General features: G+C 43.3%; 8 protein-coding genes across 9 annotated transcripts in view; 3 read left to right on the top strand and 5 right to left on the bottom strand.

Annotated features, from left to right (window-relative positions):
• Positions 1-3913, bottom strand: part of frmpd1b (FERM and PDZ domain containing 1b) — an 18093-nt gene extending 14180 nt beyond the window's left edge. Inside the window, exons 1-2 of the mRNA XM_038992555.1 lie at positions 3801-3913; positions 1964-2133 (exon numbers count right to left, since the gene is read on the bottom strand). Of these exons, the coding sequence (XP_038848483.1) occupies positions 1964-2133; positions 3801-3913 (283 nt within the window). The remainder of the gene's footprint in view (positions 1-1963; positions 2134-3800) is intronic.
• Positions 3914-15729: 11816 nt separating this feature from the next.
• Positions 15730-17080, top strand: LOC120047482 (mitochondrial import receptor subunit TOM5 homolog). The gene is made up of 2 exons (XM_038993014.1): positions 15730-15990; positions 16654-17080. Exons 1-2 carry the CDS (start codon positions 15870-15872, stop codon positions 16686-16688), a joined length of 156 nt encoding a protein of 51 aa, XP_038848942.1. The 5' UTR covers positions 15730-15869; the 3' UTR covers positions 16689-17080.
• Positions 17081-24730: 7650 nt separating this feature from the next.
• Positions 24731-28660, bottom strand: LOC120047481 (glyoxylate reductase/hydroxypyruvate reductase-like). Its single transcript, XM_038993013.1, has 9 exons — positions 28430-28660; positions 27211-27341; positions 26973-27045; positions 26775-26891; positions 26490-26578; positions 26229-26330; positions 25979-26114; positions 25735-25865; positions 24731-25502 (listed from the first exon to the last, which is right to left on the bottom strand). The coding sequence occupies exons 1-9, from the start codon at positions 28513-28515 to the stop codon at positions 25381-25383; spliced, it is 987 nt and encodes a 328-aa protein (XP_038848941.1). The 5' UTR covers positions 28516-28660; the 3' UTR covers positions 24731-25380.
• A 5725-nt stretch (positions 28661-34385) lies between these two features.
• Positions 34386-55966, top strand: si:ch211-203d1.3 (protein phosphatase Slingshot homolog 3). Its single transcript, XM_038993012.1, has 17 exons — positions 34386-34529; positions 35038-35207; positions 41124-41161; positions 42584-42773; positions 44380-44495; positions 45818-45886; positions 51686-51751; positions 51966-52148; positions 52232-52325; positions 52703-52831; positions 53425-53471; positions 53585-53731; positions 54076-54276; positions 54349-54532; positions 54656-54766; positions 54893-54991; positions 55071-55966. The coding sequence occupies exons 2-17, from the start codon at positions 35160-35162 to the stop codon at positions 55263-55265; spliced, it is 1917 nt and encodes a 638-aa protein (XP_038848940.1). The 5' UTR covers positions 34386-34529; positions 35038-35159; the 3' UTR covers positions 55266-55966.
• Positions 55967-58061: 2095 nt separating this feature from the next.
• Positions 58062-61373, bottom strand: mrpl18 (mitochondrial ribosomal protein L18). Its single transcript, XM_038993911.1, has 4 exons — positions 61099-61373; positions 60787-60955; positions 60231-60465; positions 58062-58263 (listed from the first exon to the last, which is right to left on the bottom strand). The coding sequence occupies exons 1-4, from the start codon at positions 61199-61201 to the stop codon at positions 58186-58188; spliced, it is 585 nt and encodes a 194-aa protein (XP_038849839.1). The 5' UTR covers positions 61202-61373; the 3' UTR covers positions 58062-58185.
• A 5297-nt stretch (positions 61374-66670) lies between these two features.
• On the bottom strand, positions 66671-79527 carry LOC120048160 (V-type proton ATPase 116 kDa subunit a3-like). Of its 2 annotated transcripts, none has more exons than XM_038993908.1 (20): positions 79378-79527; positions 78311-78445; positions 78016-78094; positions 77605-77843; positions 74565-74629; positions 74279-74405; positions 73903-73985; positions 73692-73785; positions 73288-73500; positions 72913-73063; positions 72516-72655; positions 72239-72396; positions 71999-72089; positions 71749-71867; positions 71120-71333; positions 70741-70851; positions 69010-69096; positions 68734-68854; positions 68433-68604; positions 66671-68245 (listed from the first exon to the last, which is right to left on the bottom strand). In XM_038993908.1, the coding sequence occupies exons 2-20, from the start codon at positions 78425-78427 to the stop codon at positions 68152-68154; spliced, it is 2475 nt and encodes an 824-aa protein (XP_038849836.1). In that variant the 5' UTR covers positions 78428-78445; positions 79378-79527; the 3' UTR covers positions 66671-68151. The 2 variants fall into 2 exon arrangements, with proteins under 2 accessions (XP_038849836.1, XP_038849837.1); XM_038993909.1 differs by having other exon boundaries at positions 69037-69096.
• A 6831-nt stretch (positions 79528-86358) lies between these two features.
• Positions 86359-91121, bottom strand: LOC120047479 (pre-mRNA-processing factor 19-like). The gene is made up of 16 exons (XM_038993011.1): positions 90955-91121; positions 90581-90730; positions 90327-90403; positions 90074-90215; positions 89888-89961; positions 89702-89767; positions 89516-89557; positions 89307-89381; positions 89100-89175; positions 88878-88987; positions 88469-88624; positions 88226-88295; positions 87955-88128; positions 87783-87865; positions 87541-87646; positions 86359-87360 (listed from the first exon to the last, which is right to left on the bottom strand). The coding sequence occupies exons 1-16, from the start codon at positions 90971-90973 to the stop codon at positions 87263-87265; spliced, it is 1518 nt and encodes a 505-aa protein (XP_038848939.1). The 5' UTR covers positions 90974-91121; the 3' UTR covers positions 86359-87262.
• A 28118-nt stretch (positions 91122-119239) lies between these two features.
• The window catches only part of LOC120048159 (ubiquitin-conjugating enzyme E2 D2-like), a 19984-nt gene continuing 1958 nt past the window's right edge, over positions 119240-137265 (top strand). Inside the window, exons 1-6 of the mRNA XM_038993907.1 lie at positions 119240-119556; positions 131108-131171; positions 131257-131288; positions 131378-131455; positions 131594-131699; positions 131814-131907. Of these exons, the coding sequence (XP_038849835.1) occupies positions 119533-119556; positions 131108-131171; positions 131257-131288; positions 131378-131455; positions 131594-131699; positions 131814-131907 (398 nt within the window). The 5' untranslated portion in view covers positions 119240-119532. The remainder of the gene's footprint in view (positions 119557-131107; positions 131172-131256; positions 131289-131377; positions 131456-131593; positions 131700-131813; positions 131908-137265) is intronic.

The following is a 137265-nucleotide window of genomic DNA, read 5'->3' as shown; positions in this document are numbered from 1 at the left end:
GACGGTAGTGGAGAGCGGGAGGTCCTGTATAAACACAAACTCACTTCCTTGACAACTTCCTTCACAACAGCTCTGCGCTGCTCCGCGAAGCGTGAGAAGTACGAATGCCTTGAATTCTGCAGAGGCCGTATCACCATAAATGCTACACAGCCAATGCAGAAGTTGGATTGAACATGCAGCGCTTTTAATGCCTAACCCTAACCTTAAATTAAGACCAAAAAGCACATTTTTGTTCTAATTCATTTCTACAATATAGCCTTTTCAGCTGGCCCATCTAGCGGGAAATCGCTCAGTTCTGCCTCCATGGCAAGATTCATGACAATAAACGTTAACCTTCGCTCCACTCAGTCCCCCCCTCTCTCTCTCTTTCTCTCTCTCTCTGCTGCCCTGCCAGGACCTTATAGACTCCCTCAGGTGGTGGCCCTCCTCCCTTCAAACTCTCACTCTGCCTCTTCCTCTCTCACTGTCTCTCTCTCTCTCTGTCTCACTCCCTCCTTCTCTCCCTTTATATCTTCCTCTCTCTCTCTCTCTCTCTCTCACCCACCCACTTCTTTCTTCTTCCTTCTCTCTCCTCCCTCTCTGTCCCACACCCCATCTATCTCTCTTTCTCTCTCTCTTTTTTCGTACCCCCCCTCTCTCTCTTTGGCAGGTTGTGATTATTGGGCTGGGGGGGGGGGGGGGCAGCAGGGTACACCTCAGGGAAATTATCAGCTGTTTCTAGAGAAAAGACGCAGCTCAGCAAGGCTGCGTGTGCGTGCGCTTCTCCACCTAGATGAAGGGTGAATGAGTGATCAAATCTAAGACGGATGAGCAGGTGGCTGTATTGTTTCCGTGGCTTTTTTGGCACGGTGCCTGGCATTCTAAATCTGCCTTGCTGTGGGCGGGTCTACCGTGGCATGATGAAGCAGGTGGCCATACTTGAGGGAGAGCATTCTCTCTCTCTCTCTCTCTCTCTCTCTCTCTCTCTCTCTCTCTCTCTCTCTCTCTCTCTCTCTCTCTCTCGCCCTATCTCGCCCTATCTCTCTCTCTCTCTCGCCCTATCTCTCTCTCTCTCTCTCGCCCTATCTCTCTCTCTCTCTCTCTCTCTCTATCTCTCTCTCTCTCTCTCTCTCTCTGACACATTTGATTTAGATTTATTTCCTTTCTACTCAGCCTTTATTTATCCAGGTTAGTCTCATTGCGATCAAATCTATTTTTCAAGAGGGACCTGGTCCAACCAAGACAGGAGCAGGGAGGGGACACTGTTTCAGACAAATAGACGTAACAACTTACAGACATAGACAACCCGTAAAAAAAAACAAATTGGGACGTAGACACACGTTTCATTTACAGAAATGTCATAGATAAAAGAAATCACTGATATGTACCACCGCATCAAGTCCTAGTAAAAACAAACACACACTGACATAGACTAGGTTTACACACCACATTACAGTTCACTATAACTGCCACTCCCACACTCAGACTCTCTGCCAGTCTCTCTACTAGCCTCTCTGCCAGCCTCTCTACTAGCCTCTCTGCCAGTGTTGTGCTGCCAAGCCTTGATATGGGCAGGTACTGCCAATTAAGGGGTTGGTCAGTCAGAGTCCCAGCTTGCAAGCCGTGAAGCTGCTTGTTTGTTTGGTGGCCACGAGGCCTTTCGTTTGTTGTCGAGTCTTTCATTTGGGCATGCCTTTGGTATTTTTCCTTTTTGTGCATATTTGTTTTCGTCACCATCTGAACAAATAATAATCCTCTTGCTCTGGCCAACCAAGAGGAGTCAAGGCCCTTGACCTAGGTAAGGCAGTTGTCTCCTGGGTACATGCATTCAACACCTGGTCACATACGCTTACTTGTCACATTAATATACACATTCATTCCAGTTACAGAACCATTAGGCAAACCTAGAACCCCTAGACTTAGTGAGTACAGAGTGGGCTGTCTAGTCACTTAACAACAACAACAACACACACACACAGCGTACCTGTAGACACGTCCCTGACCAGCAGGGGGTGCTGTTTGGAGAGGGTGAACCCATGACCTCTGGAGTCCAACACCGGGTCTCTGACGATCTGAACCGTTAGCCTCACCGGGAAGTTCTGACTGGACACGCTGCCTGACCGGTTGGACCTCCCATCGCCAAGGATCCGCTCTCTGAGAGGTCAAACAGGGTTTAAACAGGGGTTAGAGGTCAGGGGTTATTGAGAGTGGCAGAGCAGCTGGTGTGAGACTATGTGAGTTAAGTCTTTGTGTTAAACATTAAATTAGACTCGCTGCAAGGGGGCTAGTCATCCCTCTCTTTCCCGCCCTGTCAGCTGTTTCCTAAGCATGCATAACAAATGGCCCATCCACATTCTTCATGTAAATATATATTGAGGCACTGAACAACAATATAAATGCAACATGTAAAGTGTTGGTCCCATGTTTCATGAGCTGAAATAAAACATCCCAGAAATGTTCCATACGCACAAAAAACATATTCCTATCAAATTTTGTTCACAAATTTGTTTACATTCCTGTCAGTGCACATTTTTCCTTTGCCAAGATAATCCATCCACCTGACAGGTGTGGCATATCACAAAGCTGATTAAACAGCATGATCATTCAACTGGTGCACTTTGTGCTGGGGGCAATAAAAGGCCACTCTAAAATGTGCAGTTTTGTCACAAAACACAATGTCATAATGTCTCAAGTTTTGAGGGAGCGTGCAATTGGCATGCTGACTGCAGGAATGTCCACCAGAGCGGTTGCCAGAGGATTTAATGTTCATTTCACTACCATAAAGCCGCCTTTAACGTTGTTTAAGAGAATTTGGCAGTACGTCCAACCGGCCTCACAACCACAGACCACGTGTAACCATTTCCAGCCCAGGACCTCCACATTCTGCTTCTTCACCTGCAGGATCATCTGAGACCAGAGACCCAGACAGCTTATGAAACTGTGGGTTTGCAAAACCAAAGAAATTGTGCACAAACTGTCAGAAACCGTCTCAGGGAAGCAAGTCTGCGAGCTTGTCGTCCTCACCAGGGTCTTAACCAGACTGCAGTTCGGTGTCGTAACCGACTTCAGTGGGTAAATGCTCACCTTTGATTGCAACTGGCAGGCTGGAGAAATGTGCTCTTCATGGATGAATCCTGGTTTCAACAGTACCAGGCAGATGGCAGACAAATGTGTACGGCATCGTGTGGGCGAGCAGTTCGCTGATGTCCGCGTTGTGAACAGAGTGCCTCATGGTGATGGTGGGGTTATGGTATGGGCAAGCTACGGACAACGAGCACAATTGCATTTTATCGATGGCAATTTGAATGCACAGAGATACCGTGACAAAAGTCTGAGGCCCATTGTTGGGCCACTCATCTGCCGCCATCACCTCATGTTTCAGCATGATAATGCACGGCCCCATGTCGCAAGGATCTGAAAATGTCCCAGTTCTTCCATGGCCTGCATGCTCACCAGAGATGTCACCCATTAAGCATGTTTGGGACGCTCTGGATCGACGTGTACGACAGCGTGTTCCAGATCCCGCCAATGTCCTGCAAGTTCGCACAACCATTGAAGAGGAGTGGGACAACATTCCACTTGCCACAATCAACAGCCTGATCAACTCTGATCCACACCCCTACCTTTTTTTTAAGGTATCTGTGACCAACAGATGCATATCTGTATTCCCAATCTGGTGAAATCCATAGATTAGGGCCTAATGAATTCATTTCAATTGACTTATTTCCTTATATGAACTGTAAAAAATTGAAACTGTTGCATGTTGTGTTAATATTTTTGTTCAGTGTATACGTGTGTGCATGTGTTTGTTGATACTGTACCTGCTGAGTGATTCTCGGGTGCGTCTGATCAACGTCCCCACCACCTGCTGCACCCGGCTGGCCCTACGGCTACGAGAAGGAGACCGGCTCCTACTCCTCTCCTTCTCCTCCATTTAACTACACACAGAGATGAGAGATGAGAGATGACAGAGATGAGAGATGAGAGAGAGAGACTGATAAGGGAAACAGAAGGCATCGAAGCAAGGAAAAATATGCAAGGAGAAAAAGGAAGAGAGCGCTTTTTAGTGTGGTGCTGTGTTGGACATTTCACTCGGTACCACAATCACGTCCGTGCCAGATCTGCATTTTGATTTCATCATGTTTATATTGCAGAGGTTGTCACTTGCCCTGGATACCAAGAATAATCAGATATGTGAACAAGATAGAGGGAGGAGGGCGTCAGAAGGGTATTCAACTCTGCATGAACAAGACGAAACACGTCACACTCAACAAGATGTGACACACGGGACCACCAGGCTTACAGGACATATAGGACATGCTAAAATGCTGTCAGTTCCACTTTAAGAAGGAACACACAACACACACACACACACACACAGACGCTGCTTGTCTCTGTATTTATCACTACTGACAACTTTGCAGTAGTGCACTTTCTGTTCAGCCTGCCCTTTATGCAGGGACGTGAGAGGGCTGGGAACAAGGGATGAAGGGAGGTATAGAAAGAAGGAGGAGGAGGGAGAGAGGTCATTGTGTTTTAATCAATTCCCAGATTAATGTGGTCAGCATTCGTTCAGTCCGACCACAACTCATGGCCAACAACACCGCTCGACACTGTTTCCTCCCCAACAGCCAATCAATAGCCCTCCTCACCTTGGACGTATTCTCCCTCTGATAATTCACTGACATGTTTTATTTGATGTCTCTGATGTTAAAGGTCCAATGCAGCTCTTTTTATCTCAATATCAAATCATTTTCTGGGTAACAAAGTACCTTACTGTGATCGTTTTCAATTACAATGGTCAAAAAGAAACAAAAATAGCTTGTAGCTATTTCTCAAGGAAGAATTTTGCTAGGACTGTCTGGGAGTGGTCTGAGTAAGCAGGGGAAAACTGAAAGCTAGCAGTTATTGGCAGAGCGGTTTTGGAACTCTCTTTCTTGTTGGTCTCCAGACGTAGGCTAAAACTCCATCCCACCAAAAATCAGGCAGAAATGTCAGGTGGTATTTCACAGTATAATTCCAACCTCATAGTGTGGAAATATATAAAAAACACAAAAAAAATCACATTTTTGACTACACTGGGTACTTACAACTTAACAGAGGATCCAAACTCAAGTTAGTAGTGTATATTCAGTAGGGACAGTCTGGGTTCAGTATGATGCTAAAATTGGACATAGACAGGCAAAGTCTGGGTAAAGTGCATTTAAATTGCATCATCTGTTAAATAAAATCAATCTATTGTTAATTTGTTGAGATCCATGTTGTATTGTCTGTCTCTAATGTTAGCACTCAACAAAGGTTTAGGTTGACCATCACCACTGTAATTTATAGATGGTATCATACTGTGAGGTGAATGAACTTCCTCTGCAACCCTGCTGCTAGCAGGCTGCACAGCAGGAGAGGGAGAGGGGTGAGACTTTGGCACGTGAGAGAGAGAGAGAGAGAGAGAGAGAGAGAGAGAGAGAGAGAGAGAGAGAGAGAGAGAGAGAGAGAGAGAGAGATTGAGAGATTGAGAGAGAGAGAGAGAGAGAGATTGAGAGAGAGAGAGAGAGAGAGAGAGAGAGAGAGAGAGAGAGAGAGAGAGAGAGAGAGAGAGAGAGAGAGAGAGAGAGAGAGAGAGAGAGAGATCAATAGTGGCTAACGATAATGAATGTGGTGATAAAGCCCAGTGCCTTTCCTCTACCACCACCTCCATCTACAACTGAAGCTAATCAGTTCCACGAAAACCCGGTAAACTTTCCTCGAGCTCAGAGTGAAGCCGTCGTTATCCCCGGTCTGACTGTCTGTTTCAGAAACCTCCGGTCTGCTCGTTCTGCTTCAGTAACTAAAACCCCTGAGTGCTATTAGTCCGGTTCAGTCTGAGTGTCTGTGCTTCAGCCAACCTCCTTGTCTTGCCATGCGTGCCACGCCATGCAATGGCAAAGGAGCTGGCTGAAGAGGAAGAAAGTAACTGCCAACTTCAGGCTAATGTTCTATCAATCAGAGGGATTAGCTGGCGATATCAGACTTAATGTTCACCGGCTCGGGTTCTGAATGATACGCAGCAGACTGTTTGCGTTTCTCTCGCTGATCAATAGGGGGATGGAGGATTAATTCAACAAAGATATTTTCTACAGAAACTGTAGAGTGAGCCGACTTGTGCAGTCGTTCGCTGCAGTACACTGAAAGTGCTGACAGCTAGACTAGACCCGTGAACAATTTGAGGTGAATGCTGTCAGACGCTATGCCAGGCCGCTAACATCCTACCAATTGGACTGAATGGGCGTAGGCGCTAAGCTAAGGCTAGTCCTGTCTGCTAGCGTCATCCCCGTTGAAGTGAAGGCTCTTAGGTGCTACGGCTAAGGCTAGCCCTCTGGTGTTGCCCTTATTGAAGCCAATGCTGTGGGTCTGTAAGAGGATTATGTCCTCGTTCGGAGAGGACCTGGACAGGGTGTAACTTTGGCACCCCGTTGACTCGGATTGATCCAGATTGATGTGGATGAGGGGTGACTCGCTTTTGACAGCTGGGCCTGAAAGACCGGCTGCTTCTGAGACACACATTATCGAAACCTGTTCGATCAATCTGAGATGGACACTGTGCTGATCAGGTGTGTGTGTGGACGTGTTTAACTATTCTTGTGGGGAACAGAAGCCCCCACAAGAATAGTAAACAAAAAATGTTTGACCAACTGGGGACATTTTGTTAGTCCCAACAAGGGCAAATGCTATTTCTAGGGGGCTTAGGGTTAAGGTTAGAATTATAGTTAGGGTTAAAGTTAGGATTAGAGTTAGGGTTAAAGTTAGGGAAAATTGTGTCTCATGACAGAGGTCCTTCTCTCTCATGTTACTGAGCAGAGTGGGAGAGATGAAGCTGTCCAGACCAAACTCTTTCCTGTAGCAAATACACACAGGAGACAATATCAATGTTTGTGTGTGTGTGTGTGTGTGTGCGTGCGTGCGTGCGTGCGTGCGTGCGTGCGTGCGTGCGTGCGTGCGTGCGTGCGTGCATGTGCACTTACAGATGTATCTGTTAGTATGTGTGTGTATCCATGCTGCAGTGCTGACTCCGGTGAAACCTCTCTCTCCCCTTTTCTATCTCCCTCCTCTCTTCATCTCTCTCTCTCTCTCTCTCTCTCTCTCTGCCCTTTTCTATCTCCCTCCTCTCTTCATCTCTCTCTCTCTCTCTCTCTCTCTCTCTCTCTGCCCTTGCCGAGTCAGGAAGTCATCTTGGGTGACAGTTTCTCTTTGCTGCTGCAGACACCATCCATAAATACATGATCACCCGGATCACTGGAGGAGTGTGTTCACTGCTGCCCCAAATCTCTTAGCAGACTGCTTTTTTACCTATGTTGGCTATACAATACATCATGTATTTTCAGACTTTTTGCCAAAGTAATACACAATGAACTTTTGTATCTCATTACTCACTCCTTAAACTCTCTCAAATAATCCAGCAGCGATCGGCAAATAGGAGCATATAGATTGTTATGCTAATGTTAATATATTAAAATATACTGCAGACGTTAAGGAACGAGATGAAGGAGCCATCTCAAAGTATTGAAACATTTAGTGAAGGTGCTATGACCAGATACCCAGCATTCTAACTAAAGTCTCTGTCTGTCTGTCTGTCTGTCTGTCTGTCTGTCTGTCTGTCTGTCTGTCTGTCTGTCTGTCTGTCTGTCTGTCTGTCTGTCTGTCTGTCTGTCTGTCTGTCTGTCTGTCTGTCTGTCTGTCTGTCTGTCTGTCTGTCTGTCAGTCAGTCAGTCAGTCACTCACCGTGGTATGGATTGTCTCTTCTGGATTCCCGAACAGGAAAACCCTCTTGCCTTCTGTGACATCAGCTCCGGAGTCCCATCGGGATTAGCCGAGAAGAGGTGGAGGAGGGCCCTTGTGATCATCAGAACCAATCAGAATTTTTAATACCCGTAGTCACCTGTGCAGAATGGATCAACGAATCAATCAGTTAAACTGTCATTGCCTTTCGATTCCTTTCGCAAAACAATGACCTTTTCTGGGTTAAGTGATATGATGCAAAAGTGCAATGTGATCGTAACGTGTTTGTCATAATAAGATCACTGAACAAGCAGACATTTAGTCTTTATCCTCCTGTTAGAGCCAGTATAAGCAGAATTGTGTTTTTTTATTAAAGAGGCCACTACTGTTTTCCCCACCCCCAGGCCTCTGTGCTGCAATCAAACCAGTGTAGCCTGAAAAGCACATCATGGTGTGATGGAGAAGAGGCACTCTAACGTTGTCTGGTTGTCTGAATTAAAATTTCATATCAACCCAGTTCAGAGACGGACCAACTAGCCCCTTTTAGAAACTGCTAGAGGAAAGACTGTGAATCCCACTGTGGTTGAAAGAAGCTGTGCCCAAGGATCACGGACAAACAAAGCTACAGCAATAATAAAAGGAGGACAACTCTTTTATACAAACGTCAACTGTGAATAGCTGAAGTGAGCAAAATATGCTCAAAGCGTGCTTTGTGCACTTCCACAAAGGCAAATCTAATATAGTGGCGCTCTGGGTCTGAATAAATGTTCGCCTTATCGAATAAAGACACATGATTAAACACTCCTTTAGTGCCTCTCTATTCTCTCATTTCAGGGGCTCCTGTTCCCTGAATGGCCCTGACATGCAGCTCCATCACCAGGCCCTGTGTCCCAAACACAGTGCTCTTTCACCAGGCCTGGTCCCCAGTGCGCAGCTCGGGAAAAGACCCAGACCCACATAGAATGCAGGGCAGATTAATAATGCATAGAGCTAATGCAGCTAGCTTGGCCTCCTACCTCCTCCAGCCTCCTCTGGCAACACATGCACCAAAAGAGGAGTGATGGAAAGAGGAGAGGAAATGGAAAGAGAGGGGTGCAGGGGGTGAAGAGGTGAAGAAGGGGTGGACTGTGGAGAGTGAAAGGAGAGCAGAGGGAGCAGGGGCCCAAGAGAAGGGGAAGGCGGTAGAGAAAGAGTGAAAGTGAAATTGGCCAAGGGGGAGAAAGAGAAATGGACAGGATATTGGAGGGGGTTGTAGTGAGGGGGGAAGAGGGAGGAATTTTAAAGAGGGTTTTATTGGAGGGCGCAGCAGCACAGGAGACGAGATGTCGATGTGGAGTTAAGAGAAAATAACAGCTTGCTGTTTTATTGAGGAGGAAAGGCTGGTCACTGTAGCATTTCCCCACAATACAGTACAAACATAGGCCAGCAGCGGACATTGATGTACGCTCAATCGTTAAATCATTTTTTAATAAAAATTACATTCAGCATTGTTAACATTTTCCTGCAGTGTGACAGATAAAGGTTGTTTGTTTTTTTTTAAAGTTGTTTATAAGGTTTTATAGTGTAAAAAAAAAGTGTACCTTCAAAACAGGATAGTAAAAATGTATATGCAAAAAAATAAAATCTTACCTTTATTTAACCAGGTAGGCAGTTGAGAACAAGTTCTCATTTACAACTGCGACCTGGCCAAGATAAATCAAAGCAGTGCGACAAAAACTACAACACAGAGTTACACATGGGATAAACAAACGTACAGTCAATAACACAATAGAAAAATCTATATACAGTGTGTGCAATTGTAGTAAGATTAGGGAGGTATGGCAATAAATAGGCCATAGTCGCAAAATAATGACAATTTAGCATTAACACTGGAGTGATAGATGTGCAGATGATGATGTGCAAGTAGAGATACTGGGGTGCAAAAGAGCAAAAATAAATAACAATATGGGGATAAGGTAGTTGGGTGGGCTATTTACAGATGGGCTGTGTACAGGTACATTGATCGGTAAGCTGCTCAGACAGCTGAAGCTTAAAGTTAGTGAGGGAGATATAAGTCTCCAGCCTCAGTGATTCAAACGCACACTAACCTATAAAAACGAACAAAGACATCATGTGGAAATCCAGGGGTTGCTTTTTAAGTGAAGCAAATGCATCGTAATAACGTGAGATCAGTACTTAAAATCATGGTTGGGATATCCCTGCCTGTCTTTCTGTCTGTGTCTGTCTGTCTGTGGATCGTGATAAGACTGCTCCTAATCTGGCTCTGAATCAATAGTAATCATGACTGCTGTGTTTACAGCAAGTGTCCCCCAAGCTGTCCACAGACTTCATCAGTGCCGCTTGTGTCCTGTCTTGGCTTTCTTTCTTTCTCTCTCGTTCTCTGCCACTTTCTCCATCTCGACCGTTATTAGCATAGCTTGCAGCCTGTCTTAGCTTTCTTTCCTTCTCTCTCCCTTCCACTTTCTCACGTTCTCTCTCTCTGGCACTTTCACCATCTTGGACTCTCTCTCTTTCTCTCACTCAATTATCACTCTCCTCTCACTCTCAACCGTGGAACAATCACTTTTGATAAGGTTTTCTGTTTGGAAACCCACACAGCATCTCTTGTGACCGAATCTAGCTCAACCCTTTAAACTTTTAACGAACAAACACGCATACATAGAGACACTAAGTCTCTGTTTATCTTCCCTGAATTCTCTCTCTCTTTCTGTCTTTCTTTCTTTCTCTGAGAGGTATTATTGAATGGGAGGCGCTGCCAGCTGGACAGGAAACAGCATCTAGTTGAAATCCAATTAGGCATGCTAAGACAAGACAGGCCAAGACCGGACCGGGGCGGGGCCACACTGGGTCAAAACCACAACAGACAGTACAGGAGAAATCTATCTACAGAAAGGCCTGACATGGAGCTCATCCACAGGCCCTGCCACCTTCCTCTGGGGGTCCCCCTCGTGGAGCTCTCCTACCTGGCCCTGTCACCTTCCTCTGAGGGTCCCACACAAGCCCTGTCCCATTGACTGATAACGTGGAAACTGACAGGAAGGCCTAAACACCTGCTTGATGTTCTCAGCAGTAAAGTGCAAGTATTATTTATTTTTAATCTTGCAACAATCCAGGCTTTGTTTACACAGGCAGCCCATTTCTGATATTTTTGGTCTTTTGACCAATCACATCAGATCTTTAAAAAAAAAAAAAATCAGAACTGATCTGATTGGTCAAAAAACAATTAGTGAATTTTTAAAAAGATCAGAATTGGGCAGCCTAAGTGTCCTCTTTTTACATGTATTTAACTAGGCAAGTCAGTTAAGAACAAATTCTTATTTTACAATAACGGCCTACCCCGGCCAAACCCTCGCCTAACCCGGATGACCTCTTTGAGGAGGTCACCAAACTTCAGTCAAAGGCGATACACACACGCATCCTAAATACAGTATTTAATCACTAAAAGTGGAGAAGTCCCAATCCTTAAAAACCTTGATTAACATATCTATCCTTGTCCCTATCCTTAAACTTTAATGAGCTTTTATATGTGGGCGAGTAGTGGTATATGTTCCAATACAAACCCTTTCACTGTGTGGCTGCATGTGGCCTTGGTCTATGACTAAAAACACAGGTCTTTTTTGGGATCGACCAGTTGTCTGCTATTGACGTCTGAGGCCTAATTCTGCCTGAGTGGACGACCCCTCCCTCCACCCATGAGGAGGAGCACAGTGGGAGACAGATCTGTTCAGGACCTCAGTCTGACACGGAGTTGCACCAGACCAAACCAGACCAAACTAGCCCAGAACAGGTTGACAGAGTCAGAACAGGATTAGAGAGGGGCTGTGCAGAGTACAAACTAATACATCAAAGAAAGCCAGACACTATATGGTTGTGTTCTATAATATAATATAAAGTGGGTGGTTCGAGCCCTGAATTCTGATTGGCTGACAGCCGTGGTATATCAGGCTGTATACCACGGGTATGACAAAACATTTATTTTTACTACCAACTCTTGTTGGTAACCAGTTTATAATAGTAATAAGGCACCTCAGGGGTTTGTGGTATATGGCCAATTTACCACGGCTAAGGGCTGTATCCAGGCACGACGCAAAACCAGACACTATATGGTTGTGTTATATAATATGCCTTTAAAAAGACATATAACTGTGCAAACAAGCAAATAAATCAAATGACTGTATATAAAAATATAAATAAAGAGACGATTAATAATTAGGAAACGTCATTAAGGACCGACCACTCCTGTTGTTTATTCACCAGGAGCTCTCCATTAGATTGTTCTTCTTTGTTCGGTTGGAGATGATCCGTTTTCTCTGTTCCCTTCCAGACCTAATCAAATCTACCTCCCCGTTCTGCGTTCCACCTGTCCGCTCATTCCATTAGCATCATTAAGATAGAACCTGCCGTGCACCACTCATTTCATCCCCACTTGCAACGGTGACCGGGGGGAGCTTGAGTTCCCCAATGCACTATTAAATACTAGGCCATTGGAAGATTAATAGTCTGCTGTGTTCCAGTTATTTGTCTGGGGGTTTTCATTGGGTCAGAGAGAGGACTCCCTGGATCGGTCACTATCTGTCTGGGAAGAAGAGCTTGGGAAGTAAGTGGGTGAATAGAAATCATACTCCAAATCAACCCCTTGTCCCTAGCCCGGCCTATAGGCATTTCATGTATACAGGTCTGATCTCAAAGAATGGTTGTAAACAATATGACACCAGCTCCACCTTGCCCTCTGACTGGCGAGATGGAATTTTCTCTATATTGCTGCCACCTATGGAGCGGTAGGTAGCCTAGCTGTTAGAGAGGTGAGCCAGCAACCGGAAGGTTGCCAGTTCACATCATGTGTCTGATGGGAAAGATCCAGCAGGAAGTGAGCTGGCAACCGGAGGGTTGCTGGTACCAAACCCTATATGTGATTGCCTGCCGTTGTGCCACTGAGCAAGGTAATTAACCCCCCACAACAACTGCTCCAGCATGGAAGCTCAACCTGTATATATGTTTAGGAGGGGTTGGAATAAAGTGGAAGTCAAATTTTGGTTGAACCTTGTGTACAATTGACAAATAAAGTTATCTTAAACTATCCAATCATGTAAAAGGGGCTTGGGGTTGATTTGGGATTGGGCATAAGTCTGGGATGAGTGACCTCTGCTTCTCTTATGTCTAGGCCAAACCTTTTTACATGTTCATAGATCATGGTGCTGTTATGTCTGGAAGGGACTCTAGTATACAGTGGATTTATGGTGTACAGTATGTCTCAGTGCTGGTCCATTGGACAATCCAACCCATTATAACACTTTGAGAAGACAAACAGAAAGACAGCCCAACCATTAAATAGATTTGTGTTCAGATAAAAAAATTATTGACAACCCGACAGTCTCTGGCTGCCAAAATGTGTCTGGGGCAATAACATGCATCTAATTACTTAACGACCGCCATTATCAATTGGTCTGGTGATCGATTGGCTGACTGATCGGTTGGAACAGACACCAGCACACAACTCAAACTGCCCTAGAGACAACAAGGGCTAAATATTAAATGATGCCACTGTGGCTTGAGTCAAAAGTAGTGCACTATGTAGGGAATAGGCTGCCATTTGAGATGTGGAGGCTCCAGGGTAAGAGGGAGCCAGCCGTAAGTAGGGCAGAAGAGCACTCAGTGGGGTAGATCCCAGCGCAGGCAGGCAGACAGACAAGCAGACAGACAGGCAGGCAGACAGACAGGGAGAGAGGCAGAATGGCAGTTAGGTAGGCAGACAGACAGACAGGCAGTGAGTCCTTCCTGATGTGAGTGTCATCCCAGTCGCATTTCTCCACTGGCTGAGTGACCTCAGAGCAACAGTTCCATCACATGTTATTCCATGCATCCCTGAGTCATCATGCATCCCTGAGTCATCATGCATCCCTGAGTCATCATGCATCCCTGAGTCATCATGCATCCCTGAGTCATCATGCATCCCTGAGTCATCATGCATCCCTGAGTCATCATGCACAACGCCTGCAGCACTGGCATAGCAGCACACAGACACAGACACACACACACACACATTTGCACATATACACATGTGTTCACACACTCACAATCACACACACCTACACAGACACACACTCAAGCACCCTCACTGAGCAGTCACGCCCATAGGGCAGCACAAGACCAGGACAACAACCACCCATGTGTGAGATGATGCAGGCTATGTGTGTCAGCATGTGTGAGTGTATAGGAATGTCGGTACATATGTGAACATTAACTAGTCAGTGATAGCCTAATATTCTGTGACATTAAATACATCATCTTCTGGGCCGCATGTACATGTTGTGTACAGTAGAGGACATGTCTGGCCTATATATAATCAGAATCAGTGGTCATATTAAATCATGTCATGCATTAAATAAAGGACACAGAACGGCAAACGCATTGTTCCGGTCTAGTTGTGTTGCGCTCCTCTTGCTTCGCACGGAATGGAAAAGTGCACTGAATGAACGTCGCATTTTCACAAACCTATGGATACGCGCATGAGGAAAAAGGCTGATTCTGTCTCTCTCCATACCTCGCCAAAAGCCCGACGCTCATTGATAACAAGACATATTGGCCATTTAATATAAAGGCGTTTTACTACACCACTAGAGACGCCGGTCACCATCTCTGGATCTACTCTTCCATTTGTACTCTCTGCCCATTTGCATTAAGTGACACCAATTTCATGCTGCACAGAATTCCACTGGTTGCATATTGGCCATACAGAATGCATGTGTGAGTATCCTAGATGGATAAGAGGAGGATGGTTATGAATCGACGACAAAATAACCACGTCAATACGAAATGCATGGGAGTGCGCTGCTCAGCATGCAATAATAAAACGAAATAGAATAGAATATCAATAGCCCATCGCACAATAGTTTCACCCCCAATTCATTAGAAATTTTAGATAGGTCGAAATCAAATATTGAAAGGTTTTATAACCCAGATATAAACGTGTATTATGTTGTGTTCGTATTATTCACCCGCAAGGACCAAACTGACCCGAGATATAATCGGTGACAGCAGTCATGCCAGATTAGCCCGGAAACAAAGAGAAAAAAAAGTCAATTTTTAATTGTTTCCTAAAATAATCTTAATCCGATTTAGATCTCTCTATTCCTGCTCTTCGAAACAGGGGCACGGGGAACCGGGACCAGCACGAGGTCCAAATCATTCAGATAGGATTTGATGTATTTTTTCTATGTGAAAAATATCGCAAGAGATTCTTCCAATCAATGCAAGGTGCACGCAGAAGCATACACCCAGGTTTCTCCACCATTCGTCCACAGTCAGGTTGACAATAAAGAGGAGAATCAAATCACGAAAAACGAACTCACCTCGTGTTCTACAGAAAGAGACAGACCAGGGTTGTGAACCGGGAGGGCCCAATGAAGTGACTAAAGAGAGATGACAGAATAGCTTGTCGGAATCGGTAGAATACGTGTCCCGGACGGTGTGGTGCGTACTGTCATCGTATTGGGACTGTTCTCGACCGTTTAATCCCCGGCCCTGAGCTCAGAAATATCCCACTCCCTCCCTCCCTTTGTTTTCTCCTGCTCTCTCTCGCTCTATCAATTTTTCCTCCCTCTCCTCCACACTCATTATTGTTCGCTCCCTCCCCGTCGGCCTTGAGGACCTCCCTCACAAGGTCAGCTTGATTGAAGGCAAGAAAGATCACGCTTGATATTAACACATTCAATAAAGATGATAATACTATGAGAAAAAACTGTGGCCGTAAACAAGTAAGAATGACAGTATATTGTAATAAACAATAATAAAAAACAATCACAAAATATGTTTTTTATTTAGTCACCTCTAAACATATATATTTTAGACAAACTTTTAAATTGATAAATAGGCAAGTCTTGGGTTAGTAGAAATTCCTCATAAATACATATTTATTGCTTTGCCTTCCCCCCATTGTAGAGTTTGTACCTCTACGGCCATTGTACTTAAAGTAACCCTTAAACGTAATTTCCGGTTTAAACAGTCACGCGTCCGCCAACAAGCACGAGTAGGGCTCCGAGAATCAAGCCAAAGGGCCAGCATAATACTAAGGAAACCTCAGCCATAAAATCACAACCAGGTGAGGGATAGAGTATAAAACCTGTACAGACCACGCCGAGATGTTTAAACTCGAGGGGTTAGAGCCGAAAATGGACCCAGAGGAGATGAAGAAAAAGATGCGACAGGATGTAATCTCGTCCGTGCGCAATTTTCTAATCTATATTGCCCTTCTCAGAGCCAGTAAGTATCGGTTTTCACATTGCTCTCGGGTTGCACACGTTGTGCTTGTTCTGCATTGCAGCCGACAGTGTCAGCGACTGCCGATTTACAAAGAACCTTGCATCATAAATAACTACTCATTATTATTTATAGATCAGTCAGTCACAATTTACCCATGATACGTTACGGTTTTTAAACTCTCGAACACTGTCATTATCTCACAATATATTGTATTATATATGGGTCAGTGCTATCCCTAAATCCTAACCATACCATAAACATAACCCTTGCCTAACCATTTAAAATGTCAACTTCAATGGAGTAGGGCGGTCCCAAGGATCCAGGATAGCACAGACTGCAATGCATGTCGCACTCACTTTACTCACCTGTTCAGTGTTCAGACTAGAGAATGTACAGAGAATCAATGACATCACTAGACGTGATCCTTTACAAATCATCCATCAGGTTGTGACCCCTAAACATGGTTTCCCCTCTTTTGACCTGGGAGCCAGCTTTCTGGTCTTTGCATGAGAATGAATGGTCATTAATCTAGATAATATCCCCAAGATCTTTGATAGATCTTTTTGACTATAAACAGCGCCTCAATCAAAAAGGGACATTTATGGATAATTTACTAAGTCATTAAGTTTGGTTTGACTACTTTTTTCCTTTGCCCCCACACAGCTCCGTATATCTTGAAGAAGTTGGACAGCATTTGAGACCAACTGCCTCCAGTATTCCCACTCAGGCAGTTTAATGCAACAAGGTCTATGGACGTCACCATAACGGGAACAATTAACAAAGCGGCGAGCTAACCACCATCATACGGATCCTATATGGAAGACTTCTTTATAGGCTACAGTGGAGACATTACGTTGTGTCCCCCATTGCACTTGAACATTAAGATGTTGTAATTTGTAGTCATCGATGTGTCCTCTGTTATTTTTCATGGTTGCCTTTTATGTTAGTGCTCAATAAGAGAACATCTGGTTTTGTTTTGAGTGTTTTGGCAATATTTTCCATGGTCCCTCAATGAGAGTGTTGTGTAATTGGACATTTGAATTTTGTTGGTCATCACATGCAATAAAGGGAAGACATGTTTAAATATTGATTGCATGTTTTTTTCCATTATCATCAGGTATAGATGTCTTGCGAAAGCAAGACCCCTTGAACTGTTTTGAAGATATTCTGTAGATCCTCAGGTATACAATATACAACAAATAGGCTGGTAGAGGGTATTATGCCAAATTTGCTTCACTCGTAGATAACTGCTTGCCCCTTGGACTCCAGCATCATGAAGGCAAGGGAGAAGAACTCTCAAGCAGTGCAGTACAGCAACCATCATTACCTGAATATGCCAAATGGGGGGCGCTCTTGTCTTGTTTTTGAGGACATCAGCATTCTGACCATGAAGCTGGCAATTTCATTCAAAACTGAATCAGTGTAAACATTAGACAATTCAATTATTTCAAATGCAGTTTTTTTCTTCAGATAAGGTTGCAAAATATTGTCATATATTATTACTTAAGAAGGGACGGGATGCATGCACGAATGAAGTGCGAGCAAGAAGGCGCAGCCATGGGTGGGCCTGGGAGGTCATAGGTTCACCCACTTGGGAGCCAGGCCCAGCCAATCAGAATGAGTTTTTCCCCACAAAAGTTATTTATTACAGACATAAATACTCCTGAGCACCCCTTCCTCCCTCAGACGATCCCGCATGTGAAAAATTTGGATGTGGAGGTCCTGGGCTGGCGTGGTTACACATGGTATGCGGTTGTCAGGCTGGTTGGATGTACTGCCAAATGCTTTAAAATGACATCGGAGGCAGTTTATGGTAGAGAAATGAACATTCAACTATCTGGCAACAGCTCTGGTGGACATTGCTGCCGTCAGCATGCCAATTGCATGCTCCCTCAACTTGACATCTGTGGCATTGTGTTGTGTGACAATACTGCACATTTTAGAGTGTCCTTTGATTGCCCCCAGCACAAGGTGCACCTGTGTAATGATCATGCTGTTTAATCATCTTTGTGATATGCCACACCTGTCAGGTGGATGGATTATCTTGGCAAATGATAAATGCTCACTAAGAGGGATGTAAACAAATTTGCACAAAATTTGAAAGAAATAAACTGGATTCTTTTATTTCAGCTCATGAAAAATCGAACCAACACTTTACATGTTGCTTTTATATTTTTGTTCAGTATACTATCCTAAATGTGGTGGACAGTGGATAAATTGAAGAGTTGAAAATATTTATCTGAAAACGAACTTATGTCCATTTATTGTTGCCCGTGGTGTAATCACCTCTAACCAGTTGGCTAAGGTAGCCTGTGTGCCCATGAGCTCCCAAATCTAGTCTAGATCGCTGTTTATTTGGCGTATTCGATTAGCTAGCTAGCTGGCTAGTGAATGGCCATTGTGAGCCAGCTTGCTAGCTACATTTTAGTCAGTAGCTGTCCTTATAAATGCGGTGGTCACTAGATAAACTAGCAACGAGTTGAACATATTTGGCTGAAAACGAACTAGTAATTTAGCCAGTTGTTGTTACCAATGATGGAATCATATCTAATCTATGAGTCTAGCTAACGTCGCGAATTGGGATTTCGCTATCTATCTGAGCTGTTTTATAAGAAAACGACTGATATGAATCAAACGCCGTAGCTAGTTAGCAAGCCCTCAGCGACAATGTTATTGTCAGATTTGTATTTTAATTTCATGGTTACTGTCATTGAAGTGGTTACTACTGGTTTCAGATATGAGGCGATATAAATTATCCACCTCGTTTTGGTAAGGCTCAGAGTCAACCAATCACCCGACGGGTTCTATGTAGATAGAGACTCATAAATATCCATAAAATCCTGCCCTTTAAATTCTGTCGATCAATATCACCCAACACACCAGTTACAGCCAATCAGAGCTGCTAACTGTCTCTTTCACCGCAGATGAGATCACTGCACTGCCTGATACACCAGTGTGCTTTGCGTTTAACTCAGCGGTGAGTTAAAAAACATCATGGACACTCAGTTATGACTATCATAAACTTTATCCGATCAACATATAGCCTAACATTGCTTGTTTCGTAGTTTGCTGAGCTCCATGATCTTCTATTACATAATGACTTTCGGTGGCTAAGCAAGGGTAATGCTCTCAAGCAGTGGCGATTTTAGCATGTAAATATTGGTGGGGCAAAAAAGAAAAGTGGGATGCATGCCAGCAAAGCCACTAAACAATACATTAATTGTACTATAACTGTGTCAAACGGTGCCCACAAACTGTTAGGGCCTACATAAAGCTGTCCCAACGTCTTACCACTGCTACACCTGGCTATCAGCGGAGCCTGGTCTGGCAGCGAAACCGTTCATTCAGCCTCATTTACTGCCTTTAAAAAAACATAGCTGATATGGCTGACTTGCTTAAACAAATGTGGTTTCTAATGAAAATTGAGATGTACAAACTATGGCATAAGGGGACGAAAAGCGGACAAGAGGCAATCAGTAAGACATTAATGAGCGAGCTAGCTTGGATGCAGTCAATATAACTATTTGTTTAGTGACGGGTCGACACTGCTCTCAAGAGAGCAGCCTATGTGAGTTTTGGGTGTGACATCTTCAATCAGTTGAATGGACTTAATTTGCGACTACGTGGGAGGGATAAAACAGTTATTGACATGATTGATTGAATTTTCTAAATAAATGTGTTCTTTTGTCCTCTGATTTGAGCCCAAACAAAACGCTCCCTTTCCCTACACTGCTCAACTATATTCAGTCATCAGTACAGATCCCTCCCACGATGTAGGAGTTTTTAGATGAACTGAAAGCTTTGCAACGAGATTTGAGGAGTTTAAGTCCCCACAGAGGTGTTGCAGTTTGTTATAGGTGCCCATTCTCTGCTGGTGTGGGGGGAGAGACAACTCAGAAAAAGCTAGTCAAATGAGATAAGCCATGCATAAAAGGTTTCCTATGTCTAAATAAAAACAAAAATTCAAGCTATGTATGTAAAACGGACAGGAAAGTAGAAATTAATTAACGTGATGCAAGTCAACTGCATCATAAATACAAATGTGTTCCATTATTTCAACAATTTGAATTTAGCCGCATTTAATTGAATTAAACGTGCTTTATAAGATTATAATTGTCTTTGTGCATTGGTTTTTATACTGGTTTTAGGAAGAGTAAGCCCATGTAGAAAATGTCTGGCCTCCCTGTTAATATCCTTTTTGAAATCTGCCCCCACCCCAAGAATATACAGTAGTTGAATAACCCTTGGATATGCTATGAATGTCCCGCCCACTTCCTGGTGCAAGTCTCGTACTGATTTTTAATGTATGTCAAGATTATATCATCAAATTCATGAAAATGGGGTTAATTAAGATATATGTAAAATTATATTTGTTTTTGTGGATAAATGTACCTTTACCCACTGCCTTTTATGAAGGTTTTCAAAACAAAACACAGTTGAAAACCTTCATGAAAGGCATCATGTAGAAGTAAAATTAACCCATGAATATTATATTTTACATAAATCTTAAATGACCACGTCTTCATGAATTTGATGATTTAACCTAGAAGCCTATTCAAAAACAGTATGGGACTGGCACCAGAAAGTAGGTGGTACTTTCATAGGTTATTCCAGGCATGAGCATCGGGACATTGCACAATAAATTAGTTGTTGTTTTATTCTGTTTTTCATATAATTAGTAACTGATATTTGTAAGGACAGAAGTGGTCTACAGAGTCAGACCTTTAGACCAATCAAATGAGTCCATAGACATTACATTTGCATCATAGTTTTTGTTATTACTAGCATTGCATCTATTGCGACAGAGCTGCCCATTGCTCGTTACCCGTAACCCAAGCTTGTCTGGGTTTTAGTGTTTATGAGATCTATCAGGAGTTACATCAGTTCACTGACACTGAGTCTTGTCTCTGCCTGACCATTCAGTTTGACCATTCCTCATGTTCATCCCTCAGGCTGAGATGGACTTCCCTGGTCACTTCGAGCACATCTTACAGCAGTTAAAACACCAGCATGTTAGTGTGTGTGGGGGGCCAACACTTCAGGGCCCACCGCTCCATCCTGGCAGCCTGCAGTACACACTTCAGGGCCCTTCTTAATGCAGTGGAGGGGGATGAAGGAGGCGGCGCTGAAGGAGCCAGTGTGATGGAGCTGGACCCAGAGGTGGTGACTCCTGAGGCTTTCTCTGTCCTGCTGGACATGATCTACACCTCCGCTCTCACTCTGGGGGCATCTAATATAACGGATGTGCTCCTGGCTGCCTCCCACCTGCACCTCAACACTGTGGTCAAGGCCTGCAAGCGCCATCTCACCTCCACCTCACACAATTTCCTCACATCACCCCCGTGTGGTTGGAGGTTACAAGTGCAGCAGCAGCAGCAGTTCAGCCATGCAGTGGACCAGCAGCACCTGAGGCAATCTCCATCCCAGGCAGCAGCCATGGCTGGGGTCAACTCCAGGCAGCAGAGATTTGTCCTGCTCCAGCAGCTGGGGCTCAGACTGGTCACATCAGCTCTGGAAGGGAGCCTCGACAACAGGGAAACCGGGGCAGAGGCTAGCCCGGCTGGAGGCAGGGATGGAGGGGTTGGAGCAGGTGGAGGCATTGAGCAACATGCTGCTTTCCCCAGATGCCGTCTTCACAAACGCAATAACTCGTCTCCCCAAGTGTTTCAGGAGGAGAGGCTGGACAGCAAGCAGAACGGGGGCAGGCTCTCTGAGGAGAATCACGAGGAGGGCTCGCCAAGGGTGACAAGGAATAATAAAGTATGAGACGGGGAGTAGTAATACAAGAAGAGATACAGCTTCCTAGCCAATCAGATAGTAGTGTGGGAGGGATGGGGGAGAGGGTCACACAGAGGGTTCTCTGGTGAATGGAGGGATCATGTTTAAAGTGAAAGTGGGAGAGGAGGGATAATGATCAGAAGATGGATGTAGTGGTGAAGAGTGAGCAGGTGAACTCCTCCTATCCAATGATCCTCCATTCCCATCCGAGGACACAGGATGAGCCAGCAAACGAAGAGAAAGACATACTCAGCCCGAAGGGAGATGATGCAAGCTCATCCAACCCCCAATCTAGCTCTGATCCTCAGACAGAGACATACCCACTCCAAGACAACATGGATGGAGGAGATGGGTCGTCTGACAACGAGGGCCTAGATAGCAAACCAAGACCTGGGCCTTTCCTGCATTCTCAACCCCATAAGTCAGCTTGGCAGTGGGCCTTTAGGAGACGACAGCCTCCTAAACACCACCATCAGTGAGGCTCAGGCAGAAGGCAATGAGGCTGTTAGGTCACTTCAAAGCTTAGAGGCAACAAACGCCTCCTCTTTCTGCTCTGCGTCCTCTTCCCCCCTTATGTTTTCAGTAACCACTGTCCCCTTCCAGCAGGTCCTCGCCGCCGAGGACCACAGTTTCAGCAACGGCTTCATCCTCCATGTCCCCATCTGCAGTAGTAAACTGTAGTCTGGCTTTTTTATGACGGTTTTGGAGCAGTGGCTTCTTCCTTGTTGAGCGGCCTTTCAGGTTATGTCGATATAGGACTCGTTTTACTGTGGATATAGAAACTTTTGTACCTGTTTCCTCCAGCATCTTCACAAGGTCCTTTGCTGTTGTTCTGGGATTGATTTGCACTTTTTGCATCAAACTACGTTCATCTCTAGGAGACAGAACGCGTCTCCTTCCTGAGCGGTGTGACGGCTGCGTGGGCCCATGGTGTTTATACTTGTGTACTATTGTTTGTACAGATGAACGTGGTACCTTCAGGCGTTTGGAAATTGCTCCCAAGGATGAACTAGACTTGTGGAGGTCTACAATTTTTTTTCTGAGGTCTTGGCTGATTTCTTTTGATTTTTCCCATGATGTCAAGCAGAGGCACTGAGTTTGAAGGTGGGCCTTGAAATACATCCACAGGTACACCTCCAATTGACTCAAATTATGTCAATTAGCCTATCAGAAGCTTCTAAAGCCATAATTTTCTGGAATTTTCCAAGCTGTTTAAAGGCACAGTCAAGTTAGTCTATGTAAACTTCTGACCCACTGGAATTGTGATACAGTTAATTATAAGTGAAATAATCTGTCTGTAAACAATTGTTGGAAAAATTACTTGTGTCATGCAGAAAGTAGATGTCCTAAACGACTTGCCAAAACTATAGTTTGTTAACAAGAAATGTGTGGAGTGGTTGAAAAACTAGTTTTAATGACTCCAACCTAAGTGTATGTAAACTGCACAGCTATTTTCCGCTATTTTCAGGTCTTTACAGAGATGTTCGATTGAGTTCAATTCCGGGCTCTGGCTAGGCCACTCAAGGACATTCATAGACTTGTCCCGAAGCAGCTCCTGCGTTGTCTTCGCTGTGTGCTTAGGGTTGTTGTCCTGTTGGAAGGTGAACCTTCACCCCAGTCTGAGGTCCTGAGCGCTCTGGAGCAGGTTTTCATCAAGGATCTCTCTGTACTTTGCTCCGTTCATCTTTCGTTCGACCCTGACTATTCTCCCAGTTCCTGCTACTAAAAAACATCCCCACTTCCATCTGGCCACTCTACCATAAAGGCCTGATTGGTGGAGTGCTGCAGAGATGGTTGTCCTTCTGGAAGCTTCTCCCATCTCCACAGAGGAACTCTTGAGCTCTATCAGAGTGACCATCAGGTTCTTGGTCACCTCCCTGACCAAGGTCCTTCTCCCCCGATTGCTCAGTTTGGCCGGGCGGCCAGCTCTAGGAAGGGTCTTGGTGGTTCCAAACTTCTTCCATTGTAGAACGATGGAGGCCACTGTGTTCTTGGGGACCTTCAATGCTGCAGACATTTTTTGGTACCCTTCCCCAGATCTGAGCCTTGACACAATCCTGTCTCGGAGCTCTACAGACAATTCCTTTGACCTCATGGCTTGGTTTTTGTTCTGACATGCCCTGTCAACTGTGGGACCTTATATAGACAGGTGTGTGCCTTTCCAAATCATGTCCAATCAAATTGAATTTACCACAGGTGGATTCCAATCAAGTTGTATAAACATCTTAAGGATGATCAATGGAAACAGGATGCACCTGAGCTCATTTCCGAGTCTCATAGCAAAGAGTCTGAATACTTAATACTTATATTTTTCATAAATTGGCAAACGTTTAAAAAAAAAAAACTGTTTTCGCTTTGTCATTATGTTGTATTGTGTGTAGATTGAGGGGGGAAATTATTTAATCAATTTTAGAATAAGGCGTAACACGTAACAAAATGTGGAAAAAGCGAAGGGGTCTGAAAACCTTCTGTATACTTTCCTACTGCACTATATACTCTAGAAGATGACTGTAACATCAAATGCAACGTGTTATCATGGAACATGTGGGGAGAGAATGGAACTCTTTGAGAGAATATTTACCATACATTACATCACACACTATTTCTAAGTAGGATCACTATTGAAGAGGGATGGAAATAAGCTACATTGGAACCACACTGATCCCTGACTACTGTCTTTTAATGTTTAATGTCTTTAACTGACGGCCTACCCCGGCCAAACCCAGACGACGCTGGGCCAATAGTGTGCCACCCTATGGGACTCCCAATCACAGCCGGTTGTGATACAGCCTGGAATCGAACCAGGGTCTGTCGTGACGCCTCTGGCACTGAGATGCAGTGCCTTAGACCTCTGCGCCACTCGGGAGCCCATATGTTCTATTCTGGTAACTTTATTCATTGTTAATTTATTCAAGGCTCTATAATTATTTTTAATGGGGAAAATAATATGTTCACACATTTCTACATTGAACATAACGCTTTATTAAAAAACAAAGCCAGAGTGACAGCGTGTTAGACTACAGATGGAGTGTTTTACCATAGAATTTGAAACAAATGAATTGGAGATGGAGTGTTTATCTTATGCACAACTAGACAACTGAGAAGCATCTCAACATGTTAAACACACATCTCAACTGGAATGAGAACAACAGAACTACTACTAATTTACAATTTTAGTTAAGTATTTTGTACAAGTATTACATTTGACAGAAAGTGTTTCATAAGAACGAGAAGGCCACTGTAATGAATTAGTAGTGTGTGCACTCATTGTAGTGCTTATCTGCGTCTTTCAAAGGAAGCCATGGCTGACCCTTAGGAGCGCTGTTAGAGTGCCAAGGCATGTTCTCAAACGCTAATACTATACACTTCCTCCTTCAAAATTCAAGTCACATACCACAAATGAGTTATTTCTTATAAACACTAAGATCTAAGAGCAAGAGGCAAAAGTTGACCTTCATGTTTGGAGAGCATGTTAATACAACTGCAATACTCCAACACAGATTTATTTCCTGGTCACTTACGGCTCTAACCTTCCTGGTAATGACTACTGATTGGGTGACCAACATTATTCTAAGGAGGACAGAGGCAGAGTTGAATAGTTGTAGAGCAGCACTAGAATTTGAGTTCGCTGGGCATGTCTGTGCCCTGTAGGCCTGCCAGCAGGTTGTTGGCGGACAGCTCTGCCATGACGCCACGTGTGGAGTAGGTGGCACTGCCAATGTGGGGTAAGACCACTGCAGGTGGAGAGAGGAGGGGAAATGTATTAGCAGGGACATGATCGCACTGCAGAGATTTGGTCGCAAAATAACTGGTTGATTTCAATGAGAAGACTTAAGAAACAAATAGGATTGATTCATCTGGAAACATCACAACAACGATCAGAGAGAAACCAATAGACGACACAACAGAGATGCCTCAGTAAACTGCCTTCCTCCCTCCGCTTCTCTCATGACCCTATTAACTCACCACAGTTTTTGAGGGTGAGGAGGGGGTGGTCGGTGGGGAGTGGTTCTGGGGTTGTGACATCCAGCCCAGCGCAAGCTATCTGACCACTGGACAGAGCCTGATACAGATCCTCCTGATTCACTACTGCACCCCTATAACACACACAGTGGAAGTTAGCTCTATGTTTATATCTTTAAACTGTGTTCATTTTAAAACCCAGTCCGTGTGGTTGGTTTGGCACTGCGCTACGTGTTTAATGGAGTACCTGCTGGTGTTGATGAAGACAGCAGTGTTCTTCATCTTGCAGAAGAAGTCCTTGTTACACAGCCCCTGGGTATCTGGTGTGAGGGCGCAGGACACCACAACAAAATCACTCTCAGACACCAGCGTGTCCAAGGGCACTGCAACAGAGAGGAGGGCAGAAGAGAGAGGAAGAAACAATCAAATAAACGTCTCATCTGATTCTCACCCTCTCTGACTTTGCTGTTTCCCCAAGCCGTTCCACCCCTGCTCACCGTATTCTCCTTCCACTTCAGCAGCATATGATTTGGCTGTCCTTCCAGAGTACAGGAGCTTCTTCACTCCAAACGGTTTCAGCCTCCTGGCTATGGCCATACCTGAGGGAAAACAGCATTGACACCAGACAATCAATCAATCAAGCAATGAATAAGCCCTTTTGTCCTGCCCTTTCAGCTACTATATGGATTGTATAGACCTCACTAAGGGCAGGAGTCACAGAATCCAGTAGGTCAATCCAGCAATCACCGTCACTCTACCTATGCGTCCCAGTCCAATGACACCAACAGTGCTGCCTGACAGACCATAACCACACAACCACAGAGGTTTCCAGGTGCTCCAGCCTCCACTGAGAGAGAGAGAGAGAGAGAAAGAGAGAGAGAGAGAGATTAAAAAAACTGAATTGAGGACACATTCTGTTGTACTCATATTCATTTTAGATAGAAGTTTGGTTAGGCAACACATCCATAAAGTATCACTGTACAAAATGTCAGAGCTGGAGTCTAATTGAGGGAAATGTATCTGTGTGTTTATTGGGTACTGACTTTATAACCTCCACCACGCCCTCTGGTAGCCGCCGAGCTGTAGCCAGGAGCAGGGCGACGGTCAGCTCCGCCGTGGCATCAGTCAGGACGTCTGGAGTATAGCCCACACGCACCCCTCTGCACAGAACATGGAGAGGACGGCACAATGAGAGTTGCTGACTTCGATGTGAGGATAAGGCATTTGATAGTTAGTCTTACCGTTTCTTGATCTCATCCATGGCCATGTGGTCAAATCCGACAGATAAGGTACTTATCACCTTCAGGTTTGGACCTGGACACAAATCCATAGTTACGTGTTAGGAAAAGACTGAATGGGAACTATCATACAAAACATATACTGTTTAATACATGTCTAGCAGCATTGTGAATTCCATATATTGGAAAATACTGAGAGGTGCTGTTCGAGTTCATCTGATCCAGGATATGTCCAGTGTACCTGCTGCGTCCAGAACTTCAGTGTCGATCTTGTCCGACAGGAGACACAGCAGGCCATGGGCCCCCGCCACGCCCTTCAGAAGCTCCGCCCTTGGAACAGGCTCATCCGAGTCCCACAGTGAAACCTTACATCTGTTTCCATGGAAACGAGGGAGATGGGAGGTAAAAGGGGAGAGACTAGATTAAGATGAGTCAAAGACAATTTAGAACATTTCCTTCATAATACAGTATTCGCCGTGTATTCTGGATGGTCTGTCTGTTTTTTCAAGGTGTCCGTCTCTTTTTCTTCCCCTTATAGATGACCTAACCCTTCGCTTTAATCTTTATTATACCTCTTTACTTTTATTAAATGTTGCATAGATGTTTGTAAGTGTTATAACGCCTTAGGAACCTTATTACAAGTTCAGAGTACCCGCTATAATGTGTGACCTGGAATAAAGGTCATCAACAACTCCAGTGAACTTTCACCTTTAGAACACATGGTGTAACAATTACCCTCCACTTCATATGTGTGTGAAAATGTGTGCAATGCATTTATACAGCAGTAAGTAGACTAGCACTAGAATTAAGTAGCACTACTATGACACAAATCCTTAGACGTCACACAGACACAGGCATGCATGATAGATGAAAAGTGACAGCGAATGAAAAACTCATTAGGCTAGTCAGCCAAGTATATCGCAACTCCGTGGAGTTGATATGTACTTGGCTATATTAGTTGTACCTGGCTATAGGTTACCACACTCTCGCCAGCAGATCTGACCTGCTTGCTTACAGCTGCACTAGGGTTGGACAACATTCCGAATTGTCCCATTATCCCAACTGTTACACCAAGAATCCTTAATTAAGTAAACTGACGTTTTAATCCTCTTGTCAACTAGCAGTTGCAACAGCAGCCATTATGGAATGTCAGGTCACGTTGAACAACAGATGAGCAGATTGGCTGACAGTGCCATTCCAAAATGGCTGCTGCGGCTTCTGCTATGTAGCATGAGGACAAAAAGGACAGTTTCCCAAAAATGTGCAGTCATTCAATCTTCTTGGTGTAACAGTTGGGATAATGGGGCAATTTGGAGTTCAAAGCATTTCTCATCCCTGGATTGAGATATGTTTTCCGAGCCATATCTTGTGCCATCTCTGCAGTGTCATAATATACACAGGAATGCTGTACGACCCTAGTGCAGCCGTAAGCGAGCAAATCGGATCTGCTGGCTACATACACTCCAGCCTGTGACAGAATCTTCAATCCCTCCTGTGGGATGCGTCTTGTTATGAAAACCTTCATGATCTTCTGTGCAGTATGCATCCTCCGAAGGACGGGAAACGTCAGAAGAACTGCTTGAAATAACGTCCCGAATCTCCCTGCAGTTGTAGCTAAGTTTGCTGATTGTTTAATGTTCACAATGACATTTCAACGTGTGCACTAAAGGAACATTTCACACAGTGCGCTATGTGGCACCACTTACCAAGTGTAGGGCAAACAACATTGCGCATGTGCAGTACTGCATTCTATTCCTGAGAGACTCATTGGGAGAATCTCCTCCTTCTCAATATCCATTGGATGAGAAAGCCAGAGGTCCCGCCCCTCTGACCTTCTCTCCAATAGTGGCTATTGTAACTATTGGAAACCATTCCCCACTCCCGCGTCATTAGGCAGATGAGGTTTACAGAAATCCCTAAATAAATGTGTAAAGTGATCAAAAAAATGAAGTGAGTTGTGCGAGACATTTTTATGAATAAAACAATAAGTAGCATATTGTTTTTAAACTTGTGCATGTTTTTCTCCTCTGACAAAACAAAAGCAGATTTAAAAATGATTCTGCGTTAAAAATAGGATTTACATGAGTATCCTCGATAAAAGGTGGCTTTTGAGGAGAGGACACTTCTGTTTGCCTACTAAAGGGTGTCCACTAGATAGCACAGCCACAAAGTCAAAATGGTCTATTATCGTACAAATTCATTAAAACATTTTTTTCCTTTTTGGTCTTAATTTAAGGTTAGGGTAAGGCACAAGGTTATCAGTGTGGTTAAGGTTTGTGTTAAGGTTAGGTTTAAAATAACATTTTAAGAAGATCAATTGTAGAAATAGCCGGGGCTTATGAGTTTGTGGCTGTAGTAAATAGTGACGACCCTACTAACGAAATGACACGCTCCTCGAACACGGGTCACGGAGGAGAAATGATGGAGGACTGTCTTTTTTCCAAACGAGAATCTCTCTTGGATGCTTTTGCTGCGTTGAGATACCGCATTTACGTGCTAGTCGGATCTAGGAAACTCAGAAATGCTCGACATGCTAACTGGTTGTAGTTATACACGTGCCGCGTTCAATCAGTCAGCAAGTCGGAAATGTCAGAGTTTCCAAGTTCCGACTAGCACATAAAACATAACGTGTGTACAATTAATTGGTTAGAGAGAGGTCACAAATACCACTTTAATTTGTATCCCCTGTAGCTGCATGCTGCGTTCCACTTGAACAGCCCTCCAACTGGCAATTCCTAACCGGAAACTCATCTATCATTTTATTGGTGCTTTCAAGACAACTGGGAAATCCGGGGAGGGGGGGAAACAGATCAATTAATGACGTCAGTGATCTTCAGGTCAGAAAGTTGGAGCTCTAGAAAGATGCTTGAGTTTCTGACTTAAAATGTTGAGTTGGTTCCTGAGTGGCGCAGCGGTCTAAGGCACTGCATCTCAGTGCTAGAGGTGTCACTACAGACCCTGGTTTGATTCCAAGCTGTATCACAACCAGCCGTGATTGGGAGTCCCATAGGGATAAAGGTTATTTTAAGCTTAGGCGTTAAGTTTAGGGTTATGGTTAGAATTAATGTAAGGGGTTGGGGGTTAAGTTCAGGGAAAATACGATTTTGAATGGAAATGAATTTTAGATCCCCACGAGGATAGAAGAACATAACGTGTGTTTAAGTGTGTGTGTGTTCTTCTATGCTAAGCACTATTGTGTGTTTATAGTTGAAGGACGTCACACACCGTGACCAGGGGCTCTACTCTATCAAACTGTCCTCTAGATTCACCTATGAGACCGTTCGCCTCACTGTCACAGGTACAGGGGCTCCCGAGTGGCACAGTGGTCGAAGGCACTGCATCTCAGTGCTAGAGGTGTCACTACAGACCCTGGTTCAATTCCAGGCTGTATCACAACCGGCCTTGATTGGGAGTCCCATAGGGCGGCTCACAATTGGCCCAGCGTGGTTAGGTTTTGGGCGGGGTAGGCCATCATTGTAAATAAGAATTTGTTCTTAACTGACTAGTTAAATAAATAAAAGATGACTGTTAAAAAAAAATCCTGGTCGGAGCTAGTTTCTTTCAGAGTTCCCAGTTATCTTGAATGCACTGAAGTCGGATGTTGGAGATTTCTGAGTTCCCAGCAGTTTTGAACATGACATAAGCTCCCACTTCTCCCACATGTTGATCTCTGACGTCACCTACTAAGAAAATAACCTTGACAACAGCATTTCCGGCAGTTAAATGCAACAACAAAACTTACATTGTTTAAAGAAATCTACTAATATATTTTTTTAAACCATAAATTGTTAACAAGCATGATAGCTGTACTTATAGTTTATGGTTTATGTAGCTTGTTGGCCATTAGACAGTCAGCGTTTCTCAACAAGTTCAAAGCCCGTGAATGTATCCAACTGGTATTTACGACTTCACAACTGGTCAATTCCCTCCTCCCACTTGGTTACGAAAGCAGCATTATTCCCTACACACTGAGTATACAAAACATTATGAATACCTGCTCTTTCCATGATTTAGACTGACCAGGTGAATCCAGGTGAAGCTATGATCCCTTATTGATGTCACTTGTTCAATCCACTTCAATCAGTGTAGATGATGGGGAGGAGACAGATTAAAGAAGGATTTTTATGTCTTGAGGCATTGTGTAAATGTACCATTCAGAGGGTGAATGGGCAAGACAAAAGATTTAACCTCTACGGGATCGGTGTCCCTATGCCGGGGCGGTTGATGCTAACGTGCGCTAACGTTTGCTAATGTGACTAGAATGACGTTGTAAGTAACAGAACACTTTCGGGAACATAGACACATGTCTTATGTGGGCAGAAAGTTTAAATTTTCGTTAATCTAACTGCACTGTCCAATTTACAGTAGCAATTACAGTGAAAAAATACCATGCTATTGTTTGAGGAGAGTGCACAACAACAAAAACTTTTATCACGGGAACTGGTTTGATACATTCACCTCTGAAGGTGATTTGTCATCCTGAGGGTCCCAGAGATAAAAATGTAGCATAGTTTTGTTTGATAAAATACATTTATATATTCAAATGCAGGTAGCCTAGTAGTTAGAGCATTGGACTAGTAACCGAAAGGTTGCTAAAACGAATCCCCGAGCTGACAAGGTAAAAATCTCTCGTTCTGCCCCTGAACGAGGCAATTATGCCGTCATTGTAAATAAGAATTTGTTCCTACCTACCTCATTTGCACACGCTGTATATAGACTTTTTCTATTGTATTATTTGACTGTATGTTTGTTTCTTCCATGTGTAACTCTGTGTTGTTGTTTGTGACGCACTGCTTTGCCAGGTCGCAGTTGTAAATGAGAACTTGTTCTCAACTAGCCTACCTGGTTAAATAAAGGTGAAATTAAAAAAAAAAAAAGTTAAAACTGACTTACCTTGTTAAATAAAAATACAAAAATTAACTGGGTTCTACAGATGTGTGAAAGTTAGTGTACTGTATAATGATCCATCATGAATGACATTCCTGGGAGTGTGTAAACTTACATTTTGTATTGCCATATCATGTTTGTATGTTCTCTATAGTTATGTACTTGAAAATGTATCAATTGACCAATTCGGCACATTTGGACAGACTTGATACAAAATACTATGCAGTATTGCAATGCTTCACTGGATCAATCTGCAACTTTGGACACACTGCTGCCATCTAGTGGCCAAAATCTAAATTGCGCCTAAACTGCAATATCAAATGATGACCTTTTTCTTGCATTTCAAAGATGATGGAACAAGCAAAAAAATAGAAAACGCATGTTTTTGGTTTGTATTATCTTTTACCAGATCTAATGTGTTATGTTCACCTACATTATTTTCACATTTCCACAAACTTCAAAGTGTTTCCTTTCAAATGGTATCAAGAATATGTATATCCTTGCTTCAGGTCCTGAGCTACAGGACTTGGGTATGTCATTTTAGGCGAAAATTGAAAAAAAAGGTTAGATCCTTAAGAGGTTTTAACTGCCTTTTTAAAATATATTTTTATTTAACCTTTATTTAACTAGTCAAGTCATCTAAGAACAAATTCTTATTTACAAAGGTGGCCTACAAAAGGCAAAATATCTCCTGCGGGGACGAGGGCTGGGATTTAAAATTAAAATAAATAAATTATAAATATAGGACAAAATACACATCACGACAAGAGAGACAACACCACACTACATAAAGAGAGACCTAAGACAACAACATAGCAAGGCAGCAACACATGACAACACAGCATGGTAGCAACACAACATAACAACAACATGGTAGCAACACAACATGGTAGTAGCACAAAACATGGTACAAACATTATTGGGCACAGACAAAAGCACAAAGGGCAAGAAGGTAGAGACAATAATACATCACACAAAGCAGCCACAGCTGTCAGTAAGAGTGTCCATGATTGAGTCTTTGATTGAAGAGATTGAGATAAAACTGGGTATGGTAGTAGGTGCCAGGCGCACCAGTTTGTGTCAGGAGCTGCTGGGTTTTTCACGCTCTACAGTTTCCCATGTGTATCAAGAATGGTCCACCACCCAAAGGAAATCCAGCCAACTTGGCACAACTGTGGGAAGCATTGGAGTCAACATTGGCCAGAATTCTGAAGGCATTTAGAGAGTCATATTTGACAACAAAATCTTGCTTTGGCTGTACATCCCATATGTGATCTCTCATTTCGGTTAAAGCTATTTCTGTCTGTTGATTTGTTTTTGTTTGTTTTCCTGCTTTCCATAATACCAGGACAATTCCTTGTCCAATTCCTTGTTGTTGATCTAAAAAAATTATAATAATTGGGTGGGTACTTAAATTTGTCCTATTTCACATGTACAAGTGTGTATTACACGCATATGTGAAAAGTGATGTAAAGTACTGAAGTAAAAATACTTTAAAGTACTACTTAAGTCGTCTTTTTTGGTATCTGTATTTTACTCTTTTTTTTTTTTTGACAACTTTTACTTTTACTTCACTATATTCCTAAAGAAAATAATGTACTTTTTACTCCATACATTTTCCCTGACACTAAAAAGTACTTGTTACATTTTTAATTCTTAGCAGGACAGGAAAATGGTCCAATTCACACACTTATCAAGAGAACATCCCTGGTCATCTCTCATGTCTCTGATCTGGTGGACTCACTAAACACAAATGCTTCGTTTGTAAATTATGTCTGAGTGTTGGAGTGTGCCCCTGGCTATCCATAAATTAAAAAAACAAGAAAATCGTGCCGTCTGGTTTGCTTAATATAAGGAATTTGAAATGATTTATACTTTTACTTTTGATACTTAAGTACATTTTATAAATTACATTTACTTTTACTTAAGTATGAGAATTGGGTACTTTTTCCACCACTGTGTGTGAATTAGAAATATGTTTTTGTGCATATCCCAACTCCACTTGAGACACCCTCGAAGAGTGGGATCATGGCCCGGGTCTGCCATTATCAATTGCGACCCTGGAGCAATTGGGGTTAAGTACCTTGTTCAAGGGCACATCACCAGATTTTCACCTATTCATCCTTTCACTGCCTTTACTGATTTCTGGGCATCCAACGTCCAATGAATGAATAAATAGATACTCATAATAAGATGATCAATATGAAATAAATAAAATTCATCATCATTGTTCTTGTTTGTTTGTGCAGTAGCACATGTAACAGTTAATGAGTTGGAAATACGTCAATACAGTTTGTTATAGGCCTACAGCAGTTACGTAGTTATATAACAAGTATATGGTTTGTGGAAAGTAGCCTACACTATACATAACTAAAATAACCGGATTCGTGCAGATAACTCACAAAAGCAAAACAACCTAAATCAATAGCATATTCATCATAATAGTAATCTTGCCATTTCCCCTTTAAGAAAAGCAATCCTACATGCCCCTCCTTGTAGATTGCTTTTCTTTGCCGATGTCTTCCTTGTTCTATGAAATAGTAAACTCTCCATTAATTTGGATATCAGAGTGCCGCATAACTTTTGCCAACGCGAAGGATTAAAAAATACAAATATCCAAGCTCACTGCATGTGAGGGAGAAGCATCAGAAGGAGGCATTTTGTCGGAGGCAGGTAAAAGAGGAACTTTTGCTCTATCTTTAACGTTATCCCTTTCACACTTGTTTTTAGTTAGCTAGCATGAATCAGTTGCCTATCCACTGTACGCGCTAACTTGATTTGCAAACGATCAACAGAGCAGATTGTCCACTCAAACTGAGTTGATGCTTTACATGTTTTCCATATGACATCTAGCATATGAATTAACTTCATGCTCTAGATTCTCAAATGTTGCTATTTTTCAGAAACGTCTAGTTAGTTAGCCACATTGTTTCATTGTAGCAACATTCTATTTATTTTGTAGATGTACGTTCGGCCGCAGTGCAGCGCGCATTCATTTCTTCACCATACGTGGTCGTTGTGAAGGAATGCTTTGCATGTAACTACAATGGCATATCTTCCATCAATGCCTATAACGTTACGTGTCAAATGTCAATGTGTGTCTCCTCCACTATCCATTGTGTCTGCAGATAATGTATCTTTATAAACTGGTATTTAATCATCAGCTCCAACTTCGTTCCAGATTTGTGTGAATACATCCTATACCCTCCACGCCCACACATTTGAGGGAAACCGCTGTTTCTCACTCGCCTCTTGTTTTGATCCGTGCGCGTGAAAAACCGACCGACTGAGCGGTGCCTTGCCATGGCTCTTCTGACCCTGCATCGTTCGCCGTCCATCTCCACCGCTCCGGTGAGTTTCCCGCGAGCCCCACACATATCGCAATGCAGCTTTACAAGCCTTTTATTTTCCATGGCAGCGCCTTCACTTCACGTCACGTCATATAATGCTCTGTTTTACAGTGTGCGATTCGATACACTGGCCAAGCCTGCTATTGCCTATTATCCAGAATCCATTTGCTTTGGTTAATGAACAACAGTCTTTGCCTGAGGCTGTCCAATAACCTGCTTGGTGTATTCATTTGCGATGTCATCATCACAGCATTGTAGATTGTTGATCATGTAAAGGGTATTTGATGCTGTCTGGTAGCCAAGGCAGTGATTTGTATTGACAAGCAGAGATGACATAACTAAGTAGAGGGCAAACATGCCATAAGCTGTGTGATATATCACAGAGTATCTGCCTAACCCTCACCACCACACTGACAGTGTTTCAAATGATAACCTCACTCACTCACCCCAGTCCTTATCGTGTCTCCTCTCACTCCCTCTCTGTGTTTCTCTTTCACTTCTCTTTAAACAGTTAGAGCAACTTTAACAGGCTAATTTAAACTGTTACTTCCAAGGCCTCGCTGGTATGTTACGAGTGTGTCGCCTGATGTTTTGGCATTCTCACTTTTCTGTTCCCAGCTTCCCCGGACAGGCAGACATAACGTTGTCTTCCTCCGTCCCCCTGCATACTGCTACTCTGTCATCTCTACTACTGTTAACTCATCTCTTCCTTTCAAACCCTCAACGCTCCTCTCCAGCCTACCCTCTACAATGTTTTGTGTGTGTCTGTCTGGACATGTCAGTTGAATAACAGGTATTGTGTGATGGCAAAAAAATACCATGATTTTTGGGGGGATTTTCATGAAATTTTATCCATAGAATGGTCCTTTTGGAGGAAGGATTGTTGACATGTTTGACTTTTGGGCAGTTCCACTGTAACCGAATGATGATGACAACGACTTTTCACTTTAAAAGTACGACAAACAAAAATCATTGATTCCAAAGTTAAACAAACCATACAACTATGCAGAAGGACTAGTTTGAACATTTTCCAGTTCATTTAAAAACTAAAAAACATATTTACTCGAAGAACCGATGTAAAGTTTGGTAACACAATGACACTAAAATCTCCCTCAGTTTTATGTGACCACCTACCAGTTGTAGTTTGGACATCACATCACAGTACAGCACAGTAAAGTATAGTTCAGTACAGTAAATTATACTGTGCTCTAGTAATGTACTGAACTCTACTCTACTGTCATAACTTGTGAAACAGACATCTATGATTGATTCAGATTTGGACTGACCAAATTTCAACTACTCTTCAACTTCCGGTGTGGGCATTTCCATGTAAAAAGCGGCATAAGCAATGTAATCCATAGAATGTTCCTTTTGGATACTTGACACATTTGACATTTATATCTAAAAGCATAGTTGAGAAATAATTAATGGAAGTTGGAATATTTTCCATTTTGGCCTTACCCACGCCTCCTTTAAGACTCCATAATGTTTCATCTGAATCTGCCACAAAGGAAAAATTGGTGTCGTATGAAGCTTTACCGCTTGCTCTGTAATATGAGGAGTATTTCGAGTTATGTAACAATTTTATAAAATTAATTCAAATCAAATAAAAATGTATTTGTCACATACACATGGTTGGCAGATGTCAATGCGAGTGTAGCGAAATGCTTGTGCTTCTAGTTCTGACAGTGCAGTAATATCTAACAGGTAATCTAACAATCCCCCAACAACTACCTAATACACACAAGTCTAAAGGGGTGAATGTGTAAGTATGTAAGTATATGGATGAGCGATGTCCGAGCAGTATAGGCAAGGTGCAATAGATGGTATAAAATACAGTATATACATGTGATATGAGTAATGTAAGATATGTAAACATTATTTAGTGGCATTGTATAAAGTGACTAGTGATCATCCATTTATTAAAGTGGCCAGTGGTTGGGTCTCAATGTAGGCAGCAGCCTCTCTGAGTTAGTGATTTCTGTTTAGCAGTCTGATGGCCTTGAGATTGAAAAACAGCTTCTGTCTCTCGGTTCCAGCTTTGCTGCACCTGTACTGACCTTGCCTTCTGGATGATAGCGGTGTGAACAGGTAGTGGCTCAGGTGGTTGATGTCCTTGATTAACTTTTTGGCCTTCCTATGACATCGGATGCTGTAGGTGTGATGGAGGGCAGGTAGTTTGCCCCTGGTAATGCTTTGTGCAGACCGTACCACCCTCTGGAGAGCCTTGTGGTGAAGTTGCCGTACCAGCCTGTGATACAGCCTGACAGGATGCTCTCGATTGTGCATCTGTAAAAGTTTGTCAGGGTTTTTGGTGACAAGCCAAATTTCTTCAGCCTCCTGAGGTTGAAGAGGCGCTGTTGCACCTTCTTCACCACACTGTCTGTGTGGGTGGACCATTTAATTTTGTCTGATGTGTATGCCGAGGAACTTAACTTTCCACCTTCTTCACTGCTGTCCCTTCGATGTAGATAAGGGGGTGCTCCCTCTGTTGTTTCCTGAAGTCCACAATCACCTCTTTTGTTTTGTTGACGTTGAGTGAGAGGTTGTTTTCCTGACACCACACTCCGAGTGCCCTCACCACCTCCCTGTAGGCTGTCTCATCGTTGTTGGTAATCAAGCCCACTACTGTTGTGTCGTCTGCAAACTTGATGATTGAGTTGGAGGCATGCATGGCCACACAGTCGTGGGTGAACAGGGAGTACAGGAGGGGGCTGAGCACGCACCCTTGTGGGGCCCCAGTGTTGAGGGTCAGCGAAGTGGAGATGTTGTTTCCTCCCTTCACCTCCTGGGGGCGGCCCATCAAAGTCCAGGACCCAATTGCACAGGTTGGGGTTGAGACCCAAGGCCTGCAGCTTGATGATGAGCTTGGAGGGTACTATGGTGTTGAATGCTGAGCTGTAGTCAAAGAACAGCATTCTTACATAGGTATTCCTTTTGTCCACATGGGATATGGCGATTGTGTCGTATGTGTACCTGTTGGGGCGGTATGCAAACTGAAGTGGGTCTAGGGTGGCCGGTAAGGTGGAGGTGATATGATCCTTTGCTAGCCCCTCAAAGAACTTCATGATGACAGAAGTGAGTCCTACGGGGCGGTAGTCATTTAGTTCAGTTATCTTTGCCTTCTTGGGTACAGAAACAATGGTAGCCATCTTGAAGCATGTCGGGACAACCGACTGGGATAGGGGGCAATTGAATATGTCCGTAAACACACCAGCCAGCTGGTCTGCGCATGCTCTGAGGACACGGCTAGGGATGCCGTCTGGGCCAGCAGCCTTGCGAGGGTTAACATGTTTAAATCCTTGTTAGCGGGCCACGACGGTGGCACTATGTTATCCTCAAAGCAGGCAAAGAAGGTGTTTAGTTTATCTGGAAGCTTGACGTCCGTGACCAGACTGGATTTCTTTTTGTAGTCTGTGATTTCCTGTAGACCCTGCCACATACATACGTCTCATATCTGAGCCGTTGAATTGCGAAATCCAGACTGGATTTCTTTTTGTAGTCTGTGATTTCCTGTAGACCCTGCCACATACATACGTCTCGTGTCTGAGCCGTTGAATTGCGACTCCACCTTGTACCTGTACTGGCATTTCGCTTGTTTGATTGCCTTGCGAAGGGAATAACTAAACTTATATTGTCATATTCCCAGACCTCTTTCCATGGTTAAATGTGGTGGATCGCGCTTTCAGTTTTGTGCGAATGCCGGCATCCATTCGTGGTTTCTGGTTAGGGTAGGTTTTAATAGTCACAGTGGATACAACATCTCCAATACACTTCTTTATAAACGCACTCACCGAGTCAGCGTATAGGTCGATGTTGTTCACTGAGACTGACCGGAACATATTCCAGTCCTCGTGATCAAAACAATCTTGAAGCGTGGCTTCTGATTGGTCGGACCAGCGTTGAATGGTTCTCGTCACTGGTACATCCTGTTTTGAGTTTCTGCCTATAAGATGGTAGGAGCAAGATGACGTCGTAGTCGGATTTGCATGAGGGCGGGCGGGGAAGGGCTTTGTATGCATCGCAGAAGTTAGAGTAGCAGTGGTCGAGGGTATTGCCCATGCGCATAGCGCAATCAATATGCTGGTAGAATTTAGGTAGCCTTGTTCTCAAATTTGCTTGGATTAAAAATTTGAGTAATCATTAATATAGAAAATATACACATTTTCATGAAGCAAATGTTTCTATATATTGTTGAACATAAGATACTCTACAGCGTATCAGTGTTCCAGAGTGAGATCTCTGTTACTTTTTGAGTTATGATCCAATTTGTAAGCGTTACCAACAGCCTGAATATAAAATTGGATTCAAAATGGTCGCCCTCTGTTGGTGATCTGCAGGATGTGCAATGATACAAGTAAAAGGAGGGCTGTGATTGGTTACATTGCCTACTATGCCAATTTCTCTGTTAAAAATGGGCCATAACTTTAAAAGTAGCAGAGATCTCACTCTGGAACCTTGATATGCCCGTAGTGTATATTATGTTCAAAAATATATTGAAAAATCAAAAATTACATATTTTGAATATTCATGTTTATATTTTTCAATGTTAATAAATTAATGTACGAAAATTGTTATGGAAAGCAAAATACTACAGATTTTACAGAGCAAGCGATAAAGCTTCATATGACACCAATTTTAGTTTTGTGGCAGATTCAGATGAAACATTATGGAGTCTTAAAGGAGGCGTGGGTAAGGCCAAGATGTCATAAATATGCCAACTTTGATTAATTATTTCTCAATGATGCTTTTAGATATACATACATATGTCAATAATCCTTCCTCCAAAGAAACATTCTATGGAAGACATTTCGTGAAATGGTATTTCCCTGGTTTTGTGAGGAATCACCCTGATGTTACGTTTCACTCTCACAGTTTCACTCTCACACTGCTGAACCCTTGATACTGCAGCTACCCCTCCCTCATACATTCTGTTCTCACTTTTCCCTCCGTTTGTCTTTTCTGTTCTTCTGTTTCTTATTCTTTCTCTCCCTATTGTCTCCCTATCGTTGTAAATGCACATTTTACTCTTGATCCTGCTCATTCTTTCAGTACATGAACACTGAAATACCCACTTCTCGATGCCACATAACTGGTTTTAGATATGAAATAAATCCCTTATTAAATCTGAAGAGGGTTGTCACTCTGTAGTCAGCGGACTTCAATATGTGACACAAGATGGTATATTTAATAGATTGTAGATTGAAAAAGTAAATTGTTTATAGCCTGGGCCCAGATCTGTTTGTGCTCTTGCATTCTACATTGCTGTCATTGTCAAGTGAAGTTTGGCATGACAATGATTTACAGGGAGTTGGCATGATGGCACAAAAAAAATTGTGCTAAGGCAGTGGCGGATGTCAAGCTCTCAATATCAAGTTTCGCATGGACCCCCTAGTCATTTCATGTTGGGCCCTATAATTTGTACACCGGACATCATTAGTCAATCGTGTTGTTTAACATGAAAAAAATGCGAAAGAACTCATGCTATTAGACACCACCAAGTGATTTGCATACAAAACATCCCAGTCATGGTTCTTTGTAATTATATATATTTTTTATCCCCAAATATTTGATGACAAATCTATTTGGTTCACATACCTCACTGAATAGTTACAATGTATTTTTTGGGGGGGGGGGTGCAAAGATTGCTGGGACGTAAGCAAATACTGTCCAATGGTATTATAGCAAGGATTTGGAGGCGTGGCTTATTGGGGTGCATGTCTTTCAGTTAGTTATTTTTGGCCACCTGTAAGTGAGAGTGTCTTTCCAGTTCATCTGGTCTGTTGACTTTGTTGCTCTTCTGATTTACGTTGGGGGTCCACTGATAAATCTAGCACGGGCATGTGACGATGTAGTTACGCCACTGGGCTAAGGAGTTTGTTAGTAAATTAATCATCTGTCATATCATTTTTTTAAGGATGAAAGCATCCCAAGAAGAGGGAGACTTCAGAAAAGGTAGATTAGTGGGGGTTTTTGGGTTGTGAATTTAATTTGTATGTACAGTGTATTCAGACCTTCCCCTTTTCCACATTTTGTTACATTACAGCCTTATTCTTTAAATGTATTAAAAAAAAATTACATCCTCATCGATCTATACACAATACCCCATAATGACAAAGCGAAAACAGGTTTTTAGACATTTTTGCACATTTACTAAAAAATAAAAAGCAGATACATTATTTACATAAGTTTTCAGACCCTTTGCTATGAGACTTGAAATTGAGCTCAGGTGCATCCTGTTTCCATTGATCATCCTTGAAATGTTTCTATAAACAGTTGACAGTGCATGTCAGAGCAGAAACGGAATTGTCCGTAGAGCTCCGAGACAGGATTGTGTCGAGGAACAGATCTGGGGAATGGTACCAAAACATTTCTGCAGCATTAGAGGTCCCCAAGAATACCTTGGCCTCCATCATTCTTAAATGGAAGAAGTTTGGAACCAGCAAGACTCTTCCTAGAGCTGGCCGCCCAGCCAAACTGAGCAATTGGGGGAGAAGGACCTTGGCCAGGGAGGTGACCAAGAACCCGATTGTCACTCTGACAGAGCTCCCAGAGTTCCTCTGTGGAGATGGGAGAACCTTCCAGAAGGACAACCATCTCTGCAGCGCTCCACCAATCAGGCCTTTGTTAGAGTGGCCAGACGGAAGCCACTCCTCACTAAAAGGCATTGACAGCCTGCTTGGAGTTTGCCAAAGGGCACCTAAAGGACTCTCAGACCATGAGAAACAAGATTCTCTGGTCTGATAAAACCAAGATTGAACTCTTCGGGCTGAATGCCAAGCATCACGTCTGGAGGAAACCAGGCACCATCCTTATGGTGAAGCATGGAGGTGGCAGCATCATGCTGTGGTGATGTTTTTAGGGACTGGGAAACTAGTCAGGATCGAGGGAAAGATTATTGGCGCAAAGTACAGACAGATCCTTGATGAAAACCTGCTCCAGAGCGCTCCGGACCTCCGACTGGGACGAAGGTTCACCTTCCAACAGGACAATGACCCTAAGCACACAGCCAAGACAACGCAAAACTGGCTTCGGGACAAGTCTCAATGTCCTTGAGTGGCCCAGCCAGAGTAAAGTGTCTGAAAACATATGTACATTTGATAATTCTGTTTTTTTTTAATATACATTTGTTTAAAAAAAAAGAAGAGAATTCTAAAAACCTGTTTTTTCTTTGTCATTAAGGGGTATTGTGTGTAGATTGCTGAGGAAAAATAACAATTTGATCCATTTTAGAATAAGGCTGTAACGTAACAAAGTGGAAAAAGTCAAGGGGTCTGAATACTTTCCGAATGCACTGTAGTTTGGATGTTGTCATATGGAAGTTTGATTGCAAACATCTTTCAAAGTAATAATTCAGTCTTCCATCCTCCAAAACAGAGAGAGCTTTGCTCTGGTCAAAGGGGCCGTCCTTCTCCTGGAAGAGGGAGAGGGGGAGGGGCCACATGAAGAGACGTCGCCCAATCACTCCCCTTCACCTCTGAAGCTGGGGGGCGGAGCTTCAGACACACAGCACAGACAGCTGCACGCCATGGTGTCACTACTAAGACCAGAGGACACTATCAAACTGGTGAGACCTGTCAGCAGTCACAAGCCCAGAGGTAGAATGTATAGAATAAGCATACAATGGAAAGGACAGGCAGTGTGTGAAGAACTGGGTTTAAACTTGGGTCATCTGTAGTCTGCACACCACAAAGCTGTGTTAGTGCTTAGATAATGCCTGGGCATCAGCAAGTCTTCAGGTCTCAGGCAAGGTTACTGTTGTGTGGTTCACCAAACCACCTTTGTTACAATAGCATGACTAGAACAGGCGTGATGCCTGGAACACTCCGCAATGTAATGTTAAAAGCTTCTGCTAATGGGTCACATTCATGTAATGCGTTTCACTTAGTCTCAAAGTGCCTTTTACATTATAGAAAGTATGGTAACTCACCCTTATACACCTCCAACATGTAACATCCTAGCCTGGTGGTCCCAGATCTGTTTGTGCTCTTGCCAACTCCATTACTCATTGTCAAACCAAACCTGTTTGGCATGACAAGGTGTTGGCATGATAGCAGACCAGACTGGCACTCAGGCTAGTAACATCCACCTACACACATATATAGTGAACAAAAAGGACCAACGCATGTTGCGTTTTATATATCTTTCTTTCATGAGCTGAAATAAAAGATTCCAGAAATGTTCCATACACACAAAAACCTTATTTCTCTCACTTTGTGCACAAACTTGTTTACATCCCTGTTAGTGGGCATTTCTACTTTGCTGAGATAATCCATCCACCTGACAGGTGTGGCATATCAAGAAGCGGATTAAACAGCATGAGCATTACACAGGTGCACCTTGTGCTGGGGACAAGAAAAGGCCATTAAATGTGCAGTTTTGTCACACAACACAATGCCATCGATGCTTCAAGTTTTGAGGGTGTGTGCAATTGGCATGTTGACTGCAGCAATGTCCACCAGAGCTGTTGCCAGAGAATTGAATGTTCATTTCTCTACCGTAAGCTGCCTCCAGCATCGCGTTGTAACTGACTTCAGTGGGCAAATGCTCACCTTCGATGACCACTAACACACTGGAGAAGTGTGCTCTTAACGGATGAATCCCAGTTTCAACTGTACCGGGCAGATGGCAGACATGTGGGTGAGCCGTTTGCTGATGTCAATGTTGTGAACAGAGTGTCCCATTGTGTGCCCCAGACGTGTCTCACACTGAGCATGTTTGGGATGCTCTGGATCAACGTGTATGACAGCATATTACAGTTCCCGCAAATATCCAGCAAGTTCACACAGCCATTGAAGAGGAGTGGGATAACAATCCACAGGCAACAATCAACAGCCTGATCAAGTCTATGTGAAGGAGAGGTGTTGCGCTGCATGAGGCAAATGGTGGTCACACCAGATACTGACTGGTTTTCTGATCCAGGCCCCCTACTTTTTTTTAAGGTACCTGTGGTCCCCAGTCATGTGAAATCCATAGATTAGGGCCTAATGAATTTATTTCAATTTACTGATGTCCTTATATGAACTGTAACTCAGTAAAATCTTTGAAATAGTTGTTTATTTTTGTTCAGTGTATAAATGCCCTTTACCCCTCTCTCAACCCTACCTGTACATGTCATCCCTTATCCCTCCTTTCTCTCCTCCCCTCTCTCTCACCTCCCCATCTCCATGCAGGCGGTGAGGTTGGAGTCAGTGAGTCCAGTCAGGGTACGGTATCTGATCATAGTCTCCACCTTCAGTAACAAACAGGAGAGCATTCTACTGGGGATGGACTTCCCCGACACAGACAGGTGTGTGTGCTGTTATCATTGTTTCAGTAGAGGTGTACAGCGGTTGCTGTTTTTACCTTAGACCTTTTGCTGGGCGGTATTCCGTATTTTACGATATACCGGTACTGATGCACGGACCAGTTTGTGTTTTTACTTTACCTTGTATAACGATATTTGAATGTTTGGTTTGTAAAATGTGATGCGCAGTGTGTAACGTCCATTTTTATAGTTCACTACTTGAGTCAACTTGCTCCGCTCTCTCTCTCTCCATGCCGCTTTCCACACAGACCTAGCCCAGCCTCCTGTCACTCAAGGAGTGCATTTGTTGTTCCTCGACCACGAGACACTTGCGTTCAGTCTGCATGGTCAATGCAGCAATGGTGATGACAACGATGCTGTTTTCACTTTTCTTCATAGCGTTCTATAATTACACTTAGTTTGCGTTTCTTACATCTACAAACAGCTTGTTTGTCTTAGCAAGATGGGCCTAAATCTTGTTTGCTGCTAATCGCTAGTTAGTTAGCTGGCTAGCTAACTAATAAATGTACTAAGTCAGAGCTAATGTAATTAGCTATACAGCCTGATAATACCAGTGATGGTGTAGACCTAAATCAGTATGTTGTTAGTACAACCGTATCGTCTAAATCTAAGAGGAATATGCAAAGCATGAAAATGTTAGCTATATGAAGTAGTTAAGAGAAAACATTCAATGTAGCCAAAGATTATAGGGTCCGATAGTGAACACTTATCAACACTTTGGTTCCTACCCTGTCACAATAACTCCTCCCTGGCATTTTCATTCGTTGTCATATCAACCAACACTGTATTCAAAGTGCCCACTATACTATTCTAACTATAGAATTAGAATAATCATTCTTTTTCCATAATTCCAAAAGTTAACCCAAGTGTTTTTGCTCTAAATCGTAAGTGCAGTATTTGGTTAAAAATAATGTCTAGATTGTTTGCCCATATCTTGCAGCCCTACGTGGCAGTGTGGAAATGATCTCAAATGGATGCAGAAATTGTTGAAAATAATTTTTGTTGAATTGAACACTATTAAACAATCGGTATAGAGAAAGACCCATTGAAATAACTTAGAATATACGTGTTGCAACCCTAGGATTACACACTACTCAAAGCAAATTTACAACTTTTATTATTCAAAAACATAAAATACTGTCATACAGTCCAATTTTAAAATACTGTGATATATTTTGGCCATTTCGCCCCGCCCTACCTTAGACCAGTCTAGAGAATGACTTATGTTGATAGAAACTACATCTATTAAATGTTGCCAAATTTAAGACAAATGTATTAAAATGGTCTGTCTCTGTATCTTTCAGATGTCAGTGTACTATCGGTCTGGTTGTGCCGGTATGGAGCGACACACAAGTGTATCTGGACGGAGATGGGTAAGAGTTTAAAAACGTGTTGTGAGTGAAAGAGAAAGATGGAGGGTTGAACTGAAAGAGTGCAAGAGACAAATGAGGAAACTAGGAAGTAGCTAGCTGAGCCTGTGTCACAGCACGGTTGGCTTGGCATCTTGGTAGCTGGCCAGACCATAGTAATACCAATGAGTAATCTCTTTCTGTTTATGTACTTGGATCATTCTGTTTCTGTCACTATGTCACCCCTTAGGGCAACACTTAAAACATCTGCATTCACTGCATAAGTACTTCCTAATCAAATCCAATAACATTTTATTTGTCACATGTGCTAAATGCAACAAGTGCAGACTTTACAGTGAAATGTCTACTTATGAGCCATTTCCCAAAAATGCAGTTAAAAAGTAAGAAAATTAACAAATAGATAAAAAATAACAATAACAATGCTATATACAAGGAGCACCGGTACCGAGGTAGTTAGGGTGATTGATTAAGGTAATATGTACCTGTATGTTTGGTTAGGTGATTGATTGAAGTACATGTAGGTAGGAGGTGAGAAATAGAAAGTCCGGGTAGCCATTTAATTAACTGTTCGCAGTCTTACGACTTTGGGGCAGATGTTCAGGAACCTTTAGGTCCCAGACTTGGCGCTCCGGTACCGCTTGCCGTGCGTTAGCAGAGTGAACGGACTGTGACTTGGGTGGTGGGAGTCTTTGACACTTTTTAGAGCCTTCCTTTCACACCGCCTGGTATAGAGGTCTTGGATGGCAGGGCGCTCGGCCCAGTACGCAAGCAGTTGCAATACCAAGCGGTGATGCAGCCAGTCAAGATGCTCTCAATGGCGCAGCTGTAGAACTTTTGAGGATCTGAGGGCCCATGCCAAATCTTTTCAGCCTCCTGAGGGGGATGAGGTGTTCTCTTCATGACTGTATTGGTGTGTTTGGACCATGATAGGTCCTTAGTGACGTGGACACCGAGTTCCCTGTTTGGAACTGCGAGGAGTAACAGCGTAACCTACGTTGCTAGCTACCATGACAAAGGCCAAAGCCGGCGGGAGTACCGTTGAGGACAGTGATGTCTATCACACGTGAAGGATCTTTTAAATGAATAAAAACAGTTATACAAGCAGTTGTTACAACATCAAGAAATTAGCTTCAAGTGTTTTTGTCCAAATACTGGTGGATTCAACTAATAAAATAATGGATAACTTGACCAGAGAGGTCCAGGACCTGAAGAACAGTTTGCAGTTCTCCCAGGGTCAGCTCGGTGAGTTCAAACAGGAGAATGGCAAGAGCACAGCAATCTGTAAGTCATTGAGAGAGGACATCCGCTCTGTGTGTGAATCCATGATAACAATGACTGATAAATCAGAAATCTCGAGGGACAATCGAGGTGGAACATGGTTGAGGATGGAATTGCAGAATCTCCACATGAGACCTGGATGGAGTCTGAGGACAAAGTGAGGGAAATTATCTCTGAAAAATGGAAGATGGACCACAGGAAGATTGAGGTGGAGCACCCCCACAGGACTGTAAAACCCACCAAGTTTGTGAGGTTCAAGGACAAGGTAGCTGTTCTGGAAAGAGCCAAGAACTTGAGAGGAACGTATATTTTCCTCAACGAGGACTATCCTGAAGATGCTCACCAGAAGAGGAAAGAATTTATCCCAGCCATGAAAGCTGCCAGCGTACTTGGGGACATTTGCTTACATCCTGTATGACAGGCTCATTGTCCACCCTCCCTTCCAGAAGCCTGGAAGGGATGAAAGCCAAGCCTATGAGTTCGTAGCTTCAACCCCACAGCGCACACACACACACACACCAATTGATTAATGGACTACTGAATTTGTAGTTTTCTTGTTTTGTTTGCCCTTTTCAGTATTATGTCTATCTCTGATAAGCTACCCAGCAAAGGGCTGAAAATATGTTGCCCTAGAAACAAAGTTCATGAAATCAATAACTTGCTAACATCAGATAACATTAATATATTAGCCATTTCTGAGACTCCCTTAGATAATTAATTTGATGATACGGCAGTAGCAATACAAGGCTATAACATCTATAGAAGAGACCGAAATGGTTATGAGGAAGGTGTTGCTGTATATATTCAGAGCCATATCCCTGTAATGCTTAGAGAAGCTCTTATGTCAAGTGTTGTTGAAGTGTTGTGGTTGCAGGTTCACTTGGCACATCTAAAGCCTTTTCTTTTGGGGTGTTGCTATAGGCCACCAAGTGCGAACAGTCAGTATCTAAGTGTGAAATGCTTGATAGTGTATGTGATGTAAACAGAGAGGTCTACTTTCTTGGGGACCTGAAATATTGACTGGTTTTCATCAAGCTGTCCACTCAAGAGGAAGCTTCTTACTGTAACCAGTGCCTGTAATCTGGTTCAGATTATTAATCAACCTACCAGGATGTTTACAAACACTACAGGAACAAGATCATCCACATGTATCGACCGCATTTCTACTAATACTGTAGAACTTTGTTCTAAAGCTGTAGTACCCATTGGACGCAGTGATCAGTGTAGTGGCTATATCCAGGAAAGCCAAAGTTCCAACAGCTGGGCCAAAAATAGTGTATAGGAGATCATACAAAAGATTTTGCTGTGACTCTTATGTGGATGTTTGTTGGTATGATGTGATTAATAAGGAGCATCCAGGTCCTGCACTTGATGAATTTACACAATTGCTTCTTCCAATTATTAAAAAAACATGCACCTGTTAAGAAACTGACTGTTAGAACTGTTAAGGCTCCATGGATTGAGGAATTGAAAAACTGTATGGTTGAAGAGATGGGACAAAAGGAGTAGCTAATAAGTCTGACTGCACATCTGACTGACTGATTTACTGAAAATTAAGAAATTGTGTGACTAAACCCAACAAAAAGAATAAACTGTATTATGAAGCTAAAATCAATGATATAAAGAATGATGGAAAAAAATTGGAGTACTTTAAATGAAGTTATGGGTAGAAAGACATTCATCTCCATCTTTCATCGAATCAGATGGCTTATTCATCACAAAACCATTTGATGTTGCCAATTATTTTAATGACTACTTCATTGTCAGTGGGCAAACTTAGGCAGGAAATGCCAACAATGAACAGTGAGTGATCCTATTCATGCATTAAAAAAAAAAAAATGATGAAAGAAAAGCATTGCAAATTTTAATTTTGTAAAGTTAGTGTGACAAACCTCCTGGCATTGACAACTTAGATGGAAAGCTACTGAGGATGGTAGCTGACTCTATAGTCACTCCTATCTGTCATGTCTTTAATCTGAGCCTAGAGGAGTCTTTGTTCTCAGGCCTGGAGGGAAGCCGAAGTAATTCCGCTACCCAAGAGTGGTAAAGCAGCCTTTACTGGTTCTAACAGCAGACCTATAAGCTTGCTGCCAGCTCTTAGCGAACTGTTGGGAAAAAATTGTGTTTGACCAAATACAATGCTATTTCTCTGTAAAGGAATTAAAAAAGACTTTCAGCATGCTTATAGAGAAGGGCACTCACAAATGACTGATGGTTGGTTGAAAGAAATTTATAATAATAAGATTGTGGGAGCTGTACTGTTAGATTTCAGTGCAGCCTTTGACATTATTGACCATAACCTGTTGGTGAAAAAACTTGTGTTATGGCTTTTCAACCTCTGCCATAATGTGGATTCAGAGCGATCTATCTAATATAACTCAAAGGGTTTTCTTTAATGGACGCTTCTCTAATGTCAAACATGTAAAGTATGGTGTACTGCAGGGCAACTCTCTAGGCTCTCTACTCTTTTCTATTTTTACCAATGACCTGCCACTGGCATTAAACAAAGCATGTGTGTCCATGTATGCTGATGATTCAACCATATATTCATCAGCAACCACAGCTAATGAAGTCACTGAAACCTTTAACAAAGATTTGCAGTCTGTTTTGGAATGGGTGGCCAGTAATAAACTGGTCCTAAACATTTCTAAAGCTATGAGCATTGCATTTGGTACAAATCAAGTTTGTACTCGTCAGTCTATTCTTGTTCTGAGAAATGAAGGCTATTCCATGCGAGAGATTGCAGAGAAACTGAGGATCTGGTACAACACTGTGCACTACTCCCTTCACAGAACAGCACAAACTGTCTCTAACCAGAATAAAAAGAGGAGTGGGAGGCCCCGGTGCACAACTGAGCAAGAGGACAAGTACATTAGTGTCTAGTTTGAGAAACAGACACCTCACAAGTCCTCAACTGGCAGCTTCATTAAATAGTACCCGCAAAACACCAGTCTCAACGTCAACAGTGAAGAGGTGACTCCGGGATGCTGGCCTTCTAGGCAGAGTTCCTCTGTCCAGTGTCTGTGTTCTTTTGCCCATCTTAATCTTTTCTTTTTATTGGCCAGTCTGAGATATGGCTTTTTCTTTGCAACTCTGCCTAGAAGGCCAGCATCCCGGAGTCGGAACACAGGAGTGATGGTTGCTGATAATGGGCCTCTTTACGCCTATGTAGATATTCCATAAAAAATCTGCAGTTTCCAGCTACAATAGTCATTTACAACATTAACAATGTCTACGCTGTATTTCTGATCAATTTGATGTTATTTTAATGGACAAAAAAATTGCTTTTCTTTCAAAAACAAGGACATTTCTAAGTGACCCTGAACTTGTGAACGGTAGTGTAGGTAAAATGGATTTGCAGTAAAATCCCTGGCCACTAGGAGCGCTGCATCTGGGTGAGCATTTTCTTCTTTGCATATGGCCAAATATAGCTTGTTGAGTGAGGTCTTAGTGCCAGCATCAGTTTGTGGTGGTAAATGGACAGCTATGAAAAATATAGATGACAACTCTTCTGGTAAATAGTGTGGTCTACAGCGTATCATGAGGTAATCTAACTCCAGCAAGCAGAACCTTCCTTAATATTAGAAATCACCTACCCACCAACTGCTGTTGACCAAGAGACAAACTCCCACTCCCCTCAGATTACCGGACGCAGCTGTTCTGTCCTACTGATGTATAGAAAACCAACTAGATTTATATTTTCCATGTCCTTGTTCAGTGGCGACTCAGTGAAACATAGGCTATTACAGTTCTAGAGATCACGTTGGTGTTCGCCAATAGAACAGAGGCTAATGGTGACTTATCCACTCGCCGTCGCAGTTTCGTTAGATATCCTGCACAGCGACCTCTGTAGCTCCGCCTCCTCCCAGTGACCTGGGCCTAGTCTGGGATGAGCATTATGTCCTTCGCCTCCGATTCTTTGAAATAGAGCTCCTCATCCAAGTTGAGGTTAGTAATCGTTGTATTCATGTCCAGAAGCTCTTTTTGGTCATATGAAAAGATGTCCGAAACATTATGTAGAAAGATTTTTAGGATCAGCGCAAAGAAACACAAAATAGCACAGTTGGTCTGGGGCCCGTAAAACGGCGGCCCTCCGGCGCCATTATTCCAATAGTTTTAAGCGTTGACTATAAAGTTTATGTAGAGCTTTTGGCTGTTCTGGTGTGTGGTGGGAATGTGTTGCTTCGTTGACCTGGGTGTGCAGCAGTGTCGGCTCAAGGGAGAAGATTCTGTTTACCACAGATCTAGGATCAGATTACTCCAATCTTTACCCAGGAAAAAGAAACCGCATTAAGTTGATGTTGTAGCCCTGTCTTGTTCTGTGTAGAGGTAATAGGGCTCACATGCTGTCTCTGTGATGTCTCTGTCACACCATGACTCTCTCACACCCACTGACTGGGTGTCTGCCATTAGCAGGATCATACCTTCACACTGCAATGATCCTCTCTCTCTCACACACACACACCATCTGTCTTGCACTCTTTCTCTCTCTCAATCTCCCTCCCTTTTTTTTCACCTTCTCAGTGGTTTCAGTGTCACATCGGCAGAAAAGACGAGAATCTTCAAGCCTGTTTCCATACAGACTATGTGGTAGGTTTTATTCAATTCTGTTTCCTTACAGACTGTGGTCGGTTGAATATTGTCTGACATACAGTAAACACACACATACGATACTCCCTTGCAGTACTGTAATAGAATGACCTAAAACCTCTACGCTTTCGTCCATAATGGCCTTGTCTGAATTTGCGTCTTTTGCCTCCTTCCACTGTGTAGACCCTGATGTGTGTGTCTCCGCTGTCCCCAGGTCAGTGCTGCAGGCGCTGCATGGCTGCTGCGAGCGGGCGGTGAAGGGGGCAGTGATCCCAGGCTGTGGGCTGGACTGGGCCCAATACTACTACGGTCATGTGGAGTCTGACCGTCTCTGTCTCAACGAGTGGGGAGCCATGACGGGCCTGGAGTCAGTCAGGAGGGACAGCGCCGGGCAGAGGTGTGTGTGTGTGTGTGTCAGCTAGATGTGGAAGGGGATGCAGGTAGTCATACTCTGTCTCTCTCTGTCTTGTCTGTATGCAGCTCGACAGAGAGGGTGTCTGTGGAGCGGCAGATCAAAGAGGAGCTCAGAGACATCATGAGAACAGAAGACCTAGAGAATATCACCTCCAAACAGGTACCACGGAGAGAGACCGATGGAGATGGAATATATTATCCATAATACATTTCATGAAGTAAGCCCGATACTTGTCATGGTCACAGGCGAACGGAATAGTTGCCAATGAAATGCAACCGAAGTAGATCGCTTGATAGAATTGATCATTTTATCTGATAGTGTACAGGGAGTCTACGGTCTACAGTCTGACCTAAATGACTTGTAGAGTCTGTGTCCGTATCTATGACACCTTATCTCTAACACAAGCCATTTAAACCGGTCAAGTCAGAACCAGAGCTCAATGGTTTAGTTTAACCTCATGGATGGATTGAATGCTCATTGGGAGCAAACATGGCGTCGTGCTGTTGTTCGGTTGGCCATCCTCCTCCTTTCTCCAGGTCCGCAGTGCCCTGGAGACCAGGATAGGCATGGACATGAAGAACTACAAGGAATACATCGACAACGAGATGATGGTCACCATGGCGCAGATGGACAAGCCCTCCAAAATATTTGACTACTTGTTCCTGGTGAGTCCCATCTGACCCTTTTAATACGGTCACCTTTGACCTATGCCACACAGCAGTAGCCCCTAACCACAGATCTGATCAGCTTACCCGATCCCAAATCCCTAACCTTGATCATGAGGAGCGGTAAAAAGTACTGTACCTCCATTCATTTCGATGGGTTTCTTTAGACTCGTCTCGTGACACTTGTGGGGGTCGTAGAGTGGTCATATTCTAGGCCAAACCTTTAGAAATGCTGCAGACGTTTTTGTGAGAGAACCGATTTTTCAGGATTTCTCCTGGTCTGATAAACAGCGTTGTAGCTCTGCCACTTTCCACCACAGATGCGGAAGGGTGACCGATCTCTAGTTTAAACTGACAGATTTTGTTGGGGATTTTTTTAAATTATGTTACTTAGATTGACGCACCGGTGCATCAATGGACTCTAGGGGATTTAAGTTGCGAAATCTCCTCAGGGATGATCAACACAGGAAGTGTGCTGTAGCCAAGAGTCGGTCACATGACTCGAGCCTAGTGTTTACAGCTGGTAAATAGAAAGCTCTGACCCTCTCCTCTCCAGGCTGGTGAATTAGGCTCTGTGTGTCTCTGTCTTTTAGGGCTCTGAGTGGAATGCTGCCAACTTTGAGGAGCTACAGAAAAACAAGTAAACCTTCAATTTACTGCGTGTGTGTGTGTACGCTTGCTATTGACTTGTATAAGGTGCGTAAGCAAACCAATGTGTTGTTGCTGGGTAACTGTCTGCCAATGACATTGCAGTGTGGGCTACATCCTGAACGTGACGCGGGAGATTGACAACTTCTTCCCAGAATCCTTCAGCTACATGAATATCAGAGTGTACGACGTGGAGGCTACAGACCTGCTGTCACACTGGAAAGACACATACTCCTTCATCAACACAGCCAGGTAGTCACACCCTCCTCTCACTCCTAGACCTTCTCCCTGCATTGCACTGTAATGATATGGATTTTAAGTCGATCAGTCTATTCTAGAACATTGTGCCTCCCTGAATTATTATTTAACCTTTATTTAACTAGGCAAGTCAGTTAAGAACAAATTCTTATTTTCAATGACGGCCTAGGAACAGTGGGTTAACTGCCTGTTCAGGGGCAGAACGACGGATTTGTACCTTGTCAGCTCGGGGATTTGAACTTGCAACCTTTCGGTTACTAGTCCAACGCTCTAACCACTAGGCTACGGCACTGTTAATTTTAGTCACACGATAACACATCCTCCTCACCCCCCCATAGGCAGAGTGGCCAGGCGGTGCTAGTGCACTGTAAGATGGGTGTGTCTCGCTCTGGTTCCACGGTGGTGGCCTACGCCATGAAGCAGCAGCGCTGGCCCCTGGAGGTGGCTCTGTCCTACGTCACGGAACGCAGGCCCATCGTCCATCCCAACGACGGCTTCATGAAGCAGCTCCACACCTACAGCGGCATCCTCAACGCCAGGTTAATTAACGTGGGTGTGTGTGTGTGTTTAACCTAACATCGCCTGTATGTTTACTGTACCCTCCATTCCAGTCAGCAGCGCCACAGCGCTCTCTGGAGGTGGAAATCACGGGCAGAGAAGGAGCAGCGAAAGATTGAGAGAGCGCAGTCTGCTGCTTCACACAGCAATGAGGAGGAGGAGAGCGAAGAGAGCGAGGAGGAGGAGGAAGAAGAAGAAGAAGAGTTGGAGAGTCCAGATGAAGTTGAAATAAAGATGGTTAGGAAATATTTATGGTTAGGATGATATTGTCAAGATCCAGATGAATTTTATTTTGTGGCAATTTTATTATATTTTAATTATTTGAAGCAATCAGAAATCTCCTGTCCCTCTCTTGACCAGGTATTTGAAGAGCCTGCCCACATGTCTGAGACTGACCCAGAAGCTCCACCCACAGAACCGGCTGCTCCATCCACGGAACCGTCTGTACCCAATCCCTTCATCACTGTACAGGTGGGCGACCTCTCTCACAAGTGTAGTGACATGACAATAGCTTCTTTAACATTTGTATTACACTGAATCAATGTCAAAACCAACCTGTTTATCCATCTCTAATACCCTCCCTCCCATCCTCTCTAGGTGGCTTCTCACAGCCCCAGTCGCAGTGGCAGGATGAACCTCTTCTCTCTCATGCAGTCCATCAACGAACTGGAAGACGAGGACCTAAGGAATGAACAGGTAAGAAAGGTAAAAGACGGGGAAGGGTAGAGAAGAAAGGGCAACAGTTTTTCTTAACCTTTATCATTCGCTGGCGTAGATTGCCAACAGTCACCGGAGGTCTCCAGGGCAACGGAGGCGGAGTTATAGACGGAAAGGCCTCATGCATCAGAGGGCCCATGTGGACTTTTCACCTGAGCCAAGCCGCCTATCAGGACTCAGAAAACTGGAAGAGGCGGAGCCAAGCAAACCTGAGACCGGGGAAGGAGATGCCAAGACAACGGAGGTGCGGTAAAGAGGAACAGAAGACGAGGCGGCGGGAGAGGGGATGGAGAATGAGAAGCCTAGAGGAGACACTAAGATTAAAGATGAAATGTTCTGCCAACTTTCAAGCTATAAACATGAAAGAATTACCCTAATATAGTTATAGACATCAGACCTTAGACTCCAACTATCATCATTATATTATAGATTATTTAACAGTCATGCATTTTGCACAATATTTCTTGTTTGGTTCTTTGAATGTAGTGGTCACCAACCGATCGATCACGATTGACTGGTTGATCTCCAAGCCATTCTAGTCGATCACCAAACACTGTAGAAAAACAACGATAAGGCCTTGGATTCCTTTTTTTCCCCCTCCCTCTAGCACTTTTGACAGTAGGTGCACTTGATTTAGCAGCCCGAGCGCCGGGAAGGTAAAGTGTTCACATTTTTAACCATTTCATGTGTCTGAAGGTAGAACTCCACTTACTCGGCAGGCCCAGAGAGCAAATCAAGTGCAGCTATAGGCCTACCGCTGGCCAATCGTATAGCTCAGATCACCGTGTCTGCAGTTTCCTCGCGCCATAGACTGTAAAAAGAAGCCTCGAACCCACAGCAAAGTTGATAATGTGAGATTTAAAAACTTTTCAAACCATGACTAGAGGGACTCAACGAATACAGCAAAGAGCTGCTGTTTGAATGAGTATGGGCTCATTGTAATGGAATAAATGGAATGGTATCAAACACATGGAAAACAAATGTTTGACTCTGTGCCATTCCAGCCATTACAATGAGCTCATACTCCTATAACTCTTCCCACCAGCCTCCACTGCTGTCAACACTTTGTTCAACCGTTTTATAAGACATAAGAATGCGTGTTTCGATAAGCTTGCGTTATTTTCTACTTGTCTTTTTTAATATAAAGGAATATTTCACTTTCTCTGGTCAACATGAATTGGTGCTTGAGGCTGAAATAATGCAGTGCGACTTAAATTTCCCACCAGATGGATTAAGACTGTGTCCCTTTTTCTCAGCGGAGAGAGGGTCCGCTGCTCCCTTCCTCCCCTCAGACTAACCATCAGAAACAGGCCATCAGTCCAGTAAAAAAAAAAATGTATATATATAATGCTCACTTAGCTGTGCCTCCATAAATAAAACAACAAATTATATATTACCAGTGTGATCATATACCTACAATGTTGAAATATAATTTTAAAAATGGTCTGAGAAGAACAACATTGGCTGGGCAATTCAAGGGTAGGCAATATGCAGTGATAATGTTTTGGGCCTATAGCCTACTGCACAAACGTCATTGCTACAGAACTGTGTTTAATTGGTCGTTGCATAGGCTCATTTTTTTGTTATCTGAGCGGTAGATCTCGGCTTGCATTTTGACTCAAAGGTTGGTGACCTGTGTTTATGTATCACTGTTCACCAAACCATTTACACGCAATTGGTAGTGATGGCTCATTGTTTTAATGACACCAATATGTGTATGACAAAAACGTTGTGTTTCTGGTTAGACTTACCTACGGTCCATAGAAGTTGGAATGTATGTACATTTTTCTTCTGTATTTCAGTACGTATCATACCACATGCATATGTGGAGTTTGCCCGCCCTCTCTCTCCTCAGGGCATATCTATGGTTTAATGATATCTATGCAATGATTCCTTAAATTCACAGAGAAGACAGACATTAGAGGCTGTGTGCTGCCAATTGGGATTATTGTATGCATTAAGTGCCATTCTCTATTCCTTTATTAGATTTTTAATTACGCACATACCATATCTTTTTAAAGTTTATGAAGATTGCATGGTAATATATACGGGCCCAATGATCAATTTTCTCAGATGTTTCAAAATAGCGGGTCATTCAAAAGTATTAACAACTGGGAGATATAATATTGAGTGACTGTTTTAAACTGTTATTCTGGACTAATCCAAAGGCACCAAACTGTATGCCAATGTGTTCCTCTGTGCCAATCAACGTTGTCCTTGAGTTAATCTCAAGACTAAATATTTACTGAGGATCTTTAGAAAACTTCTACCATTTAAAAAAAGAATTATTGGGTGTTCAATTTATTTGATATGTTTATTTCTTTGTCACACTGTCATTCCACAAATAGCCTTGCTATATGAGTGCCTTGGACGTGGGACCAAAATTACCAAGTTCTTTCCTGAAAGACCCTAATTGAAAGTATTTATAATATCTACAGTATATTGCTATTTCTCTGAGGTGGTGGCATTATTTCATATTGATTAAATGTATTTAGTCTTGTTCCTTGCTTGACTGGGATGATGTCATTGTGCAGTATGTAGCTACTTGCATTGAATGTGTTCCTGTGTGTATGCTCTGGCGTTGCTGATTATGACCAGGTGCATGCTTGGGGGGGTGTTAAGGGTAGGTTTTTTTTTTTGAATGAGTGTTTGTCTATTTGGGACTTTTTGAGATGATCAAGGTAGATTCAGCATTATGGTGTTTCTGAACTTTCTGCAGTTGACTGGATGGACCTTCTGTTCTTTATGCTGGCTTCTGTATCGATCCAATCATAAAAAAAATGTATTCAGCTGGCCTTGATTTGTATATTCACCAATGATGTTTACACATTTTTAGGTTGAGCACACTCTTTCTTTCTATACTCACAATTAAACCATTATAAAACAGGTTTCCACCACCACATCATGCCATTGACGCTGCCTGAGCCAATCTCTGCTGTTCTAAGATTAAATAGATAAATGACCTGTATCTGTCATCTATGGCTGCGTTTACATTTGTTTACAGCTATACTGTTTGAGTGAATTAATAAATGATTATACTGAAACCATGTCACATTAATTTGTCTGCCTTTATTGAATTACACAATGCGTAACAAAAATTGTGAAAATGGGCCATTTGTGTCAAGACAAACAGGGAGAATATTTTGTTTATAGGCTATTAGGAACCTTTGCAGTTAGTTCCCGATGAATTTCTGCCGCGGTTCACTGAGGGTGACTCCTCCCTCTTTCATTGCTGTCCGGAAGGACTGAACCTGAAAAAGAGACACACACACGAACACTTTATTTTACTAAGCAAGTCAGTTAACACGTTCTTATGACAGACAACGCTGGGCCAATTGCGCGCCAACCTATGGGATGCCCAATCACGGCCGGTTGTGATACAGCCTGGATTTGAACCAGGGTGTCTGTAGTGACGCCTCTAGCACTGAGATGCAGTGCCTTGGGCCACTCGGGAGCCCTGAGGGGTATACTACAAATCAAGCTAGATGTACTTAGGCTTTTCTGAAATTAGCTAGGTTCAGTTAGTGCCACCTTCCAGCTCAGGCTTCATCCATGTTACGAATGTAGATATTGATCGTGCACCCGCCGGCTTACTCAAGCCGGACTTGTAACTGTGCGTTCATGTCGCACATGGCTACTCGAACGCCAAACGCTTCATTGTGACAATGCTGAAACATCAATCCATGGGCCAGTTAGTGCCACATTTTCATTTGTGCCGAAATCAAAATGAAAAAGGTTAACCTGCAAATTCAGCATGCTATGGTATGAAATGGGCTATTGAAAGTGTCTTTGGTGTGCTTATCAATGCACAAGTCCCCTTTTCCCCACTATCGATTAAACAATTTTATGAAGTCATACGAAAGTTTAACTGTGCGTGAAGTTTCAAATGCATCTTCTCTTTACTCCCGAGTGGCGCAGCTGTCTACGGCACCATCTTAGTCAGGCGTCACTACAGACCCTGGTTCAATTCCAGGCTGTATCACAACCGTCCATGATTGGGTGTCCCATAGGGCGGCGCACAATTGGCCCAGTGTCGTCCGGGTTACGCTTCGATCACACCGACGTTGCATTTTGGTACACCAGAATTACATTCGAAGCGGTAGATCCACAGAACTGAGACATTTCACTGGAAGTATAAATGTGAAGCATCCGCTTGGCGTTTCCACTCAGTACCACATATGGTAGAATTGCGATATTGCACTTCAGAGTAGACGTGATAGCAGCACAAACCACGATACAAACATTATTGGGCACAGACAACGGGAGAGAAGGTAGAAACAACAATACATCACGCAAAGCAGCCACAACTGTCAGTAAGAGTGTCCATGACAGACTTTGAATGAAGAGATTGAGATAAAACTGTCCAGTTTGAGTGTTTGTTGCAGCTCTCATGTCGCAGGACCTGTACACAATTCCTGGAAGCTGAAAATGTTCCAGTTCTTCCATGGCCTGCATACTCACCAGACATTTCACCCATTGAGCATGTTTGGGATGCTCTAGATCGACGTGTAACTTCACACAGCTATTGTTGAGGAGTGGGACAATTATCCACAGGCCACAATCAACAGCCTGATCAACTCTATGCGAAGGAGATGTGTCACAGTGCATGAGGCAAATGGTGGTCACACCAGATGCCGACTGGTTTTCTGATCCACTCCCCAACCTTTTTTAAGGTATCTGTAACCAACCATCTTTATTCCCAGTCATGTGAAATCCATAGATTAGGGCCATTGCATTTATTGCATTTATTTCAATTGATTGATTTCCTTATATGAACTGTAACAATCTTTGAAATTGTTGCGTTTATATTTTTGTTAAGTATTCTTTGATTGGTCCTGAACTCACGGCTCAAACGCTTCATTCAGGATAAGTGGAGTTATCCTGCCCCAGAGCAGGAAGGCTATGAAGAATTCATTGCCGTAGAAATTGACCTGGCTAAAAGGTGGACCTCGGCTAACTCCTCAAACCAGATTCATAGTATAGGGCTCTGGATCTTCCTAACCATGGCTGTATCCAACTACTCAACAAACACTGAACAGTATGAAGCCCGTTTTACACACACACACACACACACACACACACACACACACACACACACACACACACACACACACACACACACACACACACACACACACACACACACACACACACCTCTGTACTCACAGCCTTCTACCTGTACTGTCAAGGGATGTCACAACCCCCCACCCGTACTTACAGCATCAGAGCGATACTGCCAGGGGATGTGTCTGTACACCATCCTAGTGATGCCAGCTTGATGACACCTCTGTGCTAGCACCTCACCCACAGCCTGGCTGGCTGCCACACAACGGGTAGAACCCAGCTCACGCTTCAGGGCCCACTCTTTGGTGGAACACGACAGCACAGGGACTGCATCACCGTTGGCAAACACCTCGGCTGTTACATAGTGCTGGGAGCGAGAGAAAACCAACCTGAAGGAGGAGAGAAGAGTGGGGGATCGGTGGAGAAGCAAGGGGTAAGGGCATGAAGAGAGATGGCAGAGAAGAGTAGGGTAAAGACAAAAGGGGTTATAAAAGGAGTGTCAATCTGTATGTCTGCCTATCTAGTGTCAATCTCTTCATCCAAAGTATGAACACACAGATCCTTACTTAGATGTGTGTATTGTTGTGAAATTGTTAGATATTACTGCACTGTTGGAGCTAGAAACACAAGCATTTCGCTACACCCACAATAACATCTACTAAACATGTGTATGTGACCAATAAATTTAGATTAGAGACACACACACACACCTGTGGTAGAACGTTTGGGAGGGCCAGGTTGTTCTCCAGCCCCTGTCCTTCACCGCTAGAGCCATCTGCTCCAGGTTCCGCGGGTTTCTGTTCACAAATGTCGGGTTCACGGCTTCATTATCATCTACAGTGGGCTGAAGCTTGGGCGCCGCCAGGCTCATACAGCGGACTGGAGAGAGAAGGGGGATCAAAAGAAGAGCATGGTGGTGTATAAAGCAGCATTAGGAACATGCTAACCCAATAGACATTTTCATAAACATGATAATTTACACATAACACATTTCGCATCAACGAGGAGCTGTGTTTTCTTACCTGATTTCTGATATTGATTGATTGCAGACCCACTCTGCCCGCACCTTTGAATTTGACCTAGTAATAACCGCACGGTCCGACTTAAATCACCCAAAACTGCCATCCTCTCGTTCCTTATGTGGTCATATATGAGTAATAACGTGCCGTCTATACTTGATTATCCACTTTAGCGACTCATACCGCAGAGAAAACAGTATAATTGTGTATATTATTTAAGCAGCATTAGCCTTGACATGTGTGCCGCCATCTTTGAAACTTTGTATGGACCACTTCCTCTTCGTCACCTTTGACAACATCCGGTTCTTCTTCGCAAAAAAGAGACACTGTTGCGCTCTACAAATAACACTATCCATCATTTAAACATTGATGGTGTTATTACAGATGACCAAAGGTGTATCGCTAACTACTGTAGCAATTTTTACAGGACATTGTATAGCTCTACCTGCTCTCAGGAATCCACATATATGTTTGTTGACTTACTGAAAAATGTTCACTCTATCAATGATATAAAATCTATACAGTGTGGTGAACACATCATAGTTGATGATATTCTCGGCTCTATCAAACATCTAAAACACAAGAAATCCCCAGACACTGATAGGATTACGGCAGAATATTACAAGTTATTTTCTGAACAAGTAGCTCCTTTCCTACTTCGTCTTTTAGAGAGTATTAAAAACAATGTTCTCCCTCCTGCAATGACTCAGGGGTTAATAACACTGATATCTAAGCCTAAAAAATAAGTGCTGCTCATCAATAACTGGCGTCCAATTTGTCTTCATAATAATGACTATAAGATATTAGCCTTACTAATTGCAAAAATAATTAAAGAAGTCCTGGATGCAATAATTGATGAAACACAGTCTGGCTTTATGAGGGACAGATATTTCTAACAATATCAGTCTAGTATTAGACATACTTGACTACTCAGACCTAATAACCGAGGATAGCTTCATATTATTTTTTGATTTTTATAAAGCATTTAACACAGTGGAGCATCAGATCTTCTTCCACTCCCTTGAGAAATTTGGCTTTGGGGATTTTTCTGTAACCGAGGTAAAGACAGATTCAGACTGGATATTCGATGGATATTTGCCTGTAGTTTTCCTTACGTCCACCAATATCAGTTAGGGACCGTCAACATAGTGACAAATCAAATTTTTCACATTTCAATAGCTCTTTAATCATTACTCCTAAAACTTTCAAAACTGGTTATAGCTAACCCGATGCCATAGACACACATTGCACACACTTTTTTGTTGTCGGTTTACATCTCACACTATTTTAAATTATTTATTAAACATTTTGAAATTCAATAGGGCCTCGGTCATGTGACCCACACACCTCAAACAAGGTTCATAATGTACACTCAGTGAACCTATACATTGCACACCCTTTTGTTTGTCCATTTGCATCTCATGAGATTTTACAATAATGTTTAAACAATTCAAAATTCAATAGCTCCTTGTGACCTACAACCCTCAAACTACTTTCAGAATATCCACTGAGTAGCGGTATACGTAGCACAACCTTTTGTTAATCCTTTTTCATCTCACATGATTTTACATTAATTTGCAATGTTTTTCGAATTTCAATAGCTCTCTGGTCATGTGACCTACAACCCTCAAACTGCTGTCATAATATCCACTGACAAGCCTTATACTGTATATTGCACACCCTTTAGTTTGTCCATTTTCATCTCACACGTTTTTACATACATTTTTAAAACGTTCTAATTTCAATAGCTCCTTGGTCATGTGACCTACTGGACTGAAACAAGGTTCAGAATGTCCACTGACTACCCTTCTATATTGCACACCCTTTGGTTTCTCCATTTTCATCTCACACGATTTTACATACATTTTCTAAATGTTACATTTGCCCCAAGAGAGGGGCCCAAGCCCTGGAAAGTGTTCCGGTAGCATCTGGTGAGTTCTCGCTGGCCCTTTAAAATCCCGGGGTGTAAATCTCGCTCCGGGCCGTTCCCATATCCGCAGCAGGTCTCCAAGGTGAACGGCCTCTGGCATGTTAGAACAATGTAGGTAAGGGAAGTCGGCAAGTCAGATCCGTAACTTCGGGATAAGGATTGGGTCTAACATGCTGACCAGACCAGACACGTTGTGTGCGCGAGCGTTGCAAAATTAATTTAGAAATCCATGTTATTCAATTATTGCACCCACACTGCTCGCGCGCGCCAACAAGCGTCTGCGTTGCCAAGGGCTAAAATATAAGTAATTCCTATTTTTGACGCAGATCGCGCTGCAAGTCCTGCCTCTCCCATCTCCTCATTGGTTTATAGAAGCAGGTACCCACGTGCCATCTCCTCATTGGTTATACTCACGTGGGTGATTGAAAGACGAACTGTTTTGCCGGTCGTCGTGGTAATACTATGAACGTTTAGATGCCAATCACCATATAAGTTCAAAGATGAAAAAGCCTGGAAGGAGGAGAGATGACTAGAAACGATTCGGTTGAACGTTTTATGTGTGGATTAATTGTCGGAGTAGAGGACCTTGTGCATTTCAGGTAAAATAACACCTCAATGTTTATATCCCAGGAAAAATTGGCTAGCAACAGCAAGCTAGCTAAATAGGACAAATTAGCTAGCATGTGCAAGCTAGCTAGCTAAATTTCCATACATGTTTAATGCTTTTCGACCTGTCCCCAAATGAATGTAATTGGTTCAGAGTTTGTTTTGATATTTTTAACCTGTGTGTCGTGATCACGTTTGGTGTGGGGGGACAAAATACATTCATGCACGATGGCGCACGATGGCACACGCGCGCAGCCGGTTTGGGTTCCGTGTAAGGGCTGGGTCGGTCGGGCTGATCCCACTGCTGGGATCGAGCAGTCGCTCCGTCGCCCTCCTCACGACACCGTTGAAAGTTCGTTGTGCGGCTCATCTCGCGGTATATCGTGCGTGGTCTCGCAAGGGGCTGGCTGCGTGTGGTGGTTCGTCGGGGTGGTGTCCGTTGGCGGGCCAAAGGTGGACCGGGTGGGGGAACTCCCAGCTACTGCGCTCGCCTAGCAGCTGACTTAGAACTGGTGTGGACCCAGGGAATCCGACTGTTTCATTAAAACAAAGCATTGTGAAGGCCCGAGGTGGGTGTTGACGTGATGTGATTTCGGCCCAGTGCTCTGAATGTCAAAGTGAAGAAATTCAATGAAGCACGGGTAAACGGCGGGAGTAACAATGACTCTCTTAATGAGTCCTTAGCCTTAGTAAGGGAGATAAGGGAGATAGCAGGGCTCTTCCAATCCCTCCCTGTATGTCACCTGTTTTCAGGTGTTGCTAACGATGAAAACCAAACGGGAGTTACCTCGGTACTAGTCCGTACGCAAAGAGAGTCCTGCAGATGGTGATGGCTGTTGATCGTTAAACGGAAGTCGGTCCTGGAATATGGGGCTTTCGGTCAAGCATGAAAATGTGAGGGAGGTTCCACCAGACTCAATGATTTTCTGCGGGGCTCTTGTAAACGAATCCTGACCTTGACAGGAAGCCAATCAGAGAATGATGGCTCGAACGCATCCCTGGCTTTGGCTGGGAGGGGGGAGTTAAGTCCTGGGAGATGGCTGATGAAAGTGTACTGCTGGCATCAGTCTGATCACAGAGCGGCTGTGGTGAAACGTTTAACACGCGTCCCCCGTATACTTTGTTAACTCTAAACCGCGAAGGTTTGAATCGAACGCTGGCTTCGGCTGGACCCGCTAATAGTGGAGCACTAAATGGAGCTGGAATGTGCTTAGCGGTTATGGACACTGCCAAGTCTCAGGGGTCCGCCTGGGTGCGGGACTCTATACATTCTATGTGGGAGCTCTCCTCCACGTTTCTTGGAGCATGTAGTGGAGATTGCATGTGCCTTACCATTAGCTGACACTACCAGGCCTCAGGCTTGCCTGAGTTCGGGACACCACTCATTGTAGGTAGGGAGGTCTCCTCTACGCTCACTAGACTCGAGGCAGAGACTAAACCCATTGGCCCCGCAGTGATAGGGCATTGCATGGATCTGGATCATGCCCTACGAAGTGGGGAGAGGTATCTCCAGCTTGTCTGGGGAGAGAGGCCTACATCTGATGTAGGTAGTACCATCCACGCCCACACTGCCTAGAAGGCCAGTATCCCGGAGTCGCCTCTTCACTGTTGACGTTGAGACTGGTGTTTTGCAGGTACTATTTAATGAATCTGCCAGTTGAGGAGTTGTGAGGCGTCTGTTTCTCAAACTAGACACTAATGTACTTGTCCTCTTGTTCAGTTGTGCACTGGGGCATCCCACTCCTCTTTCTATTCTGGTTAGAGCCAGTTTGCGCTGTTCTGTGAAGGGAGTAGTACACAGCATTGTATGAGATCTTCAGTTTCTTGGCAATTTCTCGCATGGAATAGCCTTCATTTCTCAGAACAAGAATAGACTGACAAGTTTCAGAAGAAAGTTCTTTGTTTCTGGCCATTTTGAGCCTGTAATTGAACCCACAAATGCTGATGCTCCAGATACTCAACTAGTCTAAAGGCCAGTTTTATTGCTTCTTTAATCAGAACAACAGTTTTCACTTGTGCTAACATAATTGCAAAAGGGTTAGCCTTTTAAAATGATAAACTTGGATTAGCTAACACAACGTGCCATTGGAACACATGAGTGATGGTTGCTGATAATGGGCCTCTGTACACCTATGTAGATATTCCATTAAAAATCAGCCATTTCCAGCTACAATAGTCATTTACAACATTAACAATGTCTACACTGTATTTCTGATCAATTTGATGTTATTTTAATGGACAAAAAAAGTGCTTTCTTTCAAAAACATGGACATTTGTAAGTGACCTCAAACTTTTGAACGGTAGTGTATACCTTATGTCATGCCTTATTGGAATGGTTTTATTGATAACGTCTGTTGGAAAAAAGTTTGGATGTTGCCACACACATACATACTTATTAACAAAATTAAGGAAGTTTCTTAAATTATTCATAAATATTATCCTACCAACCAATTTTTTTTTTTAATTGTACCTTTTGTAATGACCACCAAGAAACAGTGTTGCATCTTTTTGGGCATTGTATCCATGTAAGGAATCTGTGGCAAGACATCAGTAGATTTATAATTGAACACATTTATGAAGATTTTACACTATTATGGAGAGATGTGCTGCTTGGATTCTTTACTTATGATAGAAATAAGTTGAAACAATTTTATGTATATAATTTCATTATTCTTTTGGCCAAATGTCATATTCACCAATGTAAATTTACAAACAAAACACCACATTGTATTACCTTGCAAAAAGAAATTAAACTATATTTTAAGGCAATTAAATACTCCAACAAAAAAGCTGATAGAATTATCAATGTGTGTATGCCCCTTAAGGTCCTTGTGTAATGTGATATTGTACCCCATAGCCCAAATGTCCTTGTATATTCTTTATATATACTTGTGTTCCAATGTACTTTTTGTATTGATTTGATAATAAAAAATAATAAATACAATTCTATATATTTTTTAAAGAAATTTAAAGAAAATGTCTGACTTGCCTAATTTCTACAATAGGAACAAGTCAAATCGCATACCCACACAAGAACCGTCTGGAAGAAACTGGCTTTAATTTAATTTCAGCCCTAGAGTTTAACACAGTGATAGTGCAAAGAGACAGACAGTACGATGTGAACCATCATACAGAGAATGCGGCAGAACATTGGCAAAACAATGATCTTCATTCAGATGGTTCTCTGTTCAGATCAAACAGAATGTGAATGACACATGAGTTTACAAGTTTCCCTTTCCATAATTATTAACCGTGTTCAAATATGACATAAGAAAGAGGTGTTGAGTACCATAAAGGGTTGTTCATGTTACCATCTGTCGTAGGATGTCCCTTGGGGATATCCGTACCTACGTATGACATGCGAGGGTTAGGTTAGTAAACATGCTGGAGCTAGAACCTCGTTGTCGTGCGACCTTATTTTAGATAATACTACACCATCATAGCAAAATCATGTCTATGTGGACTCTCTTCAAGACCACAACAGATGAGTTAAGACAATTGGTGTGTGCCTTATCTTTACTGACTTTGAGATCACGGTCATGTGGGAAAGTCAATAGCACCCATTTCCTGAGTTATTCATTTTCAAATAATGCTTTGAACGATAAACAGGGAGGCTGTGAATGTATTACTGTTAATATATTATTTAAACAACATATTATCTAAGGGTACATTACTGGAAGTTGGGACACATGGGGTGTGTTCGTAAATTCACTCTGGAGTGCGCTCTGGGCTTTCATAAATTCAGAGCGTTGTTAGATTGCCCTTTCGTGAATTCAGAGCTTTTTGCTCTCGGGGTGTTCAGAGCGCACACTGGAGGAGTAGGGTTTATCCGAGCGTTCTGACCTCACAATGGCAGTCAAGCACCCGAGCTAACTGGCTAAAGTTGGCTAGCTTGCTAGCTACATCCAGACACAAATGAGAGAACAAACACCTCACTGACTATTTTATTCACCCTAGCAGAGCTGGTTAGACTATTTCCGTGTTATCTAGGGCATTGGTGACTAACTGTGCTGCTGGCAACAATTATTTATATATTTTTTGCAGACACCAGTCATATTCAACGGGTGTTGCGTGTTCGTAAATTCCTGAAATCAGAGTAGACAGCCAGAGTGAATTTACAGACCCACCCCATGATCAGTGCAAAGAAGGAACAAGAAAGAAAATCTGATTTTGATGACACAGCATGTTACTTATTCAACGGGTGTTGCGTGTTCGTAAATTCCTGAAATCAGAGTAGACAGCCAGAGTGAATTTACAGACCCACCCCATGATCAGTGCAAAGAAGGAACAAGAAAGAAAATCTGATTTTGATGACACAGCATGCATGCTGAAATAGGCACATAAACACTCCATACCATAGTGCAAAGGCCTAAATGCATTCTTGTACATTGAACACATTTTACAAAACACCAAGCATACAAAAAAAGACAGCAATCATTCTGAAATGTGTGCAGTGTAATAGGTGCAGAGCAAGTTAATATAACCATTTGGCAATCATAATTCATTGATCGTTTAAATGATCACAGAGCGGACGAGGCGTGGATTATGGAAGAGAAGGAGAAAGGATTCAGCTTGTAGCCAGTTCCACTGTAGAATTTATTCTGGAACTCCACCCTAGGAGAGACAACATTTTCAAAAATCAACAGACAATATTGCATTACATTTTTTTCATGAATAATATATTTTATCTTATTCTCCATTCACACACTCCTCTCCCCTTCGTCTAATTCCTTCCCACCATCTCTCACTCATTCTCACCCCCCACCTCTACCCTTCCCTGCCTGCGTCCCCCTTCTCTCACCAGTGCAGACGCAGGGCATGCAGGAAGGCAGACAGGCCCTCCATGACCAGCAGGACCGAGACTGTCAGCACCGCGAAGGCGAGGAAGAATAGAAACAGGATCACAGATCCCATGTTGCCTTGCCAGGTCAGGGCGTTATGCAGCACCATCACCCAGAGCACCTCCGAAAGCTCTGGAGGGTGAAAGGGGACACACTGAGTAGGCGCTAGAATGAGTTAGCACTCTTGAAGAAATGAGTCAGTGTGCGATCAGTAAGTCACTGTAAATCAGTGGGGAAAGTGTGTGTGCGCGTGTGACTCACGTGCGTGTGCAAGGCTGAGGGCCCACAGTCGTAGGTAGGAGGCTGTGTTGGAGATGCAGCCTAGACAGTACTCTATGGTGTGGATGGCCTGGTGCATGAACGCATCAGCAGCGTCAAAATCCTAGAGACGCATTTTTTTTAAGACAGTGAAAAAGGGTAGAGAAGTTGGACGGAGTAATATGTTATTACTTGTGACACTAGCTTGGGCTATGAGTACATTGAAACAGAGCTAGCATGGGTAACACAGTGATGACTCGCTCCCCCTCTCCCTCTCACCACCTCCTCCTCTCTGTGACTCCCCACCTCTCCCTGATGAGCATTGATGGAATTGTTCTCAGCCAACAGAGGTCGTCTGTCTCCTGCCTGGAAGACACAATCACATCAGACCCACTCACAGAGATTATAATACATACTGTATATAAATACATATAGTAATACATAATAAATTCAGCAAAAAAAGAAACGTCCTCTCACTGTCATCTGCGTTTATTTTCAGCAAACTTAACAAGATTCAACAACTGAGACATAAACTGTGACTAACAGAAATTGAATAATGTGTCCCTGAACAAAAGGGGGGTCGAAATCAAAAGTAACAGTCAGTATCAGTACCAGCTGTATTAAGTACTGCAGTGCATCTCCTCCTCATGGACTGCACCAGATTTGCCCATTCTTGCTATGAGATGTTACCCCACTCTTCCACCAAGGCACCTGCAAGTTCCCGGACATTTCTGGGGGAATGGCCCTAGCCCTCACCCTCTGATCCAACAGGTCCCTGACGTGCTCAATGGGATTGAGATCCGGGCTCTTCGCTGGCCATGGCAGAACACTGACATTCCTGTCTTGCAGGAAATCACGCACAGAACGAGCAGTATGGCTGGTGGCATTGTCATGCTGGAGGGTCATGTGAGGTTGAGCCTGCAGGAAGGGTACCACATGAGGAGGAGGATGTATACCCTGTAACACTCAGCGTTGAGATTGCCTGCAATGACAACAAGCTCAGTCTGATGATGCTTTGACACACCGCCCCAGACCATGACGGACCCTCCACCTCCAAATCAATCCCACTCCAGAGTACAGGCCTCGGTGTAACACTCATTCCTTTGATGATAAACGCGAATCCGACAATCACCCCTGGTGAGACAAAACCGCGACCTGTCAGTGAAGAGCACTTTATGCCAGTCCTGTCTGGTCCAGTGACGGTGGGGTTGTGCCCATAGGCGACGTTGTTGCCGGTGATGTCTGGTGAGGACCTGCCTTACAACAGGCCTACAAGCCCTCAGTCCAGCCTCTCTCAGCCTATTGAGGATAATGTGAGCACTGATGGAGGGATTGTGCATTCCTGGTGTAACTCGGGCAGTTCTTGTTGCCATCCTGTACCTGTCCCGCAGGTGTGATGTTCGGATGTACCGATCCTGTGCACGTGTTGTTACACGTGGTCTGCCACTGCGAGGACGATCAGCTGTCCGTCCTGTCTCCCTATAGCGCTGTCTTAGGCGTCTCACAGTACAGACATTGTAATTTATTGCACTGGCCACATCTGCAGTCCTCATGCCTCCTTGCAGCATGCCTAAGGCACGTTCATGCAGATGAGCAGGGACCCTGGGCATCTTTCTTTTGGTATTTTTCAGAGTCCGTAGAAAGGCCTCTTTAGTGTCCTAAGTTTTCATAATTGTGACCTTAATTGCCTACCATCTGTAAGCTGTTAGTGTCTTAACGACCGTTCCACTGGTGCATGTTCATTAATTGTTTATGGTTCATTGAACAAGCATGGGAAACAGTGTATAAGCTCTTTACAATGAAGATCTGTGAAGTTATTTGGATTTTTACTAATTATCTTTGAAAGACAGGGTCCTGAAAAAGGGCCGTTTCTTTTCTTGCTGAGTTTACATATATTACACATACAGATGTTATACACATAAGACTAAACAAAGTCATCCTAGATACTTACACGCAAATCAATAGGCATAGCACACATCCAGACAAGACACACACAACACAGTTGCTCACCATGTGCCGGTGCTTCCTCTTGTGTGTGATGTATTGATGGATGGGTTTCCCCAGCAGCAGGACTGGAACAGAACACAGTGCCAGTACCACCAGAACCTTCTGCACCACCACCTACAGTACAGAGAGAGGGAGTTAGAACGTCATACACAAACACACACACGAGTGCAGGTTGTATTTTGGAGAGAGCATGCTGCCATACTATTGTTTACCTATAGATTATATTTTCAATGACTCAGCTAACATTAAGCATACTTTAGACAAATAAGTACATTGGAGTGAGCGCGTTGTGTGCCCTTCCACAAACATACCAGTCCTGTACAGTGGCACCAGGTTTCCCCACAAAACACACACATTCAGACAGACACATTCAGACAGACACCTGTCCTCCGTAGAGGGGCGGGTTGTCCTTGTTCTCAGCGAATAGGAACATGTCTATGAAGTGGATGAGGATGCTGGGGGCGGAGTTAGAGTGGGTCGTGTCGAAGGCCAGCCACTTGAAGATGACCATGAAGACCAGGTAACCAAACAGACACAGCATGAAGAACAGCTCTGGGATCAGTACCAGGAACACACTGCTCAACTGGTTAAAGTGTCTGGAGGGACGGGGGAGAGAGGGAGAGGGATGAATAGAGAGAGAAAGAGAGAAGTGGGTGGGTAGAGGGAGAGGGATTAGTAGAGAGAGATGGGTAGAGAGGGAATCGTAGGTTTATGAGTAAGGAATGCATAGGTAGAAGGATGGGTTTGAGTAGAGAGAGAGGGGTAGGGATAGCAAGAGGGATGGTGAGAAATGTATTAGATTACAGTGATACTCCTTTGCCGTTCCATTCACACCAGGATTGGGGTCAATTCAGGAAGTACACTAAAATTCTAATTCTCTACAATGCTTTTCAATGAAAAAAAAATTGAAATATGATTTACTTTCTGAATTGAAATGGAATTGACCCCAACCCGTACAGGCACACACACACACACACACACACACACACACACACACACACGTTCCCTCACATGTAGTTGAAGAAGGCCAGACAGACTCCGAAGGTCATGTGGATGACCCCGATAATGACAGACATCTTCATCTTGTAGGAGTTGAGGAACGTCAGGTGGTTGTTGGACATACCCCAGACCTGAGAGGGACAGACAGACAGCACAGTTACTCATAAGAACAGTCATGGAAACAATCATTACTGAGAGATGAGGAAGAGATAGATGGAGGAGTGAGAGAAAGATGGAGGCAGTGTGAGGTGCATTTCCATACTGGGTCGATGCCAAAGGGATAGGGTCCAGTAAAAACCCCAGTGATGTTAGGGTCCAGGGACAGGAAGTTGTTGTCTTTAACAGTTGTTGGACTAAGAGAAAAAGAGAGCGAGAGAGAGAGACACAAAACTCATATTGTAAACATAACATACAGGACAATCAGAAAAGTGATTGTGGCGCTGTTATACATGTGTGAGTGACGGGCATGGGCACACGCATGTGTGTGTGTGTGTGTCCTTACTTCCACTCTCCGTTCTCAAACATGGGTCCTACATGCCAGCCGGAGCTGAAGGGGCTGAGTCCTCTGCTAAAACACTCGTTGTAGATGGCCCCAGTGTAGACAGAGAACAGTCCCATCAACAGGATCAGATAACGTCCTCCAAACATCATCCGCCAGATCTAAACCACACACACAGAGACATTATATTAGGACTGTTCCTCTGAATCAGTATATTTGTCAGTCTCCCACTTTAAAGGGTGTGTATGAAAAGGTGTGACTGTGTGTGTGTTTGTGTGACCTCATTAGTGTTGTTCCTGAGTTTGGGGTCCTTCTCCTCCAGAACCATCCAGAGGGCAGCCAGGGACATCAGCAGACCGTGACCCACATCCCCAAACATCACGGCAAACAGGAAGGGGAACGTGATGATGGTGTACACCGCTACAGAGACAGAGGGGAGGAGGGAATGAGAGAGAGGGGGAAAAGAGAAAGGGGGAGGGAGATATGGGGAAAGGAGAGAGGTTAGCCAGAGAAAGTAGGAGAGGAGAAAACAGAGAGAGGGGCGAACGAGAGAACGGGGGGCATAATAGTTCTGATCGTTGACATATACCAGAGGAGCTGGTTCTTCCCTGGGTTGTTGGCTGGTTAGAGGTTGGAAGTGACCGCTAAATGAGTTGATGTATTGATTAGGCTGATACCTGGGTTGACCTCGCGGTAACTGGCCACTCCGTAGGCGTCTACAATGTTCTGGAAGCCTGCAGTGAAGGAGTTGGTGGGAAACAGGGTAGGAGGAGGCGTGGAGCAGGGGAGGCGGTTGTAGAACGAGTCCACCCCGCTGCCACTCTTCTTCTGATAGGGGTAGAGACAGAGAGAAGATGAGGGGCTTAAAGTCATACACGTTTAGGGTACTGTGTAAAATGACATCCATGCCTATACTTAAACTGCGTGACAACAACATACAACTAACTCGCTCTTGTTGCGTTACTCAACCGCACACAATCTCTGTCCCTCCTCTATTCTCCCTTCTTCTGTGTCTCCCACCTCCCCGTCCCTGTTTCCTTCCCCTCGCTCACCCCTCCTTCCCTCAGGGCGCTCTGTAGCTCGGGCAGCTTGCTGACGGGACACCAGGCTTCAGCGATCAGACACTTGTTGGTGACGGAGGGGCTGCAGAGGTTCAGTACGGCCTGGACTGCCTTAGACTTCTGGACCTGTACCTTCCACTGGGGCAACACCGCTACTGCACGCACCAACATCTGCTGGAGGAACTGCTCTGTCTGAAAGAGGACCTGAGGAGGGGAGGTCGGAGGGGTGAAGGACGAAAGGGGGAGGTGTGGATTAGAGATGGCGTCCGGGGGAGCTTTACAGACAGTAAACGTTCGCTCTGTTTGCTGCACCCAAGGATGTCTAGTGAAGTTTAGTGATAGAGCAACAAAGTTGAAGGTGAGTGCATTTTATACAGCGCTAGTGTCTGACTTACTGATTTGATGTCTTCAATTCTGCCCTGCAGTCCCTGGAGAATCTCCTCTCTCTCCGTGGGGCTGTCAGGATATGCAAACACCTGCGTGTGGAAGCTGTAAATGCAAGTTATCAAGGAGGTGCAAGAAAGACAAGGGTCATTAAACAAGCATGTACATGGACCACCGCAATGTGGTAAATGACACCACAAGAAGTGAACAGGTTTTACTCACCAATCACAGATCTTCTTGACCTTCTGTCCGATCTGATCTCCCCAGTAGGATATGAGGAACACTGTCCACTGCACCATCTCCCCCTGCAATCCCATCACATATTAGAAATGTTGATGCATTGACCATCTTGTTTGCCACTCTTACTTAAAAGGAAAATTCCACCCCCCAAAAAATTGGTTTTTGTTTCATTTAGTATTTGTTTCAAGATATATAACTTCCAAAATACAGAAATACAGCCGGTATTATGCATTTAGCATATGATGCAACTTGATCAATTATGGACTAATGAAACAAACACCAAAAGATAGGGTGGAGTTTTACTTTAAGTATACATTTTCTCTTCATTTCTTTCCTCCTCCTCTCCTTCTCTCCTCACCGTGTCAGGATGCTCCAGCTGCTCCTCCATCTCTCTGAAGTCCACGACGATGTAACCGCGGCATGCTCGCCATAGCAACCGCTCAAATGATGGGACTTTCCAGGGGTGGACCACACCAGCCACAAAACTGCAGAAGAGAGAAGGATGAGAGACGAGCAAAAAAATAGGTAAGTTGGCAAAAGAGGATGTTGACCAAGTTGAAGATCAATCATTGTCCAGAGCCAATGTAAAAAAAAAAAAATAAGGTGGAAGGACACTGGCAATCACTTTGACCAATGATGTTTACCGGAGGTGGACATCCTGTCGGTTAGGCTCCAATATGCCTACTGTTTCACGTAGAGGAGGTGGAGCCTGTAAAAGGAAACAATAAAAAGGGTTCGGGAGACTTTAACACATCCAAACAGTAGTTTATGTTCTCTGAAGGAGTGTGTCTGGTTGTGTGAGAGAGAGCGAGAGAGCGAGAGAGCGAGAGAAATCAAATAATAAAATATACAGACAACAAATTCCAATTGGCTATACTTAAAATCTTTAACATCATCCTTAGCTCTTGCATCTTCCTGGGGCGGCAGGTAGCCTAGTGGTTAGAGCATTGGACTAGTAACCGAAAGGATCTGTCGTTCTGCCTCTGAACAAGACAGTTAACCCACTGTTCCTAGGCCGGGGCACCACCAGTACAGAGCTTGCTCAGGAATGTCAGCAGGCAGGTGTGAGTGCATCTGCACGCACAGTGAGGCGAAGACTTTTGGAGGATGGCCTGGTGTCAAGAAGGGCAGCAAAGAAGCCACTTCTCTCAAGGAAAAACATCAGGGACAGACTGATATTCTGCAAAAGGTACAGGTGAGGACTGCTGAGGACTGGGGTAAATTCCGATTGTTTGGGGCATCCGGAAAAAAGCTTGTCCGGAGAAGACAAGGTGAGCGCTACCATCAGTCCTGTATCATGCCAACAGTAAAGCATCCTGAAACCATTCATGTGTGGGGTTGCTTCTCAGCCAAGGGAGTGGGCTCACTCACAATTTTGCTTAAGAACACAGCCATGAATAAAGAATGGTACCAACACATCCTCCGAGAGCAACTTCTGCCAACCATCCAGGAACAGTATGGTGACGAACAATGCCTTTTCCAGTATGATGGAGCACCTAGCCATAAGGCAAAAGTGATAACTAAGTGGCTCGGGGAACAAAACATAGATATTTTGGGTCCCATGGCCAGGAAATTCCCCAGACCTTAATCCCACTGAGAACTTGTGGTCAATCCTCAAGAGGCAGGTGGAAAAGCAAAAATCCACAAATTCTGACAAAACACCAAGCATTGATTATGCAAGAATGGGCTGCCATCAGTCAGGATGTGGCCCAGAAGTTAATTGACAGCATGCCAGGGAGGATTGCAGAGGTCTTGAAAAAGAAGGGTCAACACTGCAAATATTGACTCTTTGCATCAACTTCATGTAATTGTCAATAAAAGCCTTTGACACTTATGAAATGCTTGTAATTATACTTCAGTATTCCATAGTAACATCTGACAAAAATATCTAAAGACACTGAGGCAGCAGACTTTCTGAAAATGAATATTTGTGTCATTCTCAAAACTTTTGACCACAACTGTACATTATAAAATCCATGTACACAAACAAGTACGCGGTTAAAATTGCCAAAAAACACACACATTTCTTTCCAAAGGGCCGTGGGGTGAGACAGGGATGCAGCTTAAGCCCCACCCTCTTCAACATATATATCAACGAATTGGCGAGGGCACTAGAACAGTCTGCAGCACCCGGCCTCACCCTACTATAATCTGAAGTCAAATGTCTACGGTTTGCTGATGATCTGGTGCTTCTGTCCCCAACCAAGGAGGGCCTACAGCAGTACCTAGATCTTCTGCACAGATTCTGTCAGACCTGGGCCCTGAGAGTAAATCTCAGTATAACAAAAATAATGGTGTTCTAAAAAAGGTCTAGTTGCACGGACCACAAATACAAATTCCATCTTGACACCGTTGCCCTAGAGCACACAAAAAACAATACATACCTCGGCCTAAACATCAGCGCCACAGGTAACTTCCACAAAGCTGTGAACGAGCTGAGGCAAGGCCAGAAGGGCCTTCTATGCCATCAAAAGGAACATAAAATTCGACATACCAATTAGGATCTGGCTTAAAATATTTGAATCAGTTATAGAACTCATTGCCCTTTGTGGTTGTGAGGTCTGGGGTCCGCTCACCAACCAAGAATTCACAAAATGGGACAAACACCAAATTGAGACTGCATGCAGAATTCCACAAAAATATCCTCTGTGTATAACGTAAAACACCAAATAATGCATGCAGAGCAGAATTAGGCTGATACCCGCTAATTATCAAAATCCAGAAAAGAGACGTTAAATTCTACAACCACCTAAAAGGAAGCGATTCCCAAACCTTTCATAACAAAGCCATCACCTTCAGAGCGATGAACCTGTAGAAGAGTCCCCTAAGCAAGCTGGTCCTGGGCCTCTGTTCACAAACACAAACAGACCCTACAGAGCCCCAGGACAGCAACACAATTAGAGCCAACCAAATCATGAGAAAACAAAAAGATAATTACTTGACACATTGGAAAGAATTATCAAAAGAACAGAGCAAACTAGAATGCTATTTGGCTCTAAACAGAGAGTACACAGTGGCAGAATACCTGACCACTATGACTGACCCAAACTTAAGGAAAACTTTGACTATGTACAGACTCAATGAGCATAGCCTTGCTATTGAGAAAGGCCGCCATGGGCAGACCTGGCTCTCAAGAGAAGACAGGCTATGTGCACACTGCCCACAAAATGAGGTGGAAACTGAGCTGCACTTCCTAACCTCCTGCCAAATGTATGACCATATTAGAGACACATATTTCCCTCAGATTACACAGATCCACAAAGAATTCGAAAACAAACCCAATTTTGATAAACTCCCATATCTACTGGGTGAAATACCACAGTGTGCCATCACAGCAGCACATTTTGTGACCTGTTGCCACAAGAAAAGGGCAACCAGTGAAGAACAAGCACCATTGTAAATACAACCCATATTTATGTTTATTTATTTTCCCTTTTGTACTTTAACTATTTGCACATCGTTAAAATACTGTATTTGGACATAATATGACATTTGAAATGTCTTTATTATTTTGGAACTTCTGTGAGTGTAATATTTACTGTTAATTTGCATTGTTTATTTCACTTTTGTTTATTTATCTACTTCACTTGCTTTGGCAATGTTAACATATGTTTCCCATGCCAATAAAGCCCTTAAATTGAAATTGAATTGAGAGAGGGTGGTGATGGGAGGTGTAGTTTTGACCTGTGAGGCGGTGAGGGAGTGGGTCTGGGTGAGAACTCCTTTGTACTGGCTGAGCTGGATCAGCTGGGCTCTGAGACCGTCTCTGTTCCTGGACACCTCTTTGAGCTCCCTGGCCAGCCTCTCACTCTCCTCCTCAATGGTGAGCAACTCTCTGGGCTGGGGGGCCGAGGGGGTCGGGCAGGGGGTCGGGCCATGGAAGGGGGGCAACAGGGACCTATTGAGCTCCTGCTCCAGGAACGCTGAGTGGAGAGAAGGATGAAAAGACAGAGAGATGGAGGGAGAGAAAGACCGAAGGAGAGAGAGAAAGAGAAATGCATAGGAGAAAACTGTCAAACATAATTTTCCTGTATTAGGATTTGGGTTTTAATGAGCGGTTTAGGAGACGATAGTGTGAGAGATCTAGATACTCACTGAAGGTTTTCTCCAGTTCCTGACATCGTCTCACCTCCCCCACAAACTTCCTCTGGAAGGAGTTGACATTGGGGTTCAACTGATTCACCACGGCGGGAATTAGCAAAAGAGACAGTTAGTTACTCACAAGTTATTCACACTAGGCTTTATTTAGTTGACACGTCGTTAATGTCAAACTTAGTTATTCACAGCAAGACGGGTTGAGATATTAGTTGCAGCTAGTAGTTCTAAGCCAGTGAATCTTTAGTCACGCGAAGATATGAGACAAACGAGATCAGGGGAGAACAGAACTCACGTCTCTGAACTCGACCAGGCCCAGTTCTCCCAGTTCACTGACACAGTTATAGGCCGAACCAGACTGGAGGAAGAGCTGCACCAGGCATACCTCCTCACTACGGAACATAGAACCCATCACCACCTAGAGATAGTCCTAGAGGGAGAGGGGGAGAGAAGAGAGCAAGAGAGAGGGGGAAGTTGGATAAGGTCGAGAAAGAGACACAGTTGGAAAGCAGATTGGATAGAAGGAGTAAATAGATAAGAGTAATGAGAGATAAGGAGAAGAGATATATTGTGGTAATTGTATTAAAGTGCACGGCAAGAGGCTAAACTCTTGAGGTAGGACACCACCAGAGCAATAGGCCTACACCCGTGGCTTCAAAAACAGCTGTCAGAAGGCAGTTGCAGAAAAGGGAAGGATGTATTCAGGCCCCTCTGCCTAACTGAAAAAGTCACATGAATTGCAAAACAGTGGAATTTCCACTCAAGCTGCGCTTCCCAACTAATGAAATGCTGACAGCAAGTCACTACATCTAGCCTTAGGTCTCAATACACGACCACCCTTCATGTGGGTAACTAAAACAGGTCCATAGTGAGGAATTTCAAGGACTTTTCGGAGACTGGAGAGAGACTGAACGAATAGACTACACAATGAGTGATAGGTTCGGTTTCGCTTTACCAGAAAAAGATGCACCACCCACAAATGCCGCGAATTCGTCCAGCATCAATCATTCCAGACGAATTTAATGTAACAATTTCGCGGGAAGAGTTGCTGTCATCATGAGACATTGTTGGCAACATTGTATGCAAAAGTTGGCAAATGTTCCCCCCTCTCTTGTCAGTCAAAACCACAAAAAAACGGATCCTGTTTGGCCACTATGTTTCCATATAAGTGCATTATTAGGCTATAAATCAGTTATTATTAGGCAACTTGTATTTTTCCAATGTCAGCATCTCAAATAGCATACAACAGAAGGTTCAAGTTATCCACATACCTGTAACTGAAATTAGACAACTTGTTGACCGACCACCATACACGAATCTATCCTTTGAGAACAAAGCACGTTGCAAATGTATAAACTTTACCTGTTCTCTTCAATCTGTCCCGCTCGATCGAATGTGATGGCTGCTTGTGAGAGTTAGCTCGAGATGACAGAAAATAACAACAAACAGTGGCAAACAAATTTCTTTTGACGGTAAAGTCAGTGTCTTAACATTCTTACTGTCACCGGTACACCAGTATTCTGCCAGCAGCGCAAATGATGACGTCACTTTCGTTGCCTTCAAAAAAAAACTGCATTTCAAAACATTGCAATGTGGATAATTAATTCAAAGGATTGATTAAAATGATATGACCACTTCTATTGTGACAATAAGAAAATGCACTGGGTAATTTACGAAACAGATACAAATTATGTGTGTTTTTTAAAATTTGTTAATACCAATAATGACAAAATACAATGTTGAAGCTGGTATGTTGAGAATATTGGGCTGTAGAGAGAAAACTTTCTACCTGTCTCAGCTAAAGTGGGGTGAAAATACTCAGTAGGGTCTCTACTATCAAATAGGGTTAGTTTTGGAGTGGGACTGTGTCATACCAAGGAGCACTTAATTCCCGGCCCCCTCCATAGCCCCTATTCTGTCACGCCCTGACCTTAGAGATCCTTTTTATGTCTCTATTTGGGTTGGTCAGGGTGTGATTTGGGGTGGGTATTCTATGTTCTTTAGTTCTATTATTTGTATTTCTATGTGTTGGCCGGGTAGGGTTCTCAATCAGGGACAGCTGTCTAACGTTGTCTCTGATTGAGAACCATACTTAGGTATCCCTTTTTCCCACCTGTCTTTGTGGGAGGTTAACTTTGTTTGTGGCACTATAGCCCTTTAGCTTCACGGTCGTTTTTTTGTATGGTTTATTGTTTTTGTCGGCATCATTCTTAAATAAAGGAATATGTACGATCACCACACTGCACCTTGGTCCAGTTCTTTCGATGGCCGTGACACATTCACTGTAATAGACTGTACATGGGATACATATTGGCTTATAGAGAGAAAGCCCCATACAAAGATAACCTTATTTGGTTAGTAGAGACCCTAATGCGTATTTCCCTCCCCCCTTTAGCTGAGACAGGTAGAAAAGTTCTCTCTACAAGCCAATAAGTATCCCATGTACGGTCTATTACAGAATACTGCATTGGGCGCTATAAAGGGGGTGGAGAACGAAGTGCTGCTAGGTATATATGACAAGGTCCCCTCCAAATCTACACAGTTTGGTTAGTAGAGACCCTACTGAGAATTTCCCACCCCACAAAATTGTGAGTGAGCCCACTCCCTTGGCTGAGAAGCAACCCCACACATGAATGGTCTCAGGATGCTTTACTGTTGGCATGACACAGGACTGATGGTAGCGCTCACCTTGTCTTCTCCGGACAAGCTTTTTTCCGGATGCCCCAAACAATCGGAAAGGGGATTCATCAGAGAAAATGACTTTACCCCAGTCCTCAGTAGTCCAATCCCTGTACCTTTTTGCAGAATATCAGTCTGTCCCTGATGTTTTTCCTGGAGAGAAGTGGCTTCTTTGCTGCCCTTCTTGACACCAGGTCATCCTCCAAAAGTCTTCTCCTCACTGTGCGTGCAGATGCACTCACACCTGCCGGCTGCCATTCCTGAGCAAACTCTGTACTGGTGGTGCCCCGATTCCGCAGCTGAATCAACTTTAGGAGACGGTCCTGGCGCTTGCTGGTCTTTCTTGGGCGCCCTGAAGCCTTCTTCACAACAATTGAACCGCTCTCCTTGAAGTTCTTGATGATCCGATAAATGGTTGATTTAGGTGCAATCTTACTGGCAGCAATATCCTTGCCTGTGAAGCCCTTTTTGTGCAAAGCAATGATGATGGCACGTTTTTCCTTCCAGGTAACCATGGTTGACAGAGGAAGAACAATGATTCCTCGCACCACCCTCCTTTTAAAGCTTCCAGTCTGTTATTCGAACTCAATCAGCATGACAGAGGGATCTCCAGCCTTGTCCTCGTCAACCCTCACACCTGTGTTAATGAGAGAATCACTGACATGTCAGCTGGTCCTTTTGTGGCAGGGCTGAAATGCAGTGGAAATGCTTTTTTGGGATTCAGTTCATTTGCATGGCAAAGAGGGACTTTGCAATTAATTGAAATTCATCTGATCACTCTTCATAACATTCTGGAGTATGTGCAAATTGCCATCATACCAACTGAGGCAGCAGACTTTGTGAAAATTAATATTTGTGTCATTCACAAAACTTTTGGCCACGACTGTAGAGATACTGGGGTGCAAAGGAGCAAAAAAAAAAAATAACAATATGGGGATGAGGTAGTTGGGTGGGCTGCTTTTTACAGATGGGCTGTGTACAGGTGCAATGATCGGTAAGCTGCCCTGACAGCTGATGCTTAAAGTTAGTGAGGGAGATATAAGACTCCAGCTTCAGTGATTTTTGCAATTCGTTCCAGTCATTGGCAGCAGAGAACTGGAAGGAAAGGAGGCCAAATGGGGAGTTGGCTTTGGGGATGACCAGTGAAATATACCTGCTGGAGCATGCTACATACGGGCAGGTGCTGCTATGGTGACCAGTGGGCTGAGATAAGGCGGGGCTTTACCTAGCAAAGACTTATAGATGACCTGGAGCCAGTGGGTTTGGCGACGAATATGAAGAGAGGGCCAGCCAACGAGAGCATACAGGTTGCAGTGGTGGGTTGTTTATATAGGGCTTTGGTGACAAAACGGGTGGCACTGTGATAGACTGCATCCAATTTGCTGAGTAGAGTGTTGGAGGCTATTTTGTAAATGACATCACCGAAGTCAAGGATCGGTAGGATAGTCAGTTTTATGAGGGTATGTTTGGCAGCATGAGTGAAGGATCCTTTGTTTGCGAAATAGGAAGCCGATTCTAGATTTAATTTTGGATTGGAGATGCTTAATGTGAGTCTGGAAGGAGAGTTTACAGTCTAACTAGACACCTAGGTATAAGGAGTCACCAGTACTCTGTATTAAACCTGGTGCCCAGCACAAGAGAACCATTTAAGTTTTGCAGATACTATTGAGTAATTCCAATAACATATATTTGTATTTTATTAAAAGTGTATTTCTTTAAATATAGCCTACACAAAAGCGTTCAATATACCAGTATTTTTGTAAACTTTCAAAATAAATTCTGGTATAAATAATACAAAATTAAAATACGTCAAATTATACATATATTTCTTCAGAGGTTGTTGCAATGCTGGGATTTTTTTAAATGTTTTATTGCTAGTCAAAGTTTAGCATGTCTTTGCCGGGGGACTTTTTTTATACATACATTTTGCAATCGTCCTGCCAGCATAATATCCTGCCGGTAGGAGAACGGTAATCACGAGTACTGTCTTTGGTGAAGTTCTTAGGGGAAGGAGCGAGAGAAATGACTCGCCCTTCCCGTTCGCTGGTTTCATGTCACGTTATTTGTTAACGTTCCCAAACTTTATTTACATAGGTCAGAGGCCTATAGACAGACTGGTTAGATGGCAAGTGGACGTTTAAAAACATGTTGAGTTTTCTACCCTGCAGTATATATATATTATTCTCTATTCTTCCCTATCTTAGCCCAAATTCCTCAATCAGCCTTGTTAAAAAAACACAAACTTGCAGCTGCAGACTGGGACATGCATTGGGCCCTGGCATTTTATCCACACCAGCCCACATCACTGTGCATGCCACCATACACACACCCTGACCCTACACACCCTACTTAGACAGACAGTAGTGCTGACACATAACATTGGCAGTACAGTACAGCGTTTCTCAACCACTTCTGTACCAGTGTCTGGCGAGATCTGTACAGTGTTTCGCAACCACTTCTGTTCCAGTGTCTGGCGAGATCTGTACAGCGTTTCTCAACCACTTCTGTACCAGTGTCTGGCGAGATCTGTAGTGTTTCTCAACCACTTCTGTTCCAGTGTCTGGCGAGATCCGATCCTCCTCTTTTTTAACCAGATCATGTTTAAAACAAATACAATACGTAAAAGCACCACTGGAGATACAACTCACCACTACAACTGTGTCTCTGTCTGGAGATACAACTCACCACTAACTGTCTCTGGCTGGAGATGCAACTCACCACTATAACTGTCTCTCTGTCTGGAGATACAACTCACCACTATAACTGTCTCTCTGTCTGGAGATACAACTCACCACTATAACTGTGTCTCTGTCTAGAGATGCAACTCACCACTATAACTGTGTCTCTGTCTGGAGATACAACTCACCACTACAACTGTGTCTCTGTCTGGAGATACAACTCACCACTACAACTGTGTCTCTGTCTGGAGATACAACTCACCACTACAACTGTGTCTCTGTCTGGAGATACAACTCACCACTAACTGTCTCTGTCTGGAGATACAACTCACCACTATAACTGTGTCTCTGGCTGGAGATACAACTCACCACTATAACTGTGTCTCTGGCTGGAGATGCAACTCACCACTATAACTGTCTCTCTGTCTGGAGATACAACTCACCACTATAACGGTCTCTGTCTGGAGATACAACTCACCACTATAACGGTCTCTGCTCTAGACATATGTGTTGCCTCCATGTTGTGCTGTCTATCTGTCTCAGCATCTTCTCTGCTGTCACTCTGTGCTTCTTCTTGTTCTCCATCTGTCTGTCTGCGTAACAAATATAAGTTATAAAAGCCAAGCTAATGACTTAGGCTATATTGCAAATCAGTGCCTGTCATTTGTGCTCCCCTGAATCGACACCTACCCTACGTGTTAATTACTATTACAGGGCTCCAGACTAACATTTTCCACTGGTGTCAATAACTTTTACAGGTGGTGGCAGTGTCCCAGTCATTCATGCTTTATTAAGAAGTATAATAAATAGGCTACTGAGATATTCAATAACTAAGTTGTTTCATCTAACACGTCCAAGCAGGAATGCATGATTCAAGATATTTTGATGCGCAACATAATTCAGTAATTTGTCATGAATTTTGGGTTGACAATTAGAATATAGTTGCTATATTTTACTGTCAAAATAGGACACCAGAATTTCCCGATTTGTTGTTTTGTTCATAGGCTAAATAATTTGGGGTTCAAATCCTGAGGAAGTGGAAACTCAAAACAGTAACTAAATCGCTAACTCTAGATATAATACCCACTGCTAGTAGCCATGTATTCATCCAACAGTAAATTTAGTGTCCTAATAAAATGTGCAGTTGTAAGCTATTACCCATGAGACCTTAGGCCTAAGACCTCGCAATGGCCGGTGTGCAAATTCCGAGCACACGCTGCTCCATATGATCTCAAAAGCCATATCAAATATCTTGGTTGTAAAATAGTGGCTATTGAGCTGAATATTTAAAGTTGAGAAATACAAAATATACAGTGCATTCAGAAAGTATTCAGACTCCTTCCCCTTTTCCACATTTTGTTACGTTACAGCCCTGTTCTAAAATTGATTAAAACATTTTTTTTTCATCAATCTAGATACAATACACCATAATGACAAAGCAAAAATCATTTAGACATTTTTGCAAATGTATTAAAAATAAAACAGAAATACCTTATTTACATAAGTATTCAGACCCTTTGCTACGAGACTCAAAATTGAGCTCAGGTGCATCCTGTTTCCATTGATCCTCCTTGAGCTGTTTCTACAACTCGAATTTACCACAGTCCACCTGTGGTAAATTCAATTGATTGGACATGATTTGGAAAGGCACACACCTGTCTATATAAAGGTCCCATAGCTGACAGGGCATGTCAGAGCAAAAACCAAGTCATGAGGTTGAAGGAATTGCCTGTAGAGCTACGAGACAGGATTGTGTCGAGGCACAGATCTGGGAAAGGGTACCAAAACATTTCTGCAGCATTGAAGGTCCCCAAGAACACAGCGACTTCCATCATTCTTAAATGGAAGAAGTTTGGAACCACCAAGACTCTTCTTAGAGATGGCCACCCAGCCAAACTGAACAATCAAGGGAGATGACCAAGAATCAAATGGTCACTCTGACAGAGCTGCAGAGTTCCTCTGTGGAGATGGAAAAACCTTCCAGAAGGACAACCATCTCTGCAGCACTCCACCAATCAGGACTTTATGGTAGATTGGCCAGACGGAAGCCACTCCTCAGTAAAAGCCACATGACAGCCCACTTGGGAGTATGCCAAAAAGGAACCTAAAAAGGACACTGACCAAGAGAAACAAGGTTCTCTGGTCTGATGAAACCAAGATCGAACTCTTTGGCCTGAATGCCAAAGGTTATGTCTGGAGAAAACCTAGCACCATCCCTACAGTGAAGTATGGTGATGGGAGCATCATGCTGTGGGGATGTTTTTCCTGTGACCTTAACCTCACTCTCCTAACCTGCTACGTTAATAATTTGGTGGGTGCTTATATTTGTCCTATTTCGCATGTATTATACACGTGTGAATTGGAAATGTGTTTTTTGCATATCCCAACTCCCCGAGACACCTTCGGAGAGAGTGGGATCACGGCCCGTCAGCCATTATCAACAGTAACCCAGTAGCAATTAGGGTTAAGGGCCTTGCTCAAGGGCACATCGACAGATTCACCTTGTCAGCTCGGGGAGTCGAACAGATTTTTCACCTTGGGGATTTGAACTAACAACCTTTTGGTTACTGGCCTAAAGCTCTAACCGCAAAGCTAATTCACCTAACCTCCTATATTAGTAACCAGCCACGTTAATGATCCTAACCTGCTATACTAACAAACCATCTGTGGTGACAAATCATCATTATCACCACACCTGCCATTGCCCACCGATCAACCAAAGGCTCATTATAGATTAGTATAACAGAGAAAATATTCACTTTTTTTTTTTATCCAGCCATGTCACCTTTTTCATTGTTTTATTTATAAAACATTGTCAATTTCAACCAGCTAGATGATCTATCCACCCCTGTCATAGAGACAACATGTACAAAGCAGAGCACACAGTCTATTGGGATCAAAGTCATACTGGTGCCTCAGACAGGCAGAAAGGACAACTTGAGGCATACACAATACATTCCATTGATCAAGCAAATAGCTGGCCGTCACTACAAAAATAACTTGCTTTATTGAAGTGTAAAAAGGGTGGAAGGGAAAGGAGACCTTTGAATAAACACAGCAATATAGAGAATTGGCTTACACAATGTGAAAACAGTTACAACAAATGATATTTCAACAGCTGAGAGCTGTTGGTTTAACCACTGAAAGGAGAAGAACAGACGTCTGGGGAGGGGATTTAAGAAGAATACATGAAGGGAAAAGTAAATACCACAGCACCCGTTCCTCCACCCACCCTGGGATCCTAAATAACTACAGGTCCATTTTCAAAATGCTAAATTCATAATCTGCTGGTAACTCTGACTAAAAAGCTCCTGCCTAGGCCAGAGGCGAGTTAAAACAGGGCTTGCTGCCAGAGTAACAATTTCAGTTGAACGATTTGAATGAACATTCCAATATGTTACGGTGAAACATCAAACAGCATTTTTTAAGGATTACTGTGACTTTTTAGCAACAATATTCAAACTGAAAACGACTTACCTACTCCTACTAAATATAGTAGAAAGTCTACATGGCCACTTGATTGTTTTTAGCAGCAGTTTAGACCAGAAACAGACACTTACGTTCGCCGTACACTATATTCTCAGACGGTTAGCTAACGGTCGCGGCTAACACAAAACAAATGGAATATGTTTGTATGTTCGCAAACTATTTCCCTTATTGAACGCACCTCGGATAGGGATTCTGATCTCAGCAATACAAGAACATCAAATAAATCATAAGGATTCAACCATCTACCCCCTGGTCACCGGTCTATATTTCACAAAACAGATAGCTGTGTAGCAGAGTCAAAATGATCACACTGGTCTAGATTCGAGATTAGGCCTAACCAGAACCCTCCAATCTTATCCTCGCTCTCTTTCCTCTCACTTTATCCATCCGTCTGTACTAATCTACAGGCTGTAGAACTTGAGGCTTCTGTCCATTCCAGCGGAGGAAAGGAATTGAGCATTGTCTCCGAACGCCACCCCTGTCACCAGGCCAGAATGGTCTGGGAAAAAGAGGAAGAAAAATGTTTTAAAATATACATGTTTAAGGTGACTCGGTGTAAGATGACACATGCAATAGGTCACTGAGTTTTTCCTAACCATGTGTATGTATGATTTGTACAGTGAGCACACAAGGTCTGATGAAAGTTGAGTTAAATATTCTGTTCAGTTGTTTTTCTCACCGCTGAAGTTGAGGACCTCCGACCACTGCTTGCAGATGTACACCCTGATGTCAGATCCACCCACAGCCAAGTATGTACCACTCTGATCAAACACCAGAGACTTAACCTGAGAGAGAGTAAATAAAATTCCAGTGAAAAACTCTGCAAGAAATAACCATGTTATTTGCAGTACATGAGCTAAATTAGTGAGAAGTTGACCCATATCTGTAGCTAACAGACTCCGCACAGTCTCTCATTCTCACCTCATAGCTGTTGTCCAGGGCGATGGTCTTGAAGTTCTTCAGTTTCCTCAGATCCCACAGCTTCACAGAGCTGTCCTGGGCACCTGGAGCACAGAGAGAGAGAGACTGGGTCAGGGAATCCATGAGAAATCCAACATTATTTACACTTTTGTGAGGTTGGAGAGCGACTGACCTGTAGCCAGGTAGTATCCGTTCTCAGAGAAGGCGATGGAGGTGACAGGGCCAGAGTGGCCGGGGAAGTTGGCCACGTTTGTGCGCTCCTTCAGATCCCAGATCTTGATCTGGGAGTCGGCGGTTCCCGTCCCGAAGATCAGACCGTCAGGGTGGAACTGAGCACAAGTCAGAGCTGAGGAGGAGGAGGGGGCAGAGATATGAGACACAGACAAAAATAGTAACCCATCTTTTGTGTCCATACGCATAGACCTGACCACAAACCCACTTACCAACACCAGCAGCCTCATCTGTGACTTTGGTAAGGACTTGGCCAGTTTGGATATCCGAGAAGGCCCAGTACTGAGAAAAATAGAGAGGAATGCAGTGTTAACATACATCCAGCAACACAGAGGTGCCATTACATTTACTTTTGACAACAGTGCAGCTGGTGTCATTATATTCAACAGACCAGTGGACTCAGGAGTTGTAACAACATGCTGAACTCAGGTGTTCTACCAGTACAATGGACTTACCTGGTCTTCGGAAGAGCTGAGAAGGTAGTCCCCGGTTGCGTGAAGTGACAGCCCGGTCACGCTCGCCTCGTGAGCTCGCACCACCTGGATACAGTTGCCCCCAGTAACAGACCACACCCGGATGGTGCTGTCTGGAGAGGCAGAGAACACCACAGACTGGAGAGGAAAGAAAGATGGAAAATACAAATAAAAGAAAAAAACTAAAGTGAGGAAGGAAATAAGGGAGATTTACACACAACAACACAGCACATTTTAGACCGGGGTATATAGATACCACAAATCAACTTATCTTTATATTCTATTTTAATTTCACTGTATACATGATGTTGAAAAGTAGCATATAAAGCATAATTGAGTTAATTTCCATAAAACGTTAGGAGCTAGACAGGTGTATAGACAGGTCTGTTACCTGGGAGGGGTGGTAGATGACAGAGGTGACCTTCTTGGTGTGACCCTTGAGGGTGGCAATGATCTGCTCCTCCTTCTTATCAAATACCACCACATTCTTATCAGCCCCACCTGGCAACAAGATAGTCATCAATGACATTTGATTGATAGTTCTATTTAGATATGCAAGAAAAAGAGATGGAGAGAAAATAAAAAGCTGTTAGAAAAAGCAAGGGGTACTTACCAGTGAGTACTTTGTTGGTGTCTGAAGGACAAAGGTCCATACACAGGATTCCTGGGACACTGGCACTGTGAAGTCCCTGAGACATTCAAAAGAACATGGTCACTATATGGACAGACAGACAGCTAAGGGCAACCTCAGATAGTAGTGCTAAGCAGCACAGTCAGCCCAGCTACAGGTTATTACAGTCCTACAGATAGTAGTACTCACAGCGTGGGAAGCCACTTGGCGGTACTTGCTCAGATCCTCAGCCCTGACCAGCTCCTCTGGCACGGTCTTTCCTCTCTGGTTAGGGAGAGAAAGGGAGGAGTGAGCAAACACAAGGGACAAAATAAGTTTATTAAAAGATTGAGTGTTTTATCATCCATCTCTGCAAGCCTACAACGCATGACAGACATTTTCTTGAATGAAAATCTTACCTTCTTTCTCTCTGTGGTAAGGACAGTAGCCTTATCTTGAAGCTGAAAACAGAACAGTAGAGGAGCAGGAAAGAGACTAATGAGAATTCAATGAATCACAAATCCTATCCCATATTGAGAGGGTCTCAGAGTAATGAGAACACTAATCACAGGGGGTAAAAAGATGAAGAGGAAATTAGCTCTTACCTTCTGGATGATCTCTGGAGTCATTCCCACCTGCACACTAACCTCCATTGGTTCCCCACCAGCACCCTGAGAAAGGGAGTCAAAACAACAGAGAGAACAATACTTAGAAAAGAGAAAACATCTATCCTCAATCTCTGATGGACAGGAATCCTGTTTGATGGATGGGAATCAGCGCTAATCACTCACCCCAGCGGCTGGCTGAGAGGCGGGCATAGCCTGATGGGCCACCAATCCGGCTTGGGGCTTGAGTGTGGCCAGGGCTGTTGAATGGGAGAATGGGCAAAGAGTAAGCATTTTGCCTTCACAGGTCAGTGAATGAGAGAAGGTGAGGAAGTGACTTCAGACTATAGAGATCCCTTGGCCCTCTCTTACCCTCTCTGGCTGCAGTGACCTCCTTGGTAAGACGAGCAATGACTCTGCAGGCTGCGTCATGCTGGTAGAGGGCGTGAGAGAGCTCCTGGCGAGTCGTCTGCAGCTGCTGCCTCAGAGTGAAACTGTGCAACATGACCGCATCCTTGAAAGAGACAGAATACATTAAGGGAAAGATTTAATAATACAGAGGAAGAGTATTCTGTTGTAACACTGTCCACAGGTAGACTACAAACCAGTCTGCCTAGACACTCACCCACTCATCTTGCAGAGCCTTGAGTATGGCAGGGATACTGGTAGAAGAGGGAGCCTTTGGTCGGATAGGATGAGACACTGGGCAACAGAAGGCGGCACAACATTGATTCAAATCCATTTCGAAAACATCTCTTCTAATACATGGAACCTACTTAGGATTTCCTTCTAAGCCAAAACTAAAATCAGTACATAAATACATATTTGATGTAATCGATTCGACCGAGTACGTTAACTGTCTCTCCCTGCCCTGCTTACCTTTTATATCGATAAGTTGCTCTTCCGACAGTGGTTGGCTATTCATTGGATCCACTCCATTCTCTGCGATATACTTCTCGATCAGTCGGCGCTCGAACACCTGGTTAGACACCGGGGACACGCAAGGGTGCTCCGGGACCTCATTGGAAACTGAGTGGGGTAACATAAGAGGATACATACAATTGTTAGCTATTGTTTCATGGATAGATAATATAACTAGTAAGCCACCATGAATACCATGTTGCAGAAAAGTGACAAGACTACAAATACAAGGCATCAGTTACTAGCTCGCAAGTTAGCCACACTAACGTTAGCTAGCAGGGTGCTAGGTAAGCGATCTAGCTCATTCAACTTCAGAAGCATGTTCAACTTACTTGCGCAAACCAAAGACATATTTCAAGTGCACGTCCCTCTGTAGCTAAACACGATTTTTTTGTGTTACGCTTGATGGCAAACTATCTTGAAAGTCTTGCAACTATTTAGGCAACTATTGTGCCTACTTTATTTTTGTTTTGTTCCAAGTTCGCACGCTGGCGTTTCATTGCCGCGTCGAAAACAGTGCACGCTGGGATAGCATCAGTCCTCCAAAGCGAGCTCTTCTTCGTTCCCCCACTGTCATGACTACGACAACTTTCATAACTAGATTTAATTCCTTTTATTTTCTCGAGCTTCATTCATTACTTGACTAACAAACCAATGATACGTTAATACACAAAACATTGGGAAAGGTATATGACTTCAAACATATTATAATCCATTCTATAAAACCTCAATGACAATGTGAATACCTTGTGAAATAATGTAACAGCAATTTAATCATGTACACCATTTTATGGCATTCGCAAACGTATATGTTATGTAAAGATATGTAATCTAATAAAAGTTTATTTTTATTATTTTGTGTTAATTTACTTGTTTAATAGTAGGTAACACATGCAGTTAGATATACTTTTAAATTGAGAGGCAATTCCCATATTCTATTACAAAATCTGACAATTCCTCATCTCTTCTTTAACGTTGACATCTCTTCTCCATCCTAACATAACTTCCATATATTTACACATATATACAGTCATCTATAGCTTACAGTACAGGTTTAAATGTGTGGTCCTGAGGGTTCCTTGGTAGGTAGCACAAAGTAATCGGCAGGTTGATTTTTGGAAACATTACCTATCCAGTTGCACAAAGGAGTGATATGCCAAAATGGAGGATATTGCTCATCTCATTCTTAAAAGGAATGATAATGACATGTGTTACGTTCCCCAGTTTCTGTGTTGTAGTTTGTATTTGAGTGTGTGTGTTTCAGGAGATGGCTTCCTGAAATTCTCCCCAGGCAGCTGATTGGTCGGCCCAAATTGATGATTGGAGAGCTGACCCCGCCCCCTCGTCAAGACGCAGCTGTCTCCAATTAACAATGCCTTCTGAAGCTATAAAAGCCAGTGTTCTGTTGTTCAGAAGAGTGAGATCATTGCAGGCTGAGATCATTGCAGGCTGAGATCATTGCAGGCTGAGATCATTGCAGGCTGAGATCATTGCAGGCTGAGATCATTGCAGGCTGAGATCATTGCAGGCTGAGATCATTGCAGGCTGAGATCATTGCAGGCTGAGATTGAATGTTATATAGATCATTGCTGAGAGAGGAGGTTGATGGCAGAGGGTCATAGCATGTTGGTCGTTGGTATGTACTGTGTTAGTTGTTGCTGGGAGCAGTTGGTATGTTCCGTGTGAGATTGTTGCTCAGCTAGAGCTTATTTGATGTCCTTTGTTTATTAGTTTGTTTGAGTAATTGTTTGATATTCTGTTTCATTTGTTCCCAGGGGGGAAGGGGAAGGCACCTAGGGAGTGCTTAGGCAAGAGGCCTGCGGGCATACATATACCCGTAGTATATTCACTGTCTAGGCACACTAGGTAAGACCTGGGTGGACCACCCCCTGTATTTTAGTTAGTGCACCAGGTGGTGCTAAGTTAGGTAAGTAGTGGGTAGGCAGGTTAGATAGGAGAGAGGGGGGCTTTGACATTTACTTTCTTTGCTTTGGTTCCGTCCAGCCCCTTTTCCCCATATTACCGTGTAAAGGAATAAAATCCTAGTAAACGGTCAATTCTGCCTTTTTGTTGTCCTTTCTCACGCCTACAGTCCATAACTCTTTCACTTCACGGGGAGTTGAGTTGTAGCAGGGTGTTGCGTTCCCTCTTCCTAGAAGCGTGCGTAACAACATGATCATAAAGAAATTATATGAAGTAATATGCAATACCCAAACAGATCCAAATAGGGTTCTGAAAGCGAAGGCACTATAATTACAATATCACCCGTGAACAGTTTAATCATATCGCCCTCCACTATTTTCTCTCCTCCCGCTCTTTCTTTACCTCCATTCACGCCTCTTCTCTGTGCTCTATAAGAAGTTGAGTTTTTCAGAAGTGTAGACGCTGCAAGTCTCCAAGGTATCTGTGTCCAGTGGAAGTGTGGGGAAGTAGTGTTTTGCTTTGCTCTCCTTGTCTCCCTCTTTCTTTATCTGGAACTGAAAGCAGTCTTCAGATGAGTGGAGGCAGTCTGAGGTGCCAGCGATGGAAAAGGAGATCTCCCTCTCTCCGTCAGCAGTCTCCTGAGAAGAGAGAGGGAGTCAATGATAAAAAGAAAGAGCAGAATATAACTTAATTGTCCATTGTGAGACAGAAAATAGAAACTGTGTGTGTATTTACCTCGTCACTAGGAGTGTGAGTAGTGGCAGTCTCAACTCTAAGTCTAGCTGTCTCCTGTTGTCTCGCTGTCCTCACTGGCTCAGGGGAGGGCTGTGGTGCACTGTCCATGACAGGAATGTAACCCTGAGATAGACACATAATGTAGAAATCTATAATAATGGTGAAAAGAGTCTACATTTACAACTTCACAGCCTACCTACCGAATGTGTAGGTCTGGGGCTCCACATTTTTGGCGTTACAATCTGCTTTGAATGACTGTGAATGCCAGAGGGCTGGAGGCTGGGTAGACTGTAGTCCTGCAGATGACAAACAAAACAAGTATGTAAATATATCGCGTAGACAGAAAGGGGAACGCACAGCGAAAAAGAAAAAAAATCCACAGAGAAGCATGAAACTGTATGTGACCATTGACCCAATTTAAATGTGTAAGGAACTGATGCAGGAGGAGATTCAAACTGGCGCAAAGGACTGGTTCTACTTTTACTGTGACATGCTGACAGAATTCTATAATATCACACAGTTGAAATGGATGGACAACATAGTACCATGACAACAGGCTCATTGCATTGCGCACACACAAACCCTCCAATAACCACTCATAACCCCACCATATTTCTTCTACCTACCAAGCTCACAAACATCTCTCACTCTGCAGCCGTCAAGCTCATTCAGAACATCCCCTCACCTGGACATTGACTCTTGGAAGGTTAGATGCCGGTGTATGGTGACCTCTTAGGCCGTGGATTATCATTGTGAGGCTGCAGTTAGGGTAGCGCTTCATAAATAGGATGAAACCAGCCAAAGTCACAAACATGCCAGAAGGAACGCTGATGGACTTGAGAACTGCTCTCCATCTAGCAGTCTTATCTGGAGAGAGAAAAAGGAAGGGAGAAAGAGTGAGGGAGCGGGGAGATCAAGAAAGATATCTCTGCATCATGTAAAGGGGAAAGCTCCTGCTCACTCACATACACACTGTCACTCACCGACCACATGGAGAATGGTGGACGACACCAGGTTGCCGCCCTGATCTCGGATCTCATACATCCCATCATGCTTTGCACTCAGCCTGGTGATGACCACCTCGTTGACAGTCCCGTTTCTCCCCAGAGAGAGGAGGCCCCAGTACCGGGGGTCCTGGTCCACAATCTGGCCATCTCTGATCAGCTGTACGGGGCGAGAGTACCGGGACTCAAGGGGCACGTTGGAGGGGTTGGAGAGGTGCAGGGACGGGGTAAAAATGAGGTGGACATGAGGGACAGGGAGAAAAAGGGGAAGGTTTAGAGACTCCTTGAAGAAGCGGGTGACATTGAAGTTGTGCCCTGCACCCACACAGGGGATAATGAGAGAGAGAATTGGAAAGAGTTTAAAGGAAAAGAAAAAGGAGAAATTAAGGAGGGGACATGAGGACGATGAGGGGCATCAGGATGAAAGAAAGAATCAGATACAATTAAGAGTCAGTTTGGATTATGAGTCAGTTTGGACTGTTTGTCAGATCTAATATTGCAATCTCTTCTCTCCTAGCCTCCGATCCCATCTCCCTCTCTCCATTACCCTTTTCATTTCGCTCTCCCCTTCATCCAGATCTTTGATCTTTCTCGTGCTCACCATTGACAATCAATTTGCTGCGGGAGATTACTTTCCCATTCTCGTCTCGGAGGGTGTAGTTTCCCTGGTCTGCCTGGGTCACCCTCTCTGCCACCCAGACCCTTCCACTTGACCCTAGCCTCCCCCGGCCCACCTCGCTGGTCTCAGGGTCCATCCGGTTCCACAGTAATACCGTCTGGGAGTCAGAGGGGGAGCCCTGGGGAGAGAACTCCAACACGGAGCCATATTTAGGGATGTTGTGCTGAAAGGTTTCCCCATAGCCCAAACGGAAGGTTTTTATACATTCTGAGAAAGGGTGAAAGAAAGCGAAACAGAGAGAGATTATCTTGAGAGTTATACAATGTTTCAAAGTTCATACAATCAATTTCAACAGATACAATTAATCATTATACAATATCATAGAGAAAAAGAGAGATAGAATAGAGAGCAAGAAATAGATAAAAAAATAGACAAAGAAATGGAGAGAGGTATTCCCTGCGGCAGAGTTTTTTATATATTTTTTATTTTATTTAACTAGGCAAGTCAGTTAAGATCAAATAATTATTTACAATGACGGCCTACCTCGGCCAAACCCTAACCACGCTGGGCCAATTGTGCGCCGCCCTATGGGACTCCCAATCAACGCTGGTTGTGATACAGCCTGGAATCAAACCAGGGTCTGTAGTGACGCCTCTAGCACTGAGATGCAGTGCCTTCGACCATTGCGCCACTCGGGAGCCCCTGAGCCCCTGTACCTGAGACAGTGAGGCGAACGGTCTCATAGGTGAATCCAGAGGACAGTTTGATAGAGTAGAGCCCCTGGTCACGGTGTGCGACGTCATTCAGCAGCAATGTCCTATCTTTCGTCCACTCAAACCGCGGGTCCTTCAACTACAAACACACAATAGTGTTTAGCATAGAAGAACACACACACACACACTGTAAACACACATTATGTTCTTCTATCCTCGTGGGGATCTAAAATTAATTTCCATTCAAAATCGTATTTTCCCTGAACCTAACCCCCAACCCCTTACACTAATTCTAACCATAACCCTGAACTTAACACCTAAGCTTAAAATAGCCTTTTTCCTCATGGGGATGTAGGAAATGTCCCCACAAGGGAGAATGTTTTACTATCCTTGTGGGGACATTTGGGAATTTGAGGTCCCCACAAGGATAGAAGAACCAACCCACACACACACACACAACCTACATTGTTGTTCTCCAGAAGCACTTTTCTTGGTCCTGGAGGGTAGCTGGGGGTAAAGGTCACGATTCTTGACCCTGAGTAGACCGGCAGGCGGAACTCTCGACCAGAACACACTATCTGTAAGTCTTCATTCCAACCTGAAAAAGAGAGGGACAAATTGAATGAGTTATGGGAGGAGGGAGGAGGACATGGCCAGACACTATCAAAAGAAAATACAGAATTTTTCACATCCATGTGTGACTTTTTGTGAGACAACAACAACAACGACGACATTGGACCCACCCAAAGAGAAAGCTAGGGGGAGAGAGAGAGAGATTGGAGTCAAACCAAATTCTTCCAACATATTACTACTGAAAAGTAATCATAGGTTAAACAACCATCTACAACTGGATGCAAATGCTATGATACTAAAACGGCAAAAAGTCCAACTCACCCAAAGAGACAGGAATGCTGAGAAGGGCACTCACTAGGATATAGAGGTGCATGTTCTGAGGACAGACACAAGACAGCTGTAGAAAGACACCCACTGGGTCAGGGGGGTTGGCAGCAGGCTATAGATCAGGTATCATCAACTAGATTCAGCCGCATGCAGATTTTTTCTTCAGCAATGGTCTGGGGCCCGGAACATAATTACATATCATTTATAGACTGCAAATAGACCGCAAGAAGCCCAAACATATATACAGGCAACATTCGTTTTAATACAAAACACCATAGGCTAGCAAATACGGTATTAAAAAATGTATCTCTAGTGAATGATGACCATTGAATCATTGTCCAGGAGTTTCACCTAACAACAATAAGCAGTTTCGACTGTGAAAGATTAGTGAAAAACACCACTACACGACCAGAACAGTAGCATAGCCTACAGTCAGTTCAAAACACCAATATACAAATTTGTCACAGTGGCGGTTCGGGGGGAGGCAGGGGGGCCAGTGACAACAATTTTGGACCCCCTTGTGGCCCCCCTAAATGTGGAGTATGAAAAAAAAATTACATAACTAATTTTTGCTATCGTTCTTTTTTTACATCCGTTATTAGACAGTGGCAACGATGATGATTATGAACATGGTCTTTTGCCTGCGATGCAGTGAAGAAAACGATATGACAACAATAACATCTAATGTAACTGGCCCCTCTAACAGTACAACTGGCCCCAGCTTAGCCCCCCCAGTTGAAATGGTCTAGAACCGCCACTGAATTGTCATTCAGCCCTACTCCCCACAATTACCGAGCCAGTAAACACAATTCACCATCAATCAACTTCACAAGAGGGTGCTAATACTCTCGATTTAGAACGTTGCACTGCTCCTAATTCCACACTACCTGTGATACCAAAATGTTCAATTAATATTGTATTAGGCTATTATCAACAGCACACAACAACATATTTTACATTTAGCTATTCCATGGAATCAACATGGAGAAAAGTATGTATTATATGCCTACATTTGCACTCACCTATGCACGACAGCAAAACACAATAGCCTACTATTATTTTATATTATTAACTATATTGCAAGCCCATATAGTGGATGATCATAGCAGCGTTAAGATAATTAATTGCTTCTTCGTCTGCTATGCGCATGAGCGAGTTTGCGTCATTTGCTGCTACTTGTTTCTAAATGAAGCGTTCCATGTCGCATTTAAAATAACTGATTTCACACAACGCCTGGACTGTTGCAAATTGCAATTTTCAGAAAAGCGCAACGCCACTATACAAATACGACCCGAAACACTGCCAAAGTGATTGGCAGATTATTTGATCTATAAATCACCCCACTTGCAGATATTGGGTTTATGATATTATATACAGCGCATGCAGGACTGGACCCAACTGGATGTCTCTACTAGGCTACAGTCTACGGAGAGTTATCTCAAGAAAATCATGTTTCTCCTGGTATTGCTGAGTGCTTCATTTATCTGAATGGATGAGTATAGTGCCTTCTGTAGGACTACTTTGTACCCCACTCTCTTTCTCTCTCACACACACAGAGAGAGACGCCTATCTCTGCTTGCCTCTTGTCTTTACATACAGTACCTTCTGTCTCTTATCACCTGTTTGAAACCCTCAGGAGTAGTAAAAGTTATTATTCTACTACTTCTATGAGTTGGTAAACAAACGGAAAGGTTGCATACTGCCACCTGCAGTTATGGAATGTTTGCTCACAAGTATAATTCATTGGGTGAGCCCTCCTGATGCCCTGGATGGAATTATGTGGTCCTTCCTTAACCCATAGGAAGTCCCACCCAGTTGACTACTTCAAAATAGTGAAATTCCTCAATGACGCTGACCATGTTAAAACAAACTTTTGGGCACTAGAATTGTCTATCGTTCTCTATGACTGCTAACTAACCACCGCTCCTTCTATCTGTGATTTTATACTGAACAAAAATATAAATGCAACATGTAAAGTGTTGGTCCCATTTTTCATGAGCTGAAATAAAAGATCCCAGAAATGTTCCATATGCACAAAAAGCTTATTTTGCGCACACATGTGTTTACTGTTAGTGAGCATTTCTCATTTGCCAAGATAATCCTGACGGGTTGCATCACTGCCTGGTATGGCAACTGCTCGGCCTCCGACCACAAGGCACTACAGAGGGTAGTGCGTACAGACCAGTACTGGGGCCAAGCTTCCTGCCATCCAGGACCTCTATACCAGGCGGTGTCAAAGGAAGGCCCTAAAAATCAAAGACTCCAGCCACCCTAGTCATAGACCGTTCTCTCTGCTACTGCACGGAAAGCGGTACCGGAGCGCCAAATCTAGGTCTAAGAGGCTTCTAAACAGCTTCTACCCCCAAGCCATAAGACTCCTGAACATCTAATCAAATGGCTACACTATTTGCATTGCCCACCCCCCACCTCCTATTTTACGCCGCTGCTACTCTCCTACTCTCTGTTATTATCTATGAATAGTCACTTTAATAACTCTAACAAGCATGTAAATATTTACCTAAATTACCTCAACTAACCGGTGCCCCCGCACATTGACTCTGTACCGGCACCCCCTGTATATAGTCTCACTATTGTTATTTTACTGCTGCTCTTTAATTACTTATTCCTTTTATTTCTTATTCTTATTCATATTTTTTAAACTGCATTGTTGGTTAGGGGCTTGTAAGTAAGCATTTCACTGTAAGGTTTACACCTGTTGTATTCAGCGCATGTGACTATTAAAATTTCATTTCATTTCATTCTATAGCCTCTTTTGTCCAGTTGCCTTTCTGTGTAAATGTTCCATTTACCGAACTCTGAACTACCAAATGAGAGGATGTAGGAAAACTATTGTGTTTTTGGGGGAATTTGTGAACTTATTTGCATTGAACTGTAGTACAACATTGCCTCTACAGTATTATATAATTTCTTATAATGAATACTGCTTTTATTCAATATTTTCTGCGATGACAACTGAAAGTATAGGCATTGTGGCAAGTATTCCCAGCATTTGCCTTTTTTAAGGTATCATTTATGTTTATAGAATTGAATGTTTTATCAATTTATTATATTATTTGTATGTATAAAAATAAAAAAACACCAATGCATAGTTTATTAGTTGACTTGTGTCTAATAAACACTACTTTCTGTGATTTGTTTTGTTTGGGTGTGGTCAGATTAGGGTTGCAAAGAGAGGGTATATTATTGGAAACTTTCTAAGTTTACCAGTAAACTACCAGCGTTTTGGTATCTTTCAAGGATTTTATGTTATCTATCATAAGCAATCTAGTGGTCCTTTTGCGTACTTCAGATTTTTAAAGGTGTGTGTAAAATATATCTAATTTCTAAATAAGAGGATTTTCGAATAAAAAATGTTAATGACAAAGCTGTAAAACATTATCCTAAATATTTACCATCAGCTTAGTGAATGCCATTTGTGTTTAATATGAGGCTTTCAGCATGAAACATCCTTTATATATATATTTTTAAACATTTATTTATTTTACTATGTCAGTATGTATTTGTTAATGTTTCGGCTTTACTGGTGGCAGATGTGAAAAAAGTCAGTAGTTGGATGTTGCAGAGTTAAAGGAGAAGTTTACAAAAAAATCCAGAAACTCCCAAGTGATTCCTTATTTTGAAACTAGTTCAGTGGAGTTTGCCCACTCTCCCTGTATTGCATAACTGAGACAGCTGAAAAAATGGTCATGTGACTTATGATGTTGCTGGATGCAGGCCTCGCTCTGCACTGTTGTCAGTGAATGCGTTATTCAGAAATCCGTGAATTGTGGACAAATTCATTGTTTTATTGAAAGCGTACAGCAGAATTAGCTCTTTTTTTCAAAAGTACTATCGGTTTTGAGTCAGGAAATGTGCACTTTTCCACTTAAAACATTTGCGATTATTTCAAATAATTATTTTATGTAACCGACTGCCACACCAGTGGAGCTGGGTAACAACTGCACATGTGTACCCTCGTGGGGGAAACCCTGCTCATGTAATGCCCTTACATTTTTTATTTTATTTTTATTTCACCTTTATTTAACCAGGTAGCCTAGTTGAGAACAAGTTCTCATTTAAAACTGCGACCTGGCCAAGATAAAGCATAGCAGTGTGAACAGACAACAACGCAGAGTTACACATGGAGTAAACAATAAACAAGTCAATAACACAGTAGGGGGGAAAAATGAGTCTATATACATTGTGTGCAAAAGGCATGAGGAGGTAGGCAATAAATAGGCCATAGGAGCGAATAATTACAATTTAGCAGATTAACACTGGAGTGATAAATCATCAGATGATCATGTGCAAGTAGAGATACTGGTGTGCAAAAGAGCAGAAAAGTAAATAAATAAAAACAGTAAGGGGATGAGGTAGGTAAATTGGGTGGGCTGTTTACAGATGGACTATGTACAGCTGCAGCGATCGGTTAGTTGCTCAGATAGCAGATGTTTAAAGTTGGTGAGGGAAATAAAAGTCTCCAACTTCAGCGATTTTTGCAATTTGTTCCAGTCACAGGAAGCAGAGAACTGGAAGGAAAGGCGGCCAAATGAGGTGTTGGCTTTTGGGATGATCAGTGAGATATACCTGCTGGAGCGCGTGCTATGGGTGGGTGTTGTTATCGTGACCAGTGAACTGAGATAAGGCGGAGCTTTACTTAGCATGGACTTATAGATGACCTGGAGCCAGTGGGTCTGGCGACGAATATGTAGCGAGGGCCAGCCGACTAGAGCATACAGGTCGCAGTGGTGGGTGGTATAAGGTGTTTTAGTAACATAACGGATGGCACTATGATAAACTGCATCTAGTTTGCTGAGTAGAGTATTGGAAGCTATTTTGTAGATGACATCGCCGAAGTCGAGGATCGGTAGGATAGTCAGTTTTACTAGGGTAAGTTTGGCGGCGTGAGTGAAGGAGGCTTTGTTGCGAAATAGAAAGCTGATTCTTGATTTGATTTTGGATTGGATATGTTTAATATGAGTCTGGAAGGAGAGTTTACAGTCTAGCCAGACACCTAGGTATTTATAGATGTCCACATATTCTAGGTCGGAACCGTCCAGGGTGGTGATGCTAGTAGGGCGGGCGGGTGCAGGCAGCGAACGGTTGAAAAGCATGCATTTGGTTTTACTAGCGTTTAAGAGCAGTTGGAGGCCACGGAAGGAGTGTTGTATTTCATTGAAGCTCGTTTGGAGGTTAGATAGCACAGTGTCCAAGGAAGGGCCAGAAGTATACAGAATGGTGTCGTCTGCGTAGAGATGGATCAGGGAATCGCCCGCAGCAAGAGCAACATCATTGATATATACAGAGAAAAGAGTCGGCCCGAGAATTGAACCCTGTGGTACCCCCATAGAGACTGCCAGATGACCGGACAACATGCCCTCCGATTTGACACACTGAACTCTGTCTACAAAGTAGTTGGTGAACCAGGCAAGGCAGTCATCAGAAAAACAGAGGCTACTGAGTCTGCCGATAAGAATATGGTGATTGACAGAATCGAAAGCCTTGGCCAAGTTGATGAAGACGGCTGCACAGTACTGTCTTTTATCGATGGCAGTTATGATATCATTTAGTACCTTGAGCGTGGCTGAGGTGCAACCGTGACCGTCTCGGAAACCAGATTGCACAGCGGAGAAGGTACGGTGGGATTCAAGATGGTCAGTGATCTGTTTATTAACTTGACTTTCGAAGACCTTAGATAGGCAGGGCAGGATGGATATAGGTCTGTAACAGTTTGGGTCCAGGGTGTCTCCCCCTTTGAAGAGGGGGATGACCGCGGCAGCTTTCCAATCCTTGGGGATCTCAGACAATATGAAAGAGAGTATGAACAGGCTGGTAATAGGGGTTGCGACAATGGCGGCGGATAGTTTCAGAAATAGAGGGTCTAGATTGTCAAGCCCAGCTGATTTGTATGGGTCCAGGTTTTGCAGCTCTTTCAGAACATCTGCTATCTGGATTTGGGTAAAGGAGAAGCTGGGGATGCTTGGGCGAGTAGCTGCGAAGGGGGGGGGGGGGGGGGGGGGGGAGCTGTTGGCCGAGGTTGGAGTAGCCAGGTGGAAGGCATGGCCAGCCATTGAGAAATGCTTGTTGAAGTTTTCGATTATCATGGATTTATCGGTGGTGACCGTGTTACCTAGCCTCAGTGCAGTGGGCAGCTGGGAGGAGGTGCTCTTGTTCTCCATAGACTTTACAGTGTCCCAGAACTTTTTGGAGTTAGAGCTACAGGATGCAAATTTCTGCTTGAAAAAGCTAGCCTTTGCTTTCCTGACTGACTGCGTGTATTGGTTCCTGACTTCCCTGAACAGTTGCATATCGCGGGGACTATTCGATGCTATTGCAGTCCACCACAGGATGTTTTTGTGCTGGTCGAGGGCAGTCAGGTCTGGAGTGAACCAAGGGCTATATCTGTTCTTAGTTCTGCATTTTTTGAACGGGGCATGCTTATCTAAGATGGTGAGGAAGTTACTTTTAAAGAATGACCAGGAATCCTCAACTGACGGGATGAGGTCAATATCCTTCCAGGATACCCGGGCCAGGTCAATTAGAAAGGCCTGCTCGCAGAAGTGTTTTAGGGAGCGTTTGACAGTGATGAGGGGTGGTCGTTTGACCGCGGACCCGTAGCGGATACAGGCAATGAGGCAGTGATCGCTGAGATCCTGATTGAAGACAGCAGAGGTGTATTTGGAGGGCAAGTTGGTCAGGATAATGTCTATAATAATGCCCATGTTTACGGATATAGGGTTGTACCTGGTGGGTTCCTTGATGATTTGTGTGACATTGAGGGCATCTAGCTTAGATTGTAGGACTGCCGGGGTGTTAAGCATATCCCAGTTTAGGTCACCTAACAGAACAAACTCTGAAGCTAGATGGGGGGCGATCAATTCACAAATGGTGTCCAGGGCACAGCTGGGAGCTGAGGGGGGTCAATGAGCTTGATGTCACTGTTTTTTGGGGTGGGAGAAGGAGCTTGTGCGAAAGTTGATAAAGTTAGTTACGCAAAGTGGAAAAAGAGATGGCAGCAAGAGACAGCTGTTTTTTGGTCCTTGCCTGCACTTTATAGGCTATATATCATTTAATCATGGCAAGGCGACTGGAAACATGGCCGAATACAAACAGTGTAGTAATTCCCTCCGTAAGGCAATCAAACAAGCAAAGCGTCAGTATAGAGACAAAGTGGAGTCGCAATTCAATGGCTCAAACACGAGACGTATGTGGCAGGGTCTACAGACAATCAAGGATTACAAAAAAAAAACAGCCCAGTCAATACGTCTTCCTTCCAGCCAAATTAAACAACTTCTTTGCGCGCTTTGAGGACAATACAGTGCCACCGACGCAGCCCGCTACCTAAGGCCTTGGGCTCTCCTTCATTTAAACGTGTTAACCCTCGCAAGGCTACCGGCCCAGACGGCATCCCTAGCCGTGTCCTTAGAGCATGCGCAAACAAGCTGGCTGGTGTGTTTACGGACATATTCATTCAATCCCTATCCCAGTCTGCTGTCCCCACATGCTTCAAGATGGCCACCATTGTTCCTGTTCCCATTAAAGCTAAGGTAACTGAACTATCGCCCTGTAGCACTCACTTCTGTCATCATGAAGTGCTTTGAGAGAGTAGTCAAGGATCATATCACCTCCACCCTACCTGTCACCCTAGACCCACTCCAATTTGCTTACCGCCCCAATAGGTCCACAGACGACGCAATCGCCATCACACTGCACACTGCCCTATCCCATCTGGACAAGAGGAATACCTATGTAAGAATGCTGTTCATTGACTACAGCTCAGCATTCAACACCATAGTACCCTCCAAACTCATTGTTAAGCTTGAAACCCTGGGTCTCGAACCCGCCCTGTGCAACTGGGTCCTGGACTTCCTGACGGGTAGAAGGTAAGAAACAACATCTCGACTACGCTGATCCTCAACACTGGGGCCCCACAAGGGTGCGTTCTCAGCCCCCTCCTGTACTCCCTGTTCACCCACGACTGCGTGGCCATGCACGCCTCCAACCCAATCAAATCAAAGTTTATTTGTCACGTGCACTGAATACAACAGGTGTAGACCTTACAGTGAAATGCTTACTTACAGGCTCTACCCAATAGTGCAAAATAGGTGTTAGATGAACAATAGGTAAGTAAAGAAATAAAACAACAGTAAGAAGACAGGCTATATACAGTAGCGAGGCTACATACAGACACCGGTTAGTCAGGCTGATTGAGGTAGTATGTACATGTAGATATGGTTAAAGTGACTGCATATATGATGAACAGAGAGTAGCATTAGCGTAAAAGAGGGGTTGGCGGGTGGTGGGTGGCGGGTGGTGGGACACAATGCAGATAGCCCGGTTAGCCAATGTGCGGGAGCACTTGTTGGTCGGCCCAATTGAGGTAGTATGTACATGAATGTATACTTAAAGTGACTATGCATATATGATATACAGAGAGTAGCAGCAGTGTAAAAAGAGGGGTTGGGGGGGGCACACAATGCAAATAGTCCGGGTAGCCATTTGATTACCAGTTCAGGAGTCTTATGGCTTGGGGGAAAAAACTGTTGAGAAGCCTTTTTGTCCTAAACTTGGCACTCTGGTACCGCTTGCCATGCGGTAGTAGAGAGAACAGTCTATGACTGGGGTGGCTGGGGTTTTTGACCATTTTTAGGGCCTTCCTCTGACACCGCCTGTTGTAGAGGTCCTGGATGGCAGGCAGCTTAGCCACAGTGATGTACTGGGCCGTACGCACTACCCTCAGTAGTGCCTTGCGGTCAGAGGCCGAGCAATTGCCATACCAGGCAGTGATGCAGCCAGTCAGGATGCTCTCAATGTTGCAGCTGTAGAACCTTTTGAGGATCTCAGGACCCATGCCAAATCGTTTTAGTTTCCTGAGGGGGAATAGGCTTTGTCATGCCCTCTTCAAGCCTGTCGTGCCCAATCATCAAGCCTACAGTGGTAGGATTACGAACAACAACGAGACAGCCTACAGGGAGGAGGTGAGGGCCCTCGGAGTGCGGTGTCAGGAAAATAACCTCTCACTCAATGTCAGCAAAACAAAAGAGATGATCGTGTACTCCAGGAAACAGCAAAGGGAGCACCCCCCTATCCACATCGATGGGACAGCAGTGGAGAAGGTGGAAAGTTTTAATTTCCTCGGTGTACATGTCACTGACAAACTGAAATGGTCCATGCACACAGTGTGGTGAAGAAGGCGCAAGAGCGCCTTTGGCTTGTCACCGAAAACCCTCACTAACTTTTACAGGTTGAGAGCATCTTGTCGGGCTATATCACCGCCTGGTACGGCAACTGCACTTCCCTCAACCGCAGGGCTCTCCAGAGGGTGGTGCAGTCTGCACAACGCATCACCGGGGAAAACTACCTGCCTTCGAGGGCACCTACAACACCAGATGTCACAGGAAAGCAAAAAAGATCATCAAGGACAATAACCACCCAAGCCACTGCCTGTTCACCCCGCTATCATCCTGAAGACGAGGTCAGTACAGGTGCATCAAAGGTGGGACAGAGAGATTGAAAAACAGCTAATATCTCAAGGCCTTCAGATTGTTAAACAGCCACCACTAGCACAGAGAGGCGGCTGCCTACCTATAGACTTGAAATCATTGGCCACTTTAATAAATGGAACACTAGTCACTTTAATAATGCCACTTTAAGAATGTTTACATATCTTGCATTACTCATCTCATATGTACAGTATATACTGTATACTGTATCCTTCACTATCTAGTCTTTACTATCTATTGCATCTTAGCCGCTCTGTCACTGCTCATCCATATATTTAATACTTATATATTCTTATCCCATTCCTTTACTAGATTGTGTGTATTAGGTTTTGTTGTGGAATTTGTTAGATATTAGGGTTGTTGTGGAATTGTTAGATATTACCTGTTAGATACTGCTGCACTGTCGGATCTAGAAGCATAAGCATTTCGCTACACTCGCAATAACATCTGCTAACCACGTGTATGTGACCAATAACATTTAATTTTATTTGATAGGGTATAGGAAATCAAGGGAAGAAGCAACGAAATTTCAGTTTTCCAGTAATAGATACATAGAGATGCAGAAGATGGTTAGTAGCAATTACATTTACATTTTAGTCATTTAGCAGACGCTCTTATCCAGAGCGACTTACAGTAGAGTGCATACATTTTATTACATTTTACATACTGAGACAAGGATATCCCTACCGGCCAAACCCTCCCTAACCCGGACGACGCTATGCCAATTGTGCGTCGCCCCACGGACCTCCCGGTTGCGGCCGGCTGCGACAGAGCCTAGGCGCGAACCCAGAGACTCTGGTGGCGCAGCTAGCACTGCGATGCAGTGCCCTAGACCACTGCGCCACCCTATTAGAAATAGAAAATAAGATGTATAAACTCCCGAAGCCAATCTTACATCGCTGTGTGTGTGTGTAGCAAGCACTTCAGCAATGATGCGTTGGAACGAGATATGCAATCTGAAATTATGAGGACAGAAAACCGAAGGATACTAAAATATATGGTTGTTGCTACTGTATTTATGACTGGATCTGGCGCAGTACCACAATACAAAGGTGCGTTTGAAAAGCGACAAAGCAAGCGCGCAGAGTAATATAGCCTAGCCTGATCCTTGATGTTCGAGGTGTTCATATTGTGTTATTACCATTGCACAATATCATGTAGATCTATAGGCCTAAGTGCTCTACGGGTTAGCATATGTTAACTATGTACTGTATCTGTGACGGGGGGGGGGGGTTGAGGAGACAAAATACATTGTGATAAATAAACATAGGCCATATAGTGGTTTGGGCTAATGTGAAAACATAAACCCACTAAGGTCCCGCTCAGAGGTTTATGATAAGCCATCATTCAATAAAGTAGAGTTTAGCTACTCGTTGGATAACTCCATGTCTGTAAGAATTGTAGTCACGGCCTCCCGGGTGGCGCAGTAGTCTAAGGCACAGTGCTAGGCTCTGTCGCAGCTGGCCGCGACCGGGAGGTCCATGGGGCGACGCACAATTGGCCTAGCGTCGTCCGGGTTAGGGAGGGTTTGGCCGGTAGGGATATCCTTGTCTCATCACGCACTAGCGACTCCTGTGGCGGGCCGGGCGCAGTGCACGCTGACCAGGTCGCTGGTGTTTCCTCAGACACATTGACGCGGCTGGCTTCCGGGTTGGATGCGTGCTGTGTTAAGAAGCAGTGCGGCTTGGTTGGGTTGTGTTTCGGAGGACGCATGGCTCTCGACCTTCGTCTCTCCCGAGCCCGTACGGGAGTTGTAGCGATGGGAGAAGACAGTAACTACTAACAATTGGATGCCACGAAATTGGGGAGAAAAAGGGGGTAAAAAAAATATTTAAAAAAAATATTTAAAAAAAGAATTGTAGTCACATATTTGAATCCTCTGCAGCACATCTGCCAGCATTGGAGTGCAATTGTCACAACTGCATCCCCATTCTGTTGATCCTGGGGATGGGATGGGACTCCGGCTGCTGTTGCGGCCTCAGTTTCTAAAACAGCGGCTGCCATCTTCCAATATTTTTTTGGTCAGAATCAAATAAATAAGGTTCGACAACATCGACACCCCTCCTGAACTCCCAACGTCATGGGGGTAAGTAAGATACTCTTCCTTCTCCCTCTACTCTTTCGTCGTCAGACATGTTCTTGGTTTGTAAGGTATACCCTGGGAGTCAGGACGCAGGTGCAGAAGGTGAGTTTAATCATAAGAAAAAGGCAGATTAACAAAACAGGATAAGCATACTGAATGTGACAAAACCAATACTGCCCGATGACTGAGGCTACTAAGGAGCGGGAGTAGGCGTGACAGTAACCACCTCCTAACGTCCGGCTCCAGCCACAGGACGATGCCGGCCATGAGGATGGCCTAGAGGGCGAGGAGTGGGCCAGTCCTGGCGGCAGAGATGGACCCAATAGCGCTCCTCTGGGCCTTACCCCTCCCAGTTCACCAGGTACTGGAGCCGACCCCCATGACGTCGGGAGTTCAGGAGGGGCCTAACAGCATAGGCGGGGGTCCCATCGATGTCCAGGGAAGGCGGAGGGGTGTTGCGGGGGACGGCACCAACCAGGGTACCAGGAACCACCGGCCTGAGGAGTGAACATGAAAAGAGGGTGAGATCCGGTAGTTGATGGAGGAATTGTAAACGTATATGTTACCTCGTTGACCCTCCAGAGTACCTTGAAGGGCCCCACTAACCGGGGGCTCAGCTTCCAGCAGGGCAGGTGGAGGGAGAGGTTCCTGGTGGAGAGTCAGACTCGATGCTGGAACACGGGAGCCTCACTGCGTTGGCAGTCCGCCTGCTCCTTCTGGCGGTGGACGGCACTTTGGGGTCCACCCACGCAGACAGTGTGGTGAAGAATGCTCAACATCGCTTCTCAGGAGGCTGAAGAAATGTGGCTTGTCACCTAAAACTTTTACAGATGCACAATTGAGAGCATCCTGTCGGGCTGTATCACCGCCTGGTACGGCAACTGCACCTCCCACAACTGCAAGGCTCTCCAGAGGGTGGTGCGGTCTGCACAACGCATCACCGGGGGTCAGTGGTGGGCCGTCAGGGCCTGCAAGGCCTTCTCTGCTGGCCTAAACATCATCAGAATATAATTTTTTTTTAAATATATTTTCCCACAAATATGTATTAAATTATTCCCCAGAGTAAGTGTTATACTCTTCATTTCATAGCTTTCCTCTTGGTTGCACTGCTTCCAGCCCCAGGTTGAGATTTGGAGGGCTGGTCTTTATGTTAGATCTTTTATCCAATCATATTCAGCCATCATGTGTTGCCAGGGGTCTAAAATCTGCCCTCAGGCCTTCAGAATCAACAGTGCGGGCGCTTGTAGCTTATAGTGAATGGAAATGAAAATTTAGTGTCAACCAATCAGCTTTAGAGTTGGCTATTGTACGCCTGCTGGCTGGCTCCAGTGTTACACAGGAGCCAGCTAGCAGGCGTAGTGCGTGCACGTCTTTTGATTGGATTACCAATATTGAGAGGCAGGTCCTATGGGCAGGTCTATGCAGATCTAGGAAACTGAATTTGATAAACGAATTAATTTGCGTACTACTAAGCTGTTTTTTCAACCCACAATGGCGGAAGGAGGAGAAGATATCGATTTGGTCGAGGATATAATTATAACGCCATTCTCAAGACGAACTTTTCAAGAAAAGTTAGACATTGTAAGGAGAGGTCGCCCGACGCCACAAAGCCTGTCACAGGCGGGAAAGGGGTTCGTTCGCTCGCCACTTTCAAAGTTTAAACTACGAGCGCTGTCAATGGCTCACAGGCTCCGAGAAGCACTGCAAACTGTACTGCTGGGAATGCCTATTATTTGCAAGTGATCGATTTGGTGTTTGGAGCCACACTGGCTTTGCAAACTTGAGTTGTCTAACCAAGGCAGCAACGAGACACCAAAGTACGGCTGGGCACTTACAAGCAATGGTGCTTTTGAAAACTTTTGGGGACACCGGAGTGGATCTACAGCTCAAAGAACAAGCGCGCAGGGCAACGGAGCTGCTCAATGAAAAGGTGAAGGGAAATATTGAAAAGACTCATTGATTGTGTCATGTTTTTGGGTAAACACTGTTTACCCAAAAATGTAAATTTGTCAATTTCAAGGTGACGCAACGCCTGGTTATACTGTGTTTCTGTCTAAATGTATAGTGTCTAGAGCCATGGCATCATAATGATGGTAATAAGAGGTGGATTAATTCGGGTGGGACTGTGTAGTACCTCACTGAAGGCCCAGGCCCCAGGCCCACGGCATGCCACTGCCGGGGGTAAACTACCTAACTGCCCTACAGGACACCTACAGCACCCAATGTCACAGGAAAGCCAAAAAGATCATCAAGGACAACAACCACCCGAGCCACTGCCTGTTCACCCCGCTACCATCCAGAAGGCGAGGTCAGTACAGGTGCATCAAAGCTGGGAACGAGAGACAGAAGCTGTTTTTCAATCTCAAGGCCATCAGACTGTTAAACAGCCATCACTAACACAGAGAGGCTGCTGCCTACATACAGAGTTGAAATCATTGGCCACTTTAATAAATGGATCACTAGTCACTTTAATAATGTTTACATATCTTGCATTACTCATCTCATATGTACAGTTGAAGTCGGAAGTTTACATACACTTAGGTTGTAGTCATTAAAATTCGTTTTTCAACCACTCCACAGATTTCTTGTTAACAAACTATAGTTTTGGCAAGTCGGTTAGAATATCTACTTTGTGCATGACACAAGTCATTTTTCCAACAATTGTTTACAGACAGATTATTTCACTGTATCACAATTCCAGTTGGTCTGAAGTTTACATACACTAAGTTGACTGTGCCTTTAAACAGCTTGGACAATTCCAGAAAATGTCATGGCTTTAGAAGCTTCTGATAGGCTAATTGACATAATTTGAGTCAATTGGAGGTGTACCAGTGGATGTATTTCAAGGCCTACCTTGAAACCCAGTGCCTCTTTGCTTGACATCATGGGAAAATAAAAAGAAATCAGCCAAGACTTCAGAAAGAAAATTGTAGACCTCCACAAGTCTGGTTCGTCCTTGGGAGCAATTTCCAAATGCCTGAAGGTACCGTGTTCATCTGTACAAACAATAGTACGCAAGTATAAACACCATGGGACCACGCAGCCGCCATACCGCTCAGGAAAGAGACCCGTTCTGTCTCCTAGAGATGAACGTACTTTGGTGCTAAAAGGGCAAATCAATCCCTGAAGAACACCAAAGGACCTTGTGAAGATGCTGGAGGAAACGGGTACAAAAGTATCTATATCTGCCAATGGTGTGCGTACTGGGAGAGGAGTCAGGTGCAGGAGAGCAGGGAGTTGTGAACAGGCGCACACTTTATTTAGGCAGTTGAAACCAACAGACGGACGCCACTGCGTCAAAACCTCCAACAAATAGGCAAAAGTGCAAAACGCGCAAACAGTCACAATAGTTATGTACAAACAAATAAACAGACCTCGTGACAAAACACGGAATAAATGAACACCAGTCTAGCGTGTCAAAATGGACACGTAACACAAAACAATTTCACACAAAGACATGAGGGGGAACAGAGGAATAAATACATGTAGTGTGATTGGGGAATGAAAACCAGGTGTGCAGGGAACAAGACAAAACAAATGGATAAATGAAAAATGGAGCGGCGATGGCTAGAAAGCCGGTGACGTCGACCGCCGAACGCCGCCCGAACAAGGAGAGGAGCCGACTTCGGCGGAAGTCGTAACAATATCCACAGTAAAACAAGTTCTATATCGACATAACCTGAAAGGCCGCTCAGCAAGGAAGAAGCCACTGCTCCAAATCCGCCATAAAAAAAGCCAGGCTATGGTTTGCAACTGCACATGGGGAAAAAGATCGTACTTTTTGGAGAAATGTCCTCTGGTCTCATGAAACAAATATAGAACTATTTGGCAATAATGACCATCGTTATATTTGGAGGAAAAAGGGGGAGGCTTGCAAGCCGAAGAACACCATCCCAACCGTGAAGCATGGGGGTGGCAGCATCATGTTGTAGGGGTGCTTTGCAGCAGGATGGACTGGTGCACTTCACAAAATAGATGGCATCATGAGGATGGAAAATTATGCGGATATATTGAAGCAACATCTCAAGACATCAGTCAAGAAGTTAAAGCTTGGTCACAAATGGGTCTTCCAAATGGACAATGACCCCAAGCATACGTTCAAAGTTATGGCAAAATGACTTAAGGACAACAAAGTCAAGGTATTGGAGTGGCCATCGCACAGTCTTGACCTCAATCCTATAGAAAATTTGCCGGCAGAACTGAAAAAGCGTGTGCGAGCAAGGAGGCCTAAAAACCTGACTCAGTTACACCAGCTCTGTCAGGAGGAATGGGCCAAAATTCACACAACTTATTGTGGGAAGCTTGTGGAAGGCTACCCGAAACGTTTGACCCAAGTTAAACAATTTAAAGTCAATGCTACCAAATATTAATTGTGTGTGTGTAATCTTCTGACCCACTGGGAATGTGATGAAAGAAATAATAGCTGAAATAAATCATTCTCTCTACTATTATTCTGACATTTCACATTATTAAAATAAAGTGGTGATCCTAACTGACCTAAGACAGGGAATTTTTACTAGGATTAAATGTCAGGAATTGTGAAATTCTGAGGTTAAATGTATTTGGCTAAGGTGTATGTAAACTTCCGACTTCAAATCAAATTTGATTTGTCACATACACATGGTTAGCAGATGTTAATGTGAGTGTAGCGAAATGCTTGTGCTTCTAGTTCCAACCATGCAGTAAGATCTAACAAGTAAATCTAACCTAACAATTTCACAACAACTACCTTGTACACACAAGTGTAAAGGAATTAATAAGAATATGTACATAAAAATATATGAATGAGCGATGGCCGAACGGCATAGGCAAGATGCAATAGATGGTATAGAGTACAGTATATACATATGAGATGAGTATATCAAGTGACATTGTTTAAAGTGGCTAGTGATACATTTATTACATAAATGTTTTCATTATTAAAGTGGCTAGAGATGAGTCAGTATGTTGGCAGCAGCCACTCAATGTTAGTGATGGCTGTTTAACAGTCTGATGGCCTTAAGATAGAAGCTGTTTTTCAGTCTCTCGATCCCCGCTTTGATGCAACTGTACTGACCTCGCCTTCTGGATGAGAGCGGGGTGAACAGGCAGTGGCTCGGGTGGTTGTTGTCCTTGATGATCTTTTTGGCCTTCCTGTGACATCGGGTGGTGTAGGTGTCCTTGAGTGTCAGGTAGGGTGGAGGTTATATGGTACTTGACTAGTCTCTCAAAGCACTTCATGATGACAGAAGTGAGTGCTACTGGGCGATAGTCATTTAGCTCAGTTACCTTCGCTTTCTTGGGAACAGGAACAATGGTGGCCCTCTTGAAGCATGTGGGAACAGCAGACTGGGATAAGGATTGATTGAACATGTCCGTAAACACACCAGCCAGCTGGTCTGCGCATGCTCTGAGGACGCGGCTGGGGATCCCGTCTGGGCTGGCAGCCCTGCGAGGCTTAACACGTTTAAATGTTTTACTTACGTTGGCTGTAGTGAAGGAGATCACACAGGTTTTGGTAGCGGGCCGTGTCAGTGGCACTGTATTGTCCTCAAAGCGAGCAAAGAGGTTGTTTAGTTTGTCTTGGAGCAAGACATTGTGGTCTGCGATGGGGCTGGTTTTCCTTTTGTAGTCCGTGATTGACTGTAGACCCTGCCACATCCCTCTCTTGTCTGAGCCATTGAATTGTGACTCTACTTTCTCTATATTGACACCTAGCTTGTTTGATTGCCTTGCGGAGGGAATAGCTACACTGTTTGTATTCGGTCATGTTTCCGGTCACCTTGCCCTGATTAAAAGCAGTGGTTCACGCTTTCAGTTTTGCGCGAATGCTGCCATCAATCCATGGTTTCTGGTTGGGGAATGTTTTAATAGATGCTGTGGGTACAACATCACCGATGCACTTGCTAATAAACTCGCTCACCAAATCAGTGTATTCATCAATGTTATTGTCCGACGTTATGCGGAACATATCCCAGTGCACGTGATCGAAGCAATCTTGAAGTGTGGAATCCGATTGGTCGGACCAGCGTTGAACAGACCTGTGCACAGGCGCTTCCTGTTTTAGTTTCTGTCAATAGGCTGGGAGCAACAAAATGGAGCTGTGGTCAGATTTTCCGAAAGGAGGGCGGGGGAGGACTTTATATGCGTCGCAGACGTTAGAATAACAATGATCCAGGATTTTGCCAGCTTGGGTCGCGCATTCGATATGCTGATAAAATTTAGGGAGCCTTGTTTTCAGATTAGCCTTGTTAAAATCCCCAGCTACAATAAATGCAGCCTCAAGACATGTGGTTTCCAGTTTACATAGAGTCAAATTAAGTTATTTCAGGGCCGTCGATGTGTCTGCTTGGGGGGGATATACATGACTGTGATTATGATAGAAGAGAATTATCTTGGTATATAATGCGGTGGCATTTGATTGTAAGGAATTCTAGGTCAGGTGAACAAAAGGACTTGAGTTACTGCATGTTGTTATGATCACACCACGTCTCGTTAATCATAAGGCATACACCCCCACCCTTCTTCTTACCAGAGAGATGTTTGTTTCTGTCGGCGCGATGCGTGAAGAAGCCAGGTGGCTGTACCGACTCTGACGTATCCCGAGTAAGCCATGTTTCCGTGAAACAAAGAACGTTACAGTCTCTGATGTCTCTCTGGAAGGCAACCCTTGCTCGGATTTCTTCTACCTTGTTGTCAAGAGATTGGACATTGGCGAGTAGTATGCTCGGGAGCGGTGCGCAAGTCTACGGAGCCTGACCAGAAGACCGCTCCGTCTCCCCCTTCTGCGGCGCCATTGTTTTGGGTCACCGGCTGGGATCCAATCCATTGTCCTGGGTGGTGGACCAAACAGAGGATCCGCTTCGGGAAAGTCGTATTCCTGGTCGTAATGTTGGTGAATTGACGTTGCTCTTATATCCAATAGTTCCTCCCGACTGTATGTAATAAAACCTAAGATTTCCTGGAGTAACAATGTAAGAAATAATACATAAAAAACGAAATACTGTGTACGGGTGAGACTTTGTGTATGGGTGCTGTGATGAGGAGGGGAAGGCTTTCTTGGTGAATGGGTCCAACGGTGATGGTGAATGGTGCTGTGATGTGCGTGATTGTACCAGATCCCAATGGTCGATAATCCAGGGCTAGAACCTGAAAAGGAGAGGGCAGCTGGTACAAGGGGGTGTTCAGGGAGGAGGCGAGGGCCTGGTAGATTAAATTCCCCATGGCACCGGAGTCCCCTAGAGCTGAAGAGACAACACATGAGGGACGTCCAGCCAGTGAAATGGAAACCAGGAACGGTTTGGCGGAAAGCGATGATGGAATACTCAAGCCTACCGCGGGAGACGGATGATCATGAGGCCGCTCCTCTGCCCCTGTGGACCCAGGGTCGGGATACACCAAACACCGCTGAAGCTGGTGCCCCTCCTGGCCGCAATAGAAACAGAGCCCCAGCTGTCTCCGGCGACGGAGAGGTGTGTGGCCCCTACCTCCATGGGTTCAGGCTCTGCCTCAGGACGGCCAAAGGAGGAGGGCGAGAGGCGAAGGGGAACGCCGGCGCTCCCGAAGAAGGTTGGCCAGACGGATGGCTATTGCGATGAGCGCGTCTCAAGGAAAGGTGGTAGTCCCGGCACGTCAACTCCGTCTGGACCTCCTCGCACATTCGTCTTCGGAATAGGGTGTGTAGCACCGGCTCATTCCATCCGTGGGAGGTTGCCACGGTCCAGCAGGATGCAGACTGGGCATCCTGCGGGAGTTGGAATATTCACTCACCTCCCTCTCTGCCTTCCGGTGGATGCTTGAAGACCGCCATGAACCTGTCGTAGGAACCCAGCTCTTCCTCTCCTCTCTCCCAGACGGCTGTAGCCCACTCCAACGCCAGGCCGATCAGCGGGGAAATGACTGTTGCAACCTTGGACCTCTCGTGGTGGGGGCTCCTGTCTGATGGGTGAAATAGAGGGAGCACTGGAGTAGGAATCCACGGCATTTGGATGGAGTCCCATCATACTTGTCTGGGAGGGACAGTCGGAAATCGCTTCCCTGGGCAGTCTGCTGTGTAGGCTTGGGGGCTGGTTCGCTGGAACTACTCGTGGTAGGAGGCCCTCCGCTAGTTGGAGGTGAATTCTCTTGGATGGTGTCGAGGCAGTGGAGGATGCGGAGGACATCATCCATAGCCACACCCAATTGCGCCAGCTGATCGTGGTGTTGGCGGAGTAGGTGTCCCTGTTCGCCAAACGTCTGGGAGATGTCTTTCTTTTCTGCTGCTTCCATATAGCGAGGCAGCATTCTTTAAAGTATACACTGGGAGTCAGGAAGCAGGTGCAGAAGGTGAGTTTAATTCATCATTAGAAAAAGGCAAACATAACAGGAGAAGTGTACTGAACGTGACAAAACCAATACTGCCTGATGACTGAAGCTACTGAGAGCTAAATAAAGGGAGAATAATCAAGGTGATGATGAGGTCCAGGTGTGCGTAACTATGGGGAACAGGTGTGCGTAATGATGGTTGCCAGACCAGTGGTTAGTAGACCCCCACTAAAAATGTAATCTGTAACATCAAGCTTTATATACGGGCATATCATGATGTTTCTACGTAGCAGGGTTTCCCCCACGCGGGCGCTCATGCTACCCATCTCTGCTGCTGTCGGCTACGTAGTCGGCTACAGAGCGTAACGATATAAAATAATCTCAAACATTTTTGGTGGAAAAGTACCCATATCCTGACTCAAAACAATAGTACAAAACAATAGTACTTTTGACAAAAATAGCTCATTCGGAAGTTCACTGTCAATAAAATAATGAACTTGCTCACAGTTCGCGGATTTGTGAATCATGTATGCACTGACAAAGGAACAGAGCAAAGCCTGCATCAAGCAAAGTCACGAGTCATGTGATCCGTGACTCGTGAAGAGAAGGGGAAAGGGAAAACTCCACTGAATTAGTTTCAATATATGGAATCACTTGGGCAAACCAGTCCTTAAATTTAAAATAATGCCATTGTTGATTATATGCTATTTTCATTAATTAGGCTATTTTCTTTTGAACCATATGGTCTATCTACTAGAAAGTCATGGACAATATGGAGAATGATAAAAAAAATGAAAACTACAGTTGAAGTCGGAAGTTTACATACACCTTAGCCAAATACATTTAAACTCAGTTTTTCACAATTCCTGACATTTAATCCTCGTAAAAATTCCCTGTCTTAGATCAGTTAGGATCTCCACTTTATTTTAAGAATGTGAAATGTCAGAATAATAGTAGAGAGAACGATTTATTTCAGCTTTAATTTCTTTCATCACATTCCCAGTGGGTCAGAAGTTTACATACACTCAATTAGTATTTGGTAGCATTGCCTTTAAATGGTTTAACTTGCGTCAAACGTTTCGGTAGCCTTCCACAAGCTTCCCACAATAAGTTGGGTGAATTTTGGCCCATTCCTCCTAACAGAGCTGGTGTAACTGAGTCAGGTTTTTAGGCCTCCTTGCTCGCACACGCTTTTTCAGTTCTGCCCACAAATGTTCTATAGGATTGAGGTCAGGGCTTTGTGATGGCCACTCCAATACCTTGACTTTGTTGTCCTTAAGCCATTTTGCCACAGCTTCTGCCACAGAAGTATTACTCAATATGGACCGTGGGCCCAGAGTTGAATTATTTTTGTTAATTTGGGGGGGGGGGGGGGGAATTCGGGTTGGGATTCGACTCCTGGTATGATATGATACACATAAGACATGGAAAAATGTAAAATTGCAGGAAATTGGCTTTTAAACTGAGCTTTAAAACGGCTCTAAATCTTCCCTTCGCTCCATGGCATAATTATGGAAGCTTGTTCCCGCCACCCCCCAAACAAAAATCAGACTATGCACTATGCATGAGATTGTAAATCAGAGTTATGAGATAGTAAGTCATTATTATGAGCTAGTAAATCTGAATCATGGACATTGAATAGTCCTGCAGGTCTTCCACTTTTAAAGGGGCAATCAAACAATAACAAAGCATCTCCCCCACTTTATTTGGTAAACAGCTGAGGAATGGGGCAGCAAAAATGTACACATAGACGCAAGAACTCTCACATATGGATGCAAGGACTGACCATCCTTGAGATCAAAATTATAGTTGTAATCATGTTTTGAAGCAAAACAGTGTTTCTGTATGGCTTGAAGTAAACCAAGCTTATATTTTGGGTTCTGATGGGGTAAGACTGTTGCTCATGAGGCATTTCTAAGTTACATTCTTCAAAAATCAATGGCTATATTTTAATAATTTAAAAGTCAAAAAATTGATGTACCAATCCCAGATTGCCCCTTTAATGGATTTAATTAAATGAATAAATTAATTCAATCTGATGTCAACCAGATGTCATCAAACGGGCACCAACTCACATCAACAAAACTCTCCAATCCATTAATATGGAAAAATAACACCACAAACTCTCTCTCATGCACTCTCTCTCTCTCTCTCTCTCTCTCTCTCTCTCTCTCTCTCGCTCTCTCTCTCTCTCTCTCTCTCTCTCTCTCTCTCTCTCTCTCTCTCTCTCTCTCTCTCTCTCTCTCTCTCTCTCTCTCTCTCTCTCTCTCTCTCTCTCTCTCTCTCTCACACACACACACACACTTGTGACTGACTATAGGATATACAGTATATGATGATTGTATGTGCATGTGTGAGTCAGTATGAATGTGTGTGAGCAAATGAAGTGTGTGTGTGTTGGAGTGAGTGTGTGTGAGTGAGTGGGTAGAATGTGCATAGAGTGTGTGCGTATGCATAGAGACAGTGCAAAAAAAAAAAATATAATATAAGGGTCAATACAGATAGTCTGTGCATCCATTTTGTTAGCTTTTTAGAAGTCTTATAGCTTGGGGATAGAAGCTGTTCAGGAGCCTCTTAGTACCAAGCAGTGATGCAGCCAGTCAAGAGACTTTCAATGGTGCAGCTGTCAAACGTTTTGAGATTTCAACAGATTTTTACTGTTTATTGTAAAATGAATAAATGATTGTCTTTATGTAAGGACATTCCAACCTTGTTTAGCATTACCTAGTCCAATTGTGGCATGATTGAACTATTTGTATCCGTTTGCATCAGTTTCAATGCGGGACTTTTCTTTTGAAGGCGAACCGCTGATTGTACTCATCGCGAATATTGCTCACATCACAGTCGTGACCAGAAGAACGAGCCGAGCTAACGTAATCATTCGGCTGGTCAAGTTTGTAACGGCAACGTTATAATATCAGTGCAGTCAAAGGCTGTCGACAAAGGAAAGCCAGAATATCATTCTATATTGATACCCTTGTCTCAACTGTAAAAGTAAAATTGTCAGTTTTTGTAAAGCTAGCTAGGTAACTAACACGTTAGGTAGTTCGCCTTACACTACAGCTAATTGATATATGCTAGTTAGCATCACGTAGCTAGCCTGTGCTCTCCCTCTTCGACAACCGCTCCCTGCTACGCACTGGCAGAATGGCCTTAAAACGAATTCACAAGGTAAATGGATTGTTTGACGCTTTGCCGTAAATACTGCTTAATAAGTTATATCTTCTGTAGCAGGTAGCTAATGTGGTGAAATTGATATGTCGTTTTAGTTAGATAACTACGTTAGTTAATGTCGTTGTACAGTGGGCAGCTGACTATAACGTTAGCTAGCTCGCTGTAACGTTAGCTAGCTCGCTATAACCTTAGCTCGCTATAACGTTAGCTAGCCAAGCGTGCTGCTTTGGCTTTTGGTTAGCCATTTTAGCTAGCAGTAGCAAAGTGGCAGCAGGGCCTAGCTTAGCTAGCTAATGTCAGCTAGTTTTAGCCACTTTAAAGTGAGTGTGACCAAAACATTAGTAAAGAATCTAAGTAGCTAAAATCCAAGCTAAATGACTCGACTAACGTTAGGTTAGTTCGTGTAAAGTTTGTAAGCTAGTAACGTTATCCCTTAAACTTCTACTGGAGTTAACGAGATATGGTGAAACCTGATGAGAGGGAGGATAAGGCTGTTGCATACCACTAACGTTACCAGCTCGTGGCATGTTTCGGGTTGGAGTTCCTTGCTGGAAATATAAACCTTGTCATGCAAGCTGGCCGAGTCAAGTGTTATCCTGGTGTGGGTATTTTTTTCTGGCCTCTACTATTTTAAGAAACACGGGCATAAAAATAGACTTAGCTAGCTGCTGTGGTGTTACTACTATGTTAGTCTGGAATTGCTGTGCCCCCCTAAGCCAAGTTCTACATTAAACACCTCTCCTAATCTTGGTTTAGAGGTGTCATTCACTGACACTTGAGTTGAAAATGCAAGAAAATGTAGTTAGTTGAAAGCATACCATATTACTCAGCTTTGAATGTTATAGGGCCATGGCATTAAGTGATAGGTATGCCTATTGTCATTGGCAAACATTCAAACTAAAACACCATGGATGAGGTCACCAACATTACATTGCTGTAGTAGGTGTTAAACCAATGCCTACATCCTTGAAACTTTTTTTTGTTGAGGATGTTTTTATGTAAGGAGTATCTTATAAACGTTCAGTTTGAATAGATGTAAACTAATGTTGGCCTATGCTGCTAGCTGTTCACCTTAAGTGGGACAGGGCCCATGCCTAAAAATAAATTGTTGGTATCCCTGGATGTTGCTTCAAAGCCCTTTGAGTCCTGCCTGAAAATAAAGGGGAACATTGGTTGTTACTGTACAATTAACTTCTAGCATAAAGAACCTATTGGAATTAGTTTCAAAGGTACTAGTAGATTAAAAAACATGAGCTGGCACACACCCAGAAAAATAAGTTTGTGTGGAGGTGCTGACTAATGGTGAATAACCAATAAGGTACAGTTATGCCGACACGTTGGTAAATACCCATTAAAGTGCTGTGAGTTTATTTATGGAGTGTGCAACTTTATTTTGATAGATTATAGTTTCAAAGATACTGACACAATTGAACTGAATTGAACCCAGCATAGTTTATGAAACCAACAACAAAATGTAGACCTAAACATTAAGTACGATGCATATAACTTTGCTTCTTATCAAAAACCTTTCTAATTTCACTAAGCCCACTCTTTAGGTTTGCTCAACCACAGAGAAGTGCTTGAGTGCAGATAGACACATACTGACAGCAATGCTGCTGTTGTCTTTCCCTCCCGTTTGGGCTCCCACAGTATAACACTGGTCAGGCCAATCCTCATTCTGACTCAGGTGTTTGAGTAAGACATTGCCACAATTTGTTAGGCTTTCATCTATCATGCAAAGTTCTGTATTCCCTATCGCTAGATACTAATTACTTGCCTCAACTCACATACGCATCACTCAAGTCTTTACAGTCCTATGTTTATTACTGAGTTATAGCAGGTCTGTATTTACATAATGGTTGAGTGTTGATCTTTCTAACCGGTTAGTTGACCATAGTAGAGGAATCCTAAGCCCATGTCACACAGGCTGTTAGCCTGTTACTGGTTGAGTGACAGCTGTGTATGTTTATACGCTATCTCAGCTTTGCACCTGTGCCTGACGGAAATACAGCCCACAGCTTCCTACCTGTTCAAGGCTTGACTTACACCTCTTTTACTGATCTATTTGATGACAAACATTCTCATCCTCTCCCAATCAGACCCATATGGAATATAGACTGTAATCAACAGGACCCTGAACAGCTTCTACCTCCAAGCCTTAAGACTGCTAAATATTTAGTACAGGTGGCTATTGGTTATCTGCATTGAGCCTTTTTGCACTAACTCTATTGACTCACCACATATGCTGTCTATCCTGTTGCCTAGTCATTTTATCCCTACCTACAGTGCGTTTGGAAAGTATTCAGACCACTTCCCTTTTTACACATTTTGTTAGAATACAGCCTTATTCTAAAATAGATTAAATAATATATTCAAATCTATCTTCCCCCTAATACCCCATTATGACAAAGCGAAAACAGGTTTGTAGAAATTAGTGATGCACCGATACCCAATATTTTCCTTGCCCAAAAAAAACGATACCAATATATATAAAATAAAATAAAATCGGCCTTTTAAGCATTCTAGTACAGTTAAATAGTTAAAACACACACATGGACACAGCGGTCTAAGGCACTGCATCTCAGTGCAAGAGGTGTCACTACAGTCCCTGGTTCGAATCCAGACTGTCTCACATCCGGCCGTGATTGTGATTCCCATAGGGCGTTATTGTGATTCCCAGCGTCGTCCGGGTTTGGCCGGGGTAGGCCGTCATTGTAAATAAGAATTTGTTTTTAACTGACTTGACTAGTTAAATAAAGGTTACACACATCACACTGACCAAAGGTTATTGTGTTTGTGTTTATGTATGTCCCCAATACCAGTAAAACATAATCAAAACCAATTTTTTTCACTTACTTGCTGTTTCGTTTGTTTGTTCAGTCGTTTCATTCTCAACCAGGATTTCTATGGAATGCCGTTTGGGTCTTTGCTATGGAACGCCGTTTGGGTCTTTTCGTGTCAAAAAATATACTATAACACTATTTGACGTGTCAAATAAGCTTGTTGACCAATCTGGACCTGAATATGACTGCACGTCATATAATAATTTAACACGTTCATTTTTTACGTAGTTACACATTGATTACACTATCACTCATATTTCATGTCACAATGATTCATCGATACGTATGCTATGGTGCTGGTAAAGTTGTCTCGCGCACCTAGAGTGCTGGTCATAAAAAAAGCTAGCTAGCTTATGGATGCAAACAATGTTCTTCCCCAAAAACATAGCAAAACATTGTTTCATTAGCTATAGTTAGCTAGATAACTATATTGCTATGTGTCATCTAAAATAACCGTAATTTATAAGACAGTTCTTATTTGATTAATGGTTGGACCCATCTATGTGAAGCTAGCCACAATAGTGGACTTTGCGGTTAGCCTTCAAAATATAAGTATGACGTAATTCTGCTGTTTGTATTCATTTGCATCACTGTCATTGACATACTTTTATTTTGAAGGCAGACGGCAAATCTCACTATTGTGCCTAATTGTTGTGGCTAGCTTCACAAAACAACCCGGTCCAGTCGAGCATAACTAGCCAGATGAAGCTAGCTGGCTGCTTATAATGTTATCTTTGGGCAACAGGGTTAAGTAGCTGGCTAGCTATTTATTTTCATGAGCTGAAGTTCAATTTCAATAGGCGAACAACAAGTGGCAACCTAGCTAATACTTACTCACAAGGATTCCTAAATCGTTGCTAAGAATAATGGAAATGACTTCAGTTTTTACTGGTCATTGTTTTCAGGCTGGTTGTATTGGTGCTAGCTAGGTACCAAGCTAAAGCTAGCTACCCCAGAAGTTGCGGTCGAACAAATGATGCTGTATTACCAAAGCGCTATTGTAAACACATCGTTCGTGGCCTGTGTTTGCTTGTTTGCAGACTTTTTCGTACAGCTTTGACAGTGCTATTATATATTTTGACACGCAAAATTTAATCAATTTTAGAATAAGGCTGTAACGTAACAAAGTGGAAAAGGTCAAGGGGTCTGAATACTTGCATACTTTACTGTATATGTACATATCTACCTCAATTACATCTGCACATCGACTTGGTACTGGTACCCCGTGTATATAGCCAAGTTATCGTTACTCATTGTGTATTTATTCCTTGTGTTATAATTTTTCTATTGTTCGCTCTGCATTGTTGGGAAGTGCCCGTAAGTAAATATTTCACTATTAGTTGCACGGTATACCGATACCAAGGTAATATCACAGTACCAAAACATCATGATACTTATGATACCAACATTTTAGAGTACCGTTTCATATGATACTACCACGTTTTTCAGCTCTTCTAAAGAACCAGCTGGCACCTATTATAAAAGTTTTATGAAGGCAGTTTTGTTCCTAAATTCAGTTGAATTTAAGCAAAAGCCACTAGTATGCGCCGGTCTAATAATATCCACTTCACTTTAATGTGCAAATCACGTGGCAGCTGTAATCCGCCAGCCGCATCCCCTGCCAACCCTCACTCACCTGCTTCTCTCCATCCGCTCTTCCTGTGCATCTGTTGCGCCATCCGTTTTTAAAATATAGTTAACCGTGATGGCGAGCAGGGATGCAGACCCTGATGAGTCTTCTGTTATATTTGTACATTTGTGACATTGGAGCAGAGCGAGAGAAGTTGATACATTGTATAATGTAATCGCCTGTTATAACCATGAGCACAGGCCAGTCTGATTACACTGCAAGTTCGCTCTCATGCAGACTCTGAGCTCCAGAGAGGGGAAATGGAGCACAGCTTTGCGGCTGGCATGCTTGCAGCTTTACAGCAGAGAACGGCTTGTCTCTAGCCTAAATGGTTTTTAAAATTACCCTTTTTACAGGTGTTACCTTTTTTTCTTCCTATTTTGATTTGCGCAGATTTATACTGGTCAAAAATCTAAATGCAACAAGTTCAAAGATTTAACTGAGTTACAGTTCTTATAAGCAAATCAGTCAATGGAAGTAAATAAATTAGACCCAAATCTATGGATTTCACATGACTGGGAATACAGATATGCATCTGTTGGTGAGCCTGATGAACCAAACCACACATTTTTCTGATGATACCAACATATTTCATCACTTTGCTGCAGACAAATTGAATATGATTTTTCCAGGATAACTTTTCATAAATTAGAACTCCAAGGAATCTAGTGGATGTGACTTGTTCCATTTCATTCCCACCAATTGAGATCCTTGCTCAGTATTACAATATTTCATGTTCTTACTAGTGAATACAATAAAGTTGGATTTTTGTTAACATTTAAATATAATTTGTTTATCTGGAACCATTCAGAAAATGTGGCCATGCCTGAGTTGGCTTCATTAATTAGTAAATCAAAATTCTTGTGTGATGAAAATCTAATTGGTATCATCAGCAAAGAGAATGGGAAGTACGGTAGAAGACACAGCAGCAAGGTCATTGATATAGATTATGAATAACAAAGGTCCAATTATCAAACCCTGTGGGACGCCACAGGATATCTTGGCCCTGGTAGATGCTAATGCCATTTGCCTAAAAAAATTCTCTATCATAAACATAACTATATAATCATGAAAACCGTAATAATGCAATTTAGAAAGTAATAGTTTGTCAACCGTGTCAAACGCTTTGGATAAATCTAAAAAGATGCCAAGAGCGTATTCATTTTTAAGGGCTGTAAATATTTTATTCACAAGTTGCAAAAGAGCTTTATCTGTGGAATATTTTTTACGAAAACCATATTGGTGCTCACAGAGAATAGTTGATTTTTTAAAATGTTTCAACATTCTTTTATACACCAATTTTTCTAGGATTTTAGAAAAAATTGGTAGTACAGATATTGGGTGACTATTTGTAAAACATCTTCGATCCACAGATTTTAAAGATGGGGATAACAATTTTCTAATATTTAGGAACAATACCAGTTTGCATAGATTTGGTAAAGATATACAGTTGATGTCAGAAGTTTACATACACTTAGGTTGGAGTCATTAAAACTCGTTTTTCAACCACTCCACAAATTTCTTGTTAACAAACTATAGTTTTAGCAAGTCGGTTAGGACATCTACTTTGTGCATGACCCAATACATTTTTCCAACAATTGTTTACAGACAGATTATTTAACTTATAATTCACTGTATCACAATTCCAGTGGGTCAGAAGTTTACATAGACTAAGTTGACTGTGCCTTTAAACAGCTTGGAAAATTCCAGAAAATGTGATGGCTTTAGAAGCTTGAGATAAACGTACTTTGGTGCGAAAACTGTAAATCAATCCCAGAACAACAGCAAAGGACCTTGTGAAGATGCTGGAGGAAACAGGTACAAAAGTATCTATATCCACAGTAAAACAAGTCCTATATCGACATAACCTGAAAGGCCGCTCAGCAAGGAAGAAGCCACTGCTCTAAAACCGCCATAAAAAAGCCAGACTACGGTTTGTAACTGCACATGGGGAAAAATATCGTACTTTTTGGAGAAATGTCCTCTGGTCTGATGCAACAAATATAGAACTGTTTGGCCATAATGACCATTGTTATGTTTGGAGGAAACGGGTACGCTTGCAAGCCGAAGAACACCATCCCAACTGTGAAGCATGGGGGTGGCAGCATCATGTTGTGGGGGTGCTTTGCTGCAGGGGGGACTGGTGCACTTCACAAAATAGATGGCATCATGGGGATGGAAAATTATGTGGATATATTGAAGCAACATCTCAAGACATCAGTCAAGAAGTTAAAGCTTGGTCACAAATGGGTCTTCCAAATGGACAATGACCCCAAGCATACTTCCAAAGTTGTGGCAAAACGGCTTAAGGACAACAAAGTCAAGGTATTGGAGTGACCATCACAAAGCCCTGACCTCAATCCTATAGAAAATTTGTCGGCAGAACTAAAAAAGCGTGTACGAGCAAGGAGGCCTAAAAACCTGACCGTTACACCAGCTCTGTCAGGAGGAATGGGCCAAAATTAACCCAACTTATTGTGGGAAGCTTGTGGAAGGCTACCTGAAATGTTTGACCCAAGTTATACAATTTAAAGGCAATGCTACTAAATACTAATTGAGTGTATGTAAACTTCTGACCCACTGGGAATGTGATGAAATAAATAAAAGCTGAATTAAATCGTTCTCTACTATTATTCTGGCATTTCACATTCTTAAAATAAAGTGGTGATCCTAACTGACCTAAGACCGGGAATTTTTACTTGGATTAAAGGTCAGGAATTGTGAAACTGAGTTTAAATGTATTTGGCTAAGGTGTATGTAAACTTCTGCCTTCAACTGTATATATTGTTTTTTAAACCATCTTGCCTATGCCGCTCTATCATTGCTCATCCATATATTTATATGTATATATTCTTATTCCATTCCAAGCTCCTAAAGCCATGACATAATTTTCTGGAATTTTTCAAGCTGTTTAAAGGCACAGTCAACTTAGTGCATGTAAACTTCTGACCCACTGGAATTGTGATACACTGAATTATAAGTGAAATAATCTGTAAACAATTGTTGGAGAAATGACTTGTGTCATATACAAAGTAGATGTCCTAACCGACTTGCCAAAACTATAGTTTGTTAACAAGAAATTTGTGGAGTGGTTGAAAAACTAGTTTTAATGACTCCAACCTAAGTGTATGTAAACTTCCGACTTCAACTGTACGTATGAGATGAGTAATGCAAGATATGTAAACATTATTAAAGTGGACAATGATTTCAAGTCTATGTAGGCAGCAGCCTCTCTGTTAGTGACAAGCCACATTTCTTCAGCCTCCTGAAGAAAGTGTGCCTTCACCACACTGTGTGGGTGGACCATTTCAGTTTGTCTGTGATTTGTACACCAAGGAACATAACTTTCAACCTTCTCCACTGCTGTCCCGTCAATGTGGTTAGGGAGGGTCTCCCTCTGCTGTTTCCTGAAGTCCACGATCAGCTCCTTTGTTTTGTTGACGTTGAGTGATAAGGTTATTTTCCTTGCACCTCTCTCCCAGGGCCCTCACCTCCTCCTTGTAAGCTGTCTCGTCGTTGTTGGTAATCAAGCCTACTACTGTTGTCGTCTGCAAACTTCCTGATTGAGTTGGAGGCATGCATGGCTACGCAGTCATGGGTGAACATGGAGTACAGGAGGGGGCTGAGGACGCACCCTTGTGGGGCCCCAGTGTTGAGGATCAACGAAGTGGAGATGTTGTTTCCTACCTCCACCACCTGGGGCGGCCCGTCAGGGGTTGAGACCCAGGGCCTCCAGCTTAATGAGCTTGGAGGGTACTATGGTGTTGAATGCTGAGCTGTAGTCAATGAACAGCATTCTTACATAGGTATTCCTCTTGTCCAGATGGGATAGGGCAGTGTGATGGTGATTGCATCATCTTTGGACCTATTGGGGCGGTAACCAAATTGAAGTGGTTCTAGGGCAGGCCTGGGCAATTCCAGTCCTCTGGGGCCTGATTGGTGTCACACTTTTCCCCCATCCCTAGAAAGCTCATCTGATTTTAAACTAATTGCATTTTTAACTGAAGATCATGATTAGTTGATTATTAGAGTTATGTGTGTTAGGTGTGGCAAGTGTGACACCAATCAGGCCCCAGAGGAATGGAGTTGCCCAGACCTTGTCTAGGATGTAAGGTGGAGGTGATATGATCCTTGACTAGTCTCTCAAAGCACATCATGATGACAGAGGTTAGTGCTATGGGGTGGTAGTCATTTAGTTCAGTTACCTTTTGCTTACTTTGGTACCTTTGCCTTCTTGGCATGTGGGGACAGCAGACTGGGATAGGGAGAGATTGAATATGTCCGTAAACACTCCAGCCAGCTGGTCTGTGCATGCTCAGAGGACGTGGCTAGGGGTGCTGTCTGGGCCGGCAGCCTTGCGAGGGTTAGCGCGTTTAAATGTCTTACTCACGTCGGCGAAGGAGAGCCCGCAATCCTTGTATTATCCTCAAAGCAGGCAAAGGTGTTTTGTCTGTGACGTGGCTGGTTTTCCTTTTGTAGTCCGTGATTGTCTGTAGACCCGGCCACATACGTCTCGCGTCGGAGCCGTTGATTTGCGATTCCACTTTGTCTCTATACTGACATTTCACTTGTTTGATTGCCTTGTGGAGGGAATAACTACGCTGTTTGTATTCGGCCATATTCCCAGTCACCTTTCCATGGTGCAGTGGTTCGCGCTTTCAGTTTTGTGCGACTGTCACCATCTATCCACGGTTTCTGGTTAGGATAGGTTTTAATAGGCAGTGGGTACAACATCTATACACTTCCTTATAAACTAACTCACCGAATCATCAGCGTTTACGTCGATATTACTCTCTGAGGATACCCGGAACATATTCTAGTCTGCGTGTTAAAAACAATCTTGAAGCGTGGATTCCGATTGGTCAGACCACCTTTTGAATAGTTCTTAGCACGGGTACATCCTGTTTTGAGTTTCTGCCTATATGAAGGGAGGAGCAAAATGGAGTCGTGGTCAGATATGACGAAGGGAGAGCGGGGGAGGGCCTTGTATGCATTGCAGAAGTTAGATTACCAGTAATCCAGTGTTTTTCTTGCGCGAGTGCTACAGTCAATATGCTGATAGAATTTAGGTAGCCTTATTCTCAAATTTGCCTTGTTAAAATCCCCAGCTACAATAAATGCAGCCTCAGGATATATGGTTTGCATAAAGTCCAGTGAAGTTCCTTGAGGGCTGTCGTGGTATCGGCTTGAGGGGGGATATACACGGCTGTGACAATATCCGAGGAGGATTCTCTTGGGAGATAATACGGTCGGCATTTGATTGAAGAATTCTAGGTCGGGTGAACAAAAGGAATTGAGTTCCTGTATGTTATTACAATTACGCCATGAGTCGTTAATCATGAAACATACACGCTGTCCATCTTCTTCCAGGAGATATATTTATTCCTTTCGGCGCGACACACAAAGAATCCAGGTGGCTATATCCCGAGAGAGCCATGTTTCCGTGAAACAGAGTATGTTACAATCCCTGATTTCTCTCTGGAAAGCAACCCTTGGCCTATTTTCGTCTACCTTGTTATCTAGACTGGACATTAGCAAGTAATATACTCGGCAGCGGTGGGTGTTGTGCACGCCAACGAAGTCTGACCAGAAGACCACTCCGTCTGCCTCTTCTGCAGCGTTTTGGGTCAGCCTCTGGAATCAGTTCAAATGCCCTGGGTGGTTCGGACAAAGGATCCGCTTGAGGTTAGGTGAAACGCATTAACAAAGTACAGTAAATATGTGTATCTGTTAGTGTGAATGCGTGTGTGTCAAATCAGTGTAATATAGCTGAGTGACTTGCCATAGGCCTATGAGATGGGGGATGAACGACCAGCTGATCATACTTCAGGTATGCGATGTTGCCTTTCTTTTGTTCTTCAATTAGTCGTGGCAGCAGTTCCTTTCTTTTGAGGTGTTCCTTTTCGGAGAAGTTTTCATTAATGAATGAATAATTTTGGTTCCCTTCAGACACTTGGCTCACCTGAGAATAGATCTATAGATCTGGGCTGTCCATCGGGGATGGAAGTGCCATTCATATGCGTCCTCCATCTCGATGAGTTTAGGGTCCAGTTTAAGTTCATCTGCCAGGAGTTTCTTGGGCTTGACAGTAGGTCTAGGCAAATTTGATTGGCACAGGAAGAAAGGAAAAGGGTCTGCTACTCATGAGATGTGCTTCAATGTAATCCTAAAATATATTTAAATTATCTTTCTGGTGGTTCTTAAATGTTATATGGTGCCTAATGTTATAAGTTGGGAGCTGTGTGTGTGTGTGTTAACTGAGTAAAAGTTTAATGCAGTGTTTTCCCTTACTGCCACAATAACTTGCAGATCATTATACATGTATATTCCTTCCTCCCATTCCTCCAGCCAAATCACAGGTAGGCCTTTGCAAATCAGAAATTCTATGCAGTATTCTATTATACAGTGTGAAGTTAAATTCAGTTTGTTGTATTGAGTAGAATGTGAATTTCAGTGACAGGTTTTTGCGAAGCACATGCGTAGAACATTTAGAAAATGTGAACAAGGGGATGGGGCGAACAGAACTCTAGGCTACTCAGAATTTTTAACCCTGTGGTATTGTGACCACTAGTCTACACCTGTTGTTTACGAAGCACATGACAAATATAATTGTATTTATTGGCCGAAGAAGTTCTTACCTAATCTGGTTTCCTGAAGTGTTTGCTCTGGCAGGGCTCATGTTCTCTACCACTGCAATACAAGAAACCTGTTAAGTCACTTCCCACTTTCACTAGGGCCAAGACTAGTCATTGTGCTGTGTCATTATGAAAATTGATTCCTCTTTTCCTCCGTCCCTAATTAACCTTTAGAAATACTTACTGTGCAGTGCTCTTTGCAATGGCAGCAATGTAAATGCCCTTCGAATTACAACTGTGAGGTCTGTGCAGTAGCAGTATCATGGAGTTTGCTGTTTCCAGTTGTCCTATAAAATAATCACCAATGCACACGTGTTTGCAACCACAGCCATTATGCTGGATCAACTAAATAGGTGGAGTTGAAGGGATGAGAAACTCAATAACCATGTTGGTAGGGGAACAGTGGGACTGATGGTGTCCTGGTTTGGTCCCTCTTTCAGGAGCTGAACGACCTGGCCAGGGACCCTCCTGCACAGTGTTCCGCCGGCCCTGTTGGAGATGACAGTAAGGCCAAACTAAGCACTTTTATTTGAGCGAACATTCTCAACATTGAAACATGTTTCTAACTATCTACTTTCTGGTTTTGCAGTGTTTCATTGGCAAGCTACAATTATGGGGCCTGTAAGTATAATTTATGAAGTGTTTGCTCATGGAAGTTGCATTCGTTTTGGCTGGTCAGTGTGTCCGTTGACATTTTAGTTTCTTTTCAGAATGACAGTCCATACCAAGGTGGCGTTTTTTTCCTGACCATTCATTTCCCCACAGACTACCCCTTCAAGCCACCTAAGGTAATTATTTCCTCTCCTGTTCCTCTGTTCTATTACAATTAATAGTTTTCTTGATGCATGTAGACGATTGAGGAGTATGGTTTCCGTTGATCTTATGTAATCATGTGTTTGATTGCTGCTCCAACCTTTTCATTGCAGCTAGCATTCACCACAAGAATTTATCACCCAAATATTAACAGTAACGGCAGCATCTGCCTGGATATTTTGAGATCACAGTGGTCTCCAGCATTAACTATCTCTAAAGGTAGGATGTCCGTTGTTTTTCATGCTTTGTGATACACATTTTTACCTTGTGACTTCATTTCAATTCACATGCCTAAGATCCACTTCTAATACTTATTTTTAATCTCCTTTTCAGTACTTTTGTCCATTTGTTCTCTCTTATGTGACCCCAACCCTGACGACCCGTTAGTGCCAGAAATCGCCCGTATCTACAAAACAGATACTGAAAAGTAAGTATACTGTAGACCCAGCTTTGTTCTACATTTTGTTCATGAACTGCATACTCTAATATTTGTGAAAAATATTATGCTACTTTTTGATCCAAGACTTGAACGAGATAGGTGCTAAATAATAGTTAATTCCTATAATGTCATATCTTTATAATATAGGACTTTTCCTTCCATATCAGGTATAATAGACTAGCGAGAGAATGGACAGACAAGTACGCTATGCTTTAGGGTAAGACTGCCCTGCATTGTGAAGGGAGTGGACCGTGTGTGTGTCTGTGGTGGAGCTTTATGGGTTGTGACCAGGGGAGAAGGACTCCTCTCCCTTCTCATTGAATCCACAAAGTTCAAGGCCGACCGTGGTACTACAGGCATTGTTTGCAGAAATCAAGATCCCCCCATTATAGTGAAGGGAAAAACGGCAATCTTTGTGTAAATAAAAATATAATTTTTGATGACAATCATGGCACCAATAATTACTTTTACTACACCAGGTGTATTTCCTGATTATTTTAAAATCGTACACAAATGAGGATCATTTTGTAGCTAATGGCAGCCTGCAGTACCCTGGTCGGCCTTCAATTTGAGATACTCAATGAGAGGGGGCAGCACTGAGCTAGCCTGCAACGTCACTTCCCGGTGTAGCTCAAACTGCATGTTATGTCTACATAAATCTCTGACATGGGACGCCATCTCAACTAACTTATTTGACTTCAAATGCGGGAATGAGTGGTGTCACGCGATCAATAGCTTTGGCCAGACATTTTTTGTGGGTGGGCCTGCAGAAATGTGGGTGGGCCCAAAAAAAACACAACGTCTAAGTTCCTGCAATTCTACACATTTTGTCATTGGGTAGAGAGGAAACTGCTGTTTTTATAGCTAATCTCATGCTATTCTACACATTTTGCCATGGGGTTGAGATAATTTTGCATTTGAAGCTAATTAAAGTATAAGTGTGACTGTGATAAAGGCACTGGATTATGAGCTGTCTTGTTTGCTAATGAACTAAGCAGTGGCATGGTGCATATAGCCATAGAAGCACAGTGGTTTCTGCCTCAATGCAGTCCTATTCTTGGCTTATTTGGGGTGTGGCTTTCAGTTAGATGTCATTCCAGTCCATCTGAATGTCAATCCAGTGCATTGCTTGCTATGAATTCTATCTGATGGTGTTTGCATGTTTAGGTAAAAAGACAAATGTCCTGTTTGGAACACTAACAAGTAGAGAGCGTTAAAAAAAATATACACAGTACCAGTCAAAAGTTTGGACACACCTACTCTGTCAAGTGTTTTTCTTTATTTTTACTATTTTCTATATTGTGGAATAATTGTTTAGACATCAAAACTATGAAACAACACATGGAATCATGTAGTAACCAAAAAAGTGTTAAATATATATTTGATGAGATTCTTCAAAGTAGCCACCCTTGACAGCTTTGCACAATCTTGGCATTCTCTCAACCAGCTTCATGAGGTAGTCACTTGGAATGCATTTCAATTAACAGGTGTGCCTTGTTAAAAGTTAATTTGTGGAATTTCCTTCCTTAATGCGTTTGAGCCAATCAATTGTGTTGTGACAAGGTAGGGGTGGTATACAGACGATAGCCCTATTTGGTAAAAGACCAAGTCCATATTATGGCAAGAACAGCTCAAATAAGCAAAGAGAAACAACTGTCTGTCCTTTGGTCTGATGAGTCCAAATTTGAGATTTTTGGTTCCAACCGCTGTCTTTGTGTGTGGTTCCCACCATGAAGCATAGAGGTGGTGTGGGGGTGCTTTGCTGGTGACACTGTCAGTGATTTATTTAGAATTCATTAAAAAAATATATGTTTACCCATTTTCCTCCACAATTTCGTGGTGTCCCACTTGTCTCATCGCTGCAACTCCCATATGGTCTTGGGAGAGGCGAAGGTCGAGAGCCATGCGTCCTCCAAAACACAACTGAACCAAACCGCACTGCTTCTTGACACAATGCCTGCTTAATCTGGAAGCCAGCCACACCAACGTGTCACAGGAAACACCGTAACACTGGTGACCATGTCAGCATGCATGCACCCGGCCCGCCACAGGAGTCTCTAGAGTGCGATGGCCAAACCCTCCCCTAACCCGGACGACGCTGGGCCAATTGTGCGCCGCCCCATGGGTCTCCCGGTCGCAGCCGGCTGTGACTCGAACAAGGATCTTTAGTGGCACAGCTAGCAACTGCGATGCAGTGCCTTGGACCACTGCACCACTCGGGAGGCCCCAAGACACACTTAACCAGCATGGCTACCACAGCATTCTGCAGCAATACGCCATCTCATCTGGTTTGCACTTAGTGGGACTATCATTTGTTTTTCAACCGGACAATGACCCAAAACACACCTCCAGGCTGTGTAAGGGCTATTTGACCAAGAAGGAGAGTGATGGAGTGCTGGATCAGATGACCTGGCCTCCACAGTCACCCAACCTCAACCCAATTGAGATGGTTTGGGATAACTTGGACCGCAGAGTGAAGGAAAAGAAGCCAACAAGTGCTCAGCAAATGTGGGAACTACTTCAAGACTGTTGGAAAAGCATTCCTCATGAAGCTGGTTGAGATAATGCCAAGAATGTGCAAAGCAGTCAAGGCAAAGGGTGACTACTTTGAAGAATTTCAAATATATAATATATTTTGATTTAACACTTTTTTTTGTTACTACATGATTCCATATGTTATTTCATAGTTTTGATGTCTTCACTATTATTCTCCAATGTAGAAATAGGAAAAATTAAGAAAAACCCTTGAATGAGTAGGTGTCCAAATTTCTGATTAGTACTGTGTGAGATGTATACCAAACATTAGGAACATCTACCTAATATTGAGTTGCACCCCCCCTTTTGCTTTCAATTTGTCAGGGCATGGACTCGACAAGGTGTCCAAAGCGTTCCACAGGGATGCTGACCCATGTTGACTCCAATTCTTCCCCCAATGCTTCCCACAGTTGTCAAGTTGGCTGGATGTCCTTTGGGTGGTGGACCATTCTTGATACACACTGGAAACTGTTGTGTGGGAAAACCCAGCAGCGTTGCAGTTATTGACACAAACTGTTGCGCCTGGCACCTACTACCATTCTGAATTGCACACACACAATCCATGTCTCAAGGCTTAAAAATCCTTTAACAAGTCTCCTCCCCTTCATCTATACTGTTTTGAAGTGGCTTTAACAAGTGACATCAATAAGGGATCATAGCTTTCACCTGAATTCACCTGGTCAGTCTGTCATGTAAAGAGCAGGTGTTCTTAATGTTTTGTACACTCTGTGTGTATATACACTGAACAAAAATATAAACGCAACATACAAAGATTCCACTGAGTTTTGCTAACCTCTGGATTAAAACCAAATTATGTGTGCTATATTATGTATTGGATCACAAAAAAAAATCACATTTTACATTACCGTGTAGTTTACCAATAAAATGGTCTGACGGGGATGTGGACGTACTCGGTATACAAATCCGAAAAGAAAGAAATGATCTCACTCTAATAAATGTTTATAGAAAGTTTGCAAAAATAGATAAGATCTTGCTACCATGGAAAGGAAAATACCTGTCTATTTGTGGAAAAATCACCTTGATTAACTCTTTAGTCATATCACACTTTACCTATTTGCTTAAGGTTTTGCCTTCAATTTTATTTGGAATGGCAAGCCAGACAAAATTAAAAAGGCCTATTTATATACTGAATATGAATTAGGAGGGCAGAAATGATTAAATATTAAAGCATTAGACCTCTCACTAAAGGCATCCGTCATACAAAAGTTATACTTAAATCCAAACTGGTTCTCTTGTAAATTGGTAGGAATGTCTCACCCCATGTTCAAGATTGGCCCTTTTCCCTTTATTCAGAATACATTATACAACTGCTCGCTTTCGGGTTATTTGAAAACCAAATAATTTCCAAACTGTCGTTATTTTTTTCAACAAGCTTTAGAAAGTTGGTTGCAATTTCAGTTTAATCCACCTGAAAAGACAGAACAAATAATACAACAAATATTGTGGTTAAACTCAAATATACTAATTGATAATAAAAAAAACTTTTTCAGATTAATTGTTTAAAAAAGGTATAATTTTAGTGAATGATATCATAAATAGGACTGGTGGAGTTGTCACACATGCAGCTAACACAGACATATGGAAATGTCTGCTCTACCCAAAATTAAAACCAATTTATTGCATCATTACCACAAAAATGGAAGAGGCAAGTAGAAGGGGGAAAAAGTAAGGAACTTGTCTGTCGACCCTGCATTAAACAACATAAATGGTTAAAGAAAAGTATGATAAATAAAAACATATACCAATTTCATTTAAGGACCAAAAGATTGACAGCTGTGCCATTATAAATTGCAAAATAGTTGGAAGAGATTTGATGTACACATTCCATGGCACATGGTTTATGAATTGACACGCAAAACAATGCCGGATTCAAAACTTTGAATTTTTCAATTTAAATTACTATACAAAATTCTTGCAACCAATAGAATGTTATATATTTGTGGGATACAATCTTCCCAGCTCTGCAGATTTTTCTGTGAGGAGGCAGTCATTAGATCATTTATTTTGATACTGTCCATATGTAGCTCGTTTTTGGTCACAGGTCCAGGAATGGCAACATTTGCCCAGAACTAACGCTGCAGATAGCAACACTGGGTGATTTGAAAAGCCATAGTCAATCGATCAATAATATAATCATTATTTTAGCAAAGAAATGTATCTTTAATTTACTATCTGTAGAAGCTATGAGAGAATAGAAAGGTTCAGTACTGTTGTGAAGCATCACAGCACAGTTGAAAAATATATGGCAAATAGAAATCCAAAATGGATGGTGTCAAGAGATAGATGGGAGGGGTTGAATGGAGCTGAAGGGTGGGACTAATAACAAGACAACAAATGTAAAACATACGGGGTCTGTAAAATGGATATAGGTTCAGAAATGTTGTGAAATAGCACAGTTACAAATAGAAATCAAACTGGATGGACATCAGAAATAGAGGAAGGACTAAAAACAAACAAAATATAACTATTGTAAAATAAGTATAAACTGAAGGTAGAAGCCTAAGTGTTATTGTTTATTAGTTTACTCCAATTGGGGGAAGGGTGGTAGTGTTTGCGGGGAATAATAAAGGTATATTTAAAAATAAGTATGTATATATGTGTTTATGTATGTGTTAATACATATATATATATATATATATATCAAAAAATATATGGGGGATTGGAAATGATGCAGACAATTACATTGATGGAAGCAACAATCTTTCTGCAATATTAAGCTGATCCACCCCTAAGGAAAAAAAAGAAGATTTTACCGAGTTTGGGTTTGTAGAAAAAAATCTAGCAATTGAA

Source organism: Salvelinus namaycush, chromosome 5 (assembly GCF_016432855.1).
Source record: "Salvelinus namaycush isolate Seneca chromosome 5, SaNama_1.0, whole genome shotgun sequence".
Lineage (NCBI taxonomy): Eukaryota > Metazoa > Chordata > Actinopteri > Salmoniformes > Salmonidae > Salvelinus > Salvelinus namaycush.
This window is presented reverse-complemented; position numbering and strand designations above follow the sequence as displayed.

Bases quoted from the DNA above. Each gene is read 5' to 3' on its own strand.
- LOC120047482 (XM_038993014.1), top strand. From the start codon at position 15,870: ATGTTTAAACTCGAGGGGTTAGAGCCGAAAATGGACCCAGAGGAGATG. The intron at 15,991-16,653 runs GTAAGTATCGGT...GCCCCCACACAG, and splicing joins TATTGCCCTTCTCAGAGCCA to CTCCGTATATCTTGAAGAAG.
- LOC120047481 (XM_038993013.1), bottom strand. From the start codon at position 28,515: ATGCATACTGCACAGAAGATCATGAAGGTTTTCATAACAAGACGCATC. The intron at 26,892-26,972 runs GTAAGACTAACT...TGTTCTGTGCAG, and splicing joins ATGGATGAGATCAAGAAACG to AGGGGTGCGTGTGGGCTATA. The intron at 25,866-25,978 runs GTACTCCATTAA...TGTGTGTTATAG, and splicing joins GTCTTCATCAACACCAGCAG to GGGTGCAGTAGTGAATCAGG.
- si:ch211-203d1.3 (XM_038993012.1), top strand. From the start codon at position 35,160: ATGGCTCTTCTGACCCTGCATCGTTCGCCGTCCATCTCCACCGCTCCG. The intron at 35,208-41,123 runs GTGAGTTTCCCG...CATTTTTTTAAG, and splicing joins CGTCCATCTCCACCGCTCCG to GATGAAAGCATCCCAAGAAG. The intron at 52,149-52,231 runs GTGTGTGTGTGT...GTCTGTATGCAG, and splicing joins AGGGACAGCGCCGGGCAGAG to CTCGACAGAGAGGGTGTCTG.
- mrpl18 (XM_038993911.1), bottom strand. From the start codon at position 61,201: ATGGCAGTTTTGGGTGATTTAAGTCGGACCGTGCGGTTATTACTAGGT. The intron at 60,956-61,098 runs GTAAGAAAACAC...TTCTCTCTCCAG, and splicing joins CAATCAATATCAGAAATCAG to TCCGCTGTATGAGCCTGGCG. The intron at 58,264-60,230 runs GTAAGTACGGGT...TCTCTTTTTCAG, and splicing joins GGCAGTATCGCTCTGATGCT to GTTCAGTCCTTCCGGACAGC.
- LOC120048160 (XM_038993908.1), bottom strand. From the start codon at position 78,427: ATGGGTTCTATGTTCCGTAGTGAGGAGGTATGCCTGGTGCAGCTCTTC. The intron at 73,064-73,287 runs GTGAGCGAGGGG...TACCCCTATCAG, and splicing joins GCGCCCTGAGGGAAGGAGGG to AAGAAGAGTGGCAGCGGGGT. The intron at 68,855-69,009 runs GTGAGAGGGAGA...ATGCGTCTCTAG, and splicing joins GTCACAGAGAGGAGGAGGTG to GATTTTGACGCTGCTGATGC.
- LOC120047479 (XM_038993011.1), bottom strand. The intron at 88,296-88,468 runs GTAAGTCCATTG...TATTTTTCTCAG, and splicing joins TCAGCTCTTCCGAAGACCAG to TACTGGGCCTTCTCGGATAT. The intron at 87,866-87,954 runs GTCAGTCGCTCT...TCTGTGCTCCAG, and splicing joins CGGATACTACCTGGCTACAG to GTGCCCAGGACAGCTCTGTG.